Raw genomic sequence first — 112,273 nt, 5'->3', positions numbered from 1 at the left:
AGGGCAGGAAACTTCATTTTTATCCATAAGCTCTTCTGTGCCCTTTGGGGTTTGGGGTTTTTTTTTGTTAACCCTGGCATGTATCAATAAAAAATGTTGCTTGCCACGTTAGCAAACAAAGGATGTTGCAGCCACCCACAATGTGCACCCTGAGAGGATTCAGGATGGAGAAAAGCAGGATGCCGAGTCTACATATAATAATTAAGCTGTATCTCAAAGGAATGTTTTCAAGGAGCCCAGACTCTCGCATCTTCCCGGACCGAGAAAAGTGCTAAACTCATTAACTTGAGATGTCTGATTTTCTTTCATTAATGGTAATCTTTTGAAGTTCCGACTACCTGGTCTTTGTTGCAAAAACTCCTATACATCCTGGCTCCTCCCTTACCTCTTCGGAGCAGTCCCTCAGGGCTATCTGAGAGGCTGTCTTCTGGGGCGGGAGTCCTCAGAAAGTCCGCTGAATAAAACATAATTCTCAACCTCTAGGTTGTGCATTACTTTTTCAGTCGACACATGAATTATTTTGACTTTTAAAATTAAAAGTTTAAAAAGTGACACTGCTGTCCGGCTGGGGCGGAATGGTCAGTGTGCGGCGAAGTGGCGACGGGCTGGGGAGGGTTGAGGGAGGGGCCAATGGAGGCGGGAGGCGGAGGCGGGAGGTCTGGCGCCTGCGCACTAGCGCAGCATGTTCCTGCAGCGCAGCCGCTCCTCCTCGCGTTTCTCCTCCATGCGGTTCTCCAGCAGACTCAGCTCCCTGCGCACCACCTTCCGCATGGACGGCTCCAGCTCCAGCACTTTCTCCAGGTCAGCCTTGGCCTCTGCCTCATTCCACACCTCGGCGTGAGCCCGGGCCCGCACGTAGTAGGCCTTCGCGATGCCTGCGGGGAAGACCCAGCTGGACCCGCCACCCAGACCCAGAGGCAGCACCGACCCCGCGCCCGGCGGGGCTTGACCAGCTTACACAACCCTTAATCTTGACCCTGAGCCTTAACCTCTCTGTACCTCCAGAGCCAGTCTCCTCCACTATAAAGTACGGACGATAATAATCGCAGTACCTACTTCCCGCCCTTCCGCGGACCCTTCCAAGGCCCTGCAACTTAATTTACATTCACAACTTTCTATTCTTTTCTTACAGAAGAGCCCCAAATGGTGCAAGCTCCAGGCCCAATCCCTGCACCTGTCCCTTATGGTCACTATAAGGATTAATTGAAATGATAGATGCAGAGAATTTAGCGTGTGACGCAGAGTAAGTGATCTTGTAACATTCCTCAAACATCGTCTTCACAAGTATCGCCATATCCGCGCATCACGGATCCTAGAATTTACTTAATATTGTTCTCTGTATTGATTGCCCCCGTTTTTAAAACCCGTTTACTGCTCCAGACAGGTTTGGTGAGCTGCTTATATTTTGCCCCAATGCACCTTAAAATAAAATACCTCCCACAATAAGCACAGCTCAACCATCATCTGTGATATCGTTATAGGCTTGGGAAAACCCTGCTGCGTGGAGGCGAGTTTTGATGCCCTGACAGGGTCAGAAGAGGCCACCGGACGTCTGTGCACGTGACTCTGGGCCCCTGGGCGGGATTGGACACCCTCCCCCCCCAACCCCGGACCCGCTTCACGCCACCCACCTGGGTGGTGCCGGAGGATGTCACTGGTGTGCTCCAGCACCTCATAGTATTCCTCCTTCTTCAGCAGACACTGGCAGTAGTTCAGGATCAGGGTGTTGATCATCTTCTCCAGCTTCAGCCACTGCACCTCCCAGGGTTTCTCCTGCCCGGTGAAGAAAGGTCTGCTGCTGCCCTGCCCCCACCCCTCTCCCCCGCGGCCAGGGCCAGTGCAGGGCTGCTCCCCCCACATGCGCCCCACTTCCCAACCCCCTGGCGGGCAGCCTCCCACCTTGATCTGCAGGTTCCTCAGGCAGACGATGGCTTCCTGGTACTTGGTAGAAGCCTCCTCGTAGCGGCCCAGCTTGAAGAGCCGGTTTCCTTCTCCATGGAGAATGGGCACCGCCTGCATCTTCTCATCTTTACTCAGGTTCCAGGTCTCCCTCTGGTACTCGCTGGGGGCCTCCACCTGCCCCAAGAGCTGCAGGTCAGTAAGGCAGGGACCCCGAATGCTCGAAGCCCAGCAGGGCAGTCCCTTTCTCTTGCAGGGGACCAGAGAAAGTGGACGCAGCACATCTTGCTGAAATCAGCTCTTCATTTTCCACAGTGAAGATTGCGGGCAGAATCATGCTTGCTGGCCAAACACATACAAACAGGGGAAGGAAGCAACAAGTCCCCCACCCAGGGCCTTACTCTAGATCAGAGCCTTTGTGCAAATTAAGAAAAGGTACTCCTTTGTCAACACACCTTACTTCTAATATTCAGAAAATTGCCATGATACTCGTTTCATTAGAACAGGACACTTTATTGCCATCTGTTGGAAAAATATTATTATAAAAGCACAAGTATATAATGTCTCTAATGAGCACCTTAGAGGGGATGCCCTCTTGCAGTGCACAGGCCGCACAGCTGTTCAAGCAGACCCCTTGGTGACACAGTTCTTATTTATTTGCACTCACCCATGTAACCCTCAGGCTGAGCCTCAGCCTTGGCCATCAGCTGAGTCCTGCCCTGGTTTGAGCCTCTCCCACTGCCCCACAGACAGGGGCCATCAATCATTCTGGGATCTGGGGGAGAGACTGTAGAAGGTTCCATACAGCCTCTGCCACTATTGGAGAATGAGATCGGAACCCACAAACCATAGGGACTGGGGCTGAGGATGTAATTCTAGACTTTTGGGAAAAAATGGAAGTAGATAACCAATAGAAATAAAGAAGAAAATAACATTTTTAAAAATTAGTCCCAAAAAGGCTTTTCCCTTGGAAAAGGCAAAGTACCGTTTTTTGGGGGGGAGGGGTCTAATTCCAGTTCCCCTGTGGTGTATGAACCCTTTATCGTTCTCTGAAGAGGAACTGGGTGATGTCCAGTGACCCATGGGGCTGGGCTCCCCTTGATGCCCACTGACCCCTGTTGCTCTTTGATGCTGGGACAGTACCTACCCCACCTCCCACGCCCCAGGGTCACACCTGCAGCAGCTCTATTACGAAAATCAGTGGCTGCGGCTCCTTCTGCAGCTCATCCAGGTCCTCATAGCCCAGCGTGTGGTAGGCGAACATGTTGGCCAACCCACACGTGTGCACGTGCCACTCAGTGGGGTCCTTGCCCTCCGCCATCTGCCGCAGGCTCCGGGACAGGATGGGGTAGACCCCTGTGTGCTGTGGGGAAAATGGGGCGGATGGCATCAGGCTGTCTGCTCAGAGCCAGCTGGGCCACAGAGAGCCCCACTCTGGGGCCCCCCAGAGCAGGACTTCTGCTCTCTCCCTACCCCTGCCCCATGGCTGTTACTACTCGTCACCCCAGCGTACCCCCACTAATCACTGTGGTTACCTGTGTGCCAGGGAGAGCACGCTACACCTGTTAGCTCCTTTAATCCTTAAGGTGACCCTACGAGGGAGGCCCTACTATTCTCCCCATTTTAGAGATGTGGGAACTAGAGCCCAGAGAGGTTAAGTGATTTGCTTAAGGTCACACAGCTAGGAAATGAGAGTCAGGATTCAAACCCAGCTCCGAGGACCATGCTTTAGCCGCAATGCTATGTTGCCTCTTGCTGGCCCTTGTGGTCGACTCAAACGGGTTTCTCTCCCAAGGAGACCCCTCAGTCCGTGAACCCTGTGACCCGCAGGGATGGGGGCATGGAGAGCTGTGGAAGGAGCAGGGCTCTGGGCCCAAGAGGGCCAGGTTGGTGTCCTGATGGTGCAGCTGACTGACAGTGAGTCCAGGTCACTGCAGCTCCCTGAGCTCCCATCCCCTGGATTGCAGCTATCTGATAGTGAGGCTGGTGTAGGGGTTAAATAAATGAGATGGCACGGATATAGGGCCAGCTCATCACAGCTTCACCCAGCACCAGGAGCTGGGGTGGCCACCCTCGGGGTGGAAGAAGGCTAGGAAAATCAGCTGCTTGGCCTCCGGCAAGGCCTGTGGCATTTTAGGCCATCTTGGCCTCAGCTGCCCCATCTGTGAGCTGGGATGCCCCACAGACGAGCTCTGAGAACTGCTCTCCAGGGGCTGGGTCCTGAGATGGCCCATCTCAGGCTCCTGCACCGCAACTCCAGTAAAGACACACCACTGGGAAAGTGAAGGGGCAGGAATGGTCCAGCTTGGTCTCCAAGTCACCAGCAAGGGGATGAAGGTCACCCCCTCCCTACCTCCACCAGCCAGGATTAGCCTAGAGTACCTTCAGCTTCTCTGTGAGCTGGGTGACCAGATGGCCGTTAAGCCTGTTGAGATTAAAGCTGGATGAAGGGAGGGAGGGGCCCCCCGGGAACAGCTTGCTGTGGGGAGGGCGCACTCCTGGCCCTCACACAGCAGCCCCAGCTCGCAGCCCCCTGCCTCCCAGAAAGTCAGTGCTCAGCTGCTGACCCCAGGAATGGGAGGCTGCTTGGACATGACCTCAGACCAAGGCCTTGTCCCATTAGCCACCTGCCACCCTAGCACAACCAGGGATGCTGGTTGGCACAGTGGACTGTAGGATGCCACCGGGAGTGGGCAGACATCCCAAGAAGAGGAATACAGGCCAGAAGAAGGAGCAGAACTCCAGGGCCCTGCACCCACCTCTGCAGCATCTCCGCTGAGACTGGGCAGGGGGACCCCGGGACCACTGCCCCTCTCTGGGGCTTCAAGGCCACAGCCTGTTTCTGTCTGAGGGGCTCTATCTATCTGGAAATTGCAAACTGGCATCCTGGAGGCCACCATTCAGCTCCCAGATTCGTTTTGTTTTATCCTTCACGTAATTAGTTGCCAACACTTAAGCACTGAGAGAATTCATGGACTAATGAAAATCTCTGGTTTGTCTATAAAACTCAGACTATCCAGCCACACCGGACCTGCCCCTTTCACACAGCAGCCATCCCGTTGGAGCTCAGGAGCAGCTGCCCACTGTGAATGGAGCAGATGACCTTCAGTCACCCAGGGGCCCTGGCCCTTGTGGTATTTGAGTTTGCAACCCCTGGCATCACCAGACTGGGCACCAGCAGAAAATTCCTCATAGAGACCAGTGTGCTCCCTGGGTAGAGGGGGTGGTAGTACATTTCAGGGCAGAAGCTCCCAGAGCCCCTGACGGCCCCTGCCTCTTCACACTCCCTGGCCTGGATGCTAACTCTTTTCCCACTTCTAGGCCTGGTGAACTCCTATTCATCCTTCAATACCCAGCTCAATGTCATCTTCTTGAAAAAATTCCTCCTATGATCCTCAAGCAGTTAGTTGCTTCCCTCCTGTGGCTCTAAACCACTCTGTCCTCACTCATGTATATCGTGGTGCTACCTGCCCTGCATTGTAATTGCTTAGGTGTCTGCTCCTCCCCCAGAATTCAAGTTCCTTGAGGGATGGGGACTTTGCCTGTTTAGTCTCTAACACCTAGCACAGGCCAAACCTGGTGCACTGAATGTTTTCAGATAGACCTACAGATAGATGATGGGTGGTTGCATAGTGATGGAAGAATGGGTTATGAATAATTCTGGTTGAAGGGAAGGTTGGAGGAATTGATGCCTAAGTGTGTGGATAGAAGGATGGATAAAACATGGATGTATAGATGGGTAAATGACTCTGGAAAGAAGTGTGTGTATGTGTGTGTGTGTGTGTCTGTGTGTGTGTGTGTGTGTGTGTGTGTGTGTGCATGTGCAATCACAGCAGCTGTGAGCTGAGGGGAGATGAGGGGGACTATTGGAAAAACCAGTAATCGTCGTGACATAAAAATTACCAGCCTGGGCTTCCCTGGTGGCGCAGTGGTTGAGAGTCTGCCTGCCGATGCAGGGGACCCGGGTTCGTGCCCCGGTCCGGGAAGATCCCACATGCCGCGGAGCGGCTGGGCCCGTGAGCCATGGCCGCTGAGCCTGCACGTCCGGAGCCTGTGCTCCGCAATGGGAGAGGCCACAACAGTGAGAGGCCCATGTACCGCAAAAAAAAAAAAAAAATGTCAGTGGCCCCTGGTGAAATAATGGATCTGGGCGTCCACCAATGGCTGCTAAATCCACTGCTTGATATCAAGAAGGAGCTTGGCTATTCACAATCACCAGGACATGGAAGCAACCTAAGCATCCATCATCGGATGAATGGATAAAGAAGATGGGGCTCATATACACAATGGAATATTACTCAGCCATAAAAAGAAACGAAATTGAGCTATTTGTAATGAGGTGGATGGACCTAGAGTCTGTCATACAGAGTGAAGTAAGTCAGAAAGATAAAGACAAATACCGTATGCTAACACATATATATGGAATCTAAAAAAAAAAAGGTCATGAAGAACCTAGGGGTAAGACGGGAATAAAGACACAGACCTACTAGAGAATGGACTTGAGGACATGGGGAGGGGGAAGGGTAAGCTGAGACAAAGTGAGAGAGTGTCATGGACATATATACACTACCAAACGTAAGGTAGATAGCTAGTGGGAAGCAGCCGCATAGCACAGGGAGATCAGCTCGGTGCCTCGTGACCACCTAGAGGGGTGGGATAGGGAGGGTGGGAGGGAGGGAGACGCAAGAGGGAAGAGATATGGGGACATATGTATATGTATAACTGATTCACTTTGTTATAAAGCAGAAACTAACACACCATTGTAAAGCAATTATACTCCAATAAAGATAAAATTAAAAAAAAAAAAAAAGGAGCTTGGTAATGGCTGGGTCAGGCTGTCAACACCTGAGCCCACCAACCAATCTTAACATCACAGTAAAAGAGGTAAGCAGATGTGGAGGTACACAGGTTATAGAAAATACGGGGGATCGAGGAATGTGTTAGACAAGTCCACGGCAAAGCAACCAGCAAAATCAGAACATGGGAACTTCAAGACAAGTTACCCAGTTTCTTCAACAAATCCACGTCCAGGAAAAAAAAGAGAGAGGAGAACCCATAAACAAAAGGAGACTTAAGAGATGTATTAACAAAGCTCTGTGCATGGACTTTGTTTTGATCCTGATTTCAGCAAACCAACCAGCGGGAGTGAATGAGGAGACAATTGGAGAAATTTGAGCAGTGACCGGATACTAGCTGGCATTAAGGAATTATTGGGTTTTTTTTTTTTTAATGTAATAAGGATATTGACGTCATGTTTTTTAATATCCTTTTTAGAGATACAAATTGCAGTATTTACAGATGAAATGCTACGGCATCTGGAATGTGCTTTAACCACAGGGGATGAGGAAGGAAAGTGGATGGGTTTAGATGAAACAAGACTGGCCGTGGAGTGATGGCGCCTGGCATAGGGTGATGGGTATTTGGAAGTTGATTATGCCTTTTTGTGACTTTTGTATAAGTTTGAAAGTTTCCATAAGAAATGTTTGTTTAAAGGTCAGTGAGTTTTGCCCTTTCTATCTGGACCACCCAGGAGAATGCCTTGTCTGGATGACTGCTAAGGGTGCTATAAATGAGAAGACAATTTTGCAGTGTTGGTAGGAGTGGGGAGAAGGGCAGAAGATGACCAGCGGCCAAAAGTCTCCAGGATCCAAGAATCCTGCCCAAAAGTGAGGGCTGTGAGGTGGGCCCTGCACCCACATCCCACCAGCCAGCCTTGACACCGATTGTCACTCTAGCAGCACCTATTCTTTTGGAGGAATCCCTCTTCGCCGCTACCGTAGCTGAGAAGGAGCGGGCAGGGTTCTCTCTCCAGAGTTTTGTTTTACCCTCACTTTCCTGAAACACAGCAGCCCTGCAAAGCGGATGGGCGGGGCCTACTCACGATGGTGTCACACCAGAACTCGGCCACCTCGCTGAACCGCATGGACGTCAGCAGGATCTCCCAGACCTCCAGCTTGAACATGTTCCCGATGATGATGTGCATGGGATGGCCCACCTGCTTGCTGTCATCTATCACCGTCCGCTCATCATCACATTTCAGGGTTCGGAAATGAAAGGTCACCTGGTCACCAAGAGAGCAGACCCTGGTCTAGACATACCTCCCCAGGCCCAGCAGAAGCCATCCCTATCACCGACTCCCTGGGCTGTCCTCTCCCAACCCCCATCAGACCTTAGAGCATCCGCCCCCCCCAGCCTGCACTCCCCAACTCCCTCCTAAAGGACCCCATCCCACGCTCGACAGCTCTGCAGGTCAGGAAGTCCTGCCTTAAACACGCCCTAGATCTGAGGCCGCAGACCCAGACACATCCGTCGTCCGTCTAGGAGCCCACCAGAGATCCCCGGACAAACACCCCGAGCCCTGAAGGCCCCTCCTTCTCCCTCAGCATTTGGGACTTCAGAAAATTCCCAAAGCCCCACCCGCATTCCACGCTGAAGTTTAATTTGCAAAGTATCAAAAAAAAACCCGTGAATGGGCACCACTTCAGAGCTACCCAGATGCCTGGGGCAGAGGCAAGGGGAGGGGCGGTTGATAATTCCAGCAAGGACCTCCTGGCCATTTGTTGGCAAAGCTGACGAAGGCTGTTTGCAGTGCCCTGTGGCCAAGCTGGAATGCAGAAGGCTGCCATGGGGGCTTTTCACTGGTCTGGGGGGCGGGCCGCACTCACTCGGGCTCCGGTGATGAAGTTTGGGAGCTCCCCCGTGCCCCCATGCAGAATGGTTTTCTTGATCCCTTCCACGTTGAGGAGCAGAGCGGCATCCATGGCTCCAGGTGCAGGGTGATGTCCAGCCCAGCTGAGATAATCTGCCTAGAGGAAGGCACTTAGGTGGCTGAGCGGGGGAAGGGGGGGAGGGGAGCGGGGGTTGGGTATGAATGAAAGGAATAAGGTGGAGCCACTCCCAGCAGCCTGGCCGCTGTCCCATCCTCTGCTTCTAGCAGTGACACAGGGACCCTGCCTGACATCCACTGTTACTGCCTCAGCTTCTGTTCCATCCCACCCTAAGAAGGAGGGAAGACAGCTGGAGCTTTCTTAAAGAAGACAGGAGGGGACGTCCCTGGTGGTCCGGTGGTTAAGACTCCACCCTCCCAATGCAGGGGGCCCGGGTTCGATCCCTGGTCTGGGAACTAGGTCACGCACACCGCAGAGAACATCCCACACGCGGCAACAAAGATCCGCGTGCTGCAACTAAGACTCCGTGCAGCCAAATAAATAAATATTTTTTTTAAAAAAAGGCAGGGGACCAGGAGTGACCAGCAGCAGAGAGGACTCAGGCCACTGAAGGAGGAAAGGAGGGGGCACTGCAAGCCCCGTTTGCCCTGCCTGGTCCTGGGGCGTTGGTCCTGGTCTCAGACTCTTTGTCCCTTTGGAGCCTCGGCCGGGGTGCAGTCCCGCTTCCCTCTTTCCTATGTCCCGCTATCTCCTCCCCAAGATCTGCCCGCAACCTGGCTTGGGAGAGCACTAAGACGGAGTAAGAGAAGGGGAGCAGGTTTGGAGAAAGTTGAGGAACCCCCACCAGCCCTGCTCCTGTCTCCCCTACAAGGTCTGGCTGAGGACAGTGAGCTCTCCCGTCCCCTTTGCAGGGTCTCATCCCTGTGCCCTGGCCCCCCGAGCAGAACTTATTCTGGGCATTTGGGGTTTAAAAGTGAAAAATGATGTGAAGACGTGGTGTTTGGCTCCACCTTGTGGCCAATTCAAGTTCTCATGCCTGGTCTGCGCCAGGCCTTGAGAGGCTATGTTACAGGGAGCAGGGACACAGGATCCTGCCACAGGGAGAGACGAGAACACGGCACCAGGAGCCCAAGAGAGCTGCGTTCAAAAGGCTGATCCCACCTCTTATTTCCTGACCTTGTGGCTTTGGGTATCTCCCACCCTGTCTCTATTTTCCCAACTGAAATGGGAAAATCGACCTCTCCTGCCTCCCTCTCTATGAAATTGAGAAGCTTCCCTGAAAAGTGAGTGGCACCCCAAAACCCAGCATCCCTAAAAGTTTTGATTCCCATGAGGAACCATTGGCATACAGCAGGGCCAAGCCTGGGCCAACTGGTCTGGGTCACAAACCCAGACTGGAGCAGCCCAATCACCCCTCCAGGACCCCTCCCTGAGTGCTCAGAACCTCCCCACTGTGGGCCCAGCTCCATCTCTCTCTGAGGACAGGGGATAAGGTGGAGGGGGGTTGCGGAGGTCCTTCTTTTCTGTTCCATTCTTTCTGCAGCCACATAGCAACCTAGAGCAGTCTGCATGCGTAGGAGGCAAGATGGTAAAACTACAAAGAAAAATCAGAGAGATTCCCATAGAAGTCAAGGGAGGGGGGACAGAGAGCAGGGGCAGTGGTTGCTTCTGGGGTCCTGGCAATATTCTGCTTCTTCACCCAGGTGATGGTTACATGGGTGTTGGCTTTATAAGTATTCATGCTACTAGCCTTTACGTTTTAGGCATTTTTCTGTCCATGATGTCATTCACAAGGGAAGAAAAAGTTCTAACTGGGTCTCACATTGCTCAAAACTCTCCCTCTGTTTCAATTGCTTCCCTTTGCAGAGAGTCGAAAGGCACACCCGGGGACTTCCCTGCGGTCCAGTGGTTAGGACCCCACGCTCCCACTGTAGGGGACGTGGGTTCAATCCCTGGTCAGGGATATAAGATCCCGCATGCCACATGGTGTGGCCGAAAAAAAAAAGAAAAAAAGAAAGAAAGGTGCACATGGATTGCAGAAATACCTAGAGGTTGAACTGACAAATTTGGCCCATGGTTGGCGAGGGTGAGGGATACAAGCAGAAGGGGGTGTTGAAGCTGATGCCGGAAGTTTCAGTTTCACTGCTGAGAAAAATGAGGTGCTCAGGCCACAGCCTCTAGAGGGATCCCCAGCCACTGTTTGGCCCACAAAATAACTTCCTAATGGACTTCATAAAAATGCAACTCTAATAACCTCAGTCCCCTCTGAAAATTCAACAAAGGCTTCCCACCACCATCAGGATAATAAATTCTAAGCTCTTCCCCTGGCTGATGGGGTCCTTCAAGCCCTGCCTCTTGCCATCTGGCTCCTGGCCTCTCCATCTCGCTCAGGCTTCCTCTGCTCCTGGAACTTGATGGAGATCTGGCGTCCCAACATCAGCCTTTGCAGATCCCTCTACTGGAAATCCTCTTCGGCTTTGTCTCCCTAACTCATCAGCTAAAGCATCATATGCTAAGGGAGGCCTGCCCCGACCCCCCAGCTCCAGTGGGTTCCCCATTCCTTTTACACCCTCTCATCATCCCCTAGCACCTCACATTCATGACATTTTGCACAGTTTAATGTCTGCTTCTTCCATCACACGGGCACTTCCATGAGGTCAGGGTAACTGGTGGAAGTTTTCCGTTGGACAGGGAGCCTTCAGGGCAGGGCAGGGCTGGAGCTCCTTCTCCTTCTCCAACCCCCTCCCCAACAGAGGCAAGGATGGAGCTGGACCCAGAAAGCCTCAGCCTGGAACCACGGACTGGTTTTTCCTCCTTACAAGGAGGGCCAGGAGCCCCTGTACCCACCACCTCTCCGCTGGGAGCCTGCTGGCCTCCGTACATTTTCCTTCCCACCACCTTGCTCCACCCTCCACAGGAGGCCAATAGAGAGGCTCCTCATTCCGAAGAAATTGTTTCTTCCTCCTCTTGTTGCCATGGAGACCATTCTCCTTCACCTGCCCTTCCAGTCACAGAGCTGAGGGAGGCGGGCTGAAAGCTTCAAGCAGGGAGGGCCTCAGCGTGCGTTCAGCCCCTCGTTCCTGATGCTTGATGAGGCCGTGGAATCTAAGGTTAAGAATTCAGGTTTCAGAGTCAGACCTTCAGGGTTTAAGTTCCAGCTCCGGCTCTCTGTTCCATCTTGGGCGAGACACCTCACCCGTCTGAATCTCAGTTTTGTCATCTGTAATGGGAATAAAAATAGTACCTGCTTCATAGCGTTGCTGTGAGGATTAAGGAAGATGAAAGAAAGGAAATGCACTTAGACACATTGTAAGGGCTTCACACATATAAGCTATCGTATAGATGCCCGTGACGTACGAGCCAGGCACTGCGACAGGCAGACAGGCACGGATGGACAATGGCAGCACGACGACCGATTTGGGAGGATTTGTTTCTACATGTGTCATCTTCCCTGAGTCTTTCCCACATGTTCAACTTAGTTTCCAGAAAAATGATAACTCCTGCTCCCCCCCCCCCATATTTCATTGGTAGAGGACACGAAGTAAATTCCCTAATTACAATAATAAATCCAACAAGCATAGAAGAAGTGTGGGAACGCACACTTCCGACGCTTGGGAAACAACTCGGCTAGGGGAAGAAGTCGAGCAGGCAACACCGAGCAGCGTTTTTCAAACCGCAGCTCACAACGCTCAGAGAGCCATTGTAACATAAACTTAGCGAGCTGTCACCGCGACTTTTTTTTTTTAATGAAATAGAAAATATGTCAAAGCACCTCACACATAGTCAAGTATTGTTTCAGGAAACTTTTGTTTTAGTTACACATATGTGTGTGTGCTGGGGGTCTCACCTGGGTCCTGGGCCCCCAAACATGATGTTCCTTGTGCAAGAACACCTCCTCCCCTGCCTCCCACTTCCTCACATACACACTCAAACACACACATTCTTTGCTTGGTGAACTCATTTTCTAGGTCTCAGCTTTAAGTGACATCATTTTGGTGTCATAATTTTCTTTGACGAATCGATTACTGGTTATTTAATTTATTCATGTCCGTTTCTCCCCACACACTAGATCTGAGCTCCTGGAGGTAAGGAATGCATCCGTTTTGTTGACCTTTGTGGACCATTGTTAGCACAGTGCTGAATCTATCAAGACACAAGTAGGTATTTGGAAAGACACATGAGGGGACATGGGGAAGGAGGAGAAGGGGGGCTGGGAGAGACCAGGGTTGGATACACCTGCCAGGGAGAGGTGCAGGCTGAGGAGATGCAGTGTGGGGCGCTAGTGAGGCTCATGGACCCTGGTCCCAGACTAAGTTTGAATCCTTGCTGCATACTAACCGGGGGAAATTGGGGCCCCACCTGACCTCCCTACACCTCCGTTTCTTCATCTAGTCCTTGGCTGCAATGAGGGGCTCACGAGTTCCTCCTGTAAAGTGCTTGCAACACCAGTACCTGGTGTATAGTAAGTACCTCGTATTAATCGTTCTCCTCCCATGGGGAGGGTCCCTTCGCAAGGGTGTGGGTGAGATCACCCAGAGGTGAAGAATGGGGTTAAGGACTGAGCTTCAAGGTGCCCATCAGTCGAAACTCGGGGTGGGGGGGTGGAGGGTTTTAGGTGAGGACGGCAGCAAGGAAACGGAAGGGGGAACATGGCCAGTGCTGCCTTGAGGTGGAGGGGGGACGGGGCTTTCTAAATGGTGGATTTTTTAGTTTGGATGCTAAAGGGAGGGAGGGAGGGAGGCACTCAGCTGGATAGAGGGGACGGGGCAGGGGGGGGCGGGGAGCGTACTTGGAGGAGGAGGGGAGGTGCACCCAATCTGTCCCCTCTTCCAGGATGGACTTTCCTGGGGGTCAACGCGGGTGGCAAGTTTGGGGGACAGAGGGTCAGTCTCAGGAAGGCACAGGGTCACGAGGGAAGTTTGAAACAAAACTTCCACAGGAACCCAAGGCTCCGAGCTCCCCCAGCCCAGGCTCTTTCTGACAAAACCACTGAGACCTCCAAGCAGGATGGGAGGGGCCCCTAGGAGCTCGGGACCCCGCCTCCGCCCCGCCCAGTCAGACCAGCCAGAACACTTTGTACTTAAGGAGGGAGCCCAGCGACCGGGGGGCCGAGCTTCAGGAGGTGGCGCCGGGGCTGAGCCGGCGCGGGGGAAGGATTCCGCAGGCTGAGCGGGCGGGACCCGAGAATACAAAGAGGCCTCAACGCGCAGCTCCCGGCCCGCCAGACACACAGAGGAATGAATGGGGACGGCAGGGCCAATCCGAGAGCAAGATTCACAGCCGCGGGCGCAGGGGCCAATCGGATCCCCGACGAGGCAGCGAGGCAGGGACGGAGCCAATCAGCTGTGAGGACAGGGCCAGGGGGCGGATCCGCGCGGTGTTTCAAATCCTCTGGATGGGTGAGGAGCAGCTGTGCTCGGCGTCTGGTGAGCGTTGGGCGCTGTTGGGTGAGTGCGGGCCGGGGCGTGGTAGGGCCTCTGTTAAGAAGGGACGGGAGGGGGGACCTCCCGTTAGGACGGACACATGTGGGGCTTCTGGGTATAGCCGGATGGACATTGGGGTGTCTGGTCAGCCCGCCAGAGCGCGTTGGGTCAGGGCGAACCCGTGAAAGAGCCGCTGGTCCTGCCCTGGACCAAGTGCGGAGGCTCGGTGACGGCCGGCCAGTCCTGACTGCCTCCCTCCCCGCCTGAGGCAGATAACGGAAAAGAGGCTGGGATGAAAAGACAGCTTGTTTCAGACACTTGCAGCACGGGACACATTGCTGACCGGCCTTGTTCAGCCTCTACCCTCTTCTGGTCCTCGCTGACCCCTCTTCCAGGAAGCATCCTCCTTCCTGCACCCACAGTTGCCAAGTGCCCCACCCCACGGGCCCCCATCGCATCTCTTCCCCCGGTACTCAGGGTGTCTTTGAAGCCTGGGAATGGGACAGTGGGGGGATGCCTTGCTGACCTCCCTTTGATCTCCTCTCCAGGGTCTGCTGGGCAGAACAGACTCTCGGCCGGGCAGATGGCTTCTCGGTGGCCGGCCGTGGGGGCCTCCATGCGTCGGAGGTCCCTACAGAACCAGGGGCAGCTGGAGGAGAGCGAGGCCCTACAGCCTGCAGTTGGCCACCCAGACACCTCCAGCGGGGCCCTGGACTCCCTGTGCAGACAGTTCCAAAGGAGGCTGCCCCTGAGAGCAGTCAGCCTCAACCTCAGGGCGGGCCCCTCCTGGAAGCCCCTGGAAACCCCACAGCCAGGACAGCAGGGCCTCCAGGCTGCAGCTCGCTCAGCTAAGAACGCCTTGGGTGCCGTGTCCCAGGTAATATCGAACATGTCCAGGCGTGGAGGGCCTTCTTGATGCTGGATAATAGCTGCCCCCAAGGAGCCCCCAAGAATACAGACTCTGTGAAGACAGGGCCTTTGATTTGTTCATTGCTGTGTCCCCAGCACTCCGAATAATTGCTGGCACGTAGCAGGTGCTCAACAGATAGCTGAATGAGTGAATGAAAGCAGTGTTGTGAGGAAACAGAGCCTCATAAGACAAGATGATAGAGCTGTATTGTGATAGGAAATTGCATTCAAGGGGCTAATGGTGGGGGAACACCAAAAAGCAGCTTAGTCAGTGAAGGCTTCCCGGAGGAGGTGATTCCATGGAATTCGCCCAGGAAAAGGGGGAAGTATGAGGAGTGTACAAGGCAGGTGAAATAGTCCAGACCCAGGGCTGAGGGAGGGCAAGATGCTGAAGAGAACTGGCAGGAACTTAGTCTATGTATGGCCGGAGGACAGAGCGCAGCGTGGGACGTGAGAGGGGCTCGGTGCGCCGAACATGTTTAGATGCTCCCAAGGGCGACTGGGAGCCCTGGGAACCAGTGGGAAGAATTTGCAACATGGTGGGAATTGGGTCCGATTAGCATATTAGAACTTGTTCTTTAGCTACTTGATGAAAAGGGGGTTAGAAGAAGATTCGCCTCTGAGGGGGTCTGGGGGTCTGGCCTTGCAGAGGAGTGAGCAACTTCAAGAACTGCTCAGAAGATAGCTTTGAGAGGATTTGGTATCAGATGAGAGGTGTGGGCAGGAAGAGGCCACGTGTGCTGGGGCTGACAGGTCCGTGGGCCTCCCAAGTGGCTGTGTCTCCAAACCTAGAGCTGGAGGTGTGGGGAGGTGTCACCTAGGAAGGACAGGAGCTGTGAGAGTGGACAGGCCTCCAAGGAGAGACCTGGGGGTGGGCAGGGCATCTCCTTGCTGAGTGGGAATCTGAAGGTTTGGGAGAGGGAAGCATTTCTGGACCCTCTGAGGAGAAGTCTCTGAGCCAAATGTCAGTCCCTGAGAAGGATCTCTGTGCAGCAATGTGGACGGTAGATTAGAGTGAGGGAGACCAGAAGCCGGCAGAGAAGTTATTTCACGGTATCCTGTGGGTAGGCTGCTCTCCTCTGGGCCTCCCCTTTGAGTCTGGGTCAGTCTGTCCCGAAAGAGGGTTTGGACTTAGACCAAATGCAGACTCCATGAGCCAGCGTGGTTCTGCTGCTGGCCACGCGCTCATCCCCGGGGGCCCTGAGCTGGGTCCTTGCCGTGGACCCATTCCACACGGACTCATCTGCAACCCTCACCTTGACAGTAAAAGCTGCCTGGATTTGTAGGACCGGCTGATGGGCCGAAGTGTTGGGAGTATGGCCTGGGGACGCTGGGGTAGCTCACTCTTGGCTTGTCCGTGCTGACCTTTCCGTGTACCTGTCACAGAGAATCCAGGAGTCCTGCCAGAGTGGCACCAAGTGGCTGGTGGAAACCCAGGTGAAAGCCAGGAGGAGGAAGAGGGGGGCACAGAAGGGCAGTGGCCCCCCAGCTCGCAGCCCGAGCCACAGGAGCACCCGGCTATCAGTGGCCGCCCCTGCCCGCTCAACCCTGGACCCCCGGGAGAGGGCGAATCGCCGCCTCTCCACCCAGATGGGCCCGCATGCCCACCCTCGGCGGCGGTCCAGGAGGGAGGCTGCCTTCCGGAGCCCCTACTCCTCAGCAGAGCCTCTCTGCTCCCCCAGGTACGTGCAGTAGTGCCTGCCCCGCAAACACTAGCTGGGCCCTGGGGGCTGCTGAGCCCCTCCTGGGGCTACCTGGAGCCAGGGACACCCTGAGCGGAGTCACATCCGTGACCTGGCCCAGCTCTGCGCCCTGCTGGTGGGGGATCTGGGGAGGTCCTTCAGGGTCTTAGTTTCCCCATCTGCCAAAGGAAGAGGCGAGCTTAACTCTGGGAGTATCACAGTCACCCAAGCCTCCTGGGGAGCCCAAAAGCAAGTTTTGAAGCCATCTGGAGGGCTGAGGCTCACCTGTCTACAAGATCACCTGCCCTTGACCTTGTGGGCCTTGATCCAGCTTTTCTGTGCCATCTGCTCCAAGCTGCTCTGATGTCACTTCCTGGAATGCGAGTCTACAGTGACACATTCCCAGCCCGTGTGGGTCATCTGGGCCCATACACCAGGCCCGGTGCTGGACGGGAAGGGCTCCTGTCACAGGTTTCCAACTAATGACTGATATGTGTGGCTTTTCCTTCCGTTCAGCGAGTCTGACAGTGACCTAGAGCCCGTGGGGGCAGGAATCCAGCATCTCCAGAAGCTGTCCCAAGAGCTGGATGAGGCCATCATAGCCGAGGAGAGGTAAGCTGGCATACCGTGCTTCAGAGGGACACGGCCGGGAGGGTCCGCCTTGAGCCAGCCACTTTTTTTTAGGCGGGCTCTGGCTCTGCCCTGCTGTGTGACCCTGGTCGTCCCTCTCCCTATCTGAGCCTCTGTCTCCTCTGCAACATGCCTCGGTCTCCTCCTTGATGAAAGACCTAGATTGGGGTGGTGGTTAAGGACATACCCTGCATGTATGTGGCCCCCTGGGCCTTGGTCCCCCACATTTGTCCATCACATGTGGCCGGGTCCCTGGTTCCTGAAAGACCCGCCCTTCCTCTGCCACTCCCCGTGGCTCCTCTCGGCCCTGCCCGCCCACGGAACTGGGGAAAGCATCCTGGCTGCTGTGAAATGCCTGGTCTGTCTGCTTAGAACAGCGTCCCGGGGGCAGGGCCTGGGCCTGGAGCTGCCCTAACTGGGGGCCGTTTGTACGTGGCTGTGACGGCCTCTGAGGCGGGGCCCTGCCGGCTCTGACTACATGCTGAGTGGGCCATGTCCCCGCCACGTTGCCAGGTCTGCTCTTGTCTAGCTCAGGCGGGGAGGGTCCCTCAAAGCCTGCGGCACCCAGCGGCATCTGTCCCTCCTGCTTTCCCACCTCTAGTGGCGACATGACTGTTTCTCTCATTCATGACTGAGGACAGCATCCTTCAGGTAATGCCCTCCTCCTACGCATCTTTCTCTGTGTCTTCCCCCTCCCCCACCTCCTCCTCTTGCACGAGCCCGTAGACATACTTGGAGGCATGTTAAAGAACTGAGTCTTTTCTGGAAAAAGCCACAGAGCCGATGGGCCCCACAGAGCAGGAAGGTGCGAGTCTTCTGAGCTGCTCAGAGCCGGAGCTCCTGACCTCACTGGGCCCATCACTGATGGAGCAGAGCATACTGGGGCCCCAGGCAGCCGCAGCCACCTTCTAGCACCTCATTTCGGGGGGGCAGTCCATGGTGTCCCCACCTCCCCTGGCTTCAGCACTGTGAGGGGCATGAAGGGAGCTCTGTCTTGCAGGAAGCAAGCCATAGCTGACCACCATGCCCTCACACCCAGGGTCCGCGCGTCCCGGGAGTTCCTGGAGGACCCAGGAGCTGGCAGTGCCCCTGGGCCGCGGCAAACAGGGACCGGACTAACAAGGGCCCAGGTGGAGGCTGCTGGGGGTCTCTGCCCTTCTGCTCCAGCCACTTCCCCGCCCGCCAGTGACCACTTGCCGCAGTCTGCGAGTGACTCGGGGAGACCTCGGAGAGACGGGGGGACTGCTCATTCTACTCCCCTTTGGGGCTTAGAAACTCATCCCACACGTGAGCTTTACAGTTGCTTCACTTGTAAAGTGCAGTGCAAGCACAAGGTAATATCTGAGAGCTCTGAGCTGCGTACCCAGGAGTAGGGTCTGCAAAGAGTCATCTCCTGTGTCACCAGCGCAGGGGCTCTTGGGAACCCAGATTCTAGCCCTGTTGCCCACAGCAGAGCCCCGGAAGAAGGGATGGGAGAGAGTTCCAGGCCCCAAGACCCTGAGTCCACAGACACCTACTTACATTCTCAGCACAGGGCACCCACCGTGGGAGTACAGGGAGAGGTAGCCCTGTTCAATAGCAATCTCTGCCCTTTGTAAATTATTTAAGAAATCTGCTTTGTCATTTTATTCGAAAGAAACCAGTGTAGGAGTTTCCTAGACAACACTGCTTTTTCATAATAAAGACTCTCTGTATCTGACATCTCTTCGTTGTCACCCTACCCCCTGCGCCGCTCTGAGCAACAGGTCTGTGGTCTAGGGCCCGGCTTTGTCGCCCTCCTCCACCCCGACTCCAAGCCAGCCTGCCCCCAGCTCAGGCGGAACGTGAGCAACGGGAAGGGTCTCTCGGCTTAGTTCAGAGCAAAGCACGTTTTAAAGGCAAATAAGGTTTTTATTTAAGTGACAACATTTGAGAGTTAAAAACCAGCTCACATCAAAATCAAGACCAGTTGTAAAAATCTTTTAACTCTGTAATGCTGTTTTTGTCTTGTTAGAAATCTGGTATTTTACATTTTCTTTTCTAACGGATTTTGTACAAGGCAGCCACGAGAAATAGATTAAACCTTTTTCACCACAGAACCGTCCACCACAAATAATACTGAGAGTTACATACTTAGGAACAGTCAGACGGACAAGGTCAGACCGGCTGCCACCGCCGAGGAGACAAATAGAAAAGGACAGCGGGGTCTGGGGGTGGGAGTCCCGACGAGCAAGCCACCCTACCGTCCCACCCGTCCTGGTGTCACCTGCCTCTCCTTGTGCCCGTGAGGGTGGCGGTCAAATTCCTGATTCTTTTTTTCCCATCCACCCTGTTGATTTCTCAGCAAGGAGACAAGGACCCAGGCCAGGCCTCGCTGCTTGGACTTAACCCTACGTGGGGGGGGGGGGGGGGGCGGGGGAGGGGAGGTTTCTTCTGGCTGAGCCAAAGAGAATAGGTTTCCAGAGCACTGGGCACCCAAACCCCCGGGGATTCGGCAGGAACGTTGGTTATTTAAGGCGGGGTCAAGCTGAGGCTCCGCAGGCAGGGCGCCCCTCCCGGGCAGGGCTGCACCTGGGCTGGGTGGGCGAGTGTCCCCCACAAATCCGGCGCCACCTCGGGACCCATTCCCACCTGCCTCGGGGTCCGCCTTTCATTTAACAATCGGCGCCCCGTTTTGTCGGCAGGGCACTTCCAGGGCGCGGGTCTGAGCTCCAAAGCCGTCAAAGTACGGTTTAAAACCCATGAGTTCCAGCTTCCCCTCTTTCAGGGAGCCCACCCCACCCCACCCCAGTAATGTCTGGAATCCTGGGGTCCAAATACGTTGGTTTTCTGTGGCCCAGCACCCAGACTGGAGGGCCCTTTATCCAAATGCATGAAAGAGTCTTACTTTTTTTTTTTTTTAATGTATCTGTTGCGGAGCCTAAGAGAGGAGTTGCCGAGGCCGGAAGAGCAGGCCCTGGCTACAGATGCACCCTGAACCCCCAACAGGGCGAAGGCAGGGGAGGCTGCAGGCAGGCCCTCTGTCGGGACAGCCGCCCCCCCCACCCCAAACTAGGAAGAACAAACATGCCACGCAAGGAACAAGGAGCTTTGGTCAAGCGGGAAGATGTTTTCCAGCTCCTGGGGAGCAGGCACACGGAGCTGGAAGGATTCTCTAGAAAACAGCCAGACTGGGGGTCACAGAAGTACTCCAGGAGAGGCAGTGGCACCCCCTCCGGAGAACGACACAAGTTGCTTCTTTGTTTTTCTCCAACTTAACTGGAAGGACAAGATCAAACAAACCACTAGCAGAGAAAGTGCACGTTGGTTACAGAGTTGCTGTGAAAGCAGTACTGAAACAAGTCGAATCTGATCACTATACAGGGCTCCGAGTACACACATTCACACACACCCACCGAAGCTCCCAGAACGCTGTGTTCACCACATCTCACTGTACACCTTCAGCATCTGAGGTGCACTTTGTCAGAGCCCCAAACCGGAGCTCCAGAAGGGAAGGGGTGCGGGCCCTACTGCTGGGGCCCACGTCCCGGCTCCGATCCCCACAAGCACAGAACCCTGCTCCCGCGGACTCCAAACTCCTCAGGGTCCCTGCTCTCTCTTGCTCCCAGCCTGGGGTTCTCAGAAAAAAGGGCAGAGGGACTCTAACTGGGGGAGAAGTGTCTCACGCTAATTATTTCATCACTTGAGGGCCACACATCAGTGGCTTCTGCAAAAAGGAGATGGAATTTCAGAGAAGCAGACCAACTCCGCCCGAGTGTAACGCAGCGTCTGCTTTGGAAAGGAGGGGAAGGACTGGAGTTGACGAGCTGCTGCTCGATGGACAGCCAAGAAGGATGAAATGTTAAAGGCGGGATGGGCCCGCTGCGAACCGCCAGGAGGCAGGGCCAGAGAGGAAGCTGGGAGTGATCACCCCTCCCCAGCAGACTTGCCAGCAGCTCTGGGCCTGGGCGCAGAGGCGGCGCTGGAAGTGGAACGGGAGCTGGCAGGCTGGAGAAGACAGAGTTCCAGTGGAGAGCAGGGGTGGGGGCTGGGAGCCCGGAGCCGTCCAGCCCCAGCGGCGCGTCCAGTTTACCGGGTGATTCACAACAGCAGTGCCAGCAGCCCCCACCAGCAGCCGCCACTGGGGAGGACACTGGCCACATGGGACCTGCAAGAGGTAGACAGCAGAAGCGACACTGAGCTGACACAGGTGCCTGCTGGGTATACAGACATCTGGGCCTGGGCAGCCTGGCCCGTGACCCAGAGCCTCGGCTGCAAGAGCTGGATCAGCCTCAGTGACGGCCCGAAGGGCTCAGAGGCAGCCCGGGTAGCCCAACACAGCAGGTGTGGGTCTGGGCCAGGGAGCAGGGGAAGTGCAGGAGACCAACGCCTGGGCCAGGGGCTCAGCAGGAGGAAGGCCTGGGCAGAATCTGAGGGGCCCCAGGAGAGCCAAGCCCTGCCAACCTCAGGGGATGACCCAAGAGGAGGTTACGGGCACCAAACCAAGCTGAGTGGCAGGGGGAAGGGAAGAGAACACAACAATTTGAGCCAAAATTACATGAACCCCTGCAGCTCTGGGACCTCAGCTGTTACGCCTTCCAGGAGCCAAAGGGAGAAATCACTCTGAGCAGAGCTGGGGAGGGGGAGCCCGACCAGTGCCCTTTGGGGAATGTCTCTGTCCCTGGGACACCAGGTTTGGACCTCAGTGCAAAGCAAACCTCTCTATGGAGCAGGGACCCCTTCCCAGCGACCCCCCAGAGGGGCTTCCTTTGAAGTGGTGGGGCAACGGTGGCTCCCTCCTGCCCACCCCCTGCCCCAGCCCCTCTCTTAGTCTGCAAGGAAGGTATAGATCACTGGGCACTCTGAGAGGCTCTGAGGGGCTCTTAGGCCTGAAGAGCCTCAGAAGGCAGAAGTGCAGGACAACCTAGGAGTCAAAAACTCCCACCAATCTCAGCTCGGGAGACCCCTCCAGTTACAGAAGGAAGGCAGGGCCCAGAGAGGGCAAGCAACAGGCTCAAGGCTCACAGCCAGCCCGGCTAGGCCAGAACCGGGGCCACAGCCTCACAGGGGAGGGCACCAGGCAGGACTCCGGGAAGAGGCACAACTGTCCTCAAGGGCCACGGGAGAAAGGTGAGGAGACAAGAAAGGGGACAATGGACAGCTGCAGGAGAACAGACCGTCAGCACCAGACCCCGCCCCCCAAGGGCCGTGGGCAAACGACTCAAACAGAGGATGAGCCCAGGGGACATCCTCTCGCTCCCAGAACGTGGCCACTTTGCCACAGGAGAGCCAGGCCCAAGATGGTGACCCGGGACGCCACACGGAGGGCAGGCACAAATGCCACTCGACCCTCCAGCAGGCGGCCAGGAAGCTGTACCTGCCAGCGGCATTTGGTCCCTGGTCTGGGGGCTGCTCCCGTTAGGGCCTGCTTAGCATCACTGTGGAAGCCTCAGGAATGCAGGAAGATGGTCGACTTTGTCAAACCCTCCGGCTCCAGGCAGGCCTGCCCCCGGGATTACACAAACATCCACCCTAGCTGGGGCTTGCGCTACAGGCATGATGGGGCAGCAGCGACCGCACTGAGACCCCTGGATCTCACCCCTTCGCAGCCCAGGGAGCCCCCCGAGGCCAGGCAGGGTCCTGCCCCCCTCGCTGGTCGGACACTGCTGGACAGACACGGGAGGGAAAAAGCAGGAAAAGGCCTGTGTCTGCCGGGGAGAAGGCAGCCCGCTGGGGCCCCCCTGCTCTGCGCGCAGCCTGGCCCTCAGGGCACCGACTCGAACTTGGGGGGCCCGCGCGCCCAGCTGAGCGCGGGCAGGGGCCGCTCGTGGTCCTTGTCGGACTCGGGCTGGCTCTGGGCCCGCTCGGGCTTGGGGTTGGCGGGCGGGTCGGGCTGCTGCACCGACATGGTCCGGCGCAGGTGGTTGCGCTTCCGCAGGAACTCGGGCTGCGCGTGGAGGCCGAAGCTGCCCTTGCGCAGGATCATACGCGAGCTGTTCTTCTTGGGGCGCGAGCGGTGGCCGGCCTCCAGCGCGGCCAAGTGCGCGGCGTAGCCCTCGCTCAGGAACTGCGGAGGGGACAGGCGTCAGGCCAGAGGGGCAGGCGGGCCGTGGTCCTGCCCTTCCCCACACCCCAGCATCGCCCTCTCCCCGGAACACCCAGCTGCTCCAGGACCTGGGGAGCTCATGACGGGTTAATGCTCCCTGCCCGGCTTTGGGCAACTGAGCGCTTCTGTCTGTACCCCCGGGTCACGCCAGAGTTCCCTGGATTCCTGATGGGGTGAAGCTCCCATCCTTGTCACTTTCACTAAAATCCCCCAAAGGTAAGTCTCTCTCTCCCCTCCTCCAGCTTCTGCTGCATGGAACCTCGTTATTTTCTGGCCCCCGCAGCTGCCCTTCCTGCCCATCTCTCTCCCTAGGTCCTCAGAGCCTTTGCTACTCAAAGTGTGGGCCGTGGATCACAGCCGCAGCAGCACGACCTGGACCCTTGACGGGCAGGATGTCAGGCCCCAGCCCAGGCCTGGGAATCTGAATCTGCGTTTAAACGAGGTCTCCAGGTGACCTGTGCGCACCTTAGAGTTGCGAAGCCCTGCTCTAACGGTCCCCACTCTGAGGTCCCACCATCTCTGCCCCTCCACCTGCCGGTCACTTTCAGGCACCTCCCACTCAACGTGGCCCAAAGAGATCATCGCCTTCCATTCAGTCGCCTGCTTTTCAACCCCAGTAATGGGACCACCTACCTGGTCACCCAGGTCAGAAACCGGGCGTCATCTTTGACTTTCCCTTTCTCTCGACTCTTGCATCCGATCCCTTCGTTACCAAATCCAATCCATCCTGCCTCAGAAGCGCCTCTCAGGCCCTTGGCCTTCTCTGCCCTGCCACTGCTTCCCTCCCCTCTCCCCTTCCTCTGATCCGCCTTCCACCTGCAGCCCGACGGACCTCTCTGAATCACAAACTCATCACAAACTCACTCCAGAGCCGTAGAGTCCCAGCTTGGCGAGACACACAGGCCGTCCAGGACCCGCTGCTCCAGCCCCCTCTCCCCTTCCCTCCCACATCACACTCAGACAAGCTGAGTCACTTGCAGTTCCCATAATACACACGTGCTCTGCCGTCTCCTGACCGTGGCTTTTGCTGCTGCCTCTGTCACAAAGGCTCCTCCAACCTCAGGCCCTTCCTGGATAATTCCTTCAAACTCCCAGAAAACCACCTTGTCCCTGAGTCCGGCTTAGCTGCTCCTCTCTGGGACCCCACAGTTCTCTGTGCTCCCTGTCATTCATTATGGCTCCTGCCACACTGCACTGTCATTGTCTGCTAATTTTTCCATCTCCCCCACTAGACTGGATGACATGACATCCGATTCCACCGTGGATCTCCCCTGTACCCAGCGCAGGGCCTGGCCCAAAGCAGGCACCCAGTCGTGTTTGTGGAAGGAAGGAAGGAAAGAAGGAAGGAAGGAAGGAAGGAAGGAAAGAACAAATGACTGAAGAGCAAACAATGGAATAAACCTCCTCCTCCCCTCTCCCCTTTTGTTGGTTCCACCCCCCTCACCCCCCAACCCCCAGCCCCACCTCTACCCACCTGGCACTGGGTTTGATACTTCTTGGTGGGCCGGCCCACAATGAAGATCTGGGAGGGTGGCAGGCCTAGCACACTGTAGACGGAGATGTCCTTCGTGGAGCCGTAGGCCGCACTGATTTTGATGAAGCACTGAAACACAGGGCAGCTGATGGAGGGAGAGGGGGCCCAGCGCATCCCCACAGAGGACTCCTAGATGTCCCCCCAGGGAGCACTGCTGGGGGACCCTTTATCTGCACACTGATAGACTCCAAGTCATGGGACCACCCTGCATCAGGAACCACCCCCTGCAGTGGCCTCCCCGCCCGCCCCACCCTCTGCACCGAAAGCCTGATATGGGCTCCACCTGTGAATCACAGCCCCACCATTTGCTGACCCCACGTGAGGAACATGACCCGTAGGTTACGAACAGTGGGGCAAAGTGCTCCTCTGTGGACAGGAAATTGAGTGCCAAGTTGACACAATCCAGGGCCGGGACTGGAGGCCAGTTCTGTCCTGCCAATTCTGCCCTCTGGTCCTCCTGCCTGTCCGTGCCTTTCTCTCCATTCCACGACTACCACCTGGATTCTGGTCTTCTGTCTCTTACTTGGGCAACAGCCTCCCAACTGGCCTCCCTGCCCCTCGTTTCTCCCGCCAATCTGTTCTCCATACAGCTGCCAAAACGATCTTTCTACCCAAATTAGACACTGCCACTCCCCTGCCTGAAGCTTTTCCATGGCTCACCACTACCCTCAGCAGAGAGTTCACGGTCTTGCCCAGTTTCTAAGGTTTTCACGGCCTGCCCAGCCCAGGCCCCTGATCACTTCTGGGACCTCAGCTCCCACTGGACCTGAATCGGATCCAGCACATACCCCCATCCTGAATACCTGCAGCTCTGAGAACATCCCAGGCTCTTTCCTACCTCAGTGCCTTTGCACATGCTGTTTCTCTGGTCACAGGACAAACTCATACTCATGCTTCAAGACTCAGCTCAGAAGTTGCCACCGCCTAGAAGCCTTCCCTGGCCTCTCCAGACAAAGCTAGGTCCTTTCTCCTCTGTTTTCCCAAAGGGTCTTTTCTAGTCACCCACCGGTTAACTGTCAATTTCCATGTTTTTCTTCCTGTAGATCAGGGATTGGCAGACTCTTTTGGTGAAAGACCAGATACTAAATATTTTAGGCTTTGCACTCTGTTGCAACTACTCAACTATTCCATTGTAGCTGAAAAGCAGCCATGAACAGCCCGTAAGCAAATGAGCACGGCTGTGTTCCAGTAATACTTTGTTTATGGACATGGAAATGTGAGTTTCATATAATTTTCACATGTCATGAAACCTTATTCTTCTTTTGATTTTTTTCCCCCAACCATGTAAGAGAATTAAAACCATTCTTAGCTCACAAGTCATATAAAAACCATGGGCCGGATTCAGCCCCTGGGCCATGATTTGTCAACCCCGGCTCTAGATCGGCAGTTCTCAAAATTTTGTAAGCATCAGAATCCCCTGGTGGGCTTGTTAAAATACAGATTGCCGGGCCCCCTTCCCAGAGTTTCAGATTCAGTAGGTCTCCAAGGGGGGCCAGAGACTCTGCATGTCTAATGAGGTCCCGGGGAACCCTGTGCCACGGGGCACGCAGTGAAAATCGCAGCTCTAGGACATCCCGAGTTCTGTTTGCCTCTGTGCATCCCCAACGCCCAGGACAGGGGAGGGAACACACTAGGCACTTCAGTGTCTGCTGAAGGTGTAACCAGATGCAGAGACAAGAGTTTAGGCTTTCGGGTCAGAAGATAAAGGATGAAAGGGTGACTCTGAGATCCTGGGCACATCCCTAAGCCTCACCTTTCTCACTTGCCTGTAGGGATAATAAGACACACCTCGCTGGGCAGTAAAAGGACCCATGAGGTGCACGTGAATGTGCTTTGCAAACTGGGCATCCGCTTGGACAATCGGAGGATGTGGGGTAAAGGAGGAGGCCCCCCCACCCCGGGTTGAGGGAGGAGGGGAGGGGTGATGGGGAGGGCGGTGGAGGAAGCCCTGCCCAGCCGGGACACTCACCTCCTGCATGAGGTTGCGCAGGAAGATGGCCTTCTGCCGCAGCGGGTCGTGCACCAGCCCGTCCGAGAAGAAGATCATGCCCTGTGGGAAGTTGTGCTGGGACAGCCACGACACCACCCGCTGCTTCTGCATGTCCGGCCGCCCCGTGATGTAGAGGATCATGTAGCCCAGGTCCTGCCAGTGCCTGGCGAGACGGCATTGCAGGGTCCAGCCCCGCCCTGCGTGGGCCACCCCCTGCCCGGCAGCCCGCCCCACTCCCCACTTCCCCCTGCCCCGAGAAGCCGGAGGGGCTGTTCCCAGGAGCACTAGGGGAAAACAAGGGGGCACCCTGAAGTCCGCACCCCCAGTTGAGCCCCGTGAGTCCTGGCCATCTCCCCCGGATGGCCCACAGGCACCAACCACATGCCCACAGCACAAATGATGCCCTCACTCCCGGCCCCTCTGCTTGGGTCCCCTTCTCTGTGGTGCGCCACCATCACTCAAGCTTCTGGAGCCAGAGAGAAGCGCCTTTGATCCCTCCCTTTCCTTCGGTCTCCCGTCCTTCCTCCTCCAATCAAGGAGCCTTTGATTCTACCCGGCAGGATCTTCACTCCATCCTCTCAGTTTAACTCCACTTCTTAGCCTTAGCTCAGGACCCATCGCTCTCCTGGGCCACTACAAAACCCTCCTGGGAGGCCCCTTTCCCTCCAGTGCCCCCAGTTGCAATCCAACCTGGGCCGTGCAACTTCGAGCAGGTTACTTAACGCCCCCAGGATTTCAGTTTCCCCTTCTGTAAAATGGGGCTAATAACAACAATTACCACCTAGGGTTTTCTGAAGGATGAAATACATTCATCCCAAACAAGCCTGGCAGTGAGTTTATTGTTATCCTTGGTACTGTTTCCATGGTGATTTCTGTAAATTGCACATCTAACCCCACTACTCCTTTGCCTAAAGCCATTCCTGGCTCCCCGGTGCCCTGAGGTCGCAAGGCCCCCCTGCACTGGTGGTCCCCCACACTCTGCCCTTGAGCATGGCAGCTCCCCAGCCACACGGAGCTGCTTTGCTGCCCCAGACAAGCCCTGTGCTCTTCTGCTGCAGACCCCTGCCCTAGAGAGGCTTTGTGCTCCATCTCCTTATGTTCCCATCCCCCCATCTTTCAAGGCCACCTCCTCCAGGAAGCCTTCCCTGCTTTCCAAGCAGGATCTGCCTCTCTCTTCTCTGTGCTCTCACAGTGGGCAAGTGCTCTCCGCTGACATGGAATCCTGTCTGTAAGATGTCAGATGAGCCCAGGCCTGATTGCAGGCTTTTGTGGCGCTAGCCACTGACTGGCCACCATAGATTGGGGGTTTCCAAACCTGGAAGATGCTCTGAGAGATTTGGGGAGGTTGTGTAAGAATGCTCAGGCTCAGGTGTCACCTCCAGAGTTCTGGTTAATTCTGACGGGGTACCCAGTGATCTGTGATTATAGAAAGCAGCTTCTGATGCTTAGCAAGGTTTGGAGAGCACCGCAGCGGCCCCAGGAGCCCATGTGAAGAGATGAGAGCACCAGATGGACTGCCCCCCAGAGAGGAAGGACCACAGCCTCCCCTTCCCAGGTGTGGGAGGGGGACACTGACTTGGGAGGGGCTTGGAGAAGATATAATGGGAATAAAGGACGCAGGCTTATAAGGAGGAGGTCGACCCCTGAAATGAGCAGGTCCAGGGCCTGTTTCCACAAGGCCAGTGGGCATCTTGAGGTGAGCAGTCTCGTAGGAGTCCTTGAGCCAGACTAGTTTTCTCTCCCCAGAGTGACCACTGCTGCTGGGGTGGTGCAGGGCAGTCCCCTGACCCAGTCCCCAAGAACTCCCAGGACCCGGGATCGGTCCCACTCTTGGTGTTCTGATCCCTTGGAGTCCTGGAGTACAGTTTCTCATGCCCATGACTTGTTTTCTCCACTGGACTGTGAATTTCCTCTAACTAGGATCTCTTTCTGCATCAGTGCCCAGCCTAGAGCCTGGCCCAGAGCCAGCCTCAGAAAAGAGTGGAGGGAGAGAGGGAGAGACTAAAGTGGCACCTCTTTTGCTTTTCTAGCGGCAAAATCTGTTTGCGCCTCTCTCCGCAGTACAATAGCCCTAGGAAGCTGTGCTTCCTGCCGCACCTCCTGCCCTGTCCCAATCTGGCCCCCAACATCCAATGGCCCTAAACTTGCCCCACCTCTTCCCCACACGTGCTCTGTTCTTCCCTGTCACCTTCTTGGCCTATCAAAACCAGTTTTGTGGGCTTCCCTGCTGGCGCAGTGGTTGAGAGTCCGCCTGCCGATGCAGGGGACACGGGTTCGTGCCCCGGTCTGGGAAGATCCCACATGCCGTGGAGCGGCTGGGCCCGTGAGCCATGGCCGCTGAGCCTGCGCGTCCAGAGCCTGTGCTCCGAGACAGGAGAGGCCACAACAGTGAGAGGCCCGCATACCGCAAAAAAAAAAAAAAAAAAGAGTTTTGTATTTTCTTCTTTTTGTCTTTCTGCATGTGCTAATATTTGTACAATGGCATGGACTGCAATATATATACATATATATCCGTCCTTCAGGAGTTGCCTCAAATGTCACCTGCCCCAGGAAGTCTGCTCTGCTTTCTCCAATCAGCTGTAATAGCTGCAATCTCTCGATTAGCACTGTGTTAGCTAGTCTTGAAAGATGGCCTCCCAGTGAGCCACGTGTCCCAGTATTCACACCTTTATGTGGTCCCTTCCCCTTGAATCTGGTTCGATCCTGCGCCTCACTTATAACCAACAGAACGTAGTGGAAAGGACACTGAATTCCGAGGCTGGGTCCTAAGAACGCTTGTAGCTTCCAGCTGGGTCTCTAGGAACCAGAGGAGGCCGGTCACCATGGTGGAAGTCAGCCACCAGGTACAAAGTCTGGCTGGTCTGAGACCACCTGGCTGGTCACATGGAACAGCCACATGGAGAGAGAGAAAGAGGCGCCCCAGCCGAGGAACAAGACACGTGAGCTCATCATCCATCCTGAACATCTTGAACCTCCAGCCCAGTGGAGCCCTCAGATGACCCCCCGCCTGGACCGCCACCTGACTGCCATTGCTGGAGAAACTCCCAGCAGAAGCCAGTCAATGATGTGATAGAATAATAAAGTACGATCTTCAGTTGCTAAGTACGGAGCATTTGCTCCACGGCAACCGGTAATCAGAACACACCAATTTTATCCTGACTGGGATCTGAATGCAAGAGACCAGGCCTGATTCACTGCACAGAATGCTCAGACAGTGTTAGAATAAACAGAGGGAGGAAGATAGAGAGGGAGGGAGGGAGGGCATCCGAGATTCTCAAGGGCCTCAGTAAATTACTGCTGGAGGTGAAGCCAGGACTCCCGGCTCCTGGCCCATATCCCCCAGGGCTGCTGGCCCCTGCCCCGGGGGGACACATCCCCTGCAGGGAGGGTGCACTCACCGGACAACGTCCACTGCCCCTGGCCGGACCTTGGGGTCGCTTCCCATGATGGACACGCTGGCCGCGAAGGAGCCGTCGATGCTGAAGACCACGCACTCCATGCCCCGGGGCAGCACTGTGAGGTAGCTCATCGCGCAGGTCTGGTCGCCCCTGAAAGGTATGGCCAGCCGTGCGCTCAAGGTCAGGTGTCAGCCTGAGGCCAAGGTCAGCCCACAGCCGGGGTCAGAGCTCAGTCAGGGCCAGGTTGAGAGAGAACCTGGGCGGCATCTCCTGATGCTACAGCTGCGACCGCATCCCATTTTCCTCTCTCCCTGCAGACAAGGACAGGGTCCCGAAGACAGTCCCTCGAGGCCCCCATCTTCTGGACAGGCCTGGCTGGCAGGGCCATGGAACCGGGTGAAAGCACCGTGAGAGTGTCACCTGGGTCTTACCTGACGACCATCTTCACAGGGTAGACGCCGAGCCCCAGGCGCCGGGGCCGCGGCACGCTGTACGTGATCCGGCCGCTGCTGTTCGTGATCTCCGTGTCCAAGTGCACCCAGCGGCCGGAGGAAGGCTCTGCCATCACCAGGATGTCCACCTGCAGGCAGTGAGGGGCCCAGGGGAACCGCTGAAGGCTGGGGCGCTGGGGCTGGGCTTGGGAGCTCTTCTCTGCCAAGACAGCAGGGCTTGGGGTCCCGTCCGACGCTAGCTCCTGGCTCCCACCACCTTTCCTCTTTCTACTGCAGCCACACCAGCTTCTCCGAGGCACCCGGTCCATCCCTCACTCCCGCTCTCCCTCCCTGACCTGCGTGAGCATCTCCCACCTCGTGCAGCCAGGCCTTCCGCAGCCCTCACCGCACGTGCCACGTGGTGCCCAGGAGGGGATGGCCCAGCCTCTGTACCTTCTCCCCGGTCAGGGCCACCATGTCGAGGGGCCCGTACATGAACCGTCCCACCAGGACCTGGGGGCCGTCTTCGGCAGCAATCACGTCGTTGGCCCGGTGGTTGGCGGTGACATTCTGGAAGGACAGAAACCAGCTCAGCTTCTGCAAGGGGACTTGACCTGGCTTTTTCCTTACGTCAGCCACAGGATCAGCTGGAGGGATGCACACCCGCCGGATGTTGCCTTCCTTCCTATTAACCTCGTTAGAGCTTCCGAGATGTGTCCCCATGGAATCCACGAGGGACACAGACCCTTAGACCCTCACGTGGTCTCCAAGGAGCCCTGGGCTCCTGCAGACCAGCATCCTCCGCTCTTGATTCTCCGCATGGCCCGGAGGTAACAACCAGTCCTCAGAGCCTGGCATCCTTCTAGATCCCCAGGCTGCAAACTGAGGGTCACCTTCACTTCTTCCTTCCTCATCACGGCTCACATCCAGTAGCCGTTTACCATCCGTCTTTGCTTCGTGGGCGACTTAAATGTCAAGAGTAGAGAAAACAGCGTAGGAAGTCTCGTGTGGCCGGAAACCAGTCGCGGCCATTCTGGCTCTGCTCTTCCCTGGCTGGATGCCCCCACCCCGCTCCAGATCATTCTGGAGCGATGCTGGACGTCGCGTCACTTGTCTGTAACTATCCCAGCATCCCCATCCTTCTTCACGTCTGGTTTCAATTCATTCCGTAGCCCTACATTGGCCCCAGCTGCCCACCACTCCCAGCCTGGCTTCAAGACCCAAACCACTCCATCTTTACAGAACCACCCACATCTGTGTCTTTTCCCACACCCAGGTACCTCTCCCCTGGGCTCTGCTAGTAGCATCTTAAAGGAGCCCCCTTACTCAAAAACATTCCCCGTGGCAGATCGACCGTCTTTATAAAGCACAGATCTTTTAACCCCCCGGGGCCCTCGGGATGAAGTACAAATCCTGAGCCTGGCATCAAAACTTCGCTGGGCAATCTTTTCAGTCCCATCTCCTGCTGCTGCCCTTCGAAGCCCCACTGGTTCTTTCAGGTCAGGCTCTGCAGAGGCCTCTGGGCCTTTGCTCACACTGGTCCCCCCACTTTCTATGGCATCCCTGGTCCCCTGCCTCCTTCTCCCAGCCCATCCACTAAGACCTGACTCAACTTCGTCCTCTCCAAGAAGCACTGGTGGACTCCCCAGAGAAGGTCTCTGCCTCCTCTCAACTCCATGGTATTTCAATTCAAATCAACAAACATCTGTAGGCACCTCATCTGCACTGGTCCCAGAGCTGGGCTCTGGGGATGCAGAGAGGAACCAGTCATGGACCCTGACCCGGAAACCCTCAGTCAAGTGGGAGATGCAGGCCTGCTGACAAGAATACCAATAAGGGAAGAGCTCATTCATGGAAATAGACACATGGAAAGATGCCATAAAAAGGAATTGAGCACTGACACAAACCACAACGCGGATGAACCTTGAAAAAGGTGCTCAGTGAAAGAAGCCAAACACAAGGAACCACGCATGGTGTGACTCCATCACAGGGGGTGCCCAGAGCAGGCAAAGCCACGGAGACAGAAAGTAGATGAGTGGCCGCTTCAGGTTAGGGGTGGCAGTAGGGGGCTGGGGGAGCGGGGCGGTAGCTAAAGGGTAAGGGGTTTCTTTCGGAGGTGATGGAAATGATCTAAAATTAACCATGATGATGGTTGCACACATCGGTGAATATACTAAGATACATTGAATTGCACACTTTAAGTGGGTGAATTGTATAAAATGTGGTTATAGCTCAATAAATACGTTTACCAAAAAAAGAGTTGATTCATGGATCACTGATCACCTTGTACCATTTAGGACTGTTCTTGGGGTCCATGTCTGATGTTCCCACAGGACTGGAAGTGCCCACCACAGCAGTGGCTGTGCTTATAAATCCCTGTGCCCCACGGCCTGGCAAAGGGTCTGGGACACAGTGGGTATTGACCGTCGTTTGCTGAGTAAATGAATGTATGCCTACTGCACTCCTATTCATACGTCAATACCTTGCAGAGATGACGCTTCTTCAGGGAAGCGCCGCACGGCCTGCCCTGGCAATCCTTCTCTTCATCTTCTTCCTAATCTGTGTCTCCCTCTGTATGATGGCAAACGCCACACTGGGCTGTGAGCCCCGTGGTTGTGTGCAAGACTCTTTCGGACCCCTGGGTACGTCTACAGAGGCCTGGCATATAGCAATTGCTCCACAACTGGCATCTCCTCACCATCCCCAGCGCCCTGGAGCCCCACCCATGGTGCTCCTGTGGAGCCAGGCCACGGGCAGCCAGCTCCCCATCTCACCAATCCCCCCTCCCCCTCCACTGCAGCCCTGGGGGCCTCGTCTAAGCCTGAATCCCAGCATGTATGAGCACGGAGATCTGAGGAGCGAACCAAAGCCCTTCCCCGCCGTGTGGATGCCCCAGCCCCCGGGGGCAGCCCCACCTCCCCGAGACCACAGCCTCAACCCGTAGGCACCTCCAACAAGCACATACCCGCAGCTTGACCTGGGTCCTCTTACGAAGCCACTTCTCGCGGGGGTTGGTGGGGCTCAGTGCTGCGGGGTCCAAGCCAGCGCTCTCCTTGACGTTCACGCTCTCATAGCGCATCACCTGATCAGCGGCCCAGCAGGACTCCGGGTCAGGCCATCTGGGCCCCTCTCCCTCCTCCCCATGGTGTCAGGGCCCTCCAGCTTGCGGCCAGTCGGGCCCTCCCCCAGGCCTCCCCACCTCCCAGCCTGGGACCCTCAGGAGGCCGGGAGCCCCCAGCACCTACCACTCTGCCCACCCGTCCTGACAGCTGGGGCCAGACCACTGTCTCTCAAATGCTCTGGCCTGGGAGCAGCCTCTGCTCTCGACACCCAAACCTAGCAGCCACCTGCGTCTGTACCCATTCTCTGCCTTCCCCCGTTACGGTGGGTGACCTGGTCCCACCCAGCCCCACCCACCTCCTCAAGAACATAATGGAGCCAGCTCCCCTCTCAACCCTACATCAATGGCTAGTCCCTCACTACTGGATCATTCTCCTTAGCATCTAAATATGCCGTCATACTGCCTCTCCCTAGGACCCCTCTCAACAACCATGACATGTTCCTGCTCTCCCTGACAGCAAAAGTCCACAGAAGACTCGCCCTGCACTGTCTCCACTTCCCCCCTGCCTTCTCCCCTCCCTCACTCCAGGCAGGCTTCTGATCCTGTGTCTCCCCTGAAGCCATTCTTGCCAACGCCCCGTGACCTCCATCCCACCCAACTCAGCGGCCCCCTCCCGTCTATCCGCTCCAGGATTCCTCCCTGAACTTCTCCGTCTACAGTAACTCCCTCGGTATCTGTGATGTTGTGATTTATAAGAAGAAGTATATATTTGGTCTTTGTCCAATTTCTGGCACAAAGCTTCTCAAATCCTTGCAACTTCCTAAGTGAGAGGGACAAAGGTGTCTTTCGTTATGTTAATGAGGTGACTTGAACCGCATCTAAGGATGGGGCTGGTTGCCAGGAGAACCAACCTTGTGATCAGAGGGTTGGAACTTTCAGTCCCGCCCCAGCCCCACATCACCACCTCGGGAGAGGGGAGAGGGGCTGGAGGTTGGAGTTCAATCACAGATGGCCAGTGATTTAATCCATCATGTCTATGTAATGAAGCCTCCACAAAAACCCAAAAGGATGGGGTTTGGAGATCTTCCAGGTTGGTGAACACATGGGAATTTGGGGACAGTGGTGCCCTAGAGAGGGCATGGAAGCTCCAACCCCTTTCCCCATACCCTGCCCTTTGCATCTCTTCCATCTGGCTGTTCCTTTTTATAAAATCCTTTTATAATTAACCAGTAATCTAGTAAATAAACTGAGTTCTGTGAGCCACTCTAGCAAATTAACTGAAACCAAGGAGAGGATCTTTGGAACCTCCATTCTATAGCCTGTGAGTCAGAAAACCCAGGTGAGGGACTTCCCTGGTGGTCCAGTGGTAGAGAATCCACCTTCCAATGCAGGGGACGTGGGTTCAATCCCTGGTCGGGGAACTAAGATCCCACATGCTGCGGGGCAACTAAAACCCACGCGCCGCAACTACTGAGCTCACACGCCTCAACAAGAGAGCCCGCGTGCCGCAAACTACAGAGCCCGCACGCCACAACTAGAGAGAGAAAAACCTGCATGCCACAACTAGAGAGAAGCCCATGCGCAGCAACGGAGAGCCCACGCGCTGCAACGAAAGGACCCACATGCCTCGATGAAGATCTCATGTGCACCAACTAAGACCCGACGCAGCCAAAAAAAATAAAGAAAAAAATTTTTCATGATGTTTAAAAAAAAAAGAGAGGGAAACCCAGGTGACAACCTGAAGATTGACATCTGATGGGGGCGGGGCGGGCAGTTGTAGGGCTGAGCCCTTAACCTGCGGGATCTGACCCTATCTCTAGATAGATAATGTCAAAACTGAGTGAAATTGTAGGACACCCAGCTGAGGTCAGAGACCTGCCTGCTGTGGGGAAAAAACTCACACGTGGGAATTGGTGTGAGAAGCAGGGCAACCCATCACTGGCTTTAAATGCCATCCAAGCTCTGATGACTCCACATTTTAATCTCCAAGCCAGCTAAGCCCCAGACTCTCCACTCACCTTCCCTCCCAACACCTAACAGGCGTCTCATCTTCCCAGGTCCACACCCAAGACTCAGCATCCCCTCCCGCCCAGCCCGGCTCTTCCCCAGCCCTAGGGCATGGTGTCACCATAGTTAATCGAGTGGAAACCAGGATTCGTGGGACCCCCCCCCCTTTCCCTCGCAGCCCGAATGTCAGCAGGTCCTGTCACCACACCTCAAACCCGGCAGCCCCTCGGCACCTCTGCCACCAGCTTCCTAGCCCAAGCCGCCACCTCAAGGTTGGGATCCCACGCTTGCTCTCCTGCCCTCCAAGCAGCAGCCACGGGACTTCCTTCTAAAATATCAATCTCTCTCCCTTACTCAAAACTCTGCAGTGGCTTCTCATCGGACCCAGTATAAAATCCCCCTCTGACCTTGGCTGTGGAGGATGCATGTGATCTGACCCTCACCTGCCAGCCTCTACCCACCCCCAGGCTCTCCCTCAGTCCCTGGCCTCTCTCTCCACCTATTTTGGAGACGAGGACCTTGAGACCCACAGGGGAACAGCCATGATGACTCCAGTCTCCAAGTTGAACCATAGGTACATTCTCCTACGTGGTGTCTATTTAATTTTCTAGAAAGTACCACGCCATTGGCCAGAAGCCAGCGTTCCTCAGGAAAACCGTTGTCTGTCCAGGTCACCCCCCGACTCGCCGCGCTTCGGTGCCTTCCCAGTGTCTGGCGTGGCCCGCGAGGTCAGCCTCTTCTCCCCAGAAGGACGGGCCCTCCCAAGAAGGGGTGGCAGTACCTGTCTCAGGATGAAGGCCACCACGTCCGTGGACTCCCAGTAGCTGGCGTGGAAGAGGTGGGGCAGGGCCACGGTGGGGAAGGCGGTGAGGACGTCGGGGCAGTACAGGGCGTAGTCGATGCGCTTGCTGCCCCACCACTTGGCTGTGACTGCGGGGCCAAGAGGGGGGCAAGGTCAGAGCAGCCTGCCCGGGGCTTTGACCCAAGGGGCAGCGTGGGACCCCGGGGCCCGGATCCAGGGGTGGATGTGCCACTCGGGGCACAAGTTTGGGGCCAGAGCGCTCGGCTCAGAATGAGCTCTCCTCCGCCTTCAACGACCCCCCACCCCCTCGCGTACCCACCCCTCCCCCAGGGCGCGTGCTGCAAACTGGTCCCCAGGATGGGGGCCTGACCCACGGAGACGTGCACAGTCTCATCCCAGGGCTGTTGGTCACAGGGACTCCCAGGGGGAAAACTGAACGTTGGGATTAAGTCGAGGCCTGGCAAGGTCACGGCTCAGTCCACGGTCAGAGGTCAGGGCCCCTGTCCAGGGTCAGATGTCACAGTTCTCTCTGAGGTCAGAGCTGGGTCTGGATTCCCTTGTCCCCTCCTCCCCTGCCCTCGGCAGCCCCGGCAGGGGGCCAGCGGCCACCCGGAGGAGGGTTCCCCCTCCCGCGAATCCAGGCAGGGCCCGGGAGACCCTCACTCACTGCGGGAGGTGCCCACGGGGGCCAGGCTGTCCGAGGACTCCGAGCTCTCACTGTGGGAGCTGCCCTGGCTTATCCTCCGCCCCGGGCGCTGGGACCTCGGGGCGTGAGGGGGTGAGGCCGGGGCCTCCAGAAGCGGCGGGCTGCCCCGGGAGTTGCCCTCCAGGAAGAGGGAGCTGTGGCTGTGCAGGGCGTCAGCTGGAGGGGGAATTTCACAGTCAAGGCCGAGTGGTGGGCCTCAGATGAAGCTGCCCGTGTGCGCCAGCCCCGTGCTGGGCGGGAGGCTGAGCCCGGCCTGCTCCCTCACCTGCCCAGCGGGCAGCCCGCACCTCTTACCCCAGAGCCTGACGGGACCCCCTCACCGTAGCATGCAGTCAGATTTCACCTCCGCCAAGCCGTGGGTTACGCAGGCACGAGTCAGGGTCCCGACCATCACATCCAGCCCCAGTAGAGCGGCCGAGGGCGCGTCTGGGACACTGCCCCCAAAGCACCAGCTGAGGTCACAGGTGGCACGTTACCATGTGACTCCTCCCTGAGCCACAGAGGGCTGTGGCTGAGCTTGGAAATGAATGGGGCCTCCATCCTGGGAGCGAGGGCGCCCCCTGGGGGCAGGGGGATGCCCTGAGCAGAGAGTGACATTTTAAGATGTGGGAAGGTTTTAGAGCCCCTTCTATCTACGGAAGCTCCTGACAAAAGAGGACTTTGGAAATTAAGTTTCCATTGAAATGGGGCAAGGGGGGGTCAATTGGATTTTAATCCTGAATGAGCCATGTGCACAGCAGCCCCCGCCCCCAATCTGGCCCAAATCTCTGAACCGGCTTGGCTAAACTTCCTGAACTGTGGTACGGAGACAAGGCTCTGATCTCCAAGCCCCTGACTGTCCAGTAGAGGCCTCCCCTTGGCCTCACCCCAGTCCATGCCTGGCTCACCCCACTTAAGCCCTGGAGGCCACGCCCCCCCAACCCACCTGTCCTTGCTCCTGATGTTCCCTCCACCCAGAAGATCTCTCCAACCCCCATCCTCCAGCTCTTCTCCACCTGTCCGATGCCTTGGTTGAAGGCCCCCTCTTCCATGAAGCCCTCCAGGGTGACCCACTCCGTGCCCTGCCCCTCCAGAGTCCAGGCTGGGCTCTAGGCATGGCACTCAGCATGGATCCCCGGACTTACAATCAGGTCTGACAACTCAAGTATTATGCTGGTCCCGGCCATGGGAGCTGGTCACGGGGCAGAGCCCAAAGATGCCTCCTGCAGAACAGGTGCTCACACAGGTGGGCTGCTTGGAAGGCAGGTGAGTCAGCTGTCTTCCTGTCCCCCCCGCACAGAGCACACAGTCCTTGTTCAGGTGAGTCTAGTCACTCTGACAGCTGACTAGCTTGGAGGGGCTGGACCAGAGAGGGTGGCCCTGGGGCACCTCCTAGCTGGGGCCCAGCCTCCGGCTCAGCACACTCTTATACTCCTGAGGGCCTACCAAGGAGGAGGGACTGTCCGTCACCCAGCGGGAACCTCTGGTAGCGGGGCACGCTGACGGGCGACACCAGGTGGAACTTGGGCTCCAGCAGTGGTTCAAGCCGGGAGGCAGAGGGGTCTGCGCAGTGGAAAAAGCTGTAGACCTGACTGCAGGCAGGACGTACCTGGAAACCTGGGTGGGGGTGGGAAGTGGGAGGATACATGGGGGAAGTCCCTTGAGCACCTGCTCCCTTGGCCCTAGGAGGCTCCCTTCACTGCAGCTTTGAGTAACCTATTCCTCTGCTCAAGAACCTGCCATGGCTCCCTGCTACCGACAGGATCAAAGCCATCAGGTTCAGCTTGGCCTTCAATGCCTTGCCAACCTGCCCCACCTAGAAGCACCGCTGTAGGCGCCCAGCACTACAGCCACGGTGGACATCGGTGACTCCGCAGCCAGGCTTGCTTTCTCTGCGCTTCTGCTCAAGCTGCCCCTCCTCCTAGCAGGACGCCCTCCACTATTTCCACTGGTCAAACTCCTTTAAATTCTTCTAGCTGTCGCTTAGTTGCCACCTGAACTATGAAGCGGACCTAGGATCTTTCAGTCAGGATCAGCAGCCCTTCCTTCGGCCCGCTCAATTCCCAGGCCCGGTAGTAAGTAGACTTCTTAGTTTGCCAGAGCCGACAGAACACTTCTCCCATTGACCAGCAGGTGTCTCCACTGAGGCTTCAGCGCATCAACGTGCCTCACTGTCCCTCTTAGAGGACTGGACGGTCCAGCATCCAGGGAGCCCTAGGTTTCCTTAGCAACGTTAAGGACAGCCGTGGGATTCTGCCTCCTCTCCCCACTTCTAGCAGACACCCCCCCGCCACTTTTTATCTGTTCCATAGTGCAGGCTGTTGGTAAACTTGGGTGCTAAGGAAATTCGAGAATCCCTGATCCACTGTTCTCCGAGGTGCCTCCAGCCTCTTACATCCGCAGAGCCATTGCTAAGCCATCTGCTGGTGCAAACCACCTCCGTGTGGATCTTAGAGGGATGGGGAGAAGGCACTGAAGGCCGCAGGGACTGCGAGAACAAAAGCACTGAGGTGAGCAGGGCATCTGCAGGGGGCAGTAAGACCAACCTGGCTGCAGAGGGCCTGCCTGGGTGCTGGGGATGGAGGGGGTGGGTGCAATAGGGCTTCTCTTCCCTGACAGCATGACAGCTGGACAATGGGGGCACAAATCAGTCTGGGGCATGTGACAGGGACAGCGAAATCCACCAGGAGCTGCCTCACCTTTGCCCATCTAGGGAAACTGCCCCACTCTCCTCCCCCCCCCCGACCCCTTCTTCTTCTTCCTCGCCTCTCTCTTCATCTACCCCAACTCCATGGCCCTCCCCGCCCCGCTCTCCCCAATTCCAGGCCCTCACACAGTGGCCTAGTGACCCAAAGGCATCTTGAACCCCAGCCCGCGCCACACCCACCATCCAGTCCGGGCAGCACCGTCCTCCGCATGGCCAGGACCAGGCCCAGGGGCGAGCCAAAGAGGAAGAAGTCGGACACCTCAAAATCCAAGCGGCCCAGGCTGACCTCGGGGAGCTGGGGCCCCCCGGCCACAGGGGGCTCAGCCTCATCCTTCAGCACGCTCGAGTGGATGCTGGCCGAGGGAGGAAGACAGGGGAGCGCAGGTTAGGGGAGGACCAAGCGCAGGGGGCGAGCACTTAGCAGAGCGGCCTGAGGTCCGGGGTGCAGCGCCCAGCCCTCCGTCTCTGGGGCGGGGCTCAGACCCGGAGTCCACTTGATGGACCACCGACACGAGATGGCGACCATCTCGGCATCCAACACCAAGGCCTGGCCAACATTTGGGTAAGGCAGCAATCAGCCAACTTTTCCTGTAAAGGGCCAGATGGTAAATATTTCAGACTTCGGGGGCCATATGGCCTCCATCACATCCACTTAACTCAACTCTGCTGCGTGGCACGCGGGCAGCCACAGACGCTACTTGAACAAACACGCGTGGCCATGATCCAATCAAACTTTCTTCACTAAAATAGACCGAGCACCTGAAAACCTAAGCCCCCTGCGCATTGGCAGGTCTGCCCCATCGTACTGGTCTTGTGATGGCCACACTGTGAATTCCTGCCCTGTCCAGCAGAGAAGCCCGGCCTGGCCAGACAGCTGGGTGACATCAGTTCTGCCAGGAGGAGGGCTTTCATGGTAACTCATGTTCCAGGCAACTCGCAGACACAGATGCAAACAGCTTGGTCTTCCCTCCCCTCTAGCCCACAAAGGAAGCTGAGCTTAAAGAGAAAAACACGAGACACCCAGAATTCCAGCCGTTCCCCTCCCAGGTGCCCGTTGCCCCAAAGACTTCAAGTGGATGTTTAGTCCCAGACCCAGAGTGGGCTGCTGAGAATGGGCAGAAAACTGGGGACCTCCCTGACCTTCCAGCTGCATTTAGGTACTGGTCGGGGTTTAAGAAAGTCCAGCAGGATCGCGTGATCTATGAATCCATTAACGGAATGCAAATTCTACTAAAATACTCAAGTGGGAGGAGAAAGGGAATCTTAGAAATAACCATCGAAATCATGTGTGCCAGTCCCCCATCCCCTGTGGGCGAGGGTCCGGGCAGTTGGATCTGAATCCCCACACACCCCCCGCCTCTCGCAGTGTGAGCATCTTGCAGTGAGGATGACCACCCTGGTGTTTAACGATTCGTATTTCATGTACAGCGTGGTCCCTAAACACACACCAACTACTTAACTGCCAGAGAAACAGCCATCTGTCCCTACACCAGAAGGAAGAGCTGGCTGTGTTGGACCAGCTCTCGAGAGCCTCCAACTTCACGTCACTCTCCAAATTTGGGGCTTTCTTAAAGGATTTTTCAAGGATGAACCAGAAATGGTACGATTTTACCTTGCAACCTGACTTGAAATGTAGCTGCTTTTCTAAAGAATAATCTTTCAGAGGGGCTTTAAATATGATTTGAGTATGCAGAGCCTTTGACCTAATAATTCTTCCTCCAAGAATCCATCTGAATGAAATAACCCCTATATATATATATATATATATATGCACAAAGATGTTTCTGGAGTGCTGTTTATAATTGCAAAGAACTGGAAAAAGCCAAAGTATCTAGTTACTGGGACTAAGTAAGATGTCATCCATTCACTCAAAAAAATATTTTTAAGAATATTTACCAAGACTTTTTAATTATATGGGGAAAAGAACACAATATAAGAGGGTTTTTTTAAAGTAAAACTATAGGCAAAGCAAGTAAAAAATATACTGCAAGGAAACACTCCAAGGTCAGCAATGGTGAGAGGATCCATCTTCCAAATGCTGTGATGACCTCCTGCTACTTATCATTTGGGTGGAAAAGAAGGAAGGGGGATGGGAGGAGAGAAGTGAGGAGAAAGGGAAGAAGAAAAGAGGCGTTCCTGCCCATGTGGATCTATGTTCAATACCCATTTGAATCCTAAATAAATGTACAGATAATTCATTTAGCCAGTGTCTGTTAACATGCCTCTTCTAGAAAGTTAAAGGGTGGGCAGTTCCATGGAGGGACCCGGCTGGCCTTCGAATGAGAGTGCATTGGGTGCTGGGCACTGGGACACCAAAATGCTGACCCCAACTCTCCAGTAACTGGCTGTGTGGTCCCTGGAAAGTTCCTAACCTCCTTGGCCTCTGCTGCCCCATCTGAGAGATACCAAGAACACAATACTAAGAAATACAAAACACACCTACGTCTGTTCTTTCACCAGATTCTTGAGACCGTCAGTGAAGTAGGCTGCAGGGCAGCGTCTACTCTCTTGGTGAGATCGATTGCCCCCAGCTCTCTGCAAGCTGGGGAGTGGGGCGGACGCAGCGTGCAGAGTCCCGGGTCTTGGCGCAGGGTCCGCGGGGAATGGCCTTGGTCCCAGCATTTCAGTGCTCGTCCCTTCCCCCCTACCCCGATGCAAGGGCCTGGGAGTCACAGGCCTCCCAGATGACCCTGGGCCGAGGTTCTGTCCCTCTGGACGCTTTGCTGGAAGGCAGCAGGCACAGGGAGCGGTTACCTCGATAGGAAGGCGTGATGCTGGGTGATGGCCTCGCAGTCATAGGTGGAGGAGTCGCTCTGCTTCCGGGGCAGTGGCCTCTTGGGCTCTTCATCCTCCAACGCGCTGGAGACATCGATGCTGCTCTTGCTGAGTCGCTTGCTGCTGGCCAGGCTGCATTCCTCCTCCACCACACCTGGGGTGTCCTTTGGGGCCGAGCAGAGGACAGGAGGACACTTCAGTCACCGGAGACTCTGGGGCCCCGCCTCCTCCCCCAGCATAAATGAACCCCTTCCTCCTACGGTGTGAGAGGCAGTCCTTCTTCCAAAAGGGGCATGGGAGCCACAGCACAGTTAACGGTGGGATTTTAGGCACAGGGCTGTCCCCCAAGTCCAAAGGGCTCGGCAACCCAGCAGGACTCTGGACAGCTGTCTAGGGACCAAACCCGGCATGAGCCCTCTCTGGGCTTCAGTTTCTTCACCTGTAATAATAATCTCCCACTACTCTTGCAGGACTGTGATACGATACCTTGTAATGTGGATGTCACAGCACAAACACGGAAAGCTAACACTGCTCCCCCAGGAGAGGCCCTGTTCCCCTGGGGCCGGGGCCGGGGCTCCCAAGGACAGACCCTCCCCCAGTCCCACTACCTGGCCCGCACCTGTGTGCTGCTGACACTCCCCTTCCGGCTGCCGCTGCCAGGGCTGTCACCTGAGGGCCCCGCGCTGTAGCAGATGGCATCGAAGGCCAGGAGGCCCCCCACGCAGTCCCCGATGAGACACACCTGGAGAAGGCAGAGCCGGGACTGCAGGCCTGCCCACTGCCACGCCCCCGCTCCACACCCAGACAGACAGAGCGTGGGTCGCCTGTCCGCGGGCGAACAAGGAGCCTGTCCCAGGGAGGCACTGAGGGTCCCAACAGGGGGATGGGAGGGTCAGCTTGAGGACAGAAAGCAGGCTATAGTCAGGGGTCAGACTTGGGCCACAGATCAGCATGGGCTGAAAATCAGAACTCAGATGTTGGCCTCAGTTTTTCTATCTGTAAAATGAGGATAAACCCAAAGGTCTCAAAAGCCTCTTTGGATCTCAGAAGCGAGGGCTCCAGGGCACCCTGGTCTAGATCCTCCTGGAAGACCCCAGCCTCTCTCCAGGCAGGGACCAGGACAGGGAGGTGAGGGCAGGCTGTCCTACCTGCCCACTGAAGCCAATCCCATCGGGGGATTTGAGGAACTCCATGTACACCTGGTTGGCTCGCTCGATGACGGTGGCAACTGCATCCTGGTACTGCGGGGAGGAGATGGCCAACAGGGGCAAGGCGGCCAGAGGGATGTGGTCCTGGCTGTTGCTGAGACAGCCCTCATCGTGGCTGTAGGGATTCAGGCTGCAGACAGGGGGCCAAGGTAAGCCCAGCCGGGCAAAAGAGAGCACATGCTGGCCAGGAATTGGGCGTTCGGCTCGGGGACTCTTCAGGAGGACACAGGCAGGAGCCGGACGAGACAAAGCACAGGCAACGGGGTGGGGGTGGAGGGAGGGGCAAGCCTCTGCTGAATCCCCTGTATGTCCATCCCGTGCCAGCCATGATGTGGGCCCTGTGCCTCTTATGACAGCAGTGCTCTCTGCCCTTTTCTGTATGGCCTCAAAGGACACCCCAGTTATGGAGGAAGCCTCTGGTGTGGATCAGGGTGGGGACATGTCATCATGGCAGACTTCCTGGAGGAGGTGAGGTTTGAACTAGGCCTCAAGAAAGGCTTTAGGGAAGCTAGAAGGGAGGTGAGAGGGCGTGCCAGGCATGGGTATCACACATCGGCCACAGCTTGGAGGTGGGCACGCAGCTGCACGCAAGATATCGTGTCCATCTTTCTGGGGAGAGGATCAGAGCCATCAAGGGCTTTGTAGAAAGGTCTGTGACCCCAGAAAGGACTGAGAGAGCCTATCCTACAGCACCTCCCCAACCATGGATTGACCCTCAGCCGCTGCGTGGGCCCCTCACTTCCTGCCTCCCTCTCTCTGGGCAGCTCAGCCCCAACAGGGACGAGCTCCCAGCTGCCTGCGCCTGCCTGCACCCCACCCGTCCTACCTCTGTCCCCTGGGGCATCGGACCCAGCTGGCTGGGAGGGAAAACAGAGGGAGGGACTGTACGTCCCCTCCCCAGAGCCTGCCCTTCCCCCATAGTCCAAGCTCAGGTCGACCCAGGGCCCAACAGGGACCTGACAGAAACTGGGGAAGGTGACAGGGCTCAGGGCACCCTGGACAGGAGGCAGAGACCTCATGGTGTGCCAGGCGGGCCGAACAGCCATTCCTCATCTCCAAAAGAAACACAAATTAGAGGAAACAGCCCTCAATTGCAGCCGGAGAGATTTTAATTAGCTGAGAAAGACCTCCTTCCCAGCAGTGATTAGGGGTGATCGATGGCCCAGGGAAGGAGCTGCCTGGGGGAGAGCTAGGCTCCCTCCCGCTGTCCCCTCCAGTGGATGCTGGGCCATTCGTCTTCCTGGAGATCAGGCCCGGGCTGGGTGGCCCAGCTCTGGAGGTCAGATGTCCTGGGGGAGAGGGGGTAGGGGTGGGGAGTCCTGAGATTGATGATAAAGGAACACAATTAACTCCGACTATTGGCAGTGATGGACAGAGCCTTCTTTCAGCTCTGCCTCCCAAACCCGCTGCAGAGCAAGAGCCTGGAGGAAGTCAGGATGCAGACTGTAGGGCTCCTGCCCTCCAGACTCAGCCGACCCAGGGGGAGCCCGACCGCCTAGCGGTTTAACAAAAACCACACCCCGCATCTGGGCCATTAATCAGGTTGGGGCACTACTCTCCTTCCTGACCGAACCTCCTTCCTTCCAACTCTGGTTGGGATCTGCCCAGCCCGTGTCCTGGGAACACGGATAAATCTAGAAGGCAGAGGAGACTTTCCTTTCTCTCTCAGAGGGGAGAAGTGAGACCCCCGCATGCCCTCCCCGTGTTCCCCCAGAAGCAGCTGGACGCTGGGCCCCTCTCCTTAGAGCCACACCGGACCCAGAGCACGCACTCCACCCCCCTGGGGAGCTGGCACCAGACTGGGGATCCCTCTCCACCCTCCCCAACCCCCACATGGATGGGGGCTCCTCTGCAGGAGCTATGAAAGGGGGTGAGGGGCGAGGCCGAGGTGCCACTGGCCTCCCCTTCACCCCCGCTCCAGGCTCGAGAGCCAGCCGTCTGCCACACAGGTGCTCAGGCTCTTGTTTGCCTATATCACTGCTGAGCAGCCAGGGCTCCCAGCTGGCTCCAGGCACCACCTTCAGCTGGTTCAACAGGGCAGGCGTCTGGGGAGCACCTGAGGGAGCCCCCGGGTCCTGGAGAAGTGGTCAGGATCTCCCAAAGTCTCCCAGGTTCTGAGGGCCCCCAGTTTCACAATCTGTCCCGCACTGGTTCCAGGGCAGGTTCGTGAAGAACTAAGCCGTGCAATCACACAGCCTTATTCCCAGCCAGCAGGGTTCTCTTCTCCTGCCCCGGCCCACTGTCCACCAACAAGGACAGTGCCTTCTCCCCTACCAGGATGGCGATGTGAGTCTCAGCTAATGCCTTCGCCCTGACACGTGCTTCACACGCACTAGCACAGAGAATCCTCACAAAAACTCTAGGAGGTGGTTAATACCATGATCATCCCCATTTTACAGATAAGGAAACACACAGGGAGAGGTTAAACAACTTCCCCCAGGTTACACAGCCGGAACTCAAATCCAGGCTGACCGGACAGCCCGGACCCTTCACAGGTTATGCTACTCTCAAAGCACACCCCAAAGTCACCTCCTCCAGGAAGCCTCCCTGGCTCTCTCTCTGAGTGTCTGCAGTGCCCTGTGCCCCCTCCATCATAGCACACATCTCTACTGGCTCTTAATTGTGTGGCTCAAGAGTGGGGCTGCCTGGGTTTGACTCCTGGGTCCACGGGCTGCACAGTAACCCTGGGGACATTGCTTAACCTCTCAATGCCTCAGCTTCCTTGTCTGGGCCAACGAGACCAGGGCCTGTTGAGCACAGGAAGTGGGTCTGAGCGCCACCCAGCCCCGGGCAGAGGAGGATTCGGTGCGCAAGTGTTAATCACTTTGGACTCTAGCTGACCACTTCCCACCAGTGATGCTCGAGGTTGATCGGGACCTGACACCCCAGAGAGGCCTAGGCAGGCACCTACCTGCCCACCACGTACCCACGTGGCAGGGGCGGCCCCTCCGCTTCGGCCCCCCACCAACCCCAGCCAGTCCAAACAAGCAGAAAGGGACTCACTTGGAGACGAGTGAGAAAGCCTCAGAGCAGATGGCGGGACAGGGGACGAACTTGATGAGGATGTGGCCCAGGGCTGCGGGGAAGTGGGCGCGCGTGACCTTCTCCAGCACGGAGCTGAAGGTGTGGATGTCGGCCACCTTGCAGGACGGGTCCCCCGAGCCCGTGTCCAGGATGCTCCCCCCGTGCAGCACCAGCAGGAGGACGTGCGTCTTGCAGGAGCGCTGCGGGCAGCCTTCCTAAGAGGGACATCGGTCAGGATAGAGAGAGACAGGCAATGGGCGGGGGGGGCAGGGGCACACAGAGGCTCACACACACACAGGGGGACTCTGACGGCACCTCCTGTGCATTCAGAGTGAGGGGCACAGGCTGCCAGGAGGGCAAGGTCCTCCGTGTCAGGGTGGGAAGAGTCCCAAGAGACTCTTTTTGTTCATGCGGGACCCAGAAGCCCAGAGAAGGACAGGGACCGGCACGACATCACACAGGAGGTCAAATGAAGAGCTGGGTGGCCTACCAGCTCGGAGCTCTTCCTGACATCCTGACCACAGAGGTGGCCCGGACACCCTCAGAAACCCACCTCATTGTCTTCGTGGATCTCGATGCTTCCCTGGGCTGGGAACCTCCGCCTTCTCAAGGAAACCCGGTACAGTTCTCCTGTGGGGTGGACAGCGGACTCAGCATCTCCAGGCCTCCCTCACGGTGACTGGATGTTCTCTGGGCCCAGCTGGCATGAGGCCTGGGCTCCCAGGTGAGCTAGAATGACAGCGTCCCCAGCTCGGGAGGGTCACGCTGCCCAGCCCCTGCCGCCGACAGATACACAACCTGAAACCTTTCTCCTCCTGAAGAAAGGGAGGCCGGGGACTTCCCTGGTGGCACAGTGGTCAAGAATCTGCCTGCCAATGCAGGGAACACGGGTTTGGGCCCTGGTCCGGGAAGATCCCACATGTCACGGAGCAACTAAGCCCATGCGCCACAACTACTGAGCCTGTGCTCTAGAGCCCGCGAGCCACATCTACTGAAGCCCGTGCGCCGCAACTACTGAAGCCCGCGCGCCTAGAGCCCGTGCTCCGCAACAAGAGTAGCCACCGCAATGAGAAGCCCGCGCACCGCAACGAAGAGTAGCCCTTGCTCGCCGCAACTAGAGAAAACCTGCGCGCAGCAACAAAGACCCAACACAGCCAAAAATAAATAAATCTATTAAAAAAAAAAAAAGGAAGAAAAAGAAAGGGAGGCCGGCAGTGTGAGGCCATCATGGATGCTGTCTGTCCCTGAGGCCAGGAGGGGTGTCCCAGAAAGGAACTATTCTTCTCTTCCTCACCAGTAATGCGAGAGCAACAGGACAAATGCCATCTGGTGACTACCAGTTACGGAGGGAAACTTGGGCCAAGCATCCCTCTGAAAACAACTAGAGGAGCTGGGTAAAGTATTTTTTAAAGGTCTGTTTGAAGCGCTCGGAGTGACAGCAAGGCCTTAAATCATGGGAGGCCGGTCCAGGGAAGGTGGATCCTCCGAGAGGCAAGGCCAGCATCCAGGAGCACACTCACCGTCACACACGAGATTTGGGGTGAAGCCAGCCACTGCCAGGAATGCTTTTCTTGCTTCTCTCGGCTGCCATGTCCTCCTCCAGGAAGCGCTCCTCGGATTCCAGCCCTGGCTGAGCTCTCATTCCTCTAACATGTAAACTACAGCCGTGGACCAAATCTGGCCCGCCGTCTGTTTTTGTAAATAAAGTTTTATTGGGACACAACCGACTTTTTCATTTATGTATTGTCTATGGCTGCTTTTGTGCCACAGCAGCAGAGTTAAGTAATTGCCACAGAGTTCTTACAGCTGGCAAAGCCGAAACTATGGACTATCTGTCTCCTTACAGAACAGTTTATCTGATCTAACACCCGCATTTCTGAATGTCACGGCACTGGGCTCTCCGGTGGAGAGGCGCCTCCAAGACATCCAACGGCTCCCTCATGGCCCACCCGGTGATGCCGGCCACACTGAGGAATCCTCACCACCTCTCCTTTCTCCCCATGAGAAGGATACTATTTTCTCTGTGTGGCTGAACCACAAAGCTAGACTGTGAACCAGCCACTTGTTTGCCTTCAAGCGGTTCACCTCTAAAGCACCCGGTTCTAGACAGGATGGCCCTTTCTCCTTCCCACTCTGCCCCCACCCCCGCCACGAGCCTGCAGCACCCACTAGGAGTCACATCTGGGGAGGGGCCTTCCCAGGGGCTTTACAGGCAACCCTGCAGTAGGCGTGGGCGAGAGCCCTGGCCAACATGTTTCTAAGTCAACATCTTCTCAGCCTCTACTGGCCCCAGGGGAGGGAGCGTGCAAAGAATTCCAAGTGAGAAGCTTTTCTCAGTCAGCAAGTGCATTTCTGAAATATTCTGTCCTCACAGACACAACCCTGGTCTAAGGGTAACTGCTTTATGAGCTCGGAGCTGCTGCCCACACAGACAGGAAATCGTTTCCCAAATGATGGAGAGGTTTGGCTTGGAGGAGGACGAGAAAAAACCTGTTCTGAGGCCGGACTCTGCCCTGCACTTACTGAGACTCCTTCAGTGGCTCAGACTCTTCTGCCTTAATTGGAACATCCTGTAGACCTTGCCCTGGGCTTGGCTAGAAGAGGTCTGGGCCCTGCCTTCAGGACAGGATTACGCTAAAAGACACCAGTAGATGGCTCAGTTTTGTTGAGCACTTATTATGTCCCAGGCACAATGAGCTTTACAGGTACCGTCTCAACTAGTCCCCACAGTTATCCTCTGAGCTGTGGTCCTCTTATTATTAGCCCCATTTTACAGATGAGAAAACTGAGGCTCGAACAACCAAGGTCACTTGCCCCAAACCGCACAACTAATTAAAGACTGAGTGAGCTGCCCCAACTCAGCAGAAGACGATGCTTGACAAAGTGGCTCCCCTCCCATCCCCCTGATCGCCACAGCTTTCCAGTGAGGTAGACAAGACAATCCCCATTCTGCAGGAGAAAAAACAGGAGCACAAATTGATGTGACATCCTGAAGACTAAAGCCCCCGAGACTTCTTCCCACCGCACGTGAAAGTTTGCTAGTGGGAAACCCCGAGAGTGTCCAGGAGGGAAGCTGAGTGTCGCTTCCCCAGGAGGAAGCAACCGTACTTCGTGGTGTGTGCAGCCTCATGTGTGCAGCCCTTGGGCAGCTGGACCAGGGGGAACCAGGAGCTGGGCAGAGCTGAGGATATGGGCGGGCAGCCTGGGAGACCCCTCACTTCTGGGGCCGGGAGAAACCTAGTTGGGACCATGGACTTTGGAGCCAGAATGCCTGAGTACAAATCTAGGCTCTTACCAGCTGTGTGCCCTGTGTCTCAGTTTCCTCATCTGGAATATGGGCATAATAACAGGAGCTACCTCACAGAGTGGTGATGAGGATAAATGAGCCCATATATACAAAGTGCTTAGGACAGGGCCTAGAACATGGTAAGTGCTATATAAGGGTTAGTAGTTTATTATTATTATTACTATTATCCAGGGTGCATCGGGGAGCACAGAGCCAGGGCCACAGCTGACACAGTGGGGCTGGAGGCTGATGGGGACATCACCGCCTCCACACTCCTGCCCTGCCCCCAAGTCCCTCCCTAAGCCCTGGCAGCCTCCCCAGCCTCACTGGGCTGGATGCCTGCTTGCAGTGTGATTACAGAATTAAATGCTGTGATTGCCACAAATTACCATAGCAAGGCTATAAATAAGTTGCAGGGAAGACATGAGGGTCCTGCCATCTCCTGGGTACCATGTCCTCCAGTATGTGGGGACTGCATCCTGCACCCTCACTGATTACACAGACTGAGAGCACCCGCATCCCTGACCTTCCTGTGGCCAGCTCCCTTGGGGCCCATGTGATGCCCTGGGCATCAAATCTGTGCTGCGTCCCGGCCACAAATGATGCCGAGGCAGTTCCTGGCTCAGTGGAGATGGGAGACCAGCAGGGTTGTCCTCAGCATCCCTCACCCCTTCCCTAGCCAAGGGGAAGAGTCTGGCCTCCCAGGCTGTTTGAAGATGGAGACTTGCTTCCTTTTAATGCACAAAAGCCAGAAATGCTTTGCTCTGGAAGATGGAGGTGGGGAGACCTCGCCTGCCAGATCTCGATTCTGGCCCCTTGAGAGCTGACTCATAGGACCAGGGTTTCCCCATCTTCAGTCTTAGAAGAGGTCTCTGTAGACCAACAGAAAGGCAGCCTAGAACCCACCTCCCAGTACCTTGCCCACAAGGGTTCTGCTCTTCTAAGAACCAGACATTCCCACCACAATGACTGAGGCCACTGGCTCTGACTCACCCACAAGACACAACTCTTTCACTCTTCCATGCCTTTGCTCATGCTGAGCCCTCTGCCTGGGAAGCCCTTCCTCCCTCTGCAGACCAGCAAACTCCTACCTAACCTACGAACCTGCTCAATTGTCACCACCTCTGGAAAGCTTTCTCAGATCTACTCAGGCAGAGACGGTTATCTCACAGGGTGCCAGTGGTCAGGACCTAGCATGACATTTTTGTGAAAACTTACTGCAAGTGAAGATGCCAGGGTACACATGACCTATGAGACATCTCTATGCTGTCAAACCCCCAGGAGAAGCTGGGATCAGGGGAGCGTCATCCACCAGGAGGCACATTTCTTGAAAGTCCCCAGGGAAAGTGGTATCAGGGAACCTCTAGGAATTCTAGAGCATCCTGGCCGGGGCCTTATCACTCTGCCCCTAGAGGCTTCCCCAGAGCCTCTGGTGACAAGAGCTGCTGGCGTGGGTTCCTGGGTGGTGGGGAGCCACATTCCAGGGGCCCCAGGACCTCATTATCAGGCTGCCTGTTTCTTCCCACTTCCTGTTCATTTCTGTTTGCATGGCGCTATTCAGGCTGGGTCCCTGCCGTGCCCAGATCTGGGGCGGGGTGAGCCCACAACTGTTCTTGTGACAATGTTTTTGTGACAAGCTCTGAGGCAGGCCAGCTACTGCAACGCCTGCTCCCAGCACCCCTGCCAGCCCTAGCACCAGGACCAGCGCCCCACCCCCACCCCCAGCTCACCGTGACGCCTCCTGCCGCCTGAAGAATGGAGGCTATTCTTGCTTAATCACATCCTTGGAAAGGCACAAATCATGGTCATCCCTTCTAATTACTGATGTGCTACACTCCTCTCAAGATAAAAGCCAAGGTCGGCACTCACGCACTCGGCACCCTAAGCAAAGCATCACCCAGTTCGCCCGAAGACTCCATCTCCCTTGCCACCCGCCACTGGGACCCACAAGGAGTGGGTGCTGGGGGTGCCCCCGGGCTAAAGCTGACCCCTCAATTTTACCCTCCATTCTACCAGCCCTGGCAGTCGCCCCACCTCTCTTAGTCACTCCTGGGGTCAACTGAGCAGAGCTGGGCCCAGCTTGAGGCCACATGGCACGTCCTGAGACGTATCTGCAAAAGTATCTAATCCTTTAGAGCACATGGAAGCACATGCATGGGCAAACACACACACACGTGTGTGTCTGCATAAGCCCAATGGCTTGGCTATCTTGCTCTGATGTGAGATGCAAGACATATACCTAGAAATGTCTGGGAAGATCTAGAGCTTCAGTCAGCCGCAAGCAGGAGGCTCAGATCACGGCCCCAATCCCCCAGATAGACCCGCATGGAGAAGGACACACACACGGGAGACAGGCATGGACAGAATCCTGGGATGGGAAATGAGTTCCCTAGTCAGAGGGTGACCTCGGGCACCCTCCCCACGACCGCAAAATGAGGGGGTCAGACCTCATTCCCTCTTAGGAGTCAGGCAGTTGGAGATTCCATGAGTCCAAGCATGCTGTGTGAGCTCAAGCCTCCATGCGCAGCAGAATTAGACTCTGAGACCCTAACGGGACCTGCAGGCATGATGGGTGAGTTGCTTTGAGGGATGCCAGAGGAAGGAAGAGGAACCAAGAAATGGCAGGTGGCAAATGTCACCTGGATTTTCAAAGCGGTTGATTCTATCTAGAGAGCTTCATGTCAATTTCCAGGCAAGACCTGTTGCAAATTAACAAACAAGTGTTTGGGGACCCTTAGAAAAGGAAGCAATGGTCCCCCAGAGCCCTGATAGGCTCACTTGGACATCTCTGGCCAACCCCACCTCATTGCTTGTTGGGTAGGGTCACTGGGCTGGGAGCCCAAGGTAGCGCCAAGGGCTTAGGGCATCTGGGGAGGAGGGGACACTGGCAGAAAGACAAACCAGGTTGGAACCCGCAGCTCTCATAGCGGCTCAAGGAGTGCAGGTTCATGAATGGGGTCACGATGCGGACGGGACAGTGCGAAGCAAGGGAAAGAATGGGCCCGCGCTGGATGGTTTGAAAACTTTTTTAAAACAGTGAAATCTTTTGCCCAGTGAAATTTTCCTTAGAAACCCGATTTGCAGAACAGGTGAAAGTGGACGGCTCTGACTGAAAAAGGTTGGGGGGCCCAGAGCCCCGCTTCCTTACTCCCCCCCACCCTTGACCTAGGCAGCCACTGAGGGCTCCAGAGGACAATTAAAAAGCCACCAACTTTGTTCACCAGCCAGACTCCAGGCCACCCTCCTCCACGGTGCCCCAGCCCCTGGCTTTATGCAAAAGCAGCAATCTAGGTGGAGTGGGTGGAGGGTGGGTTGGAGGCCTGATACTGGAAGAAAAGCACACCAAAACGTTTACAGGTGGTTTCTCTGGATGGTGGAACAATGGGTGATTTTTTTTTAACTTTCTGCTTTTCTCTATTTTCCAATTTTTCTCTAGCAAACTCCTATTTCTTTTAGTTTACCACTATTTATGAATACATCCATTGAATGCACTACAAGCTTGTGTCGTGTTTACGATAAGAACATTTTCACCAAGCTACTACCCCTGACTCTGCTAAGTGCAAACACTACAGACAAAACGAAGTGAAATGCCCTGCGCTCTGGGAGCTGACAGCAAATGAGGAAATGCAAAAAGGAAATGACATGCTTATGGAAGGAAAGAACGAATGTGAAACACGATGCGTGAATCACCATCCTGCATTTGGGTTAAAAATCCAACTTGATATGACTTGCCAATTCCTCCTCCGTTGGTTATTGCCCAAACTTGTGTCCGGGCTGGAAGTACCAAGATGAATCAGATATATAGCAGGTGCCTTCAAGGATCTCTCAAGCCCCTAGGGTCGCGCGATCAAGGCCTACGTCATGTGACCCAGCCCAGTCACATGACCAAAGGCTGCAAACTGCCTGAGCCAGGGTAATGGGACCCGCAAAGGTAGTCAGCCTCTGAGGCTGCGCACACTAGAGACCATGGAATGAGGAGGGGACGTCCCCGTCCTGCTCCCTGCAGCTCAGGTCACTTTGAGGGCACATCTGGAGCCCAATAACTTGGGCAGGAAAGCTGTGGAAGGGGGCCCAGCCTGGGGAAGAGCAGGCTCTATGGGACATTTGCTGCCTGCAAATCCCAGCTGAGCCATGTTTGGGTCACAGGAGCAGAAGACAGAGTCGGGATGAATGCGGGTGCGGATAGTTTCTGAAGAGTTCGGAATTTCAGCACAACTAAGGAAATGTTTACAATAGTACGAGAGTGACCCGTGCTGGCCCAGCGGCAGGGCATTCTCTCCCCTTCAGGAGGTTGTACAAGCAAGGAGTATAAGTGGTCACTGGGCAGGGATGCCGGCAGGGGATGTTCATCCAGGGCTGTGGGATCTAGAGGCCGAGGCCCCTCCTATGACTCCTTAAGCCTTTCAGGGTCAGAAGCCAATCAAGTCAGCCTGGATTTATCTGGCTAATGAGGCCGAACCCCAGGGGCCAATTAGCCCCCCCCAGAGTTGCCTGTCCCCACCAAGTCCTGTCCCTTGCTAGGGTCTGGGCCCCAGATCCTGCCTCTTGAAAACATACTTTTGGCCACCCCAAGGGAGCTTGGGGATAGCTCCGAGGAGCCACTCCCCTTGGGGGAACCCAGCGTCCCCATCTTGAATCAGGCCCAGGGAAGGTTTCAGATATACAACCATAAGAACCTCTCCTGCCACTACACAGTGATGCTAGAAGGGCTTGGCGTCCCCTATCTGGTGACTCTCTGTAATAAATGCAGTCTTCCTCAGATGGGTCTTGAGTTTCTAGTCCTCGCCCAGTGTCTCAGGCAAACTTCACATTCATCCTGAGAGGACAGGGGTGCTCTGCCCATTTTACAGATGAGAAAACTGAGGCTCAGAGAAGTTAAGTGAAGGGGTGGGGATTTGAACCCAGGTCACCCGGCAAGGGCTCTTTCATCCTCCTGAAGCATCACCCCACAAAGGAGGGGGTTAAGAATGGGGTGTTCTTGTCAGTCTTTTAAATGCCTCCATATTGGCTCTGCCAGCAGAGCCATCCCTGGCAGGGAGGGAAAGGGGAAGAGAGGCGGTTGTCAGGAGCAGAAGCCTGCCTGAACCTTTGGGTCCTACCCGCTAAGGAACCCCTGTCAAGCCTGCCCACAAAGGAACCCCAAAGCACACTCCCCAACGGTAATCCCCTCAAAATGAACATGGGCTCCAGAAAAGGAACGGGGCAGGGCCCCTAAACATATGAAAAGGTGCTCAGCCTTAGAACCTAAACTGCAGGAACGCTCACTGAAATCACTCTAAAACGCCTTTTTTTCACCTTAGCAGTTATCAACACCCAGCCACCCAGGGTGTGGGAAAGCAGCCTCTCCTCGTTCATTGCGGGTGAAAGCGAAAACCAGTACAGCCTCTGTGGAGGACAGTTTGGCAAGGTCATGCCACATACAGAATGCCCTTGACCCAGCAATTCCAAGTCCATGTGCAAAATGACATGGGTACAACACTAACCACTGCCACACTTTCTAAGACATAGACAAGACACAGAAAGCAACCTATGTGCCCATAAATAGGGGCCTGGTTCGATAAACTAGGCCACCATGAAATATGACACACCCGTTGCAAAGAATGATGCCCTTCTGAATGTACTAGATAGTAAAATACTCCGGATATATTGTTATTTGAGAAAAGCAAGGTACAGAGTGGAAGGCACCGAATGCTCCCATCTGTGTGGGGTATATATAAAGATATATATATAAATGAATATTTAGGGAGATGCTCATATAGGCAGAGAATATCTCTGGAATGTTCTAGAAGAACCTAGTCACAATCATGGCTTCTGGGGAGAGGGAGGAACCCTCATCACCTTCATTCCTTTAGAATTTTATAACATGTACATGTGCTATCTACTCAAAAGACAGATTAAAAATAAGAATTTTTTCAAAGGGCACATAGCAGGGTGATTAAAAGCCCTTTTGTCCCCAGGAGAAAGGGATTTGAGGAGACAGAGGTTCCCTGAGACTAAAAAGAGATCCCCACCCTCTGCCCCAGGCTGAGGGGAGGAGACAGAACTAGGTGCGATGCCCTCACAGCTTGGGGGACTCTCGCAAGTCCAGGAGGAGACAGAGTGATTTTCACGGTCTGGCCACCCTGTGCCCCAAGGAGCCTGGCCCCTAGGCAGACCAGGACGGAAGGGAGTACCAGGCTGGGGCCCGGAGCCCCACAGCATCCACGAGTGTGGATGGAGATCTTCCTGCACACATTTGCACGTGCACACACTGTTTCCCCACCAGGGTGGCGGGAACGACCCCTGGGGGCTTTGGAACAAGGGCAGGAAAACGAGGAAAAGGGAACCCCTGGAATCACAGAGGGGGCTCTGTCACGAGTCCAGCTGGATGGGTATGCAGAGTCGAAATTACAAAGGGGCTTATAGAAAAATAAAGGAAAAGGTGGTTCGTTCATGTATAAGTCAGTGGACTGTGCAGTAAGGTCTCCATTCGCCCCTCCAGATCCACCTCCACCATCCCCAGTGAGGCTCCCTCCCTGCCGGCTCACCACGGGCTGTCCCTCCCGAAGGCCAAGCTCCTGCGCAGGTGGGGCAGGGACAGAGGGGGAGGCTCTCCACGCAGCGACCTTCAGGGCTGGGAGTGGCCCAGGGCATCGTCCTGTGCCTGGCGGGTTTCCTTTACCTGAGATTGAAGAAACCCCTGCTGGACTCTCCTCCAGTCAGGCTGCTCGAGAACCTTCCTTTTCCTGCGAGAACCCCCGGCCGAATCATGACTAGACTCTAACTGCCCTACAAAAATCTTATCATGTCAGCCTACACTGTCCTTTCCTGCGGCTTCCCCATCCTGACCAAGGCCCGTGTGGTCTGCCCACAGGCCCGACTCTCCACTCACCTCTCCCACCACTTGCCCCACCCTCTCTGAGCTCAACCAGGTCGGCCTTTTTGACAGTTGTCAAGGATCCCATGTGCCTCTCGCCACAGGGCCTTTGCACATCCTGTTCCCTATGCCTGGACTCTTCCTCTCACCCTCTGTGCCCAGACAGTCCCTACAGAAACCTCAGTGTTCCTTACTCCTGGGGGCCTTCCCTTCTTACTCTCCTCCTCCAGAAAGCACCATGGCTTTCTGTGTCCTAGGACTAATCCTTATACTTTTAGTTTTGTGGTTATTTCATTTGTCTTCCCCTCCTCCAACCCCCAGATTGAAAGATCCTTAAAGGCTGGAACTGGATTTGTTTTTGTTCCATTTTATCCCCAGAGACTATTAAGGTGCTGGCATATAAAAGAGACTCATTAAATATTTTTCAAACAAGCGAATGAACTAATAATTTGTTCCTATTCTGTGCCCCTACACGTGCCAGAAGCTGCACACGTCCCTGGCAATGCAGACGTGGCACAGACTCACACAGATGCACACGAAGCCTTGTGGAGATGACTGCACTGACGCTTGGACACACACGCTAACGCACACACACAAATGCGCAGGCACACGTTTCCCTGTGCGCGCACACACACACGAACGGACCGTGCCAAACATAGGCATACGCGCGCGCACGCAAGAAAAGTGCTCCCAAGGCGGACGTCTGCCACCCTGAGCTCATTAAAGCCGCTAAACATAGCCCGTCTGCAGCTGTGCTCAGCAAGCTGCCCACACAGGCCAGGAAAAGACACCAGTTACCAGGCAGAGGAGTGGGGAGGCCAGCCGTGGGCAGGGGGCTGCTGGGGAGGCCGTGGGGCCGAGGGCATGCGGGAGGGGTAGCCCCTTGGCAGCTGGTCTGGCTCTTCAGAGCGGCTCCTCTGGTCCCTAATCCCAGACAGTGGGACGTGAGGTCAAGCCACACCCCCATGAAAGCATCCTCATCTTCCCCCTCTGCCTCTGTGGGACAACCGCACAGGTTTTTCTGACAGTTATTGGGGTCCAGGAGCCAAGCTCAGTCCAGGACCAGGGACTGGAGCCAGGATACAGCCTGGGACAAATCGGGGCTCTGTGGGTGCCTAGGGTAGAGGCTCCGTCTGGGATGAAGAATCAACGGTCCTTCTGGGGCCAGGATTGGGACTCGGTCTGCACCACTGTCGAGGACGAGAGAAAGTTCAGAGACCCACTGCTCAGCCCGCTCTAACAAACAGGCGTGGCCACGGGCAGACCCTCCCCACACTGCGGGCATCACTTGCTGCCCCCACCCCTGCATCTGAAGCCTGGCACTGGCCCTGAGAAAGCCATCTGACAACCACGAGTGTAAGTCACATGTGCAGGTCGAGTTGTCCTCCACACAGACTGGGTCCCACTCGGAGGGCCCAAGAGCAAGTCCTGCTGCCCTGGAATCTGCACCCTCCCCCCGCCCCCCGACACACACAGGTGGACGTGAGGTAGAGAGAGTCTCTCCAACTTGCACTTTACTGTGCACATCCTGGACCCCAAGTTTTTGGGGGGCTCGTGGAGCTGGCTCTTGGAGGGGGTACCTGTGTGACACAGGGGACAATGGGGCACCTCCCCAGGTACCTGGGGTGACCAGAAAGGAGAAACTTCAGGAAAATGGGAGCTCAGACCAGACACGGGACTGGAGATGGAGGGGCATGGAGACCTGTGTGTGAGCACCTTCCTTGGAAGGTTATTTACCCCTGGTCTTTATCGTCTCAATGTGACACAGCTGTAATGATTGCAACCTTTCCCAGCATCCAGGTGGCCATGAAGATCAGTGTGCAGCGCCTTGCACACTGTGAAGCTGCTGAGAGGGGAAGGGAGGGGGGATGGAGAGAGTGAGGCAGCCACGGCTCTCCTGGGAGAGTCTGCTCCTCCCTGGAGATGGAGCCGGGGGACAGAGGAAGGAGAGTTACTACACCCACTGAGCCAACAGCTGTGCCCTCAGCCTCCTCTGTGATGACAGTAGGTCCTGGCAGGGAGGGGCGGACCCAGCTCCCTGATCCAGGAAGCGATGAATGGAGTAGAGGGCAGAGGCCGACAGGGCTGGGTCCCAAGGGACTCACTCTGGAGCCCCAAGTCCTTCCTACCATCTGCTGTGGAGCGGGCTGCTAGCGTCGCCTCCACGAGGCTGGATGCACTGCTCGAGTTTTCCAACTAGCTTAAGAGAAAACTGTGCTTGGAGTCTGCACGCTCCTTCTAGAAGTCGGTCTGGAAAGGAAGGGGAGGGCTGGGGGGGAAGGTGGGCAGGTAGGTCGTGCGGAGGCCGGTCTCGTCCTTTATTGGAGAGGAATCACTAGAGGGCATCAGGAGGCCGTGAGGACAGGTCTGCCTCCCGCGAAGGCCTCCACACTCTGGAGGAAGAACCAAAGTGGGAGAGACCGGAGGCAGGGAGGCCAGCACGGGAGGATGGATCCATCCAGAAGAGAGAAGATGGCGGCCTCGGCTGGAGAAGGGGTGGGGGATGGGGTGGGTGGAGGTATGAGAGATCTGCTGGGGGTACAACGGATGCTCTCAGGGGTCTGATCTGACTCTGGAAGGTGGCAGAGAAGGGGAAGCTTAGAAGGACGCCCAGGTGTCTGGCGTGAGTTTGCGGAAGATGACGCCATTCACTTTGCACAGAAGAACAGGAGCGAGGTTCAATGGGCAGGTAGTAAGCTCCCCGAGTCCTTACACCCAGCACCACGTCAGGTGCCAGAAGTGCTCTGTAAATGTGGGCTCTGCTGTGGAGTAGCGTGAACACGGCAGAGCAGCCAGACGTGCAGGCAAAGGAAACCAGGAGACAGAGGCAGCGACGGAAACTCAGAGAGCGCTAGAATGTCAGAGCTAGAAGGGGCTCTACGCACAGACGGGCCAGGAGGCCGGCCACAGGCAGGAGCTGAGGCTGCACAGCAAGCTAGCTGGAGGGGTGGGGGGCCCAGGTCTCCTGCGCCCCGGTCCGAGCCCCTCTCTCCCCTCTGCTTCCACCGGCCCCTCCGCACTGGCTCCCTAGGCTTCCTCAGGTCTGGTTCCAAACAGCAAGCACAAGCCAGAGGCAGCAGGCTGTCAGCGCACCTGTGCAGCTGCAGGTTGAAGGCTGGGCTGCCTGGGAGAGGAGGGAGGATGCCAGGACACCCCCGGAGTCCCCCACCCACGGTCACTGCAGACGAGGCCTTACAATCCCATGCCTGCACATGAGCTGGGAGGCCCTGGAAGGCCCCTTTCCTGCACTCCCAACCCTTGTGGCCAGCTCAGGAGGGCTCCCTGGGGACTCAGACTGTGACAGTGACAACGGAGCCAGCCACAGGACCAGCAGAGCAGGGACAAGACTGGGCTCTGTAAGATGCCGAGATTCACCCCCGCGCCTGCACCAGGTGTTCCAAGGCTCATCCAAAAGCCAGTAATAAGCGAGAACCGCGCAATGCTTCCTATCTGTGAGGTGCAGACCTTGGCACCCACGTACATTACCTCTATGCCCTCAGCGACTGTCGAAGCAGACATTACGATCATCTTTCCACAACGGAGTAAACCGAGGCCCAGAGATGTTAGGTAACTTGCCCAAAGAAGCACAGAGAGTAAATGGAGGAACTGGGCCTCGAGCCCAGGCCTGACACCTTTAAAGCTCAGATGCTATAGCACCAGTCCCAGGATTTTCTGACTCCCGGTCCAGGGCAATTTTTACCACTTCCCACCTTGTTTTTAGTGAGGTTTTGAAAACCGAGTGGAAATATCAAATAAGATGACATGCACAGAGGTGTGACATAAACGGCGGAGCGCATCATAACTGTCAGGCATGGCCATTATTCTGTTTTTATTCAGGGTCACAGACTTTTATTTTGCCGGTTTGGGATGACAAACACACATCACCATCAACTACCACCGTCATTCCATCAGAGAAAAAGTATCTGAATGCCATGATGTGTAGACACGGCCAAAGTGCGGGATAAGAAGCTGTTCTCTCAACTGAATGCATTCAACGTGTTGGGAAAACACGTTACAGGACTGCCGTTTGTCTCGTTGTCAGAAATGCTGGGTTTGGGCTTGGCAATCACTGACCTCAATGACCATTTCAGCTCTGAAATTCTCCCATGCATCTACTGTTATTCTTTACTACACAAGACTATCCTTAAGGAGGAGAAGTGGATGACGGCCGCCGGCAATCTCATTCTGACTAAAATTTATAACCGTGGTGTAAAAAACAGAAAACAAAAAGGCTTTGTTTCTCCTTAAACATGCATTCTTCCCCAACCAGGTCCAGGAGACACCAAACGTCTGATCAATTCATTTGTGTCTGTGGAGAACAGAGCTGTGGTTTGGCGTTTCCGAGACAGCCCCGCGGCAGGTGGCCGTGTTTTTCACTTTGAGGCCGCTGTGGTTTCTTCTTCCTAGGGGCCCAGAAGGAGTGATCTGGGCTTGGTTCCTCTCTCACATTCCTGAGGAATGTGATCCTGTGTTAAGCTTTTATTTTATTATGTTTGACATCTCTGGGGGCAGCCTAGCTGGCCAGGGAGAGACTGCCCCTCCCAGGCCATGCGAATTCCTAGAGATAATAAACAACTCACCCTAGAACGCACCTTTAGCATGCAAACCAACCAATCCTGGGTCCTCAGCTCCAACCACCTCCTTTATCTAACTCCCACACCCCAGGCCAATATCCGCCCCCTGCCCTAAATCACCCTGGGGCCAGGTGCCCGAGAACTAGAGACCGCCCCTGTGGCCCAGAGCCTGCGACATTATTCAATCCAGCCAGTCCTCAGCTGTCTCCCCTGCCCTGACGTGCCTTTCCCACGGAAAACACAATCCAGGCTCTGGGCCAGGCTTGCCCCATGCCCCTTCTGCCCGCCTCACACCCGCCCCCCCCCCCCGACCAAACCTGGTGCTTCCCCCGTGGCCCCTGCCCTGGGGAAGTGTAAATAATAAATTCTTCGGTCCATGGCTTGGATCTCTCCCGTCTTCACTCAGTCACCTCTATAAATTAAAATCCCGTGGGTACATTTCAACACCCAGCCCCGCTGCTGCTGAACTTGGTTCCTCACATCCCGTAAGGACACAGGAGAGAGAACTGCCCCCCTCTCTGCACTGCCCCTCCCCTTGCCCGGCGCACTTATGGCCTGAGTCTTGTGGGGGGCACGCCCCTCTCAGAGACACTCATGGCGCCCAGCCCCTGAGGGGCTTCATCTGTGAACTGCCACCGGATGTTTGAAGTGTCGAAACCTTCTCCAAGGCCTGTGCACCTACTCAGGCCATGGGAAGCTGGTGCTACAGGTACCCCTCCTGTTAGCTAACGGATGGAAGAGCTTGGAGGAAGAACTCGAGAAAGGCTTCAGCCTGGGGAGGGGGTGGGCAGAGTGGGCTGCAACCACAGACCAAAAGAGCAGGAGAGAGAAGGAAGGAAAGTTCTGAGCCCACCCTCCCCCAGATACACACATAGACCCCAGTCCCCAGCCCTGGCCTCGTGCGGAACTCAATACTGCCAACAGCAAAGACGTCCGGCTCAGAGAGTGCCCATCAAATGCACCCCAAACCTCCAGGGAAGATGCCCTGAGGTCACTGTGCCAGAAACTGACATCTTTACCAAGTCTCTCCTGGGTCTAACCCTGTGCTCGGCCTCTTGAGAAAACACAGGCAGAAGGAAATCTGAGACGCCTGTATCAGACGAAGGACACGAGGACTTGGGAGGTCCCGTTCTGCAGACAGGGCCTCTGAGTGATGGGACGGAAGGATCATGACCCCGGGCACAGCCTCGGTTACCGTGTCACCAACTGTGGTTCCTGGAAGCTGTGTCACCTGAGAGAGATGGTCTCAACGGCCCAGGAGGGCTTGCTCCCCTTGCCGGTGCCCCCCTCTGCCCACAGGCAGACCACGCACGAGGCTGTCCATGGTTCCACCTGCTCTGCTGAGCTCAGCCCCCTGGCCCATCAGCCTCAGGCCCCTCTCTCTGGCCCTGACCCCCGAGCTGCCCAGCGTGTAGGAAGTTGGGAACCCGTGAAGCTCAGCTCCTGGGGCAGAGAGCGGCCCCGGCCCTCCAATCCCGCACAGTAGCGAAGACCCTACCACCTGAGTGGATGAGGGGTCCCCCGGCCCAAGGAGCTTGGACCCATCCAAGGTAAAGGAAAGACTCCTGGGGGCCAGGTTTAACTCACGTTGCTTCTCCTGGAGGATGCTGGATGTGCACGGCACGTTCGCTTCTCCTGCAGAAGAAGAGAAGAGAGGTGAGCCGACTCCGCATCACTGTCGGCCAGACCCTGGGAGGCCACTGTGGCCCCATTGGCCCCTCCTGTCCAGCTGCCCCCTCCCGGAGCCAAGGGCTGGAGGTAAGCACCAGGGAACGCCCTGCCCTGCCCCGGCCACGCCCAGCTCTCCGCTCTTTATACCCTTTCTACACGACAAAGCCCGAGCCCTGATGCCACTGCCTGGGGAGGCGTGTCCTGGCCACCTTCTCACCTCCGCCCACCTGCATAAAGCAGCCGCTTGTCTGGGGTGGCCCTTGTCTACACTTACTCTCATCTCTGAGGGTCACCGCCGCCCTGCAGACAACTGGAAATCTCCGCCTCTAGGCCAGCCTCTAGTCTCCTAAGTCCTTGACCCACGCCCCCCACCGCCTCCTGGACCTCAGCTCAGCAGGTGGCGCATGCGCACCAGCGTCCTGGAACTGCCCCTGTTCCCAAGTCCCCACCTCAGTGAAGGCACCACCTTCTCCCCAAGCCTGGGAATCACCCGTGACCCCTTTCCCTGCCTCGTCCCCACTTTCAGTCAGTCACAGAGTGCTGGGGCCATCTGCCTCATTCTCTCCTCCTTACTCTCTCCTTCTCCACCGGATTTGGACTCCCCAGTGGAAGGGGTTTCTGTGCTGTTCACTGGTGTGTTTCCAGGCCTAAAACAGTGCGTCTCAGTCAATAACTGTTGAATGAATAAATGAAACACACACACAAACACGTACACACACACACAAATACATACACACAAATACCCACAAACACATACACAAACACACACACACACACACACACCACTCCCCAAATACAGAACTCCATCCCGTCTCCCTGGACTATTGCAATAGCTCCTCCTTTTGATGAGAAGCTTTTTTCTATAATTATGAAAGTAACACAAGTTCCTTATGGAAAAGTTGAAAAACACCAACCATGAGAGAAAAGGGAAAAGATTCCTTACAATCCCATGACTGAGGGAAAACTACTGGTCCCCATTCTATGTCATTCCTTCCAGGCTTCTTTCCATAAACATTTTTTTGGGCCAGTTGAGATCATATCGTCTCTCTGTGGGCCGGGATTATGTCATTTATCTCTGTATCCCCAACAAATAGATCAACGGTTGGCTCGTGGAAGGTATCATCGATGATAAAGAAGCACAAAATACACTTTCTGTACTTCAAGTTGAAGCATGAATAAATAACTAAAGCTACGAAACCTCTGTAAACATCACTCCAACAGCTATAGAATGTTCTATTGAGAGGATACATCATGGTTGACTTTTAAATTATCTTATTGGCAGAAAGTTTCAAAATTTCACCCTTATAATTACTGCTGCAAGGAACATCTTTGTGGCTGAAGCTCTTTCTGCCTGTTTTATGATTTCCTTAAAATACAGCCACAGGGCTTCCCTGGTGGCGCAGTGGTTGAGAGTCCGCCTGCCGATGCAGGGGACACGGGTTCGTGCCCCGGTCCGGGAAGATCCCACGTGCCGCGGAGCAGCTGGGCCCGTGAGCCATGGCCGCTGAGCCTGCGCGTCCAGAGCCTGTGCTCCGCAATGGGAGAGGCCACAACAGTGAGAGGCCCGCGCACCGCAAAAAAAAAAAAAAAAATACAGCCACGGAAGGAAAATTTTGGGTCAAAGGGTAAGAACATTTTTAAGGCTCGATGTTTATTGCCCGATTGCTTTCCAGAGAGGCGTATGTTCTGATTTACACACCCAGTCGCAGCAGAAGTAAGGGCTGCTCTTAACAGACGCTCACCTCCCCAGCATTTACATTGGTCTGTCAAATTTCTCTGCCTCTAATTTCACCAGATTAATCTTTTGAAAACTGGCCTGCCCAGGCCACTCTCTTGCTCCAAGCCCTCCAGTGACTCGCCGTCATCAAATTCTCAGCCTGGCAAGCAAGCCTCTCTGTAAAGTGGCCCCTGCCCACGTCCCCAGCCTCTGCCCACCCCTTCCTGCCTCATCTCCACCAGCCAAATGACCTGAACACCATTAGGGCTCTTCCGTCTTTCTCTGTCGAACACGCTGTATCCTGTGGGCTGGGTGGAGAACCAACCCGAGGCCACCTCTTCCACGAAGACTTTGATCCTTCCTCAAAGGGCTCAATTCTCAGGACCTCTGTCCTCAAAGGTCAGCTCTGCATCCCAAGGGACTCACAGGGTCAGATTCAGCAAAGGCCAGTTCCCTTCCATCGCGAATGCTCCCCTCGAGCCCACCCCACCTAACTGGAAGGCTCAGAAAGGGACCTAAGCCAAACCCCAGGAGCTAGAAAATTCTCTGTGGCCAGAGTGAGGCTAAAATATGAGAAGTGGAATCCCCGGCCCTCAGCTGACCTCAGCCCACTGAGAGCCCAGTCAGTTAGCAGTTCTGTCTGAGTCCCCCAAAGATCTTCAGCCAGGGGAGCCCCTTGGCATCAGGAGTCCTGGCCCTGGCTCTGTGGCACCATGTTTTGGGCCTCAATTATACACATCTGTTCAATGGAAGGTCTCACTCTACTCTGCTGAAGGGTCCTCCAGCTCTGCCAGGACAGGAGTCCAGGGCCAGGGGCACAGCACAAAAGTGGCCAGACTGGAGTCTAGGGCATGGGCCAAGCAATGTAGAAGTCACGCCTCCAGCCTGAAAACTCTAGCTAGAGGCAGGATCCTGCTGCCCAGGTGGGACCCTCTCTCCTGACCCTGACCATGCCGGCAGAACCTACAGATACCAGGTCTGGTGTCCCCAGTTTCCTGAGCAAGTCTGAAGTCCCCCCAAAAATGTGTCCACAGCTTCCCCAAGAACCCCAGTTCTCCAAGGAAGGTTCCAGGGCACAGAAAGAAGCCAGCTCCAGGCCTCTGCCAGGGGCCTTGAACGCCCTTCCTCGTGCAAAGCTGCCGGTCCCTCCCCTGCAGACTCAAGGGTGGCTCCAGTGTAGGAAATGCCACCACCTCCCCGCCAACAATCCAGGGGCTGATGGGCGACTCCCTTCCAAGGGAATGAACCATCCCAGATGCCATGCACTGGAATCCACTGCCCTGTTTCTGCAGCCTCTGCCTGCTAGGGCTGCCTTCATGGCTCATGTCACCTGAATCCTAATCTGTCTCCCTCCTCCATGGGATCAGGGCCTCTGGGCACTCTCAAAGGCAGGAGTAGGGAATGGAAAGAGCATAGACTTGGAGTCAGGAGGCTGAGATTCCCATCCAGGTTCCCATGGACTCGGACTCACTGTGTGACCTGAGGCAAGTCACTTTCCCTCTCTGGGCCTCATTCCCACAATCCAGTGTGAGTCCAGTGCTCTCTAAGGACCCTACAAGTACTGAAAGTCCTTGGTTGTACTGCATTTCGGTTAAACACCTGGACTCAAATCTTGGTAACCATGTACGCTTGGACAAGTTACTTAACCTCTGCATGCCTCAGTCTTCTAATCGATAAAATGGGGACAGGAGTGCTACCTACCTCAGAGGGTTATTGTGAGTATCAAATGGTTAATGTGTGTAAACCCCTTAGCACACAGCCCAGCACACAGCAGCCATTCAAGGTGTGAGGAGTGGTCTTACTGTTGCTTCCTTTACTTATTTACTTTTAACAACTGGCTCAAGATTTCATCTCTTTTGTCACCATCACGACTCCAGGTGGAGTCAGGTAGAGAGGCTCAATGGTTAGTGCTGGGTGCCAGCTCACAGTGCTCCCCGGGCCCAGGGGTCACGGCAGAGCCCGTGCTCCAGAGAGGCCCAGGTAGAGAACAGAGGCCTGGGCACCCTCGCAGAGTAGCCCCCCGACAGCATGACAAGGCGCCCGCAGACCGCTTCCCTGGGTGCCAGAGCAGCACTGATGCGGACAGAGCAAGGGAGATCCCACATCAGATGTCAGATGCGTAGGTCAGGACCGAACACGAGCGTCCTGTCTGAGCACCAGCTGAGTCCAGGGGGAAAGTCAGCTCCCGCCATCCAGCAGGACAGATGCTTCACATCGAGATGAAGTCACTCACTTATAAAACCCCTTCTATTTCTCTATCTGCCAAGCACTGTGCCAGGGACCGTGGGGGACACGGAGAGGAAAAAGTCAAGGTGAGATGAGGAAGGAGGAGGGAGAGACTCACTCTGACCGAGCGACCCTGGGGAAGGTGCGACAGAGCCATGACTTGAGAGCCTCGGGGCAAACATAGCTTTGACAGGGAGAGCACCGAGCAGGACATTGCAAGCAGCCAGCGAGACCCCGTCCGCAGCACGTGGAACCAAAGAAAGGCAGGTGTAGGGGAGCGGGGCCCGGGGCAGATAAGGAAAGGCAGGTGTAGGGGAGCGGGGCCCGGGGAAGATAAGACAACTGCAGCTTGGAGAGGCGGAGGGGTTCACTAGCTCTTCCAAACCCGAGTCTCCCGCCATTTCTACTGTGCCCCAAACCAACTACATAATGAGCAGGGCCTAGTGCAAAATGAAAAGGCCCTCATTCAAAAAGCAAAAAAAAAAACCTGGGGATTCCCTGGCGGTCCAGTAGGTAGGACCCGCGTTTTCACTGCCAAGGGCACAGGTTTAATCTCGAGTCGGGAACTAAGATCCCACAAGCCATGAGGCCCAGCCAAAAACAAAAAACTGTTAAAGGTACTAAAATACAGTTTTCCCTTTGTCCTTTCCTGACCTGTCCTGGTGTTTTTTATTTGCTACTTAATGTGTGCTCCCTCGTGCACAGGGATACCTGAGGAGTGAGTGTAGACATTCACAGGTGCCCGGGGGCGCCCAGGCACATGGGCCATCAGCTACCAGAGTCCCCCTCCCGCCAGCCGCTGGACCCTGGCACCGTGCCGTGACCGAGAGCAGGAAAGCTTCCCACTGCCCGCTGCCCCGACCCCTCCGGGCAGGCAGGTGACCCCCAAGGGTACCGCAGCCTCCGCATCAAAACACTCTAGGTCCCTGGATGGGGCGGGTGAGAGGCCTGCCCTCTCTGAGTCACCCACCGAAGGCACCGCAGCTCTGCCAGCCCAGGGTGGGGACGGCTGCTCTGTACTAACACTGGGCTCCATGCCTCTGACCCCAACCATCCCGGCACCCAGGCCCCTGCTTGGGGGAGGACAGTAGTTGTCTCTGGGCAGGTGCAGGGAGGAGGAAGCTGGGTGGCAGAGGGCAGGAGAGAGGGAGGCCAAGAGCCCATCCTGGGAGGCAGGGAGGGGGTGGGAGGCGGCCCGACGCGTGAACCAAGCTCCCAGTCCCAGCACATGCTCCACTGTCCCATCGAGCGGCACTTACAAAACACAGAGCTGAAGACAAAATCATTCAGAATTGAGATCATGAAACCCCAAGCCCCAGGCCTTTCAGAGCACTGGCCACAGCCCTGACTACAGCACATACACCTCTGGTGTTTCTCTAGTACCTGCTCTGAGCCAGACCCTGGGGGAAGGGGAGGCGATGGGCCAGGTCTAGCCCATCACCTCCCTGTTCTCAGGCCAGGCCCTAGGAGCGACTCACCTAGACGGTTTACAAGATGCTGCTACCAAGCAATACTTCATTACCAGAAAGGAAATAGGATTTGTAGCCCAGGCAGGATTTCAGTGGGCAATAATGCCTGCTGGGGAAGTGGAGCTGGGTCATTAAAGCTGGGGGTAGGGGGGAAGCAGGGGTGCAGAGGTGAAAAGAAGCCAGGAGGGAATGTCACTGAGAAGCTGGAACGCAGGATTCACACCGGTGTCACGTGGGTAGAAGGAAGAATGCTGGGGAGGCCAGAGCCGGCCCCAGCAGTGCAGGCTCAGGTGTGGAAACCAGAAAGGCTGCCCCTGGGCTGCAGAGCTTGGGGTCTGCCCAGTGCTTTCCCACCTGTTAGATCACGAAGATCTCACACCTGTGCGGAGAAGGGTGCCTTCACAGAAGAGGAAGCTGAGGCTCAGAAGGATGACGTCACTTACCCAAGTTTATATCTGGTCCCTTTCAACACCCCTCACATCTCCTGGGGGCGCTTCCCATGACCTCTGCCCCCTATCGGGGGAGGGGCTTTCTAGAGCAGGGGCTTCCTGGGATGGCTCAGGCAGTGTGGGAGGCGCTTCCTGAAGTTGGGGTGGGGGTGGGGGTGGGGGGTCAGGGGCCGAGGAGTGGGGAGCAGGGGGAATGGAGAAGGGGTTGTTTGTAAGGGCTGCCGGGGAAAGGATCCAGCCCCGCCGTCCCTCACAGCCACCAGCAGGCGAGCGCGGAGGAGTCCGCAGTGAAGCCGGCTTCCTGATTAGCAGGCTCCCCGGACGCGGGTGATTAACCAGATGTGCCGCTGCTTCAGCCACTGTCTAAATGAGACCCCACTTGGCCTACGCTCTCCAGGGCCCCTGGGCCCAACAGGCTCGCCTCAGCTGAAGCTTTCTGCAAATGCAGAAGCTGCCAGCAGCTCCCGCAAACACGACAGGCTACACAGGGAGGGCAGGGCCTCCGTCGCCCACTGATCCCGCCTGTCCCAACCTCACACCCCCGCGCATCTGAGCCCCATCATTTCCTCCAAGAAGATGCTTCCATATCCCGCCCATGGTTTCCTGAGTGATTTTATATTTCCTCTTTCCAATCCCGTTCCAACAAACGGTGAGCTCCCCGAGAGCAAGAGAAGCAAAGTGTGTGGCCAAGAACAGAAACACTTTCACCAAACACCTGAAACAGGAGGATTGGGTGGCTGCTGAGGGAGCAATTCAGGCAGACGGGGCCTCGGGGAAGAAGGAATCGGGATTTCTCCTCCTGACACGCCAGAAAGGGTCTGAGCAGGCCCCGTGGAGCAGGAATGGGGGCAACTGAAGCCCTGTGATCTGCCAGGCTCTGGCCAGCCTGGTAACTCAGCCCACGCAGTGGGGCTGAGAAGGAAAGACCCGCATACTCCCCCCTGCTCAGGGTGCTCCCCACACGCTGAGCCTCTGCTGAGTTGCAAGGTCAAGATTCACCCTCATCACCTCTCACCCGGCCCATCACAACCCCCTCTACACTCATTCCCTGGTCCCTCCTATTATCTTCTGCATCGGCTTCCAGAAGGATCTCTCTAAAATGCAGCTTGTCCCTCCCGCTTAAACTGTTCTGTGGGTCCCCGGGGGCACCCCTGATGTTCAAGGCCTTCCCTTCAGCTTCCCCACTCCTACCTCTTCTCCGAGATCCCCCCACCCCCCCGGTCACCCCCCCAGCCCGATGCCTAGCCTCCCAACTCCAGTTAAGACGAACTCTGAGTAGCTACCCAAATTTCCCTGCCTTCTCACACCTCCCTCCGGACCTTTGCACCTGCTGTTCCCTCTGCCTGCTGCACCCTCACGGGTCTGTCCAGAGCCCCGAAAGGCCTCCTTCATGCCTCACATCTCAGCTCCGGCTCCGGGTCCTTCTCTGGTCCCTCTGGACCTTGTTCCCACTCTTGTTAGAGTAATTAGCTCACTGGCCTGGAGCGGCCCCACCCCCAAGTCTGGGAGCCGGTCAATTCTGAGTCCATTTCTGAGTCATCAATGTGTCCCCAGCATTGACCGGCACAGGGTCCGACACAGAGTAAGTACCAGTACGTGTGTCCTGAATGCATAAGGGAGGGAGGGAGGGAGGGAGGGAGGGCACGAATGCGTGATGAGCACCTCACTGCTTCCGGTTCAGAAAAGGAGGCAAAGCATCACCACCCAGAAAGGCACAGCTGTAAACAGACGGGTCAGCACTGCAGGGGCAGCCCACGTAAGCAGTGCCGAGCAAGAGGGAGGTGCTCTGGGAGAGGCTGGGCCAGTGGGGAGGCCCCCTGGGGAAGTGCACAGGATTACGAGAGATGGAGAGGAAATCAGGGGAAAGGCGGGGGGCGGGGGGGGGGGTGCGGGAAGCAGGCAGAGCTCAAGTGGGCTTGAGAGTCAGCAAGCAGCCCCTGGGCATTTGGCTGGGACACAGCGTGAACGGAAGGGGGAGGTATAGCCTAGAAGTCATGAATATCAGAGTAGAGATAACCTGGAGATCGCCAGATTCAGCAATGACCTCTGACAGCCCCTGTGTAGTCGTTCCAGGGCTGCTTGACTCCTGCAGGGATGGGGAACGTATTAACCCTAGACAATTATAATTGTTAGAAGGAAGGCTAGAACCAGGATGGCCTCACATGCCAGGCCGGGGGGTTTATACTTCCTTCTTTTTTTTTTTTTTTTAATTTTTATTCATTTATTTATTTACTTTTTTGGGCTGTTTTGGGTCTTCGTTGCTGCTGGCGGGCTTTCTCTAGTTGCGGTGAGCGGAGGCTACTCTTCGTTCCGGTGCGCAGGCTTCTCATTGCAGTGGCTTCTCTTGTTCTGGAGCACAGGCTCTAGGCGCGTGGGCTTCAGTAGTTGTGGCACGTGGGCTCAGTAGTTGTGGCACACGGGCTTAGTTGCTCCATGGCATGTGGGATCTTCCCGGACCAGGACTCGAACCCGTGTCCCCTGCATTGGCAGGCGGATTCTTAACCACTGTGCCACCAGGGAAGTCCCTATACTTCCTTCTGCAGCCAACAAACACCTAGTTGCCAACTCCATAGCAGAATGATATTACTGGATTTATATTTTAGAACCATCACAGTAGGATTGGATAAAGTTGGCCAACTGGCAACGAGATCCAGCCTTTTTCTCCTGTCCCATACCCCTAGAAAATGGCATTAACTATTTTGTATGAAGTAATCTTCAGTAGCATTGTAAAACAGGAAGGGATATCCTGGCAGATTAGAAATTCTGAGGTACCCTCAAAAGGCAGAAGGCAGAGAGATCTGATGGAGGGGGTAGGACTGGCTACATAGTTTGTGGGGCCCCTTGTTCAAAATGACTAAGAATTTCAAGATGGTAACAGCAGAGCATAAACTTGAGCGTGAGACTCTGCTATGCATGGAGACTCGTGTGACTGCTAAGGTCAAATGCCCATAAAACCAGGCCAGGAGAGAGGAAACCATAACCTCAACCCTGTACAGAAAGGTCTGGAGCCAAAGGTAGGGGCAGCTCAGAGGGAATGTCAGGGTCATGGGTGGAGAACACAGGAACAAAGGAAGGTTTTGCAACTGTCCGGGCTTCCATGGTAGAGAAGCCAGGTGACTGGGCTCCCCATTCACCCTGCCCACCAACTCCTGCTTGTACCAAGCAGAGGCATCTGTCCCCAGGTGTGAGAAGGGCTGAGTTTGAGGGACAGGACACCCTGCGGGGCTGAAAATACCCAAGAGGGGCAAAGCAGAAGCTAATGGCTCAAGTCACCCTGCAGCATTTCCTACCCTCCCCAATAATAAGATGACAGCAGCTTGCAGTAAATAGACATATCACATCACTCAGAGAGAGGCTAACCGCAAACACAAAGTGCAGTATGTATCCAAATATTACTAAATATATGAGGAAAACCAACAATGTGAAAGAAAGATACCAAACTCAATGCCTGAAGGAGAGTACAGGAAAACGGATCTGCGGGTTCCTTCAACCAACTTAGCATCATAATCATGAATGGCTCTCAAATTTAGCAAGCACCAGAATCTCCCAAAGGGCTAGTTAAAACACAGATTCTGAGCCGTACTGATTTCTGATTCAGTAAGTCCACAATTCATATTTCTAATTATTTATTTATTTATTTTTGGCTGCGTTGGGTCTTTGTTGCTGCGTGCGGGCTTTCTCTAGTTGCGGTGAGCAGGGGCTACTCTTCATTGCAGTGTGCAGGCTTCTCACTGCGGTGGCTTCTCTTGTTGCAGAGCACAGGCTCTAGGCGCGGGCTTCAGTAGTTGTGGCACACGGGCTCAGTAGTTGTGGCTCATGGGCTTAGTTGCTCCGTGGCATGTGGGATCTTCCTGGACGAGGGCTCGAACCCCTGTCCCCTGCATTGGCAGGAGGATTCTTAACCACTGCGCCACCAGGGAAGTCCCACACAATTCGTATTTCTGATGGTTTCCAAGTGAGGCTAATTGTGTTGGTCCAGGGACCACTCTTTAAGAATCACATATCTAGAAATAAGGGTATAAACTAGAGTCAGAGGGTGAGTGGCAGGAAGAAACAGCTCTCTGGAAAGCTCGAGGCAGAGAAGTTGATCAGGGACACCTAGGCAGTGACTGCTCCCTTTGTCTCTATGAGAATGTGGCCTTGATGACACTAAGTTTGTTTCAGAAACAAGAAGGGCCCTGATTGTAGTCTCTCTTAAGTGACAGCTCATAGACTATTAGCACAGCTTATTCTGGAAGAGATATGTAAATCCTGAGCATAAAGGATTAGTGATACGGCAAGATCCAAGTGGAATTTATCCCAGGAATGAAAGATTGTTCAATATATGAAAATCCATCAGTGTAATATGCTATATTAATACAATAAAGGACCAAAACCACATGATCATCTCAACAGATGCAGAAGAAGCATTTGGCAAAATCTAACATCCTTTCATAAAAGCTCTCAAGAAACTGGAGGGAATCTCTTCAACCACAGAAAGGACTACAACAAAAAAACCTCACAGCTAACATCATATTTAATGATGAAAAACTGAAAAGTTTTCCCCTAAGATCAGGAACAAGACAAGATGTTGGTTCTCATCATTTCTATTCAATATTATACTGGAGAGTCTAGCCAGGAAAATTAGACAATGAAAGGAAATAAAAGGCATCCAGTTTGGACAGATTGGACTCCCTCTATTTGGAGATTGTATATATAGAAAATCCTAAGGAATCCCCCCAAAATAAAACCAATAAATGAGTTCAGCAAAGTTGAGGTATACAACATCAATTTACAAAAATAAATTGTATTTCTACACACTTACAATAAACAATCTATAAATGAAATTAAGAAAACAATTTTGGCTACAATAGCATCGAAAAGAATAAAACGCTTAGGAATGGATTTAACAAAACAAGTGTAAGACTTGTACACTGAAAACTATAAAACGTCATTAAAAGAAATTAAAGAAGACCTAAATAAATGGAAAGACATTGCATGTTCATGCGTTAGAAAACTAATAATGTTAAGCTAGCAATACTTCCAAAATTGATCTGGAAGATGCAACAACAATCCCTATCAAAATCCCAGCTGGGGGCTTCCCTGGTGGCGCAGTGGTTGAGAGTCCGCCTGCCGACGCAGGGGACACAGGTTTGTGCCCCGGTCCGGGAAGATCCCACATGCTGTGGAGCGGCTGGACCCGTGAGCCATGGCCACTGAGCCTGCGTGTCCGGAGCCTGTGCTCCACAACGGGAGAGGCCACAACAGTGAGAGGTCCACGTACCGCAAAAAAAAAAAAAAAAAATCCCAGCTGGATTTTTTGCAGAAACTGATGAGCTGATTCTAAAATCCACGTGGAAATGCAAGGAACACAGAAGAGCCAAACTTGCAAGAAAAGAACGTGCAAAAAAAAAAGTTGGTGGACTCCCATTTCCTGATTTCAAACTTACTACAAGTGTACAGTAATAAAGACTCTGTGGTACTGGCACAAAGATAGACATATATATAAGTGGAACAGAACTGAATGTCCAGAAATAAACCCATATGTTTATGATTAATTGATTTTTGACAAGCGTACCAAGATAATTCAATGGAGGAAAGAATAATTTCTTTTCAGTAAATGGTACTAGTACCACTGGTTACCCACATGCAAAAGAATGAACTTGAATCCCTACCTCACAGCATATACAAAAATTAACCCGAAGTGGATCCAAGACCTAAATACAAAAGCTAAAACTATAAAACTCTTAAGAGAAAACATAGGGGTAAACCTTCATGACCTTGCATTAGGCAATGGTGTTTTAGATATGGCACCAAAAGCACACAATAAAATTAAAAATAGATAAATTGGACTTTGTAAATTTTTTAAAATTTGTGCTCCAAAGGACATGATCAAGGAACTGAAAGGACAATCTGCAGAATGGGAGAAATATTTGTAAATTATACAACTGATAAGGGTCTAGCATACAGAATATATACAGAACCCTTACAACTCAACAATAAAAAGACAACCCAATTTTTTTTTGGCTGTGCTGCACAGCGTGTGAGATCTTAGTTCCCTGACCAGCGATCGAACCCATGGCCCCCCGCAGTGGAAGCTTGGAATCCTAACCACTGAACCTGCAGGGAATTCCCAAGACAACCCAACTTTTAAAAGGGCAAAAGATTTGAATAGACATTTCTTCAAAGAAGATGAACAATGACCAATAAGCACATGAAAAGAAGCTCAACATAATTAGTCATTAGGGAGATGCAAACCAAAACCACAATTATATACCACTTCACACCCTCTAGGATGGCTAAAACCAAAAAGACAGACAATAACAGGTGTTGGCAAGAATGTAGAGAAATTTGAACCCTTATAAAGTACTGGTAGGAATGTAAAGTGGTGCAGCCACTTTGGAAAAGAGTTTGTCAGTTCTTCCAAAAGTTAAACAGTTACCATACGATACATCAATTCCACTCATAGATATATACACCCAAGAGAAAATACGTCCACACAAAAACTTGTACACAGATATTTTTGACAGCATTATTTATAGCAGTCAAAAAGCGGAAACAACCCAAATGTCCATTGACTGATGAATGGATAACCAACATGTGATATATCCATACTATAGAATATTATTCAGACACAAAGTGGAATGAAGTACTGATTCATGCTACAACATGGATGAATCTCAAAAACATTATGCTAGACAAGGACAGCAGCCACAAAAGACCACATTGTTTGACTTCATGTATATGAAATTCCAGGGGCTTGGGGATAGGAAAATGGGGATTGACTGCTCATGGGTATGGGGTGTTTTTGGGGGGAGTGACAAAAATGTTTTACAGCTAGATAATAGTGATAATTGCACAACTTCAAAAATATATTAAAACCATAAAACTGTACACTTTAAAAGGGTGAATTTTAGGGGCTTCCCTGGTGGTGCAGTGGTTGAGAGTCCGCATGCCGATGCAGGGGACACCGGTTCGTGCCCCGGTCCGGGAAGATCCCACATGCCGCGGAGCAGCTGGGCCCGTGAGCCATGGCCGCTGAGCCTGAGCGTCCGGAGCCTGTGCTCCGCAACGGGAGAGGCCACGACAGTGAGAGGCCCGCATACCGCAAAAAAAAAAAAAAAAAAAAAAAGGGTGAATTTTATGATATGTGAATTATGTCTCAATTTAAAAAAGAATTTGGCAAGACCTGCTTTACTTGGACAACGTTAATGACAGCTGTGTGTTTCCTTAGACAATTAGAACCAAGCTCGATCCTGCTCCATGTTATAATCTCACTTATGGATCTTTGGGTAATTAATCCAATCTGAAGTGTGTGTGGTCTATTCCCATCCACTTCTGACAGACCAGAAAACTGAAACTTAAAAGAACAAGGAGATAGAGACTCTAAAAAGCATGGAATGAGTCCATGACATCTGTGAATCCGTATCAGATTGTTATGAAAAAGAACCTGCCAGAGCACATGAAAATGAAAAGATGATTGTTAAAAAAAAAAAAAAGAAGAGTTGATCAGAAGAACGGAAACAGCCAAAGAAGAGAAAAGTTGGGGAGCTGTTGATGAGTTGGAACAAAGGACTACTTCCAGAACCCAGCAAGAACCAAGAAATAAGAATAGGCAGGGCAAGCTGAGACATGGTTCCAGCAACTATCTAAGTTTTGGAAGGAGAAAACATAGTGAAAGAAATACTTGAAGAAATAATCAAAAGAAAATGTCACAGTAATAAAAAAAAAAGAGGACACTAGGTTCAGACACAGCAAACAACAAAACCTCATCTGCAAACTTGGCTGTGACTTCAGAATGCAAAGAATAAAGCTTTTAAAAACTGAAAGCTTCAACAAGAGGGAAGAACAGATTACCCACACATTTGCCTCAGACTTCTCACCAACAACACCAAATGCGAGAAGGCCATGAGGAATGTCTTCAGAGATAGTTTGGAATACGATTATTCCAAAAGGTGTAAAGGCAAAATGAATACACACTGAGAAATGCAAGGGCTTGGGAAATGACTATCCCTACCTGACAGTCCCTACCTGAAAGAATTACTTGAGGAGACATTCTAATTAACAGAGGAAGTAAATCCAAGCGGAAGTCATGGAATTTAAGAAGCAGCGGTGAAAACTATACACTAAGGGCTTCCCTGGTGGCGCAGTGGTTGAGAGTCCGCCTGCCGATGCAGGGGACACGGGTTCGTGCCCCAGTCCGGGAAGATCCCATGTGCCGCGGAGCAGCTGGGCCCGTGAGCCATGGCCGCTGAGCCTGCGCGTCCAGAGCCTGTGCTCCGCAGCGGAAGAGGCTACAACAGTGAGGGGCCCGCGTATCGGATAAAAAAAAAACAAAAAAAACATACACTACAAAGGTGAACGCTGGCACTTCCCTGGCAGGCCAGTGGTTAAGACTCCACGCTTCCACTGCAGGGGGCGTGGGTTCAATCCCTGGTCTGGGAACTGAGATCCCGCAGACCAGGTTACCTAATGTAAATCATACCTCAATACACTTAACTGAGGAGGGGGAGGAGGAAAGGGGAGGGGGAAGGGTGGGAGGAGAAGAGGGAGGGGATTACAGCGTTACAGTCAAGATCAAATAAGAAAGCCTGGATCACTCTTACCACTCAGCATCTATCTGGAGATCCTGTGCAATGCAATTTAATAAGAAAAATAAGTAAGCTGGGTAAATATTGGCAAGGATATAACTGTTGAGATTTGTAAACAATGTGACACTCTACCGAAATAAACCCAAGAGATTAACTGACAAACTATTAGAAAATAAGAAAATTCAGCCAAGTGGCAGGAATTCAAGACACAAAGATTTCAAATACACAGCAGACAAGTAATTTATATCCAAAATACAGGGAAAGAGCTCCTAAAAACCAAGAAGAAAAAGACAATTCAGTAGAAATGAACAAAAAGCATGATTAAGAAACTCAGAGAAAAAGAAAATGGACTTGGGCAACACATTTATGGAAAGATGATTGCTCTCACTAGCAGTCAAGTCAGGACAAAGCAAAACAAGAAAATGTCTTCATCCGTCAAGTTGATGATATCAAGTCTGGTGACACTGTGGGGAAATGGCTCACCTAATCCACAGCTGGTGTGGATATAAATTTGCACAATCTTTTTGGAAAACTGTTTAGCAGTATCTATTACGAGTTTCAATGCTTATACTCTTAACCCATGTATCATTGTTTTAATGATGAAAAATTCCAATGTTTATCACTACACAGTGGTTAGATAAATTATGGTACATCTATTATAGAGAATACTATAGTACAGGTAAAAATAATGAGTCAAATCTATAAATACTCACAGGAAAAGCTCTCCTAGATCTACTATTAAATGGAAAAAATAAGTTAAATTGCAACAATGACATCTAATATCTATCTCTAGAGAGATACCCTCCACGTTGATATACTCTGAAGTGAGGTCTGCAATTGAAGAAGTAGATAAGGAAGACTGGTTTATTTGTACTGATTGTTTATTTGTATTGTTTATTTACAACAAGAATATATTCAAGTGGGAATTCCCTGGCGGTCCAGTGGTTAGGACTCTGCGCTTTCACTGCCGAAGGCACGGGTTCAATCCCTGGTCAGGCAACTAAGATCCCATACGCCACAAGCCGTGGCCAAAGAAACAGAGGAAGAATGTATTCAGGAACTAATATGGTTATCTGTACACCAATGTTCATAGCACCATTATTCACAACAGCTAGAGGGTGAAAACACGTCCATCGATAGATGAATGGATAAACAACACACGGTAGATACATGCAATGGAATTGTCCCATGTAACGACATGAATGGCCCCTGAAGACATGCTAAGTGAAACAAACCAGACGTGAAAAGACAAATCCTGCTTGATTCTACTTGTACGAGGCGCCTAGAGTGGCCAAATTCACAGGAACAGAAGGTAGAACGGCAGCTCCCGGGGGCCGGGGGAGGGGGGGATGGGGAGTTATTGCTTAATGGGGACAGAGTTTCAGTTTGAGAGGATGAAAAAGTTCTGGAGCTTCTTCATCCTGGTGGTGATGACGGCACAACAGTGTGACTATATTAATGCCACTAAGCTGTACGCTTGAAAATGGCTAAAATGGTAAGTTTTATGTATTTTACCACATTTTTTTAAAACACTAAATAAAAATAACAAGACAAGCAATTGTAAAAATAATCATAAGGTGGACTGAGCTGATGCCAAAGGATCCCTTTCCATGAAAATACTGGGCAATAGGGACTTCCCTGGTGGCGCAGTGAGTAACACTCCGCGCTCCCAGTGCAGGGGGTCCGGGTTCAATCCCTGGTCAGGGAACTAGATCCCACATGCACGCCGCAACTAAGAGTCCGCATGCCACAATTAAGGAGCCCGCCCACCACAACTAAGACCTGGTGCAACCAAATAAATAAGTAAATATTAAAAAAAAAATACTGGACAATACATATCCAAAAAAAAAGTAAATATGTAACCGAGCTCAAAATAAAGAATGGATAATATACAAGTGCCAGAAACAAAGAGGGAACTACAATCCAGACACAAAAGCAGAAGCTAATGTAGAGAAGAGCCCTGGAAGACTCAGATGGATAAAGGCTCCAGGGCTAGAGGCTGAGAACAGTATTGCTGTTAACTCCACAGACTTGGCCTCAGCCTGTGGAAGGTGAGGAGCTAGAGCAGCGCCTCCTGTGTAGTAGGGATCCGTGAAGGGCTGCTCCACCCATAAAGAAACATTAAAAAAAAAAAAAAAGGGCTTCCCTGGTGGCACAGTGGTTGAGAGTCCGCCTGCCGATGCAGGGGACACGGGTTCGTGCCCCGGTCCGGGAAGATCCCACATGCCGCGGCGCGGCTGGGCCTGTGAGCCATGGCCGCTGAGCTTGTGCGTCTGGAGCCTGTGCTCCGCAATGGGAGAGGCCACAACAGTGAGAGGCCCGCATAAAAAAAAAAAAAAAAAAAAAAAGTCTTCTGGGGAAGCAGCCAAAAAACCATTCATAGACAGTGGGAAAGAAAAAAGTCACACATGCGTAATTAAAACCCTAAGCCCTTGCCACCTATGGGTGTGGGGTCTAAATTTACACCACTCAAGGAGAATGGAACCGCAAAGCTGTAAATTTAGCATATAAAATGTCCACGGTTAGTGAAACACTCAGGCCCAGCAGAGACACAAGACCAATCACTAGAAGGACGTTTTCAAGACCTGGGGGACACAAGATTCCCATAGAAAAGAAAAGGGTGGGGTATTGACCAAGATGAGTTCACAATAGAAAATGAAGAAACGGGCTTCCCTGGTGGCGCAGTGGTTGGGAGTCCACCTGCCGATGCAGGGGACACGGGTTCATGCCCCGGTCCAGGAGGATCCCACATGCCGCGGAGCGGCTGGGCCCATGAGCCATGGCCGCTGAGCCTGCGCGTCCAGAGCCTGTGTTCCACAACGGGAGAGGCCACAAGAGTGAGAGGCCCACGTACCGCAAAAAAAAAAAAAAAAAAAAATGAAGAAACAAAACCCACGAGGTACAGGTAGCATGTGCGCAGGTACACACACATGCACACACACATACCAGAATTAGCGCCCTCAAGAACTGGAGATACCAGAGCAGCCTGAACGTACCTATGCAACACAGGCTCCAAATGACTGAGATTCAAGATGGGCCATAGAACATAATTAAGGTTCAGAAGGAAGAAGCTCAGCTCCATTTGGAACTTGCAGAGCATTAAGTGGTTTTGAGATGTCCAGGTAGAGGCAAGTAGGAGCCTCCTGAGAATATGAGTCTGGAGCCCAGGGGGTAGGTCTTGGCTAGAGATGAACTTGGGGGTCATCACCAGGGGTAGCTGTGATTGAACCATGGCGGGGCCTGTCTCTGCAGTGAGCCCTGCGTTTAAGGGCAGGAGTATGGAAGGAGGCAGGGGTAGAGCTCGATCTATAACACCAATTTTGATTGCAGCCTTTTCCAGAAAGTGTTTTTAGAACTTCCTCTCCCCAAAAGAGTCCCCAGAGGCTCTCTCCTCAGGCCCCTGACTCAGCCTGTCTTATTGCCCTGTAGCTGTGGCCATGATCCTCTTCCTGTCTGCTGTGAGCTCCTACAGAGGTAACAAGGCCAGCCCGCTTGTCTTTATTTCCCCACCATCCTGGGTTGAGCCCACGTCTCGGCTCCAGAAGTGGCTGCTGGAATGAATGAAGTCGGCGTGTGTGTTCTGCCATGTTGTGGGAATTCACATCATGAATCCACAGGGGAATGGGACTCAGAAGGAGCCAGACACATGGCTGGTTTCCTCTTCCTCACCCCTCCTTCTCTCTCTCTCCCTCTTGCTCCCCATTTCATACTGGGAGGAAACAGCATCAATTCTTGGACTCAGGCAAGCCACTGCCCCTAATCCAACCTCTCATGAGCTCCATGATGCATTTGTTAGAACTGTGTTTGTGAAAGATCTTTCACTCTTCTTTCCCCCTTCCCACGTTATAATGACCAGGCACTGAAGGCACTTTGCAAGTATCAGCTCATTTAATGTGTGCAATCTGTGTGCTAGCCCCATTCTGCAGATGAAGAAACTGAGGCTCTGAGAGGCGATGTGACTTTCCTGGCCACAAAGCCACGGGGTGGCAGGGCCAAGGTTCAAACCCAGACCTCTTAGATTCCAAAGCTACGGTTTCAGCCTTGCCCATCGACCTCCATCTGCCTCCTCCTCCCCTGCCCTCCCAGCTCACACTGCTTCTCACTCACCTCCTCCTTAGCTCACACTGTGTCTGAGTCACACATTCCTTGGCAGACAAGCGCGGGTTGGGATGGGAGGGGATGGCCAGATGGGTGGTGAGTACAAGTCTCGGTTTGTCTTTTCATCACTCCAAGCATTGTCCCAGGGAAGCACTTGGAGTCCATGACCCCTTCTGGGCCCCCTCCGGGTTCCTGGGGTGAAGGAAAGAGTAGACAAAGGGTCCATCTGCAAATGAGTAGCAGGGAAGACTGGGAAATTTCCTCTGGACTGGTCTTGGGTACCAGACTCAGAGCCCACTCGTTCTGTGAATGTGACAGTGGCCCAGGAGGGCCTTGCCGTTAAGACTCTGGGTTGCTCGGACTTGACTCTGCCGGGGCTCAGAACTGTGCTGAGCCTTGGTCCAATTTGGGAAGCAAAGCCCTGGTCTGGGAATCAGGAGACTGAAGGTCTAAGTGTGATGCTGCCCCCAACTTGGAGGACCTTGGGCAAGATGCAGCTCTTCTGAGCCTTGGGTGCTTCGTTTGTAAAATGGAACAGTCATCCCAGGCCTGTCCATCTCTCAGGATGGGCAAGCTGGTATGGGGCGGGCTCTGAACCAAGGAGGCCGGGATGGGGGAGGGTAAGAAAAGGAACAGATGCTGGGCTGAGACAGCTACCGCCAAGATGGTCAACACCAAAATGGTCATTCTCTTGGGCTAGGCCAGGACTGTCTCACTGAGCGTCTCCTGATAGGTAGCCTGGCCCAGACCATGACAGGAAAGATGGGGCCAAGAGAGGAAGGAAAAGAGGAGATGGGAAGGAGGGGAAGTAGGAGGAGTGATATATTGGGTGGGGACGAGGGACAGAAAAAGCTAACAGAAGCAGAGGCACCCTGGGTCCTGGATAGGGTTCTAGCCCCAGCTCTGCTTCTCCCTCCTGTGTGACCTTAGTCAACTACAGCCCCTCTCTGAGCCTCAGGTTCCCCATATGCCATCTCACATTTTATAAGCTCCTTGGTTCCATCCTCCACTTGCCTTGTGAAGCCTGGGTCCATAGGTTCATTGTCAAGAATGCTTCCTTGAGACCCCCTCTCTTGCCTCCTTCTAAAATTCCTGCCTCTCCCCTCTGGGCCCAACAACCCTCAGTTTAAGGGTTGACCCCTTTATGTTTTGACTTACACTCTGTGACACATCACAAGGCAGAAGCCTCAGCTAAATCACCTTTGGCCCCTCCTACCAAGCACTTATACATAGTAGATGCTCAACGAACATTCTGTCCATAACATGAAATGGTCAGATGGACAGAAGGATGGATGCCTAGAAGAATATGCCTGCTTTGTCTGCTGATTAAGCCCCTGGTCAAAACTCCCCTCCTTAAAAAGCCTCTGGACGAATCCCCAGCCATAACCTTCTTCAACAATTCGACCAAAGGAAGTTACAACCCCAACTGCTGCCCCTCTCCCCTGCCCATTCCCAAAGGCTTTCCAGTTGCTACCCTACATTAACTAGCAGATTCCAAGGAGCTTGGACCCTGCCGCCTGCCCTTAATTACCCATGCTCCTGGGTGGTCATCCAATGAACACAGGAAGCTCTGTTGAAGTATCCTAGAGTTTTTCTGCCACAGAAAACCCTGCAGAAGTCCCCACGAGGATTCCTGCAGGTCATAGAATTCAGGGGTTGTAGGCGAAGTGCCCAGACAGATAGATGACTCTTCGTAGAAAACCCAGGTTCTAGCCCCAAATTGCCGTCATTTCAAACTGCGCACTGTCCGCAACACACACATGTAGACACCCAGCCAGGAGAGAAGCAGAACCTTACCTTGATGCTCCTCCAGTTTCCCCATGGTCTCGATCTGCTCCACCAGGTCATTTGAATTCCACTGGCTCATCCCAATGAGGATGGCGTTCTTCCCTTCGGCCACCTCCTCTGTGGAAAGAAGTAAAGATGGGCATGAGTCGGCAGGGCTGTGTAGAGGTAGCCCTGACAGGAGCCTATGTCTCAGGGAGTATTTATTTCTTCCTTTGAGTTGAGGAAGATGTCAACTATTGAAGGTGTCTATAGTTACAGACAGGTATAAGACATCCAGGAATTTTTCATTGCAAGAAGGCATTGTTGTTGTACCCTACTGGGTTTCCACATGTTACAGCAAAAAAAAGTAACAAGGGAACAGTCATGAGAGAGGCTGAACACTCACAGAAGGCTCCATTCCTAGCACTCAGAGTGGTATTTCTTGAAAGGCAGTGTGTTTGGGAAGAAAAAGTAAAGCCTTACCACTAGGTGGCAGTTTTTCTTTGGGTGAGTTACTTGGCTTCTCTGCGCCTCAGTTTTCCTATCAGTAAAATGGGACTGGCAATGTCTAATCATAACGTTGTTGTAAGGATTAAAGGAGAGATAATGAATATAAAGACCTTGGTGCACAGGGGGTGCTTACAGATGGGAGACATTAAGGTTACTTCTTCACATGAGGAGTGAGTTGCCATCCTTGTTTGAGCAGATCAGGATTTGAGTGGTGTAGGAGCGGCTCTGGAGTAACTGAGAGAGCAGAAGACTTCTGCCTCTAAGCAAGCCTTAAGCTATATGGAACCCTTAACCCACATCTCAACGTTATGAACCTCTTAATGCTTCCATTCTCCCTTTAGTCCTCCCCTCAACCCTGTCTCTATCCTTGCCCTTTCCCAGTCTGAGCTCAGAGGAATTGGTGAGGTCATATTCCCTAACACACTGAACACAAGCCCCTGGGTCCCACACATCAATTACATATATCTGGTGCAGTCCCTCATCCCTGAAAGGGACATTTCCTCAAGAACAAACCCACAGGAATGCCCCCTCTCTCTCTTTAAAGAGACAGGCCTTCCTGGTGAAGACCTTTGTGCCTTTTCTCATAGAGCAGACATTAAAGGGTCATGAGGAGAATTCTTAAGCTCATCGTAACCAAGAACAAAGAGATAAGACCCATTTCACTGCCAAAGAACTTCACAGAGCACATGGAACCAATATGGTGAATCTAAAGCTTGGGGATCTGTCCAGAGTTCTGAACCACTGAAGCTCAGTCATCCAGACCCCATTTCTGGCTGGGACACCTCCTCCTGCCTTATTTGATTATTTTATGTGATCTACTTAACACCACTTACCAAATCTTAGTATGCACTGAGGTCATTAGAAGTGTTTTACAAACACAAATTTATTTAATTCTCATAACAATTCTAAAAAAGTACAATTATTATTATCTCCATTTTATAGACAAGGAGACTGAAGCATGGAATAGTTCAGTACCTTGCCGAAGGTCACTGGCTAGAGCCAGGATTTAAACCCAGATATACTATTTCAAGAGTCCTAAAATCCTGCCCTCCTGATGGCCTGCCTGTCCTGGACATCCTGTATTGGCTGCCCAAGCACCACACGCCACCAGACAATTTCCTGAACCCGGGGTGTTCCATCTGGGCACGGTTTACACCTCTAGGCAGCATCATGCTCTGGGCAGAGCCCTGACTGAGTTCCAGTCCTGAGGTGCTACATGTGAGCCTGTACCTTTACAGATGTCCCTCAGCTGTTCCTCTTCTCTTATTGCTTCCGTGGGAATAACAGCTCTGGTTCCACAACTCTTTCTAGCAAACTTTCATGAGGACGACTGACATAGTAAACTTGAAAAGGCTACACAAGCCAGAATGCTGTAAACAAGTATCAGGTAGTACTATTCTTGGGGAAGCAGGGTCACCAGGGGGTTAAGAGCTCCATTCTGGCGTTAGATCGACTCTTTTCAATCCCGGATGCACCATCTGCTAGCTGTCCGACCTTGGACAGTAACTTATGTTTTATGAGCCTCCATTTCCTCATCTATAAAAGGACATCACAGTAATGCCCACGTCCTAGAATTGCTGTGAGGATTCAATCAGATGATGAGACAATGAAGGTAAAGTGTGTACAAGCACGACTAGCACACGGCGGGAGCACAGATGTGCATAACAGCACAGGAAGATGATGGTACCACCATTACCACCACCACCAGAGCACGTGGAGCTATGCCCCAGTTCCAGCTATGCTGCTGCGTACCCCGACGTCATTTTGTCCCAGCTTCGGAGCGGGGTCGTCAGGGTCAGCCTGCAGCCCACCTTGAGTGCCTATGTCTCCTGGCTCAGCTACCCAAGCGTGCAGTTTTCTGCTTGTTCATTTAACATTCATTCTGCAACGGAGGGCTTCCTGAGCAGCTGCTGTATGCAGTGTGAGACACGACCTCCATCCTGTAGGAATTCAGCTTTGTGAAAAACACAGCGGGAAACTGCCACAGTCAGGTGAGTGAGCTGGGGCTCCTGGTCCAGCACTGGGTAGACAGCAGGTGCTTGCACGTCCTAGATCCTGGCTCTTCTATAATGCGTGAGCCCCATCTCACGGTGATGTGAGGCTATCGGAACCCCGAGAGGCTTCAGCATCTTTTCCCTCTTCCTTGTATCCGCATGACCCCCCTCCATCCTTCCCTCTCGGCCTTCTGTCTCTCTCTCTAGGAAACGTATCTCCTCTCAGACTCTCCCCGTGTTCCTCCCTGCTTGATGTCCATCCCTGACCCAGGTCCCTTTCCACTGATCTCTGTCCCTCTGGGTCCTGGGGTTTCTCTGTCTCAGGCTCTCTGCCGTGTCTGTCCCTCTCTCTGGGCCTCGATCACGATTACTCTTTGCTCTCGCTCTGTCTTTATCCCAGAACCTGTCTCTCTCCTCTCTCTGGGTGGACGCGTCTCTTTCTTGATCTCTTCTCTGGGTTTCTCTGGGTGCCTGCCCCTCGGAGCTTTCCACCTCTGCAGCCCTTCTTGGTGTCTCTGATCTCTCTCTCTCCTGGGTCACTGTCTCTCTTTCAACTCTCTTGGTGTGGCTCTCTTGGTGTCTCTCTTGGTGTGTCTGTGTGTGTGTGGGTATGTGTCCCTCTCTCCCGTCCTCTCTGAGTCTCTCTTGCTCTCTTTCCCTCTCTGCTTTCTCGTATTTTCCCTGGCTTCCTTGCACTCTCTGCTGCTCCCCCCACCCCCCGCCCCAGGCTTCAGCCTGCCTGTCTCTCCAGCCGCTCCCTGGCCCCCCACCTCACAGACGAGATTTCTCTCCTTCTCTGGGCCGCTCCTCTGCCCCTGCGCTCAGTACTCAGCCTTAGATCTTCACCCTGGCAACAATGGGCTTGTCCCCTGAGTGGCAGCAAGAAACACACACACACACACACACACACACACACACACACACACACACACACACACACACGCATGGAAGCAGCAGCTGAGAAATCTCCTTTTGGAGTCACTCAGGACAACCAGGGAGACACGCGCCTCAGCTCTGAGCCTCCGCTCCGTTTCCCCTCACTGTAGTTGGAGACTCCCAGTGGAGGCCAAAGGCCACGAAGGGCTTTATCTGAATAAACGTCCTGGTTATTGACCTTGCTTTTCGACTCCTGGTGACTGTTCCCTATGTGCCAATGCTCAACCCCGGTGACCCCTGGTGCGGACAGAGTTGTTGCATCTACTTCGACCCCCCTGAGCCCCAGTCCCTGCCCATTCTAGGTGCCAGGCTCAGCCTCACCCACCAGTACCACGCCCCTGGCCTTGACCTCAGACTGACTCCGACCCGGAACAAAACCTGGATACAGCGAAAGCCTTTCTTCCTACCCTGGGGCCTCTGTGTCTGCTGGACCCACAGGACTTCAAAGCGGGGAACCTCCTTGTCCCGTGCTAGGCAGGCTTCACCTGCAGCTCATGGAGCTGAGGGCTCGGTCACCTTCGGCCATCAGCCGGTCCAGGTCCCTCCAGCACTCCTTGCCTGAGGCCAACAGGCCAGTCTCTCCACGGACCAGATATGCGCTGCTCTGGGGCCTCTGGGACACAAGATTGCTAACCTCCCCGACTGGGGACCGCTCGCTCCATGCCCCACCTACGGCCGTACCACCACCCTCTCTTCATCACAAGGGGGTCCCCACTCAGCCCATTCCCAGAAGCCTTTGGGGCAGCTCCTTGGCATTTGCTTCTCTACGTCCCCTCCCCCAATGAGAGGGAGGGTCAGGGGTCAGCGACACACCTGTGCTTTGCTTCTCTGAGGGCTCCTTTGCCCAGTTTCCCAAAGCGACATCCTCCACTCCAGCCACGAGACAAAGCCTGTACCCCTGCTGTGCTCCAGAGGGGGGACCCGGGGCCCAGAGGCTCAAGACTCGCCTGAGGTCAGACAGTAGCTAGTCACTGCCCCAGCCCTGAGGAAAACCTGGCTGCTCTGACCCCAGACGACCTGCGCCACTTCCCTCTACGCTCAGAGATCCTGAGTTCTGAGCCTCTGGTGCAGGAGCAGGGGCACACAGGGCCACTCCAGAGCCTGGGCAGGAAGCACGTCCAGAGGCTACTGGGCCGGGTCTGCCCTCCCGCACAGCGCTGAGCAGGCGTCCCCTCGCTCACTCTGGCCACACCAGCCTTCCTATGCACTCCTCCCGTAAAAGCTTCGCACTGGCTGTTCCCACCGTCCACAACACTATTCCCGCAGACCCTCACCTGGCTCATGTCTTGCGATTCAGCTCTCAGGTCAAGGCCACACCCGCTGGGGGCCTCCCAATTGCCCAGCCACTCTTACCACAGTCCCTTATGTTATACTGGGGGGGGAGTGCCTCCATTTCTTTTTTAACGGCATTACTAAAGCTATAACTGACATTCAATAAACTACACATATTTAAAATGTACAATTTGGGAGTTCCCTGGCGGTCCGGTGGTTGGCCTCCGCGCTCTCACTGCCGAGGGCCCGGGTTCAATCCCCGGTCACGGAACTGAGATCCTGCAAGCTGCGCAGTGCGGCCAAAAAAAAAAATACAATTTTTTTTTAATTTTTAAAAAGTACAATTTGATAAGTTTTGACATAGGTGCACACCCAGGAAGCCATCACCCTAATCAAGATAGTGGACTATATCCATCCACCCAGAAGTCTTCTCCTGTCCCTTTTGATCCCTCCTCCCCACCTCCAGGCAACCACTGATCTGCTCCTGTTGCCATAGACTCGTTTGCATTTTCTAGAGTTTTCTATAAATGGAATCATAATATGCACTCTTTCTCAGTCTGACTCTTTTTCACTCAGCACAGTTATTTTGAGATTCATCCGTATTGTTGTGTGTATCAGTTCATTCCTTCTTATTGCCAAGCGGCATTTCATGAATACTGAATATATGAATGTACCGCAATGTGTTTATTCATTTACCCATTGATGTACGTTTGGGTTGTTTTCACTTTGGGGCGATCATAAATGAAGCTGCTATAAACATTCAGGTACATGTCTTTAGGTGGACATATGTTTGCTTACCTCTTGTGTAGATACCTAGGAGTGGAAAGGTAGTTATAACTATGATAAACTGTCTAAGGAGCTGCAGTCTGTCTTCCGAAATGGCTGCCCCATTGTCCGCTCCCACCAAGCAGACTTTCAAAGTCCCAATTCCTCCTCCTCCTGGTCAGTTGTCTCAATGAGTCATTCTAATAAGTGTGAGGCAGTACCTCATTGTGGCTTCAGTTTACCTTTTCCTAATAACTAACGACGCTGAGCGTATTTTCATCTTTCACCTTTCATTTATCTACCTTCTTGGGTGAGCTGTCTGTTCCTCTGCATTATTTTATTTATGGAAACTATCAATAGAGCTCGCTTGCTTGGACGTTGTCTTCCCACCCATCACCACTAAACCGTAAGCTCCATGGGGGCCACGACAGTGTCCACTTGCCCTGCATCCCCTACACCTGGAATAGGGGGATGGACAGATACCCAATAAATACTTGAGAGAGTAAATAAATGACTCTGAATTCTAGCCCCTGCTCTGCCTGACCCTCTGTGGGACCCTGAACAAGTTTCCCAGTTCTTTGGCCTCAGTTTTCCAGCCTGTAAAATGAGGTCAGGGTGTTGAACTCAAACACCTTGAGGGCCCCCTAGCTCTGACATGGGTTTGAGGCATGTCCCCTCTTGGCCACCATGGGTTTCCCTCACTCTGCACTCCAACCTTGCTAGACTGTGGCTCCCCAGATACCCTCTGACTGTATTGACAGGATGGGGAGTGGTGCTTCTTCTGGGTCTGGGAGCCTGGACCCCACTACCCATCCTGCAGCATCCAATCACGGGTACCAGCCGCCCTGAGGCCCCATGCCTGCTGCCACAGCCCAGGGAGCTGGCATCCTGCCCAGGGGATTGTTATGGTCCCGGATAGCTCCATACTCCTCCCTGACTTCCCCCCAGTCCCTCCCAGGCCTTACATACACAACCAGAGCCCCCAGAGCCTAAGAGTCTTCCTCTGCTACTAGACCATGAGCCATGAAGGTCTCTTGTCCCACCAGGTAAACCCTAGTGCTGGACAAGTGGGATGGAGCTTAAGGAAGAAAGGGAGGGAGGAGGGCCCCATTTTCGGTAATAAGTCGAAGAAAAAGGCCTGACCTGGGCTCCAGCCCCTCTGCCCCCACCTTGCTGTGTGAGCCTGAGAGGTCCCTTCCATGCTCTGGCCTCTGCTCCTGACAGTGTGGCTCCACCACGGCTGGAGGTGGAACTGCAGAGGCAGCAGGTTGCAGGTGGGGACAGAGATCACACCCAGGCCAGGGTCAGGGCTCAGCCTGGGCTGGAGAACAGAGGCAGGGAGGTGACCCTTCAGAGCATGCCCAGAAAGCCGGACACTCATGGCCTGGCCCCAGATGCTGAGAAAGCCCTTGGGAGCAGAGAAGGAGGATGGCTTTACCTTTTACTGCCCTGAGTGGAGGAAATATGCAAAAGCCTTGTCCAGGGAGACCACAGGGAACAGACAGGAGGTGAGGAGTTGGCAACGCAGAACCAAAGAGGTTCCAGCAGCAGGTGGGCGGATCCTGGGGCTGAGAGCTACAGATGCTCTGGGAGAGGTGACATAGGAAAGGTTCAGAGACATGAGGTTCAGCGGTCTGGTAGGGAGTGCTGAGAGGTGGAAGACAGGGAAAGAGATGGGAGAGTGTGTGATCCTGGGATAGTGGAGAGAAGGAGAGACAGAGGTGAGGGGGCGGGGAGGAGATGAGACAAAGGAATAGAAGAGAAGGTGGGGCCACCCATAAGAGAGGAGTGATAGGGGAGGCCAGTTTGGGAACTGCAGACAGAGCAGTGAGATCATGGGGGCAGAGGACAGAATGCTGAGGCTCCGCAGGGAGGGAAGCAGGATGGATCCACAGCTGCTCAAAAGGAAAGCAGGTGCATAGGGCCCATGGGGATGGAGACGGAGCTGACCGGCGCCACCCGCAGACGCCTCCCGCGGGAAGCCATCATCGGCATCTGGGAATGCAGAGCCCTGATGAACTGCAAAAGCATTTTAAATGAAAGTGTTCTAAGCATGAAAATATTGAAGCCGTTGTTGTCACACTTTGCGTGAGTTGCTATGGAGAAAGTCAGCCCCGGCTGCCACTCCAATCAGACGCCAGTGGGAGACAGGAAAGAAGCCCCAAATGGGCTGGTTTGGGGTTAGCATCAGGGAGGGGGCACTCCATCCAGAGTCAAGAAAGGGGGAGGCTCAGGCTGGGGCAGCATCCCACTGCCCCGCCCCCACCGTGCCTCCCCGAAAATCACCTGAACTGGATACAGTCTCCATTTCTGGAGGCACGGAGCTGATAGGGAAACTGAGGCCCAGAGCAAGTGTAAGACTTGCCCAGGATCACAGAACGAGTCAATGGCACGGCTGAGACCATGTCCCAAGTGTCCTGCTCTGGGTCCTGGGTCTTGCCAGCGCATGCTCTGCTTCTCTTTCAAGACCCCATTCAGCCAGTACTTCAAAGCTGGCCCCATCCCAGGAGTAAGTCAATCCCCCAAATACGGTGACTTCCCAGAGTGGAGCTGAGCCAGCCAAGTGAGACTTGGGGGCCCTCCTAGCCTGGAGACCCTCCTAGGCTTGTGCGTCTCACCCAACCCCGCACGGCCCAGGCCAGCATGACTGTGAGGGTCCTCTCTCCTGATGTCCAGGCAGACTCTGCCTTCCACTGGTCCCCACACCTGCCTTGCACATCCTCATCTCTGAGACCGGGCTCTCTGCCTGAAATGCCCACCCCATCTGGTGCCCTCTTCTCCGATCCTTGTAATGTTCCTTGTTTTCCCATCCTCACTTAGCGCCCCTTGCTACGTCTGGCAGGCAGGCCATGCACCCAGCACTGAAATGCAGAGCTGATGCCCTCCCCTCCCTCGTGTCTCCCCTGAACATCTGCAGTAATCTTTCTAACTCGTCCACATCTCCACTCCAGATCCCCCTCCCATCTGCGGGCTGATCTTGAGAGTCACCTACTGGGTCACATGCAGGCTCATCTCTCCTTTCCCCCCGCCGCATGGGCCTCCAGCTCCTGGAAAGCCCCGTCTTTCCTGCTTCAGCACCATCATACCTGCTGCGTCTTCTGCCTAAGGCTCTTTCCTCCCGCTCTTCTTCTAGCCAGCTCCTACCCTCAGTGCTGCAGAGAGGATATTAAGGACCTCCCCAGCCTAAATCAGGCACCCCCATCATCACTCTTTCTATTAACACTTGGTGCTTTTTACTCAGGGGTATTAGTTCCCATTTGTGACTGTATTTTCCTTTATGTAATTGTTTGATGTTGGCCTCTCCCACTAGACTAGCAGCTTGATGAGGGCAGTGGCCACGCCTATCTGTTTACTGCAGTATGGTAAGCGCCTGAAATATTGTAGGGACTCAGCAAATATCTCAAAGAGTGAATGACTGGACGCTGAGCCCCAGCCCTGAGGGGACTCACGGATTGGGTAATAAGGAAGCACGGAATTGCAGTGTCTGAGTGGGGAGAGATACTAACTCCCAACAGGGATCCCCTTCTCGGAGCTTCTAAAAAGGTCACCCAGACAATGATGGGACGATGACACTCACTCACCTCTAGCATCAAAGAATTCATCATCAGAGCTCTCCACTGAGTCGCTGAGGACATTTCGAAGGTGCCAGGGGGCACCACCGCCCGGAGGAGGGCCACCTGCCAAAGGAAACACACCTGTTAGCCAAGCTTGAGGCCGTGTCCTGACATGAAGGAGGTAAACCCAGACTGCCCCTGGACCAAGGTTTAGTCGGCATCCTGCACGTCCCTGCCCTCCTGACTTCAAGTGCACAGCATCTCGCAGAGCCCTCCCACCGCTATGCTTTCATTTAAGACCCAAATTCCTTTCTGAGACGGCTCAGTGGGGCAGGAACGAGGGTGCCCATTTTGAACACACCAAAACCGAGACCAGAGGTAGTTAAGAGATGTTGCCAAGGTGACACGGTGTATCAGGAAGCATCAGGTAAGTTTTGCTGTTTTAATAAATGATCTTAAAACACTAACGGGCTCCTTCGGTCTCCGGACTTGTGGACCCCTGCGGCCGTCACCCGGCTGGCGCCAGGTCGGCTCGGCGGAGGGAGGGCCTGGGCTGTGGGTAGGCGGGAGGGAGGTTGCCTTTCCCTGTCTCCCCCCCGGGCCGCCTGAGGCGGGAGGAAGCAGCGGCAAGAAAAAAATAGAAAGAAAAAAAAGAGCTTCCCTGGTGGCGCAGTGGTTGAGAGTCCGCCTGCCGATGCAGGGGACACGGGTTCATGACCCGGTCCGGGAAGATCCCACATGCCGCAGAGCGGCTGGGCCCGTGAGCCATGGCCGCTGAGCCTGCGCGTCCGGAGCCTGTGCTCCGCAACGGGAGAGGCCGCAACAGTGAGAGGCCCGCGTACCGCAAAAAAAAAAAAAAAAAACAAACAATAACGGTTCATTCCTCACTCACACACAGCTAGGAAGGCGCCTCTGGCCACGGCGGTCACTCAAAGACGCCACCTTACAACGCCAGCATCTCGAATCGAGACTTCCGGTTTTGCAGAAGCAGGGAAGGAGAGCACAGAAAGGCACGCCCAGTAGTAAATGAGTCTTCCCACTCGTGACACACTTCTGCTCATGTCATTGGCCAAAGCAAGTCAGGTGACCAAGCCCAGCTTTAAGAGGGTGGAGGCGAGGAGAAGCAGACACCCTGAAGGGCATTGGTGATGTCTGTTGCACACGTGTGCAGGCCAGGGAAGGACTGCAGCCTCCCCTGGGGAAAAAGCCCCACACTAAGAGAAGGGGGACCTGAACTTGAGTTCCACCCCGTCTCTGCCACTTGCAACCTCTGTGGCCATTTCCTCTCCATACCACAGCCTCAGTTTCCCCTTCTACAAAATATCGGCAACAATCAATCCCGAGCTGGAAGGATCAGAAATAATGCATGCTCAGCGCCTCTATCTCGGGGGGCGCTCAGTGATGGCGACTGCTATTATTATTAATATCTGCAGAGGCCAGGACATGGGGCTGAGAGGATCTCCAGAGCAGGCAGGAGCAAGTGCATATAGAGAATGTGGCCCCTTGCCCTGGACTCAGCCTCAACCCACCTCCTACCCCACGACCGGAGGGAGGAAGGCCAGAGGCAGAGCTGGGTCAGAAGCCTCCTCCCCTGACCCCGATTCTCAGAGCCCCCTTTACTTGGCACTTTGGGACTCTCATGGAACCAGCTGGTGCCCGGCACATCCAGGAACCCCTCCACCTGCTCCCTGGACACGTGAACTACTGGAGATGGCATATGAATCCCAATCTAATTGTAAACATTAAAACCATAAAAGTGGGGCTTCCCCAGTGGCGCAGTGGTTGCGGGTCCGCCTGCCGATGCAGGGGACACAGGTTCGTGCCCCAGTCCGGGAGGATCCCACATGCCGCGGAGCGGCTGGGCCCGTGAGCCATGGCCGCTGAGCCTGCGCGTCCGGAGCCTGTTGCTCCGCAACGGGAGAGCCCACAGCAGTGAGAGGCCCGCGTATCGCAAAAAAAAAAAAAAAAACAAACCATAAAAGTGTTAGAAGAAAATTGACCTGGTAATTTTCCTGAGGAAATAATCAGAGAAGTATACAAAGATGGCAATATATAGTTGATCATCTTAGTGTTCTGGTAATACCAATAAACTGGAAGAAATCCCGGTGTCCATCCACAGAGGATCAGACATACATTCATACACAGTCATCAGGGGAATTCTTTGCAACTGGTAGGAAAATCAAGTAGCTCCTTATGTACTGACATGGAAAGATGCCCACGGAGTATGGGTAGAAGAAAAAAAATGCACATTGGTCCCAGAATCGTAGGTATCTTTCGACCCCATTTTTGAAAAATATACCTGCACACTGAGGGTATGTACAGCACGTTAGTTAAGAAGTCAGGGTCTGAGGTTGGAAGAGGCCTAGATTCAGGCTCAGGCCCTTGCCTCTTAGAAGCTGTGTGATGTCAAGTGAGTCCCTTCACCTCTCTGTGCCTCATTTTCCTCTGCTATAAAGTGAGGAAAGCTCATACCTGCCCCATGAGCTTATTGTAAAGATGAAATAAAATACATCGAGGTGCTTAGCACAGGGCCTAGCATATAGCAAGTGTTCACAACAGTAATTATTATACAAATGTACTCACACATGCGTTAAAATGTCTGGAAGGACAGGCACCGAAACATCAATAGAGATTATCTCTACAGAGTAGAATTTGATAAGAAGCAGGGAAAACTCAATTTTTATCCTGCACATATAATTCCATATGACTATTAATTTTATAAATTCATCTTATCGGTTCTAAGACGTACATTTTTTTCACACTTCAACATCTTTAAAATTGGGGTGTGTCTTACATGATGGCATGTCCTCATTTAGCTGGCATTGTTTATTCTTTCCTGGGGTATAGAAAATAATGACGCATCTTACAATTGACTGCATCTTAATTCAATGGAAAACAGTAAAATCGCCATGCACACAAGGTACGTCTTCCTCCGTACGGCCCTGGCCATCCAGTACATGTGGGTTCTTGCATCAGCAATGCCCCTACCTCAGTTTCCCCATCTGTGCAATAAGGAATCTGACAGAGACTTTCCCCTGAAACTTTTCAACTCTGACTGATGTTTGAGGAGCCAGTCTGGCACATAGTAGATCTGCATGAACCAGTGAGAGGTGGGCATTCCCCCAGCCATGGCTAGAATGCCCATCACGATGCAGTCCTCAGAAAATCTGCTGCAGCCTCAGCTCCCCACACCGAGTTACCCTGCAGGTGCTGGCACTGTTCCCTGCCCTGAGCTCAGATCTCAGAACGTAAACTGTTCCTGAAGGGAGAGGCCAGCACAGGTCAGCCCAGGGACACAGCCCTCCTGCCTGTCCCTTCTGCCCCACCCACCACAAACTCCCAAACACACACCCAGCTTGAGCTCCATGGCTTGGAGCCAGGCCAAAAGCACTTTCTGAAACACAGAAAAGGCAGAGGCTACAGGGAACACTGACCTGGGAGTCGCTTCTAGGTGTAAAGCTGGGTCTGCCATACACTCTCTGTGGGGACCCTCTAAGCTTTTGATTCTCACCCAATAGTGTGGATGGCATGACAGGCTGATCAGCAATTTCCTGCCCGTGACCCCTGGATTTATTGCGAGGGAGTTTGAGAATCGAGATTCACCATAACTGAGTATTTCTAACGTGGATATGGGACCGTTTCCCAAATGTATGTGGGGGAAGTTCTAGCTAGTGCAACAAGACAAGAAAAAGAAATAAAAGGTATACATGTTGGAAGAGAAAAAACAAAACTGCTTTTATTCTCAGATGGCATGATTGTCTATCTAGAAAACAAAAACTCTGCAAAATCTACAAAAAAAGAACCTACTGGAACTAATAATTGAGTATAGCGAGATTGCAGGATACAAGATCAAAAGTCAGTTGCAATCCTGTCTGTCAGCAATGAACTGGAATTTGAAATCTGAAAAACAATACCATTTACAATAGTATAAAAATAAAATAAAGAAGTGCTTAGGTATGAATCAAATGTATGTGAAGATTTCTGTGATTCAAAAAATACAATCACTTAAACTACTTCTTGATTTTACACTAATTTTATATGTTTTCTCATATAAACCTATCCCTTTTTTTTTAAACCTATTCCTTTTATAGATGCTAAAGGTATAAAAACTATCAGGCATCCTATATTAATGTGCAAATATCCCTTGCTGTCCAAATCTATTCCATTACTAAGAAAGCAAGAATCTGGGTACTCAGGACAGTCATCTCAGCCTCATCTACTTGGCTCCTGAGTTTGGGATGGTTAGCAGCAAGGGTTTAAGTAGCGATGGGTTTGTCTGAAGCTGTATCTGAGTCGATTTGGGTCCTGAGTTTGAATAGTGAGGGTTCAGCAAGAAGGTCCTGGTAATGGTGGGTCCCATACCTGTACAGTATATACTCCACCTGAGAATGAAGAAGGGCAAGGATATTCCTGCCAACCTCTCCCTCCTAAATAGAGTGTGTGCTGGAGCCTGAGGAAAAGAGGAGAGCTCTGGAAGTTGTCCCTCCCTCACTCCCACCACCACATCCATCCTTGCAGGCCACCATCATCTGAGGTCAGCGCAACACCCATAACATGCGTGACGGGCTGGCCTTGGGGAGAACCCACCAGCAGGGAAGGCTGCAGGGAGGCCAGTTCAGCTCCATTTGAGGGAGATGTTCTCCCAGCTAGAGGTGGGCAGAGAGGGAAGGAGCTTCTGGGTGTCAAAGGGAGCTGTCCATCCTGCAGGGCGCTGTGTGAGATGCTAGGGACACGGAGGTGAATAAGAGGGACAGGGCGGGGCCCGGCCATGGGGCCCTCCCAGCGCGGACACTCCGCGGGGTGTGGGTGATGGTGGCAGTGGGCAGGGAAAGCAGACCTGGAACAAGGAAGCAGCAAAGATCGTTTCAGCAGGAGAAAGTGCTGGGAAGAAAGTAAAACGGTCCCTTCCTACCTCCACCACGTCCTCCTTCCTTGAGCGTCTCCTACGGTGTAATTACAGCCTGGAGAATAGACAGGCATGAACGCGTGGATCTGTACATCCACCGAGGAATGATGACAAGGGCGATCGGCCCCGTCATCAAAAGAACTCTGTCACCTGTTCGAGTTATAAACGCTGAACCAGCGCTGTTTCTCCTTCCACATGAACCCTTCACCTGATTGTTGACTCTCCTTTGTGGCAGAAATCTACAGTTGATTTTCTCTTCAAAGGCATCTTTTATCTGGTTTACTTTTATCTTCTTTGTTTGCAGAATGCATACCTGCACTGGTTTTTAAATACACACTGTAAGTTTGTTTAGACCTGCTACAGTTCCTCCCTTCTTGCAAACAACCTCCGGAAAGGGAGAGATCTCGGTTATCTACCCTGGTGTAAAAAAGAACCTATAAGAACTGATCATGTTAAGAAGCAGCCGTCACCTGGCTTCTGGGTGGAAGATGTTCCCTTCATCTCTTCCTTCAGGGTGCAGGCTTTTTAGTGAATGGCAAAGATCATACTTCAAAAAAGGAAAACAGTGATAGACAGAGTATCTTGGGAGGGGTGTGAGGGGAAGACTTTTCTGAAAAGGTGTCGGATCAGTGGAGACTTGAATGATGAGACACAGCCAGACATGCTAAGCGTGAGTGTGTACGTCTGTATGTGTATGCATGCTCCTGGCACACACGTGTGGGATGGACAGGCAGAGGAGAAGGATGAGAGCCTGTGATAAGAGCTGGAACAAGTGACGGAGGGGGAGACAGGTGTAAGGGGAGGTGAGAGAGGAAATGAAGCCAGACCAGGTAAGATTAGGGTTAAGCTTAGGGTTAGGATAAGGTAGGGGGTTGCCTGCTTGTTGCGGATGGGAGCTCAGAACAGGTGGATTTTAAGGTTCCACCCTCCACCCAGCGTCTATCACCTGCACACTTCAGGAAGAGGGAAACACAGATGCCCAAGAGGGTCAGGAAGTCTCCCAAGAGATAGGGGGCACAGGTCAGGTTGCTAAAGGCCACACGTGATCTTGAGAGTCAGAGGAGGTGGGTGCCACGATCCCAGAACAGCGAGGGCAAAGGCCCAGAAGCACAATCTCCTTGAGGTGGGTCCCTGCCCTCCACCTCTCTGCATTTTCTGTGTCCCGTACAGGGTCCCAGGTGAAAGAGGGCCAAGGGGTGTTTGGCAGACAAGCGAATGAACAAAAATGATCTGCTAGCTGCTTCACAGGTATTATCTAAAGTCATCCTAACCAAGCCTCGTGGAGTGGGTGTCATGAATCCCCATCTTACAGCTCAGGAAATAAAGTTCAGAGGTGTGAAGTCATTCGATTGAGGTCATAAAGCTAATAAGCGATGGAAGCAAGATTTGAAGCCAGGTCCACATGACTCCAGGGTCTGTGCTCAGGACCACCATGCTGGGTGCTCTCTAGCAGAGCTCAGGGCACGGGGCCCAGGTCTCCTCTTCTCTTCCCTTCCCAGGCTGCAGCGTCCCTTCCGCAACCCCAAGGCTCGGCCTACTTCTTCCAGCAGACTCCTTCTGTCCCACCTTCTCTACCACACTTATTCAAAACTCTAAATCAGGGGACTTCCCTGGGGGTCAAGTGGTTAAGACTCCGCGCTTCCAATGCAGGGGGTGTGGGCTCGATCCCTGGTCGGGGAACTAAGATCCCGCATGCCTCGAGGCATGGCCAAATTAAAAAAAAAACCTCTAAGTCAGGATAAAAGAGAAAGGGGACTATTCCAATCCTTCCCGGCAATCCAGAGAGAAACAAACGATCCTTCACACCCCACGATACGCTGATCCCCCAGCAAAGCTCGGGGTAGGGTGGGGAGCCTGCAGTGGGAGGGGCTGCTAGGAGCCAACCCCACCCTCCCTCCTCGTGCATCTACCCACCACCATCAGGTCCAGTGCGGTCTCCTCGACCTTGTCACAGGCCTGGGTCTCCCCAGCGTGGGTGCAGCCAGAGGTCACCCACTTCCCCACCTTGGCCCTGGCTCCCAGGGATGCAGGAATAGGCAGATGGACAGATGGACAGGAGTCAGCAGTGGGTACTCTGCCCAGTACCGGGGACCCCAGGGCAGCCCCGGCCTGAGGGTCAGCCCCACCAGAAGGGAGTCACCACCCTGCTCTCAGGAGCCCAGTCTGAGGGGAAAGACATTTCACAGTGAGGAAAGCCCTGGCACAGTAAAGTGAGGGAGGTGGGTATTGGCCGACTCTTCCTGGGCCAGACCTTGGGCCAGGTGGTGCCCAGGAGGAAGGAGTTGGGGACAGAGCTGAATGGGCTCAATCCTGGCTCCTGGGTGCCAGCCTTGGGGCCCAGCCCTGCACAGGGCACAGGACAAAGGAGGGGTGGGCAGCCTAGACTCTGGGCTAAATGCCACCCCTACCTCGTCTCAGAGGTGTGGACAGGACCTCCCAGAGGCAGACACCCTGCAGGCTGAAGGGCCCAGAGGCCTTCCTGGGGGAGGAGGCCCAAGCTGAGCCTTAAAGGAAGGGTGGGCAGGGTTGGCCAGGCTGGGGCAGGGTGGGAGGGAGTAGAGACATGGGTCAAAGCAATCGGGCCATTTCCAAGAGATGCTGGATCCAGAATCTTCTCCTCAAGAGTAAGAAGTCTGGCTCATCAGAGCAAGGGAGGGGACATAGGCGTCTGCTGTGACAGCCACGGCCCTGTGGGTGTTCAAGTAACACCTACCAATTTCCAGACCTCCAGGGAGTCACAAGCACCTCTGAGCTGGCCAAGGTGGGCTGCCTGGCTCTGAGCCTGCTGCCCGTGAGTGTGGCCGCAGCTTCGGTGCCCAGTCCTGCCTGAGGCCACATCTGAAACCACGGCCTGGCAGGCCTGCGGGATTCCAGCAATCTGTGCCTCGGAAGAGGACGGGGCCGAGGGGGAGAAAAGAGCTCGGCTGTGGGCTCATTCAGGCAGGTCCCTCGTCTCCAGTCTGTCTCTGTCTCCTCTCTCTCTCTCTCTCACATACACAGACACACACACACACACACACACACACACACACACACACACACACGGGGATGGCAGGTTCTACAAGCACAAGCATCTGGGTCTAACTACTGACAATCAATGCTGCGGAAACCATCAGGCTGCCAGACGTCCCGTGGGCAGTGGGAGCCCCGTTAGAATCACACTTCACAGCTCTGGCCTGGGGTCCCAGGGGTCCATCCACTTGCTGGATGCAGAGTGAGAGATACAGAGTCTGAGTGAGGCTCCTACTGGCAGGCTGGGGGTCTCTGAAGGCCCACCTCCTCTCTGCCCCTCCTCCCGCAGCCCTGGCTTCCTTCCTCCTCTTACTGTCAGCTCCGCCACTTCTCAACTGGTGATCTTAATAAATGTCACTACACCGCTCTGTGCTTCAGTCTCCTCCTCTGTAAAATGGGGGTAATAATAGTCTTCCCCAGGGTTGCTATGAAGATTACGTGAATGAATATTTGGAGAAGGTTTGGCATGGTGCCTGGCACTCAGTGCTATAAAAGGGTTTGTTAAATAACATAAATAAATCATGATATCCACGGGCCTTTCTCTGGTCCTTTCACAGGTGGGAGCTCCCAAGAGTGGGCCCCTTTGCTTCTCCAGCCCCTGGAATGGGAGCCCAGAGGGCAGAGCAGGAACTGAGGCTGGAAGCTCCGAAGCCCCGACAGTCTCGGGGCTGCCCCTGGTGCACGGCTGGCCCTTCTCTCCTCTCCACCGGCGCAGCTTCCTGGGGCTGTGTCTTATCTGCCCCCCAAACCTTGAGCGACCTAAGGCCAGGACCTGCTCTGTCTGCAAGCCCCTGCACCCATAAGTCTGGGTTCCAGCAACACGTCGCCACTGGGAAGGGCCCCCCCCGCCCCCCACCCCAGCCCATACCATGTTCTTTCCCTCCAAGACTTTGCTCCTGAACCTCCTGGTACCTGAAATACCCTCCATCCCCACCCTACCCCAGCTGAAAGCCTTCTTCGACCCCAGTGCTGGTCTGGGTACCTGCCTCTTCTGTACTTCCATGACATCCTTTACCTGTGCCCATCAGAGCACCAATCTGCAGACTAGGTCCAGGCCTGCCTGTTCCACTGGGCTGTGGGTTCCCCCAGGCAGAAACCTGGTAGGAATCCTCCCCAGGCCCATAGCCTCTTCCAGCCCAGGGCTGGGCACAGAGAAATCTCTTGTTACATTCAGCATGGCCCAGCGCCAGGTAGATCTCAGGAGGGCCCCCTCTCAGGGAAGTATCCCATAGGGAATGTCCTCAGGCCCCCTCTCTGGGTCAGGATGAGTCTGACCAGACCAATCAGGGCCAACCAGCCCATGCTCAGCCTTCAAGGGGCTACGGGGCCACCCAGGGAGAAACAAGAGGCCAGGAGAAGCTGCTTCCAGAAAAAGGCATTATTGAAGGAAACCAGTGCTGGTTGGGGGTTGGTTGCTATAGAAACATGTCCTAACTATCTCCCAAACTGCTGTAAGCGCCACTGATGAGCTCGTGTGCTGGGCTGTTTCAGGGCACATGCCAGGAGTCCCAGAAGGGCCTGTGTGCTGGGGTTCCCAGCACCTGGAGCCCAGATCCCGGAGGACCCTGAAGGAATCCAGCTTCCAGGGGACCCACGTAGCTCCATCAGTCCAGGGGTGGACACAAGAACCGAGGCTGAATTTTCCTGAGACTAGCCATGGCCCAACCTTGACCTCAACCACAGCCTAACCTCGAGCTGACCACAGATCAAGTCACAACCCCGATCACAGAACAACTGGGACCTGATCTCAAACCAGGCCACGAGGCCGAGCACAGGCCAAGCCACACACTAAGCCTTGACTCCATCACAGACCCAGACGCACGGTCGGCAGTGACTCAAAACAAAGGAATGCCTCTGGCCACCGACTGACGCCTGACCCTGGCCATAAACAGCACCGGGCAAAATCAAGGCACTGTATCCTATAACTTCAGGGCTATTTTCACAGCTAACACTAAATTCTGTACAGCATTTTACACCACTGCCCGGGATCTACATGGCTTTCATTTCCTATCATCCTCACGGCAGCCCAGGGAGGTCAGTTCAGAAGGGATCCGATCCCTCTTTGCGATGCCAAAAGGGAAGCTCAGACGGGACCTGCCTCCCGTCATGCTCCCTGCGCCTGGGGGTGGCCTGGGGGGTGGGATGACAACCCCAGTCTCCCAGCAGGACACAGTTGGGCCAACCAGTCGCTTTGGGAAAAAATGTGCTTTTTGAAGACCTGCTGGTATCTCATAAATATGCTACTTAAATACCCATTAATTACCTGATTTAGGAGAGAATTAGTGATTAATAGCTTTGGCTATCTATTGTACTTTCATTTGCTCTGCCAGTTCGGCTCCCAACAGTTCTGAGTTATTTGGAACAATTCTCTCAAGCCCCAGATGTCCCACCAGACTCTGTCCCACCAGACTCTCGCTCCATAAGGGAGAGGTTTTCTCCTGCCTCTAAAGGGAGCTCCCAGAGCACCTGCCAATTCACCACCGATGGCTCTGCCACCTGCAGGCTCCTCAGGAGGGTGGGGGAGCCCAAAAGACAGGACAGAGGGGCCCCTTCAGATCACCCCAGGACCCACTGAGGGGAGCAGGGAACAAGAGACCAGGAGGGACCCAGGCATCCAATCAGGGCATGGGGAGACCAGATTGGGGAGGGTCACAGAGTCAGCGGAGGATGCTGGGGGCTCCTTTAGAGGAGCTGGCCAGCTTTTTGGTAAGGTCACCAAAGGCTACTGTCGGCCTTAAGCAAGCGGCAGCAGGGGAGCTGTCCCCACCGGCCAGGGCCAAGGTGACTCCGACCGGCCATTTGTGCTACCTGCCACTCTGGAGTGACTACAGAGCAAGGATGGGGCCCAGGGTTGCCTCTGCCCCAGGCTCTGCATTTGGTACCAAATCACAGCACCGGGAATTGCCAGCCGGGACCCCGGAGGCAGGGCTGCGTGATGCTCTCACCGCTGCTCCAGATTACACTGTACAAGAAGGAGAGAAAAAGGCAGCAAAGGGATAAACACCACCCCACCCCACCCCCCACTGGGCAGTAATGGGAAGGCTGAAAATAGCTCCTTTTACCACAAGGGATGATTTCAGAATTGCTCAGCTGAGACCAGCCTCACGGGGGGGTGGGAAGTTGGAGGACTGGCGGCGGGGGGGCGGGTATGGCAGGCCAAAGGGAGCTCTGATCAGGAGGACAGCAAGCTGGACCATGGCCACAGCAGCCCCAAACCTCCCAAAGACAGACTCGTGGGACAGTTGCAGCCCCTCAAGCCCGCAGCCCGGATCCTGCACACCTAGATCCCCGAGGAGGTCAGGAGCGCGGGACATGACGTGCTCTGCAAACACGGAGCCGAGCAAACACAGCATCGGCGGCAGACAGCTCGGAAGAGGCCTCTCGGATCCTCCAGAACTCCACGCCCCTCCCAGACAGAACCCAATGCGCTTCTATTTTTGCTTTCAACCCTTGTTTGGCATCCCCAGCTAACAGACGGCTACTTCCCCTCCCTCCCGAACAACGGGTCATCTAGGAGGGGGAACACCTCCTCGCTGGCCTTCCCTGCCCCAGGTCTGCAAGTTAACAGGCTGACCCTCAAAACGGAAGATGAGGCTCCAGACAGGCACACACGCATCCCTCCACCAGGATACCTGGAGAGAACAGCTTGACGCCCCAGAACTCCGGTTTCTAGAGGCAGATGCATTAGCACCTGCCCCCCTGCCAGCCCTGACCGCCCCGGGACCACAGCGCCCGCCCCCGCAGGTCCTGTATTCACCCCACACTCAGGTCACAGCCCGAGTCCCTACGTGCCACCCCCAGCCTCAGCCGGGCCCCAGCTTGAGCCGTGACCCCATCCGCGAGCGAACCTCACGCATGCCACCCTGCGGAGAGTCTGGAGGAGGCGGGGTGGGGCACCACTGCAGGGACCCAGCGCTCACCCACAGCCGCTGACAGGCAGGGGCACCTCACACGCGCGCCCCCCGGTGGCCACACGGCTCTGCAGGCCTCCGCAGGCAGGCAGACTCGGGGCCCTGGAGGTGGCATTTACCTCCGGAGTGACTCACTAAGGCGCCCATTCGTTTGCGAAAGGGGCTGCAGTGTAGCATTTCCCTTCTCTTTAGAAAACAAGAATTGTAGAAGAGGGAGTATAAAGAGATTTGAGGGAGTGGGTGGGGAGCTCAGATCCCATTTGATTTCCAAACTCATCTGTTATGCATTCTCTCCTCTCCCCTCCCCCCCCAGCCCTTCCCCTGGGGGCCCTGGCCGCACCCTTCCACGTGGCTCCTGGCTGAAGATCTGGTGGTAGGCTGGGGCCCCGGGACCCCGAAGAGGCAGGTGCTCTCCATGTCCCGGTGCCCAGCTTCCCATTTGTCCTCCCATCCCCACCACCCTTGTGAGGGAGGAGAAGGGAGGAGGTGAGGGCCCAAAAGGCACAGTAAAGCCAGTGGGGAGCGAGGCCAAGAAGGAAAAGAGAGCAGTGTTTGAACTGGAGCAAACTCAGAGCTGTCCTGTCCCCCGAACTCTTTCCTTCCCATTCCCCTTTTACAAACGAGGAAACTGAGACCGGAGGGGCAGTTCAAGGGCAATCAGTGACCGAGCCTGGTCTGTTCTTTGTTATACAGTCCAACTCCTAGGAATGCTGAATCCAAGAGAAGAGACCTAAGTTCTAATTCCAGCTCTGCCTCTGACTTTATGTGTGACCCTAGAACCAGACACTTAACATTTCCAGGCCTCAGTTTTCTCATCCATAAAATGGGAACAACATCAGCCCTACTTCAAAGAGATGCTGCCGTGCCATTGGACAGTAAAGCATGTTGACTGCTACCAAAAAATGAGCCAGACTGTCCCCAGGATGATAATCCCTGACGCTCTCCCTCCCTCTCCCAAGCCTGGAATCCCAGAGAATTTCTGGGGGGCACCCAGAGCCTACTGAGTAGCTCCCAGTCCTCAAAGCCTCACTGGTCTTGGGAGTTCACACCCTCTGTCGTTGAAGACACCAGAGCTCAGAGAAAAACCCTTTCTTTGCCTTTCTGGCCTCAGTGTCCCACTTGCATAATTAACAGGTAGGACCAGAAGATCTCCAAGCCTCTTCTAGACATGAATTACCACTGTATACTAAGATGTATACGAGAAAACATCCCACTTTCTGGCCAGTCCGACACAGACATGGCCCCAGCAAGGGGGGCCTAGCCATGTCCTCATATCCTGTGTTCCACCACTCGAACACCAGCTAGGACTGGGGCTTCACGCGCTGGGGGTAGGACTCTGTTTTAACTGTGCTGTCTTTGACTCACCACACCATACCACAGCCAGGGCTAAGAGGCAGCAAAGGGTCTCGATCTGGGGCCTGCTGGGGCCTGCCAGGTCGGCTGCTGTGACACGTAACTCAGCAGAGGAACCAGAGATCGGCCCAAGCTCCAGCACTTCCCCGACTGCATGGAAGGCCCCGAAGGCTTCCTGGGGGCAGAGTTTTAGAAAGGCCTTGAGTTGGGACACGGTCATCTGATTTGGCCCTAGCCTTCTCCCTCGGAACCTGAAAAGGTGCATTTGCAATCTCCCCGCAGAAACGTGATGCTCTTCCCCAGAAACACTGCGAAGCCATCCAGCACCCTCGGCCTGGGAGTTTCTGAGTCGTGCCTCAAATCTCCTGGCACCCCCGCAAAGTCCTGAGAATCCCAGAGTTGGTCCCTTTCCCAAGCTTCCAAATGCTCTGTCCTCTGAGAGCTCTGGCCACTCCCCACGCCACCACCTGGGAGCCGTGAAGCAGGGGGCCCAGAAGAAGGTCTAGCTTTGGGATGTGAGGGGGCGGCTGACTCAGCAGAACAAGGTCCCAGCCAAAACTCTGGAAACACAGGTTCTGGGGCCAACTCTGCCACCACCTTTTTCTGTGGCCTTGGGCAAATACCCCACACCGCAGGCCTCAATGTCCCCTCGTGGTGAGGGCTTTGAACATGAGTTTCTGGAAGCGTCCTCTCAGCTCTGCCACTATAGGATCAGTATTTTACTCACTCGAATTACTGGGTTTGATACAGTCCAGCCCGCTGGCTCCGCCCCTCAGAGCAGAGGTCAACACCTGGCAGCAAATAAACTGGTTCCTCCAGCCTGGAAGGCCCAGCCCTGTGGCCCCAGCCCCGCCTCTCCAGATGGTCCTGGCCCAGCCTGAGAGGTTCCAAGACCCTCTTGGCTGTTGTCTCTGTTCCTGCCCGGCACGGCCTTCCACTTGCCCTGCCCCCGGGTGGGCAGACACCCCTGCCAACCTGCTGGGGTGTGGAGGGAGGCGTAGAGGGGCCCAGGGAGGAAGGGAGGGGCCGTGCGGCTGGCAAGAACCAGCACAAACTCTTCCCAACTAAGACAGCCCAGCCAGGCTGGCCTCGCTTTGCCCCCACAGGAGCAGCCAGAGGGATCTGTCAAAACACCCAAGCTGGGCTTCCCTGGTGGCGCAGTGGTTGAGAGTCCGCCTGCCGATGCAGGGGACACGGGTTCGTGCCCCGGTCCGGGAGGATCCCACATGCCGTGGAGCAGCTGGGCCCATGAGCCATGGCCGCTGAGCCTGCGTGTCCGGAGCCTGTGCTCCGCAACGGGAGAGGCCACAACAGTGAGAGGCCCGCGTACCGCAAAAAAAACCCCAAAACACCCAAGCCTTACACAACCCTCCCATCCCCCATGCTCTCCGGAGCTCCTCTCGGCCTTCTGCAGCCCCCTAGGGATGCTTCACCCCAGCCAGACAGATTTCGCCACCCTTGGGCACCTCCTCCCCCCCCACCCCCATTCCCACCCGCCATACCTACACCTTTCCCGTCCCACCCTCCTAGCCTCACCTGCCCATGGAAGCCTGCCCCTTGCCACCTGCCTGTCCAAATTCTGCCAGCCTTTAAGGCCCAACTTCTAGAGATATTCAGCCTTCGCTGTTTCAAGCCCCCACTGGCCTCCTCTCTGTCTGCACTGCACTTGAGGCCTGCCGCCATGGGTAGCTCTGTGCATTTCCCGGCCCCACCCCACTGCCAGCCCTCACCTCCCTACTGCAGACTTTCATCCCCAAGGTAGGCCTCTCTCCTCCTTTGTCCACTAGACGGAGCGCTCCCTCAGGGCAAGACCAATGGCTCTCCTCCTCTTGCCTTTTCTCTCAAGACTGGATACGGGGCACCATAACGATCCTGTTCTGTGTGCTGAAATCTCCCCAGAGATTTGGTAGTCGCCCGTTGGGGATCCACCCTCTGCCATTTATCCAATCCTTTCTAGGACTTGATTACATTTTCTCTTGTACCTGGGCTCTCCTGGCAGCATGGAAGTCCCTTTCACTGCCTTCCTTCAGCTCCTGTGTGACACGGTTGACATGATGGCTGGCTGCTCAGGCTGTGCACTGCACAGGTCTGGGACGCCTCCGCTAGACTACAAAGTGATGACCTTGGAGTCATGCCCTATGGTGGCCCTGAGGCCCAAACCCCTATCTCCAGTCAGTGGCTTCTCTGACCAGTTTTAGACGGAACACCTCACAGGTCAGAGAGCACACTCCCTCATTCACAGTCTAGCTTCTCACAGCCTTCAGCCTCCTTTGGTTCTAACAGCACCCTCTTCTCCGCCAGAGTGAAGGCCTGATCATTTCTGACTGACCATCAGCCTGTCCATCCACGGTAGATGGTCCTGAATAGCCACTCCTGTCTGAGTTACAGCCCTTCCTTGGGCCTCAGTTTCTCTAGCTGTAAAGAGAGGGACTGGGGCTCCTACCTCCAAGGATTCCCTTTGTTCTAAAGCTCACCAGTCCACCCTACACAGATTTTGACATCCGTGCACACATCACCACAAATTGTCTTCAAGTCAGCGAGCTTAGAAGCCTTAGGAAGAGAAGGGACCTTTACAAAATGCAAAGGAGCCTGGAAGAGCTAAGAAGAGGACGAGCAATCCCATCTTGCTGGGGTCAATCCTAAAGGCTCCTTGCGGGGGCGGCTGAGGGTGGGAGAAAAGAGCCTGGGCGGTCTGATCCACAGAGGAGGGGAGTCTGTGCTGCCCTGAGGGAAAGGGCCAAGCATGAAACTGCAGCAGGAAAGACAAAATGTTAGAACACCAGGCACTGATGCTCAAAGCAGAGCAGTTTTTCACCCGTCACTGGAACAAATTCCCACGGACTCTCAGTCTAGAGACCAATGCACCCACAGACCAAGGTGGAGGGGCCGGAACCGCATCTTTGTTCTGTGAGGGGGGCAACCTACGAGGGTAGCAATGGAGAAAATCCAGTACTCGAAGTCCTTACAGCCTGGGTCTACATCTAAGCTCTGCCCAGACCCTCTGGGCCACCTGGAGGGAGCTATTTCTCCGAGTACCTGTTTCCAGATGTTTTAAAAAGGGAAGAGTAACACTTCCTGCCTCCCGGCGTGGCTGTGCACATTGCCTGATACCTAGGACAAGCAGCAATTGTTAACTGCTGCTGTGATGACAGTGCTCTCGGGCAGGTGATCTGTGCAAGGGGTGTGCATGTACTTGCACACACACACACAGGCAGCAGAGGCGCGGGGGCTGTGGGCGGGACACACACCCTGCCATGTGCCCTATGGGAGGAGGGGGGTGGGTAAGGACCCAGGGAGACAGCCTTTTCCAGCTGCCTGGGGGGAAAGGGGAGGGAAGTGAGAAAGGGGGTGTTTACATGTGTTCTGTACTTGCTGTCTCACACAACCAGCCCCACCCCAAGAAGACTCCTCAGGGACAGAACGGGAGTGTATTCTCAGGCGTCCATATCACACCCCCAGCATATGGACAGGGGCATCCAGACCCGGTCCTTGGTCAGGGCAGCATTTGTGGGGTGGCAGTGGCTTGACACAGCCCAGCGGTATCCAGCCCAAGTGTGTTCAGGGGTGAACTCACACTCATGCCATCACTGTCCTCGCTGGTGGGTAGAGGGTGGGGTTCGTGCCAGCCCAATGTCGAGTCCAAGGGGATGATGGCATGGCACCTGCCAACGTCACAGGCTGGGTGTGAGTTCACGGTAGATTTACACATGCCAGCCTCCCAAGCCAGCCCTGCTGTGTCCAGGCTTGCCGCCACCGTCGTTCCACCGCCCTCCCAAGGCACCATGGGCCCGGAGAGCGCAAACAGGATCAGAGTCTCCACCACCTCCTGGTCCCAGAGCCCAGCTCCGGGCCTGGCACAAAGCAGATGTTGGCAAATGATCGTCTGGCTGAATGAATGAACGAATGACTAACGCCCACTCCCTCACACCACGGGCCACACGGCCTGTGTCTGGGGGAGGGCAGAGCCCTGGGGACCCCAGAAGAGGCCCCGCTTCAGACCTCCACACCTGAGGCTCTGCCTCCCAGGGTCCGGAAGGGGGGAGGGGGGGAACGGCTCACTGGCCGGTGCGGAGCGGGGCACCCCTCCTTCCTCAGAAGAAATCTGGGTCTCCTGACTGAGCTGGGGGCGGGGGGGTTGTCGCGTCCTGGATAGAGCGAGTGGCCGGACAAGGGGGCGCGTCCTGGTTGGCGCTGGGGGGCGTGGGATGGAGCGGCGGCCGCGGGACCTCGCCTTCGGTCCCCGCGCCCGGCTCTGCCCAGGGCCTCGGGAGGGCGGCGAGAGCTCCCCACCGCCGGGCTGGGCAGAGGCGCCGCAGACCTGGCCCTTTCCGGCGGGGCGGTGGCAAGGGGACGCGGTGTCCCACGAGGTGACCGGGGGCGCAGGAAGGGCGCGGGGCGCGCGGAGCCCCCTCTCCACTCTCCCGGGGTCCGGCCGCGCCGCCGCCCCCTCAGCCCGCCCGGAACCTCCGCCCACCTGCGCCGGGGGCTCACCTGGGCCGGCGCCCCCCGCTCGAGACGCGCGGGTCCCTCCCCCCGCCGGCGGCCCAGCCCTCCCGGCGCCCGCCCTCACCTGCACGGCCCGCCTTGGCCATGGCCCGGCCGGCGGGCTCCGGCGGCGCTGCCCGCTCTCCTCGCGGCTCCCAGCCCGGCCACGGCCGCCCAGCCGCCTCCGGCCGCGAGCGGACTCCGAGCGCCGCGCGCCGCGCCCCCGCCCCGCTCGCCGCGGCCGCCGCCACCGCAGCCGCCGCCGCCTCGCCGCTCCCTCCCGCTCCCTTAAAGGCGCCGAGCGGCGGCCGCGCCGGCCCCCCCGCGCCGCCGGGGAGGGACTGACGGAGGAAGGCGCCCAACGCCGCCCCCGCGGGCCCGCACCCCTGCCCGGGGCCGCGGCCGCCGCTCCAAAACGCTCGGCTCCGAGCCCCGGACGGGCGCAGAGACGCTGAGGCGCTGCGGTCCAGGCGGAGGTGCGCACGCGGACCGCGAGTCGGGGGCGAGAGCCCCTGAGACTGGGCGCTAGAGACACCCCTGGGGCCGAAACACCGACGGGGAGAGGGGGAGAGAAATTCGGAGGAGATTCGAGACCCTGGCCCCTGGAGAGTGACAGAGAGCAGAGAGGAGAGAGAGAAAGGAAGAACGGGCACCGGGAGGCTCCCGCGAAGCCAAGAGGGAGGTGTCTCCAGGGATCCGAGGCAAGAGATGGACCCCTCCATCAGCCCCAACTCCAGGCTATCATTTCTAGGATCCACAACCTGGACCTGAACTAGCCTCGGAGGGGAAGGGATTTCTGTGCCCTTAGTTCTAAAGGAACTTGTAAAATACACGTAAAGCCCACCTGGGATTCCAGGCTGGAGCAGGCTGGGGAGGCCAGGAGCCTAGCTGTGAGCTGTAGCCCCCTTTGCTTCCCACACCTGGGATGCAGACATCCTGGTGCACAGTCCCAGCGGAGGCTGGGGAGGCTGGGGTTGTGGCTTCTGCCTGAGGGCAGCCGGGGATTCACAGCCCAGCCCCAGCAGGGGGCGGGAGAAGGCCAGCCGTTTCGGTGGTGCCTGGGTGGTAGCCAGATGGGAGGCCCCAGGGGAGAGCAGTCCTCTCCCTCGCTCAAGGCTGGGCCAGATCGGTGGGTCCAGCGGATGTCTGCCCAGCCTTTGGCAGCTCCCAACATCCCCAAAGCCGGCTGCCTGGCTCAGCTGCTGGAAAGGGCTAGGGGGTATCTGTTCTCAGATGACCTTTCAATTCCCACCAAACCATCCCTTGAGAAGATGCCCTCTGCTTCCTTCTGAGGGACTGGGAAGCTAAAGCCCAGTTACCGTCTGTAGCCAGGCACCTCACACACCCTGTCTAATTCCACCCTTAGGGTAGCCACTGTCCCGACTCCAGGGTCCCATTAGCCGCTCTATGGAAACGGGGCACATCTGGTGCTGAAAGGGTCCTCAGTGGGCATTTAGCCCAGCACCCCACCCCCCGGGGCTTTGTCTCCATCCACCGGATCCCCATCAAGTGGCCCTTCAGCTCCTGGTGTATTCCATCCAAGGACAGGGAGCTCAGTACCTCAAGCAAGAGTTCCTCCATCTTTGGATGCTGCTGACCGTGAGAAGGTTTCCCCTCATCTGAACTGAAATCTGCACCGCAGATGACCCACCTGTGGGTCCTTCTGTGGCCTCACTCAGCAGAACCAAGGGCCCTCTGTCTAAACTCCCTAGTGTGGCTTCACCAAGAGGGACCAACCATCCGGGTTTGCCAGAGACTCCTGGCTTTAGCACTGAAAGTCCCACATCCCAGGGAACCCCTCAGTCCCCAGAGTTCTGGGTCCCAGACCAGACAGCAGGGCTGACCAACAGACAAAATTTCAGAAGCTCCGAGGTTGAAGCCGGAGCTCTTGGCCGGTGTGTGCCATCTGTCACCAGCCGGGAGTGTGTGAGGGAATCCCTGCAGCCTTTCCCCATTACTCGGGCATGGTGGAGGCAGGGACAGCAATGAGTGGAC

At 54.7% G+C, this 112,273-nt stretch overlaps 3 protein-coding genes across 6 annotated transcripts; 1 reads left to right on the top strand and 2 right to left on the bottom strand.

Moving 5' to 3' along the window:
• Positions 1-554: 554 nt before the first annotated feature.
• Positions 555-8,670, bottom strand: AIPL1 (aryl hydrocarbon receptor interacting protein like 1). Of its 3 annotated transcripts, XM_004267009.3 has the most exons (6): positions 8,565-8,670; positions 7,781-7,960; positions 3,074-3,262; positions 1,900-2,076; positions 1,632-1,773; positions 555-875 (listed from the first exon to the last, which is right to left on the bottom strand). In XM_004267009.3, exons 1-6 carry the CDS (start codon positions 8,658-8,660, stop codon positions 673-675), a joined length of 987 nt encoding a protein of 328 aa, XP_004267057.1. In that variant the 5' UTR covers positions 8,661-8,670; the 3' UTR covers positions 555-672. The 3 variants fall into 3 exon arrangements, with proteins under 3 accessions (XP_004267057.1, XP_033278486.1, XP_033278487.1); XM_033422595.2 differs by having other exon boundaries at positions 741-1,773; XM_033422596.2 differs by having other exon boundaries at positions 741-1,773; positions 1,900-2,052; positions 8,565-8,660.
• Positions 8,671-13,933: 5,263 nt separating this feature from the next.
• PIMREG (PICALM interacting mitotic regulator) lies at positions 13,934-18,910 on the top strand. 2 transcript variants are annotated; one of them, XM_033423138.2, is made up of 6 exons: positions 13,934-14,014; positions 14,539-14,867; positions 16,286-16,581; positions 17,098-17,193; positions 17,813-17,862; positions 18,251-18,910. In XM_033423138.2, the coding sequence occupies exons 1-5, from the start codon at positions 13,963-13,965 to the stop codon at positions 17,844-17,846; spliced, it is 807 nt and encodes a 268-aa protein (XP_033279029.1). In that variant the 5' UTR covers positions 13,934-13,962; the 3' UTR covers positions 17,847-17,862; positions 18,251-18,910. The 2 variants fall into 2 exon arrangements, with proteins under 2 accessions (XP_033279029.1, XP_049558039.1); XM_049702082.1 differs by having other exon boundaries at positions 17,813-18,910.
• Positions 18,911-19,080: 170 nt separating this feature from the next.
• On the bottom strand, positions 19,081-110,556 carry PITPNM3 (PITPNM family member 3). The gene is made up of 20 exons (XM_004267011.3): positions 110,364-110,556; positions 92,639-92,734; positions 83,611-83,718; positions 63,201-63,248; positions 47,451-47,527; positions 46,877-47,112; positions 43,814-44,003; positions 43,285-43,407; positions 42,645-42,829; positions 40,071-40,243; positions 38,630-38,800; positions 37,166-37,360; positions 36,478-36,626; positions 33,594-33,710; positions 31,082-31,198; positions 30,629-30,777; positions 30,198-30,347; positions 26,779-26,962; positions 24,750-24,878; positions 19,081-23,236 (listed from the first exon to the last, which is right to left on the bottom strand). The coding sequence occupies exons 1-20, from the start codon at positions 110,383-110,385 to the stop codon at positions 22,934-22,936; spliced, it is 2,922 nt and encodes a 973-aa protein (XP_004267059.1). The 5' UTR covers positions 110,386-110,556; the 3' UTR covers positions 19,081-22,933.
• Positions 110,557-112,273: the final 1,717 nt, after the last annotated feature.

Source organism: Orcinus orca, chromosome 19 (genome assembly GCF_937001465.1).
Source record: "Orcinus orca chromosome 19, mOrcOrc1.1, whole genome shotgun sequence".
NCBI classification, from domain to species: Eukaryota; Metazoa; Chordata; class Mammalia; order Artiodactyla; family Delphinidae; genus Orcinus; species Orcinus orca.
This window is presented reverse-complemented; position numbering and strand designations above follow the sequence as displayed.

Coding starts and splice junctions, on each gene's coding strand:
- AIPL1 (XM_033422595.2), bottom strand. CDS start 8,660: ATGGATGCCGCTCTGCTCCTCAACGTGGAAGGGATCAAGAAAACCATT. Junction 7,961..8,564: donor ACTTCATCACCGGAGCCCGA/GTGAGTGCGGCC, acceptor CTTGGTGACCAG/GTGACCTTTCATTTCCGAAC. Junction 1,774..1,899: donor TGAGGAACCTGCAGATCAAG/GTGGGAGGCTGC, acceptor TTCACCGGGCAG/GAGAAACCCTGGGAGGTGCA.
- PITPNM3 (XM_004267011.3), bottom strand. CDS start 110,385: ATGGCCAAGGCGGGCCGTGCAG. Junction 42,830..43,284: donor GGAGTGTCAGCAGCACACAG/GTGCGGGCCAGG, acceptor TCGGCCCCAAAG/GACACCCCAGGTGTGGTGGA. Junction 31,199..33,593: donor GGACCCAGGTCAAGCTGCGG/GTATGTGCTTGT, acceptor CTGTCCTTCCAG/AATGTCACCGCCAACCACCG.
- PIMREG (XM_033423138.2), top strand. CDS start 13,963: ATGGGTGAGGAGCAGCTGTGCTCGGCGTCTGGTGAGCGTTGGGCGCTG. Junction 14,015..14,538: donor TGAGCGTTGGGCGCTGTTGG/GTGAGTGCGGGC, acceptor TCTCCTCTCCAG/GGTCTGCTGGGCAGAACAGA. Junction 14,868..16,285: donor CCTTGGGTGCCGTGTCCCAG/GTAATATCGAAC, acceptor TACCTGTCACAG/AGAATCCAGGAGTCCTGCCA.